The sequence below is a fragment of the Rhamphochromis sp. 'chilingali' genome (assembly GCF_963969265.1).
Source record: "Rhamphochromis sp. 'chilingali' genome assembly, chromosome: 3".
In the NCBI taxonomy this organism is placed as follows: Eukaryota; Metazoa; Chordata; class Actinopteri; order Cichliformes; family Cichlidae; genus Rhamphochromis; species Rhamphochromis sp. 'chilingali'.
Genome location: NC_137931.1, coordinates 9,228,881 through 9,373,059, shown reverse-complemented (window position 1 = coordinate 9,373,059; position 144,179 = coordinate 9,228,881). Strand labels below are relative to the sequence as shown.

At 40.0% G+C, this 144,179-nt stretch overlaps 2 protein-coding genes across 2 annotated transcripts; one reads left to right on the top strand and one right to left on the bottom strand.

Annotated features, from left to right (window-relative positions):
- Nucleotides 1–31,868: 31,868 nt before the first annotated feature.
- On the top strand, nt 31,869–39,744 carry LOC308393249 (uncharacterized protein). Its single transcript, XM_080876879.1, has 7 exons — nt 31,869–31,929; nt 33,405–33,473; nt 33,584–33,632; nt 36,611–37,636; nt 37,796–37,951; nt 38,769–38,861; nt 39,136–39,744. Exons 2-7 carry the CDS (start codon nt 33,451–33,453, stop codon nt 39,445–39,447), a joined length of 1,659 nt encoding a protein of 552 aa, XP_080733005.1. The 5' UTR covers nt 31,869–31,929; nt 33,405–33,450; the 3' UTR covers nt 39,448–39,744.
- Nucleotides 39,745–75,039: 35,295 nt separating this feature from the next.
- LOC308393493 (E3 ubiquitin-protein ligase Midline-1-like) lies at nt 75,040–135,213 on the bottom strand. The gene is made up of 10 exons (XM_080877292.1): nt 134,911–135,213; nt 115,985–116,778; nt 100,366–100,461; nt 93,825–93,932; nt 86,421–86,569; nt 85,373–85,500; nt 82,905–83,048; nt 78,459–78,620; nt 77,959–78,166; nt 75,040–77,342 (listed from the first exon to the last, which is right to left on the bottom strand). Exons 2-10 carry the CDS (start codon nt 116,708–116,710, stop codon nt 76,994–76,996), a joined length of 2,070 nt encoding a protein of 689 aa, XP_080733418.1. The 5' UTR covers nt 116,711–116,778; nt 134,911–135,213; the 3' UTR covers nt 75,040–76,993.
- Between the last annotated feature and the right edge of the window lie 8,966 nt (nt 135,214–144,179).

The following is a 144,179-nucleotide window of genomic DNA, read 5'->3' as shown; positions in this document are numbered from 1 at the left end:
GTCTATGTCAAATTAACATGCAGATCCTGTTTGCCCTGGTAACCCCTTGGGAAATAAGGGGGCAGCTGAAAGTACCTTCTGCTTATCTTAAAAGTAGAAAAGTGAACGCTTATCATTTTGTCCCCTCCACCTGACCTACAGCCTCTCTCTCATCCACCCTCAACACTGCTATGCCCCTGTCTGTAGCCCTCCTCAGGTCTGACCCCGTCTGATTCAGCTGCTCTGCTCTGGATTTCACCCTTTACTTGCTTGGATTCGTTACCCACACTCTGGAGAGATCTCCTGCTGTTCTGCACAGCCAGCAAGCCGCCCACTTCTTCAGGTGTCTATGATCTACTCTGCCCTGCTATAATTATTCATCTTCTTCTGATGTTCATCTATCGATCTCATTCAGCTAGCCATAGCTCATGAGAGCGGGCAGACGAGTCTTCATGTCAAATATGTATATAAATTGCTAGCAAATGCAAGGCATTGAAAGATGTAGTATGATGAATAAACCGATTTTAGTAAAGGAAAGTTTTATTTTAAGAGTTACATTATTTTAAAATGCCAGGTGAGTCAAAATCACCCCAATCCAGTTTCATGTCAATTTGACAAAAAATGTCCAATTTTGTCCAATCTTGTAAATTCCCAGCCCCAAAACTGGGTTGACTCCAACCTAACCCTAACCCTGTCCTGTAGGGAATTCAAAGCTCTTTATTTTTTTCAACAAATTTGATGTAACAAAAATAAAAAGAGACGGTGTGGAGTATAAAATCAGATTTGTCAGTGTCAATTATTGCAAGAAGGTTGATCAACTAGTTCCAGAACCACGGCAGAGCAAACCACCTGCTCCCACTCACATTTCAGTTTGTAAGTTAATAGCAACATTTAGTTGTTCCATCTAATTCACACTTCAGTCCACTGTTTATCTTTAAATACTGTAGATCACTGGAGTACTAGAGCTTATCTTGCTTTCATGCCTTTCTCTTTTTTCATTGATATTTACAAATAATTGCCTGAGTAGCCTGGTGGCTGATGGAAATTTTAAAAAGTAAAGACAATAGTCTCCTATAGAACAGGAGAAGCAAATGGGATTAAATAATGGCGCTGCAGTGTTTTCCAGTGTGCTGATTCTGTAATATATAGTGTGCTTTTATTGTGCAGATGTGTATGAGAAGTGGTGAGGGAAGAAATTTAAGGCATAATGTTTTGTCTGAGAAAGATTAGTAGCAACCTTTGAAGAGCCAGACTGTTTTTCATTTCACTGCTTCAGCAATCTGAAAGAATTCTAAGAAGGTTGACTTCTAAAGGATGACTTTGGACTGTGTCTGTATCTGCATCTCCATGTGATAGGCTGCTAAACCCGAGGTCGTGTTTAATCTCATATTTTTCACAAAGATAATGGGAAACTAAAGCATACATAGCTCCAGCACAAGCTATTGACGGAGTGTTTGTCATGCAAGGAAAATGAATGTGGTGAGTTTATCTGTATTTTTCTGCTTCCACACACTTCTCCAGTTGAACTGGCACGAGCCATTGCCATTAATACTCTTGGAGTGTTCACCCAAGTTAGAAAGCTGTCTGAAGGTCCCTCTATCAGTTCCAGAACTGCTACTGCAAGTGCTTTATTCCAAGTGCAAATATGTACACAGACCCTGTATTAAAAAAAAAAAAAGGATTTTAGGGGGTTATGCCTTTTCTTTTTAAAATCACCTATGTATTTATTGGTTTATTTTGCAGGAATTTGCCATAGTAGCACCTCTGTTTATGGAACAAGGGAGAGCATTAAACCTTCTGGATTCTCTTGAAAAAAATAATCAACCGAGCCGTGCAATAAAAACAACAAAGGCAAGCATAATGAGCACAAGGCTTTCACAGCAACATTATCAGGCAATGCCGACAGATGAGGGCCCTCGCACAATTACAAGTCCCACACTTATCTTGTCGAAGCAGATTCTGCAGGGGAAAGAGAAGCTTGTGTGCTTGTGCATGAGTGTGTGTGTGTGTGTGTGTGTGTGTGTGTGTGTGTGTGTGTGTGTGTGTGTGTGTGTGTGTGTGTGTGTGTGTGTGTGTGTGTGTGTGAGAGAGAGAGAGAGAGAGGAGGTGGAGTGCACAGCCAGCCCTTTTAAAGAAGTGTTCAATAAACTAACAATCGCTGATGGTCCAATATAGTATAGGGTTTCACAAACTAACAGTTCCACTGTTGGGTTGGGGTTTTTTTTTCTCGTAGATTCCTATCATGTCATACGGCCATGTCATTATCTCAGACCAAAGCATGATGTAGACCTTGTTAACCACTGTAAAGTGCTAAAATGTCATGTAACTATGATGGATTGGGTCATACGGCATTTATTATAGCTGCAGCATCTGTATTAAAGGGTAGAGCCTCGGTGAATCACACAAAAAGCTGCTGCTGGCTGATTTGGTAATTGTGGGCCATGGCTGTGGGATATAATATGTCCTATTACATATGATATATGTTTATAGGTTGGTTTTTCCCTACAAAATCACTGCTTGCTAAAGCAACTGTGAGGTATTAAAAGCTCCCTGAATTTTTATTTCTTTCTACAAACCAACATATGTTTATATTTTTCACAAAGTGCATGTTGTGCATCTTTAATTCTCATAAAAATGATACTTTCTTCATCATAAAACATGTGAATTCCCAGTTTTTGGAAGCCTTTAATTACATTATTTAAAAGTTGTGCAGATGGCAGTAATGTACCTAAAGCAAAACACCCTTTTGCACAGTGATATCTCGCAAGAACATCACGAGCAGACCGACCTAGCTAGTGCCATGATAGAGTGCAAGTTGGGCCCAAAAGGCAGACTTGGAGCTGGTTTAATGTTTGCTCAATAGTTGATGCTAGAACGTGATACTGAGACAAGAGAGCTTGGTAAAAATCACGGGAATATTTGAACGAGGAAGAGTTGTAGAGGCCACGGGAGAGTTCCAGAATGAATACAGGTGGAGAGGGGGCAGACAGTGGGGAGAAGCAGGCAGAGGCTGTTGATACTAAAGAGACACTGGCAGGTTGATGACTTCCAGAGATGGACCACCGAGAGAAGGTAAGTTTTCTTCCAAATAGCCAACATTCCACTAGGAAATCCAGGTAACAAACTGAGGAACAAAAAGAGTGCAAATTAATCTACAACAGTGCAGAAGTGGCCTGATTGTTACTGTAGTGATGGAGACAGTGTGGTGAGGGACACCGAATAATATGATTTCCCCCAGGTGTGTGAGGAGAGGAAGCTTCATTTCGTTTTTTCCTGATTCACTTGTGTATGCAAAATGACTGTCAGGTTCATGAAATGTGCGTCATGGCCATGTTTGTTCTTATGACTTTGTGTTGTCAGTGGATCAGGGTCATTATATATCCATCGGCTCTGATTGTTGTGTGCAATCTGCAGGTTATCTGCATGTTGCCACTCTATATAAGGAAACAAACTGACGTCGAAGGGAAGTGGAGATGATGGTGATGATGTTTTAAGATCAATATGAAGGAATATTAGGACCATGTTAAGAAAAAAAGGTGCTTTTTCCCTTTTATTGTTCATTTTGAGATATAAATTGAAACATTTTAGATTGAAATGCTGTTTTAAGAATAATGTTAAAAGTCAAAATGCTATCTGTCATCTAATATAATGTAGATGAGGTAGTACAATTGTACTGCATAAGGTTTCAGTTTGCACAAATCCAGCACTGAGGAGGTTGTATCACAAGACAACATTTATGATAAAACAAACAATTAGGTTGTTTCACTACCTCAACCGCACAAGGCATTTTGTAGAGGGGAATAGCAGCCGTGGCAGTTGTATGACCTAAAGTAATAACTTAAAAGTTCAAATGTAGAGGTTATTCTCCATATGAACAATGGATATCTATCTGTCGTAGATAGAGGCCTGCACCACCAAAGAAAAATTACAAGAGAAAGTGTGGCTGAAGAAAATGAAATAAAAGTGTCCAATGAGGAAGCCAAAAAAGGGCTAATGCAAATGGTGGCCTATTTAAAAAAAAACATAAAAGGTTGGACTTAAGTGTTAAAATGAAAAAATGACTAACTAACCATTAGAAAAGAAACAAAATCAAATTTCTTTACAGGCAATTTAATTTTTAATGTATTTTTCTCATTCTAATTTGGAGCATTCATTTGGCTTACACAAACTGCCTACACAAGGTCATGTATGCATAAATCTACCCTCATGTTTTCATATTCTCTGTGATGACTTTAGGTTCAGAAGTTCATTATTTAAAATCACGGTCATTATTAGTGCCAAGAAGGATGACTATTTAGGGTATGCTCAGTAGCTAGCAACTTGTTAATAATATTAATATATTGCCATCTCATTGGCTAAACAGAGATCTTAAGCCAATCAGTGTTCAGTTGTTTGGTTGAACTGTCACCCTTCACTTGTCAACTACAATTTCAAAACCCACCATATTGCACTCAGCTTGAGGCTTAATAAAGGGATTTTAGAAACCATGAAATGTAGTTTATATACAGTTTATCCTGATTGGCAATCACTATTTTAAATGATTTATATTTTTATGTAAATTGAGAGAACTGATGAGGAAATTTTGCTATTGAGAAGAGAAACTTCAAGTGTGCATTGCCGTTGCATCTTGCTTTCTAAAGCAAATGTGAGCATTGCTATGCCAAAGTATGAAGGTCTTCCTTCCAAAGAAAGTTTGCAGTGATTGATTTCACTGTTGGACACTTTCAACCAATGAGAGTCAATTAGTGGAATGAGTTTGTTTGGAGGAGAAATGTGCATTTTCATCCATATCAGTGAGCAGAAAAGCACGGATTCATGATGAACAATGCTGGAGTTCATTTGTTGGCGAATCAATCACATTGTATCTCCACCTTATTTCCTCACCTTTCCTGTCACTCTGTTTTGAGCAGTACAGCATTAAATAACAGCTAAATGCTCATCACTTACATTTGAATGGATTTGAATGGAAATGAGGTAAGTAAATAAAACTATTCATCAAAGTCAGTTTCACAGCTAACCTATTGTTTGACTGCCCAGACTTTACCTTCTGTGACTGAATGGTTTTCATTACCCCTCATGTCCTCACAGTGCTTAAGTTACAATTGCTTCGGATCTTTTCTCCTTTTTTTTCCTTAGTCAATTAGGACTATCCAAAAGGACGTCTAAAGCTTAGGGTCATTCAGCACCAGCACTGTAAGACCTACATTTCTAACCCCAAGTTCCAGTTTGACAGCCCATCAATCAGTCACCATCATCAAGCTTATTGAGGTGGACAGAAACAGTGAAGTGTGTGACAGGTTACAAACACATTACGAAGGTCACTGGCCACTTTAAAAATCTGGATGAGGTAAAGTGTGGGTGTTCATGTGGCTGGTTGTTGCTCAGTGTTTGGTAAAGTTCACCTGGGTATATCTGTGAGACTCCTTTTTTTCAGCATTATTATGGCTTCAGGCTTAAATCTGCTCTAGTGTTGAAATGCTGCAGTGCCATTTGGGAGACAGCAAGGGACTAAACGCTTTTTCGTTTGAGAGGGTTAGATTGCTGGTGTTGCTTTAAGCCCTCCTCCCACACATCTTCTTGTAAAAAATTCTGTACAGGTGGGAATTAGCAAGAGTAATGTAGTGGGCCACATCTTTTTCAGAGCACTGGAATCAGAGGCTAAAGCAATACCCACACAAATGAGAGATTCTTGCATGTCTTATATAAATCATTAGTTTAGCCAAACGGAGTTAAGGTACTTGGTGTAACTAAATAATTGATTTATATCAAATCACTGGGTAAATCATTAGTTTAGGCCAAAAATCCTGGTAGATCAGGTGATCTCAATGCTCAATGCCAATCTCAATACCCTAAATCGTCATTTCCACTATAATGGTACTGTCTAAACAGGACCACTGGGTCTTCTTAGGTCCCTGATTTTCAAGGCTTTTATTCAAACCATATTTATCATCTACAGCCTCACTGACTCATCCAAATGGGAGATGACTTCCAGCATCTGGCTACCAACTTTCAGCTCAGCTTTTCAAAAGTGACAGATTATCGTCCGCACAACGCACCTCACCTTGTCACAAATGCCCCGCAGGCTTTGTCATTATGGTTTGTAAATGATAGCAAAGAGACAAACCAATTTGCTTTGCTGCTCCTTATTATTCCACTCACACTGCAATGCTGCTTCTCAAAACAAAAATCTTACAAATGCAGGACAATGGGGAAAAGCCAGTGCATTTAGATACAAATGATTGACCTTTAAAAGCCAAATAATCCTTTCCCCGGAGTGACCTCCTACAATAGTTGATTTTGTAATAGACACCCCACCCCCACCCCTGCACCACTTGTGTTTATCTTGGCTTCTGGCTAATTTTCATTTAGTATCATTTGCACAATCCATTCCCAAAAAGATGTGTTTAATCAGAATCGCTCTGGCAGTGTCTGAAAGGCTCCGGCTATCAAATGGAGCTTCTCGTGAATTTGTAACGTAATATGTTAATGCAGCTTTTATTCATTCGGCATCCTACCATATTTTCTCGAAGCTCTCTAAATATTAGATATGCACACTTTAATCCACAGCCAGTAGTTTGGTCTTCGTCTTTAGTAAGTTTAAAGAAAAAAAAAGAAAAACCCTGATGTTTTGTGTCTTGTCAGAAAGAACTTCAGTTTGAAAGTGTCAAAAGCTTTTGGTATGGATTGAAAGATTCTCCCGTGGAACACATCACAGTCAAACGATCCTTTTAGGTGACAAGCACTTTAAAAAGAAGAAAAGCTATTGTGGAAGATTCGATCACTGATCATCACAGACTACCTGCTGGCTGCCATTAGACATTACAGTACAGCCGTGGGATTTTTAAGTTACACTTTCTGCTTGTAGTTTCAATCTGGCGTATTTTCACAGCAGAGATGATATTGAATGATCCCGCAAGAGAAAGATGAATACAATAAAAGTCATTTCTCGTTATGGCGATTTTTTTTTTTTAACATGTCACTGATAAAAGTTGAAACTGGGTATTTACATCGGGAGACGACGTCCCTGCTTCCTTCTTCGTTCACATTGACCTTTTTAATGCTGCTGCCAGAGAGGGAATATGGTAGATGAACTAACACGGGGGCTTACTACTGATGGTCGCAATGAGAAGGCTCAGTGTCAAAGCCATTATACAAGCCTGTGAAAAAAAGAAAGAGACACAAATCAACCTCTGCCAGCACGCCAAGGTTCTTGACTCCACGGAGAGCCTTCGGCGAGATTTCCCCCTTTTCATCAGCTTTACTCTTCTTCCTCCAACCAGTTAAAAGATTGGGATTTGATATGCCATCACTCATCTCCTGCTTGTTTTTTTTTTGTTTTCAGATGACAGGCGGGGTACGCGAGCTGCTGTGAAGTTGATGTGAACCAAGCAAGGGAGAAAAATTTCAAGGCTTCCAGAGATTCCCCACTGAGCAGAAAAGCAATCATTAGGAATTAGAAAAGGGAGGAGGAAGAGGTAAAGTAGTTCAGGGGAAAGGGGAATAAATTTAATGGCAAGTCAATAGGTATTGATTTTTTTGCAAATTTCAACACAGCAGAATAGCACCTCTTTGGTCAGGATTCAAAATAAGGCTAAAAGGAGATGAGGGGATATTATCCACTATCTGCTGTGTCTAGCGTCTTCCACCTCTTCTTGCGTGTCTCTTTGCCCTGCTAGCTCTCTGGTCACTGACAGTTCTCATTCACCAGCGCTCGTCCTTTCTCTGTCTCATTTTCTTTTTCTCTCATTCTCTCCCTCCCCTCTCAATCCCCTTTGTATTACTGCCAAGCAGTCAAATGGATGTTGGCATATTTTAAAGCACTGTTGTCCAACTCTCTCTCATGCGCGGGCCAAGTCCGTGGCTCAGCAGAGTGCAACTTGGCAGCCGACGAGACGAGCACACTAAAGCAATTAGCGCAGCCACCAACAGTCGCTTGGAGAACTGAACGTTCGTTCTGTCCACGAGTCAAATAGAGTGTATTATTTATATCCAAAGGTCAGTACCCTCCCTGTCAGAGGATTTCAGATCTGTTTTTGTGGGACGTTTACACTGCGGGCATGAAAAAAAAGAAAAAAGGAGAAGGAGTCTAAGCAAAATGATGTTAAAAGGGCAGAGCTGTAACAATGCCACCTCCCCTGCACATGCAGGCAAGCAAAGCAGAGGGCGAAGCTGGGCGGTGCTTAGAGAGATCGGGATTTTCAAAACCTTCTTGCTCTCGCTCTCTCACACACGTTCGTGTGGAGACATGAAGCACACTGGAAGGTAAACCCAAGCAGAGAGGTCAGTGAAAGCAGCGCGCTGTTAAAGGCGGTAGAGTATGACAACCTCAGAGGGGTTGACCGCCCTTGCTGTCAGAAAAGATGACCCTCATCTCACAGTCTTTGTTCTGAACAAGAGAGGAAGCAAAACGGACAAAAATGACAGCAGAGCCTAAGAATAGTTTGTGCTGCCGGGATACCTGTGAGTAGCCCAGCTGATGTGATGTGCTTGGCATGAAAATAATGGATTTGTCTTCAGGTTTGCAGTGCACTGGTCAATAAATAGTTAGTGCTCAAATGTGAGATTGAGAGAAGCAGCAGGTGAAGAGTAAAAATTGTCTGATTACATTTTTTATGCTAATAATGTTGTTTCCCCCATGGTAGCCATGACTACGTTTCCTTCATCTCTCATATGTTTCATAGTTACATCAACAAACGCTTTGACTCTAAACGTATCTTGGCGCTTCAGGTGGAAAATTCAACACAGAAAAGTCATGGAGCACGGAGTTTAACATATTCTCATGCTTGGAGAATTTCCAAATGACACCCGAGCCTGCAGAGAGCGTATGTTACACAATGATTTTCAACACAATATCCCAGGAGTTTGTGAGTGTAGTCCCCGAATTTCACTTTATTGGATACTTCTTCATCCCCATGAACAACAATTTCAACACAGTCTGATGGCAGATAATGAAATTTCATTTGGGCATCTCATCAAATAGTCACAGAATTGTATCCATCCATGTTTATAGACATAAACTGTAGTGCTCCCAAATGATAGAGCAAGAAAATCTGCATTAGGAAGCAGAAAATGGTGGCGGTGCAATAAAAACTAATTAAGTCACTCATCATTCACTTCACAGGGCAGTGGTTTTCTATCATTGTGTCCCCAAGGAACACCAAAGAGCAAGTCAGAATACATTTCAAAGGTGCACCTGCGTTCATATTTGAACTCACACTTGGTTAATTGTTCCTTATATGCGTTATACTGTATATGTGTGTGTGTATACTGTATGTATAGTCTCTGCATTTCAGATTAAATGCCAAACATCACAAGGGAGGAATTGAAAATATCCTTTACATTCCTGCCATGGACACAACTTTCAAGTGTAGTTTTCAGCTGGATTGAAGTTGAGGTTTTGGGAAGGACAATCCAGAAGCTTAATGTTTTGATGAGTGTTTGAAGTCATTGTCCCCTTGGTACATTGTCTCCTAATGTCCAGTTTTTCACTACTAGATGTTGATTTCAGTAGAAGTTGAAGAATTTGGAGGTAGTCTGCCTTCTTCATTATGCCATCCAGCGTTAAATAGCAGCAGACTATGACGCTACCACCACCATGCTTGGTTTGAAAACATTTCAAAGCTTTACATTTCTCTACTCATTGTCTCATCTGACCATAAAACTTGTCTCAGGCCAAAAAAGCATTTGACTCCTCCATGTGGGCAGCTGCAAATTTCATTTAAGCTTGAAGCTTTGAGCTTGATGATTTTGAAGGGAAGCTTCCTTTCTGTCTATGACCTCGCTTCACTTAGGACAGCTTAATCTAGCTCGCTCTTTCTCACATTGGGTCTTTGTGATCTGTGGCAATGTGGGACGCATGGCATATGTATAAATAAAATTGCTTTTTACCTTTTTTGTTCTTTTCTTTTTGCTTTAAACTAACTTGTGGGATTTGAGCAGTAAATTTAATTGTGGACATTTCAATTGTTCCTTATTAAATAATGATCTGAGATTCATATTTAGCTTTGCAGTAGCTAAATCGAGGATTCTCCATTGTTAAAATAATGTTAGCACATTATGTTCATCTCCATTTTAGGGTATCGGTTAATACGCCTCTTGATTTATAGCAACCACTCCTTTTCAGTGAGCAGAGGGTCAGGGGCCCTGAGATGTCAGTCAATACCTGCAATATTGCCTCATTTGCAGTACCTGTCAAAGTGACTTACACCAGTGCTCACGCATACGTACACGTACACACACACAAACACACCTCCCCCGCTGTCAAAGTAAATTGGGTGCATGTTCTCTAAACCCTATTTATGGGTCTCCCATTGCTTTTCTTGATGTAGTGTCTGACATGGCGAAGAAAGGGCAAAAATCATCCAGGAAGAGAAGGAAAAAATGTATATGTATGCATTTGAAACAGAGAGCGCGACAGAGGTGGACGGACAGAAATACAAAGACGGAAAGGTTGAAACAGCGACGCAGATGTAAGAAAAAGATGGATGGATAGAGGGACTGAGAGGGAGAAAGTGAGACAAGCAAAAAAAGACAGACAGAAAGATAGACTGCATCCCATGAGCTCAACGGTGACACCACCCCACCTTCCCCACCTCAGCTTCCTGTCACTCATGGCTGATGACAGCCCCCATCCTGTCTCTGCCTCCATCACCTCAATCACACAAGGACCTGATACTGTCATCACACTCTGAGCTCCATATCAAACCAGTACATTGCTATGTGTGTGTATGTATTTGTGTGTCCTGATTGGGTATGTGACCCCTTGCTGAGGAAAAGAATGTGAGTGTGAGCAAATGCCTGATTGTGTGTCTACGATTTGACAAGCAAGCCTTCTTGAGAAAAGTCTGTCTGACTGTCGGTCTATCTGACAAGCTCCCATTCTGAAGAAAAGCCTATGGATTAGGCAGAGCCAACAAATACACCCCTCGTAAATCTCAGTTGCTTACACCAGGACAGCGAAAGCTTCGATCTAAGGGCTGCATTGAATACAAATCAAAATCTGTAATGTGGTATTCCAGCTCTTACAAACACTCTCAGCTCTCCGCTTGATGTAAAATCCAGGAAACATGGACTGAATGATTGGTACTGATCCAAGGGTTTGTTTTTGTTCGTTTGTTTTTTATGTCATGTGTATTTAGAGTATCTTTCTTACAATTCAAACATCAGACTGCAGTCTCCACATACTTGCTACTTGTTTCTGCAAATAAATAGGAACACTGTGCAAAACATAAACCAAAAGAAGTAGGATACTTAAACCCATTATGTCATTTATTGTAGTAGAATGTCAATACGTCACATGTTGGAACTCGTGGTTTTTTTTGAAAAGAAAAATATTTTTTTTAATTTAAAGTGAGCAAAACATTTTTGATAAAAGTTCTGACAGGAAGTGAGCACGCCTTCTGCTTTGCTGCATCACTCCTTCGACCAGCAGTGTTTGGGACCGGAAGACGTGTAGCAGTTTGGATTGCTAACTGTTTTTTCTGTACCATATTGCTTCTTCTTTGCAGTTCAGCAGCATGGCTTTACCAAGCACACAATGTTGTGTAGCATGCTCTACATTTTGTACATTTTGTAGTATTTTGAATAAAATATATGAATTTATAATAAGGCTGTGAGTCCCAGAATCCACCTGGTGAGACATGAAAATAGGCCAAGTGGCCTGCAAGAGCTGTGTGTGTCAGGGTTTCTGGGTCGTTGACCCAGTATTTTCAGTTCACGTTCACTGTTTATCTACTGCCTGTTCCACTTCCTGTTTTATTGTGTTAGCCTTGGTCTATGTGCATTATGTTCAATCCTCTTCCCATTTATCATTAGTTCATTAGGTTCAGCTGTTCACTCACCTGTCTCCAATCGTTGTCATTGTTAGTCATGTATTTAAGCCCTCTCTTCCCTTCAGCCCTTGTCGTGTCATTGATGTTATGTTGTCGTTTCCGCCTGCGTTCAGCCAGCCAGCCATTCAGTCCTTCAGTCAGTCCTTCAGTCAGCCATCCAGCCAGCCAGCCATTTTCTACCTTTGTTCTGTTCATCCACTCCTTATAATCAAAGGAGCTTGCAAAGAAAAGCGTCTGGACTTCTTTAAGTTGCTTGAAGACGTTTCACCTCTCATCCGAGAAGCTTCTTCAGTTCTAAGGTCAAATGGTGGAGAGTCCCAGATATAAACCTCCTTATAATAACTCCTTATAATAATAACTCCTTATAATAAATCTTCACCTACCTGCGAGTCCTGCGTTTGGGTTCCTTCTTCCTTGCCTCCACACAACGCCTGACAGTGTGTATATAATATTTTCAATGTAGGTTCCTGTAATTACAATCACAGGAACCTGAAATTACACTATGGCTCAATGTGACTGTGTTAGGACGAGTATTGTTAAATTCTCCCAATGCTTTTATCTTTGGGCTGAAGGAAGGACAACACTCGGTGTATAAATGCTCAATCAACAATCATTTTATTCCATACAATTCTCATTATTCCATACAACACTTTTGAGCATAAACCATCCGGAGGGGAGATGAGCGCGGGAGGGTGTCCACCTGATCTCGACGTGTCTGAGCGTTTCTCACATTCTTATACCCTCAGCCCCCCTCCAAAGTCATAAAACCTAAACATCCACATTCTGTCTCTCTCTCAGTGAGCCTAAGCTATGACCTTTGCTTCCTGTGCAGTATGTTCTGTTCTTTTCTAATCAGACAAATAAGGCGATGACTCTCTGAAAACAGTATTTCTTATACCTCAGCAGTATAATTCATCATAAAACAATATCATTCATTCACAATACAAATCAGTTTAATAACTGTAAACAAAATGCATAACATCAGCAAAAACCAAGATGTGGAAAATACTTGTGAATAAGCGAGTAGGTGACACTGAATTTCTCATAGATTGTAACTGATTATGTATCTACATAGAATGTATATTATATCTAATATATATTATTGTAGATAGACAATGAATGTTATATACATTATGTGGCTATAGTGGGAAAGAGCGCAAAGCAGTCTGCATTCATCAATACAATAATAATCATTGTTTTGATGGTATCTGTTGCTCTCAGATGATTTATTCTCGATGAAAATCTTCTCCGTCAGTTCATTAAATCCCTGCAGCCATCTGAAGACAGCAGGACACATATGCTGATAAATCTGCAGCTTCTGCAGCGCCAGAGCGCGGTGCCATTTCAGGCAACAGTGGAAATAAAGCTCGAAGAGCTCAGATTGACGCGGTCATAAAAATGGCTTCAGTATTAATTCTGTCATTGTAGAAGTTCAAAAAAAAAAAAAAAGAAAGACAAACCATTTGCCTGTGGCTCCAGATCTGAGTTGTTTAACTGAATGATATAATTTTATGAGGAAGCCTTGTTTGCTTTGTGGAGCTTTTTGTCGTCATGCATTATGCGATTGGCACAGCTGTTTCTGAGTGATGAGACCAGTTATGTGATTGGCTGGGATTGAATTTAATAACCAGCAACCCTGCAATTTATGCTCCATTTCTGCCAGCTTTTCTACATTTCGCGCTGTTGGATACATGAGCGAAAGCAGGAGGTGAGCTTGTTGGTTCCCAGATATTCCAAACACCCATGGCGTACTGCTTTGCAATGCTTGTGCTCACATGGTTAATATAGAGCTATTTTTGCCATTTTTTCCCCCTGTCAACTTCTAACAGAGCTCTAATTGCTTATGGGGCAAACGTGATGGCTGCATCCCTGCTGTGCCACTGACATGATGACACCTCAATCATATGTCAGCACTCCGACAAACATATGGTAGATGCATCTTGATGCCGAAAGTCTAATTTAGTGTAGATGATGTACATCTGTCACCACGCCCCAACCCTTCCTTCAACTGCGCCTTCTACTCATCCAGTGCATACACCTCTAAATGGTGCATTTACGGCAAGAGTGTCACATATTGAGCCTGTCACTCAAAGCACCATCCTAGAATAAAAAGCCAATTGTACAGGGGTGTTACTGTAGCAAAACCATTTTCAAGAGTTGCGTGATTGTGTGTCAATCTGCGTGCATACCCACACTAAGAAAGGTGTAAAGAAAAGATAAGGAAAAAACTATCATACTAAAAATTACATATTAAAACAGTTACGGTTAGTGATTGACTGGGAGTCACTTCAGTTCTCTCAATGGACTGGAGATGGATTCCCTCAAAAGATCAATAACTATGGCTGTGTAACTGCTGCATAAGAGTGCAAGGTACAGCAGCTTAGCAGCGTGAGCCCATAAACCTGAGCTCAGGGTAAAGAAAACCCCGGAGTTACGGACAGATCTACTGACATGTTTGCCAATCGCCACACGCATTTGCAGATCCGGCAAGGCAGAAGTGTAGCGAAGAGATTGTTCACAATGACAGCCAACTGAGAGCCCCGCCGTTTGTAACTAGTGACTCATCTGTATTTATCTTGGATATTACTGGATGAAAAGTATTTTGCATTTCACAGATTTGTCAGCGTGTTTACAAATGTCAGTGCACTCGCAAATCTGATTACAGATTTGAAGATTTACGCGTCTCCAAATCTGCTTGACACAGAATCTGCACTTTCACAAATGATACGCAATTTGGAGATTCTTTTACATATTTACAAATCTGATTACACAAGTTGAGAAACAGATGCATTACTCTGCACTTGTGTTTTCATAAATAAATGAATAAAGAAATTAGACGCAGACAAGACAGTAAAAACTTGGAGGGGAGGTTTCTAAGAATTAATGGGTAATGCAAACACTTGCACACAGCATCTCAGTCACATCAGCAAATGATATGATCTAGCTTTACCAAACCTAACCATACATTTGCACTGACTTTAAGGGGTAGAAATTGGACTCAAATACCCAAAAGCAGAACAATAGTGGAGTGGGGCAACTACTAGGGCAGGACAGTGGTGTGGTGGTGAGTACTGTTACCTCCCAGCAAGATCTAAGCTTCTAATCCACCACTGTGGCCTTTCTGTGTGGAGTTATGGTGAGTTCTCTCCATATGTACATGCAGTTAGTGGAGTTAGGTTAACTGGTGATTCTAATTTGCCGTAGGTGTAAATGTGAGAGTGAATGGTTGTCTGTATCTCTGTGTTAGCCCTGCAGTGGGCTGGCAACCTGTCCAGGGTGTACCTTGCCTCTGGCCTGGTGGCAGCTGAGACATGCACCTGTTATGTGTCTACAAATAACAGAGTGCTTAGCAAAAAACAACTTGAAATTGTATCTTTAAGCATTTGTTACCATTTGTTTAGCTGAATTAACAAAATACGTCAAAGATGGAACAGTTTGACTGACATGTACTGGAGATAATTTATATGAATTTGGAGAATTTCAAAACCCCGAATCTCTGCTTCTGTGGTGGCAAGTGTCAAGTGCATTGAAACTGAAGAAAACACCATCAAACAGAGAACCAAAAAAAGAAAACTCACAAAACAGTTTTTCTGCTTCCACTGAGCTTTGTTTCCTTCAGCAGCGTTTGTCTCTTTGCTGGTCTCTTCATAATTTGCACTGCATTTGACCCTTTCAGGGCCAGCATACCCTTCTGGTCATACTATAAATAACTACTTGTGTACAGTTTGTTCTCCCCCCCTTATCATTTTTCTCCTCCCTTGACCTCTCTCTAAGTTAAAGGGGTGATCTGTCAGGCCCAGCAGCCACCAGCCGTCATTTGTTTCTTCATTATCCATAAAAGTTTGACATTTTGGGGTTGTTGCCAGTTAAAAAGTAATTCTGCACCAGTTAGTAGATGAAATTTTGGCATGACTCTGCATGGTGTGCAGTGTGTGTGCTTACAAAAATAGGAAAATGGACAAGTGGAGGACAAAGGGAAAAAAGTGGCGAAACCCCCCCAAAACTTTACAGCAGATGAGCAGTTTCTGAAAGTCCAGCAAAGACCTGACGGGAGCTGATGAAAGTGTCTGACGCCTTGTTGTCCACGCTGCTCATTAGTGTTTGGAAATAGAACGGTGTCAGTTTAAATAACATGTATTTACATTAAATAAACATATTTTCACAATCGGTGTGCATTTCCTTTGCAATTTTTTTCATAAATTTATTTTAGAATGGTCAGAAAAAGTCCTCAATGTAACTTCTTTATGTCTGTAAACAACCTGACAACACTTTTGTTCTGCAGCCATTACTAAAATAGTTGTGTAGCTTTTTTCTGAATTGTGTTTATGCCTGCTCTGGCTCTTTCCAGCTGTTACTGCTGATGTTCCCACAGCATCTGTTTTGGTTGCTCCCCTGAACCCTCCGAAGGCAATGTTCCTGCCCTATCGAAATCTATGCACATATTCAGAAAAATGTCCTTTCTTGTCTTGCAGGGCTGTCCCATTTTTAAAATCTAAGTTATGGATTTATTCATTAACTTTCATTATGTCTAGTCAGAGGACACGAGAGGGGACAAGAAGTAGAGGAAGCACGTGGGTGTATCAGTGAGCTTGTATATGGGCAATGATGTGGAGGATTATGGCTAACCTTTAGTTTTGGCCATTTTAAGATGATTAATTTGCTGCTGTGTTTTTAGCTGGAGGGCAGATGCAAGCAGAGAAAACTTATAATTGCCTCAGTACTGCATATCCTTCTCAATGTCAAGCGTATGATAGAGAGCCCCTATTCAATAACGCCTAATCTAGTAGGGATTTACTCAGAAAACTGATACAGTTGAAAAAAAAAAAACAATATGGGGGTCATTATAATCAAGTTATTCTCCTCAAACTGACATGGGTTGTGGTTTGTTGAAGCATTCACACCAGCACACAGCAGTTATATAGAGATTCAAAGGCTTTTGTAAAACATCCAGAAGAGTATGTCTTTAATTTGAAATGGTCATATTGTTGGTATTAGGGACAGCTCCTTGGATTTGTAAATGACAAAGCTTGGTGTATTTATTTATTTTTTTTGTATTTTTTCTAAGTTTTTAAGGACATTTAAAATTGCAATGCCATGAAGTCTGAGGTTTTGGGGGCAACAGATACAAGCAACAGACATAGTTACATGTGTCCTGTATTTATTCCCAATCTTCTTACACTCTACAATTTGCAACCTTTTGTAACCAATGTCCCAGGCGTCCTCTTTTCAGCATTATATTCAGCTGTTATACCTCAAAGGACACTTCAAGGACTGCCTTGTTATTAGTGAAAAAATGCCTCCTGTTTCCTCATCTGGAGGGCAGAGCATGCTGTAGGTATGAAAAACAAACTTTCAAACTTAGCACTGTAATTCTTCTTTTTTCTTGATATCAACCACAGTATTTTCCATGATAAATCTATAACAATGTAGTTTATCCAACTATAAACCTGTTCCTACAAAATTTCTGAAACTGGCATTTTAAAGAAAAAGTTTCTTAAGAACCAATCATATATTATGTAATTGTCTGATGACACATTGCTTTGCAGCTAATAGTTGGTCACATTTGGACATTTCAGTTTATTGACATTCCACAGTCTCAGTGGACTGTCAGCATTGGTTTTCAAGAGCACACCCCCTGAAAACCAATGCTGCAGCCATAGGTATATAAGAGTAACAATGGGAGGGAACCCATTGTTACTCCTTAACTGTTGTTGAGTCAGAAATAGTATGGTCATCTTGTAATAAAGTAGCCTGCCTGTATTCAACAGTAGTATTGGTATCTTTCATAAGCAAGTGCAGTCACACAATATAGTATAAAAATATCCAGTAAATAATAGCTACTGCAGTGCAACATAAATAATTAGATGAAGTCTCCAGTGAGACTTCATCTAGGGTTGCTGACAAATATTAACTTTTATGCATATTAACACTGGTGCATAGCTGTGAGCAATTGTTGGTAGCTGGGTGAGAGTCTGCCATTCCATGTGCTTCCAGTAGATGGAAAGCTATAGGGAAGAAAAAGATTCAGTAGAATCCCTATCATGGTGGAGACCAAGAAGACACAGTATTAAAAGGAAGAACTGGGGTTAGGATGGGTTGTAAAGCAGCTTGCACTAGAGTCGTAACTATGTACAGGCTAATGCAGCTTAAACAGAATGCTTTATATGAATTAGCCCATTGGATGTGTAGAAGGGTCATCAGCTGATTCATCAACTGTTGTGTGCTGTCAATGAATTCAGCTGATCTGCTAGGTTTTCAGCTGAGGTTGACTTTCTTTGGAAGTAAACTGTCGTGATTTATATGAATAAAAGTGAATTGAATTGAAATGAAGCACTAGATTGGTTTGGGTCATATTATGACGTAAAAGAGCAGTATGTGGGGGTTGACCTATACTGGAAATTAGAATGGGCATTCCTCAAGGATCCGTCTTTGTCCCACTGCTATTTTGTTTGCTTCATAGTGTAGTGGTTTACATATTCACCTAAAAGAGAAGCTTGCTGGTTCAGTCTTGGCAGGAAAAAAATCCCTTTGCGGTATCATGAAGTGCCTTTTGGTGTAAAAATCCACCAAATCAAATAAATAACTGGTGCAGTGGCATTTTATAAATAAAGAAGCTTTTTTTTTAATGAAATCCTAATATCTATATACAACCAGATGCTGAAAATAATGGACAAAAATTCAGTATTTTTATGTCCAAGAGATAACCCTGGCATCACAACAGCATCTAAATTGGTTGTTGTTCTGACACTTAGACTAGTTGACAGTATAAAGCTGTTTCCACTGGCTGGGTAGTACTTCCTGTGAGTGCTAAGCTGACTTGATGTGTAAAATGTAAAAAAAAAGTTCTGTCTGTGCAAAATCTATCTTGTTGCACATGGTTCAGTATTTTCTGGGCCAAAGAAAACAGCCTTAATGGAAATGAAGTCCATAGATGTTAGTGTATGGAGTTGGGATGGCACTCTTCGCACTAAGTTAAGAAAAATGTAGCAGTTACAGCACCAGTATGGTGTATGTCCTGTTTCTTATGGACCTTTTTATTCTCAACAAACACTTTAATGCCATTGTACTCTTAAGAGGAATGCATTTTAATGCCTGATATCTTAAGTCCTATTAATACATGTTTCGATCTGCTTCGGCTAGTGTGACATTTCCACAACAGCAGCAATTAAAAACAGTAACAATATAAATAATACGAGGGCAGCACCCACTGCATCCATCCTTACCCACGCTATTTTATCCTCGTCTTGTTGCACTCCTCTTGTGCAATCCTTGTCCTCATTTGCATTTTAATTCCTGTGCTTGTGTGGCTCGGCATGGCTAATCCTGTGCTAACCTAAATGAGGCCTGTGTTCTCAGCTAAAGAGTGTGTGTTCCTGCCTCGGCCTGCCTCTTTCGTTCCTGTCAGAGACACGCACAAATTTTCCCTTGAATGCGCTCGCTCGCGCACTCTGACAGCCGCACGAACGAAGGGAAACAGGTAGACACGCAATTATTGAAAAGGCTTTAAATCTTTATTTCTCTCTTTAACACACCGCATAACCTCATTTCTTTTCCCCCCACTCCTCGCTCAACATCATATCTCGGTGAGGAAGACGAGATAGCCAATTAAATCAATCTTCGCACCTTGTGTATATCCTATGCAAATATTCCTGCAGCTGAGGGAAGGAAATGGGTGACAAATTCTGGCTCTCAGCTCTCTCACTCCCCTCTACCTACAGTAAAAAGGTGCTTAGATGGAAAGAGGATTACAGCTTTCCTACCCACCTGAGATGCCTGTTGGGGGCTTTATTGTGTTTGTGCGTGAAAAGCCCTTTTACTAAAGTGCTGACGAGCCATGGCGAAACGCCGAGACGAAGTGAGAGAGATGCAAATTGTGCTGTTGGTGAGTGCATCCTGATTGTATTTAGATAATGCTTAACATAGCAGCTGTTCATTTACACGTGCACTTGTGTGCACAGGAGTCGAGGTACGTGTGCGCCAAAACATGAATGCCCCATTCTTGTATGCGCTCATATATGGCTGGTGCATTTGTCTTAAAAGCTCTGCTACCCCTTTCTGTTCCCAGGTCAAAAAAAGGGGGGAAAATCATATTTAGTCAGCTTTTTAGAACATGTGTTTCCCTTCAACTCCATCTGAGACAGCTGCCAAATTAAGATTTTAGTCAATTGTTTGAGTGGTATGTTATGGCCTGTGCAGGTCTGGATCGCAATTTGATGATTTGTATCCCGCATGAAGAACATGAAAGGCATAGATGCCTGTTCATGTGTGAACAGTGCAGTGTGCTCGTTTTCAGCATTAATAGGGAACATCCAAAAAATGAAGTCAATGGGGAAGTGGCAAAAACTGCAGTTTATTAGGTTGGCTTCAAAAGTGAGTCTGAACATGTTAAAATGTCGAACTAAACTAACCAGCCAAGTGAGAACTAAAACAGAAATCAGTGTTCAGAGCCTTTTAACAAATGGCTTGGGTCCCTGTGGATAGTTTCTGGCTCTGTAAAAAGAAAAAAAACAACAAAAAAAACCTTTTGGTGGGTGAGCTATTTATTTACGGTAATTATTTTTATGACTTATCCATTTGAGTACCGTGAAAGGCAAGTGTTAGGGGTGATTCCAGTTTGACTGACAAGTGACATATGCAGCTGTAGCTGGCTGCTTTCTGCCGGGCCTTCAAGAGAGTGTTTTGTCATGAATCCTCAAGATACCAATGAGCATGATTTAGAAGAATGCTAGCATTTTCTGGGCAAAGTCTTACCTATAACAAAGGTGTGATTGCCAAATCACATTAAATTACTACTTTTTGTGGAAACCTGAGTTCAGCTTCACCAACAGCTACCAGACCTGTTGAATCAAGAAATCGCTTAAATAGAACCTATCTGAAAAAGTGAAACTAAAAGATCTGCTGACAATTACTAGGTTTAGGTTTAGGGGGCAGTTTTTCACATAATGTAGAAACTGCAATTTTTTTTTAATTCCTCTGGTTGTTTTTGTCTAGTATTAAAACATGTTTGTTGATCTGAAATATTTAACTGTGATAAATGTAAAAAAACAAAAAAAAAACAACCCTATGAAGTAAGGAAAGGCTCAAATACTTTTTTTGTGGAACTGTATGTCCATCATTTACATGTCAGTGTATTGTCAGATGGTTCCGCAGATGCTCCTTTTTTGTATGTTCTCAGAGGCTGTATAACAGTCCTCCTGCCGTCTGAATTGCAACTCTGTACTTTAAAAGTTTGCTTAGGTTCAAAAGTTTAGACTAATTCAAGGTTTTGCACATCTAGCTATATAAGCCCTGGAATTTCTAGCAGAATCCTGATGTGCCAGCTGACTCTGTGGGCACAAAAGCAGGTGTTTAGAAAACCTTTTTTTTCCCTCCCTTTGTTGGCTGTGTGGCCAAGGTTGCCGCCTGCTGTGCTGGATGCTCGGCCAATTGTTTGCCTTTTAACAGACAGTGTGGGTCCTGTGATGAAAAGAGTATGAGAGTTGTTTTCAAAAGCACATTGTGGACTTGGCTGTTTCCACTGTACTGATGTTCCCATTGTGCCTCATTTATTATTTGGAGAAGTTTTTATTAATCACAGGTTTGGGTATTTTCCAACACACAATAAATCATGATTCTATTTCCTGATAACCATTCAGCATTCATCTGCTTTTGACTATTGCTTGTTGGCTTTAATTTAAAAAGGGGGCTCCGCTGATTTCATATGTTGAGTCGATTTCCAGTTAGAAGTCATAACATATACTCCATTTCCTATTTAAAAGAAAATCTTTGATCCTGAAAGAACATTTTGAAATCTGAGAAAATCCCTGCAGGGTGCTCAGTTTTAACACAAACCTTTTCTGTGCCTCAAATCATGTATTTCTTCTCTTTCCCTTGATATTTTGCATGTGAAAGTTAGTTCACACTGTGAGTAATGTCGGTATGAGAATTCATAACTGTCAAAAAATGAGGTGTGGAAACTTTCCAGTTCCAGAGTCGATCTCAAAAAGCTCTGCAGTAAAAAGAGCTGCAGTTCAGGTAAGGGTACAGCAGGGGCACTTCTATTTGCGGGTTAGAGCTAGTTGCTAGGCTGTAATGACTGTTTGTATACTTCTGATCAGATATATGATACTCTGGCTCTTTTCCACAGCGTGCCTTTTATCCTGTCTTCCTTCTCTCTTCCCAACTAGTTGCGGCAGATGCCTGCCTCTCCCTGAGCCTGGTTCTGCCGAACATTTCTTCCTGTTAAAAGTGAGTTTTTCCTTCCCACTTTGGCGACCAAAGTGCTTACTCATAGGGGGTCATATGATTGTTGAGACAACAATTGTTGTGATTTGGCCCTCTATGAATAAAACTGAATTGAATTGAATCTGCCGCATCCCAGAAAGCAAAGCATCCCTAGATATGGGAAGGGAACTTGCAGCAACTTACTGTAAGGTCTGTTTTTACTGTTATTGTCAGGTATTGATGTTACATGCGTTATTAGCAACTTTTATTTACACTCATCAGCATCTATTTGTAAAGTTCACAAATGCAGCAGCTCTACGGGTGGTCAAATATTCCCGTTTGCTTCTTGCACAACTTCCAGTTTGTTCAGTCTGAGCCAGCACTACATGTTGAATCACACACTACATATTTAACTGTGTAGTATACATAATGTAAAATATTGAAGTAATTAACCTATATATCTGCAGTGAAACACGGTCCTTGATTTACACGCTAAGACATAAAGGTTGTATGTTCCGAGACGTGTCAGATGAAATCTAATACTAGGACCATAGCACACTTTTTTTTAAAAAAAAAAGACTGACTCATATCAGAAACGAAAAGATGAGGTAGATTATTAAAAAGTCAGGACATCTCAGCATTTATTGCATCAGCTTTAACCAAGTCTCGTGATAGTGTGAATGCAGACTGCTGAAATAGATACAGGTACCCATTCTGCTGCTATGTTTGGTTTAAATATATTATAAAATTGACCGTGCAGGATGCAAAATAGCTTACAAAAAACTCTACCTCCAGATTCCCCAAACTTGCAATTCTAACACTGCGGAGTACTCGTTTACTGTGCAGGTGTCTCATCTAATTCAGTTTAATTACAGGTGCCCTGTGGAGTATCCAATGAACAAACAAAAGCTTCAACTTGCATTCACTGTTACAGAATGCATTGTTTGTATCCTTGAGGCCCGACTAACAAATGCATTGATTTCCTTCCATGTTTGCCAGCTTGTGGTCTTTTATCTCGATGCCTGTTTACAAGTTAAAGCCACCAACTATCGATCGGCACAACAAGTATGAACGAGCCTCCGTGAAAAAATTGTTTCATAGCACCACAAGTGGGAAAAAAACTTTCTTTAAGCCTATTTACTATAGGAGATATTAGGTTTGATTATTTATGTTAACCTTTACTTGGTTTTTGGCAATCCATTTAGGGTTAGGGCTAGGGTTTGGTTGTATACAACACATATCAGATAAAGACAACCATTCTCAGAAGCTAGGAAATATTGTTATTGTGTAGTTATTTCACAGTAAGCCACATTTAGCGTTAAGGTATGTCAAATTTAAAAACCCAACTTTACCCTAACCCGCTACCTCTAAGTGACCCACTACTGACCTGGTGAATGCTAAGAGGTTAAATCTTGATCCAGACAATATTCCATTACTCAAACACACATATGCATGATGATGGAACCAATCCTGGAATGAGATTTCTTCATTGGACTTATTTAATTTTGTGGTTTAATGCAGATCAGATTTGAAGCTGAGGCTGAAAGTAAATTTACTTAATTTTCATCCCGCACGGAAAAATAAATTACAAAGGGGGAGAAAAAAAACTCTCTCTCTGCTCTGTAAATTAAATTTTAATTTCATTACAGTTACTTGAGCTTGAATATCAAATATCTTTGCTTTGCTGGCAATGTGGCAGCATATCAGCGCAGTGGCAGTTAGAGCTGCACACAGACACGTAGCACAGTGAGTGCTACAGCCAAAACCCATCGACAGCCATAAAGGGAACGCTCTTCTCTCCCGTAATTGTGGAATAACTATTTTTAACTCGTGTCATTCTGGTTTGGAGCAGCAGTTGAATTCATAAATGTTTAAGCCACACATGAGGCTTTACAATAAGGATAAGTGAGGATAAAGCACTTTGTAGTTCTTTCTAGATACGGCGCACGGCTTAAAGGTGACGCCTCTTTTTGCATCATCTTTACAACCTGTTTTAGCTCCCCACCAACCCGCGCATGTCCTCCTCATCCAGTCACTGTCATTCTCTCGTTTGTACACGCGCAGCCCCTTTCACATCCATTATTTCACTTTCACACATGCCCAGCGCCGGCGCAGGTTGTGCGTCAAACAAGACCCGACGGTGGCAGGCGTCAGCGTCTGTGCTGCGGCCCATTTGGCATTCATCTCAGTCTCTGCTCTCAGGACAGGGGGCTCTGCAGGGACATCGCAGTGTTAGAGGCTTTTAACATTCTTTACACAACTCGGCACAGGGAGAGAGAGAGAGAAGCAGTGAGGAAGAAATACAGAGGTGGAGAACAATAGTTAAAGCAGATAGAAGAGTAAGAGAGAAATGGTGCATGATACTCGGGACAAGCAGTAAGGGGGGCAGACAAAGAGACAGAGAGATGGTAGACCTTTTTTTGGCGTCAAACACTCTAAAGCAAACTGCGTTTTCATGTCGATATTTGAGTCATCTTCCTGTGCAATTACTGCGGATAGTAGATTTTGTGGGAGTGAGAAAATAATCGGGGAGGTCATTGTGAATGCATGGGTGAATGTGAAGAACGGGTTTTTCATCTTAACCAGCTTCAAAACAAGACATGTCAGTGGCGGTGGTAAAGTGTCTGGAAAGACAAAGCGTATGGCAGTGGGTTCAGATGTGCGAGACCACACATTCATATACAATTTCAATCAAGTCCCCATATTCTACTGTTTGAACTCAGCCTCCCACACTGATCCATGTTTTTTTCTAAAGTGGTGAATAATGTTGACCATAAAAGACCAAGAGCAAGATAAGTATGATGAAACACTGAGCTGATCAACATCTACTAGGTCACGCAGTAGACTTGGAAGACCGAGGTAGCAGACATATTAAATGCAGCATATATAACACACAATCCAAGATATATAACAGTGTACAACATACATGTACCCACAACAAATCAAGCTTTTTTGTACACAATAAAGTACTCTTACTGTTTTCATAGCAGCCAGGTGCTGCTAATCCAATGCACTTGATCATCACCAAGTGTGAGCATCTCTACAAAAGCAGGGGTTTTTGCATTTTGTGGGTCTGGAGCATTCAAGTATGTGTTTACACAATGCCACAATCTTCCCAGGAATGGGCGTCTAAGCAAATTCTGACCAAGGTCAGACTGTGCAATGATCAGATAAACTGCAAAAAAACCAAGAGCTACATCTCAGACTCTACAGCCCTCAGCTGGCATGTTGAATGTAAAAGCCCAGGACAGTATAATCAAAAAGAAAATGAACAAGTGTGGTTTGAGCCGAGAGGTTTGCCTGAAAACCTCTTTTTTCGAAAAAGAATATAGCAGCACGGTTTAAATTAATTGCATCTGACAAAACCACGCCACTTCTGTAACAATGTCCTTTGGATAAATGAGACGACAGTGGAGATCTTTGGCCTTAATGCACAGCTCCAAGTTTGGAGAAAAAGCCTACCATAACAACCCAAACACCTCACACTAACTGTCAGCACGGTGGTGGAGCGGTAATGACTTGGGCTTGCCCTTTAATCATCAGTACACAGATGACTACATAGTGGGCACAAACTATTCTAGAGAGAAGTGTGATAGATATAACATAATGGTGAAAAAAAGAGCAAAGAACCAAGGTTTTGCGTTGGCCCAATCAAATGCCAGACCTCAGCCCAACTGAAATGCTGTGGCAGGCCCTTAAGAGAGCTGTACATAAACAAATGCTCGCAAACCTTAAAGAACTAAGGCAACAATGTAAAGAAGAGTAGACCTAAATTCCTCCAAATCGATGTGAGAGACTGAGAAAGTCATACAGATAGCAATTACTTCAAGTTATTGATAGTGGTTCTTCTAGGTTCTAGGTTCTTTAGTGTTCTTTAGTGTTGGGGAGTAACGGAATACATGTACCACCGTTACGTATTTAAAAAACAAAATATGAGTAACTGTATTCCATTACAGTTACCGTTTAAAAAGGTGGTATTCAGAATACAGTTACTTTGTTGAAATAAAAGGATTACACAGTGGTCATTTCCTGTTTCATATGTTAGGCTGTCCCCTCTCTATTTTTGGGAATTCCACACCGGTGGAAACCCAAACAAAACATACATTAAGAGGCTCAAATGCCTGTGTGTCAATCTTGCAGCCCATGTCACCTCTACTTGCGGCCGTGACGTGAAGAAATATTTAAAAAAATTATTCACAAAATGGCAGCACGGTGGCACGGTGGTTAGCACTGTTGTCGCACAGCAAGAAGGTCCCGAGTTCAATTCCACCATCAGGCCGGGGTCTTTCTATGTGGAGTTTGCATGTTCTCCCCGTGTTTGCGTGGGTTCTCTCCGGGTACTCCGGCTTCCTCCCACCGTCCAAAGACATGCAGCTTGTGGGGATAGGTTAATTGGATAATACAAATTGCCACTAGGTGTGAATGTGAGTGTGAATGGTTGTCTGTCCCTATGTGTTAGCCCTGCGACAGACTGGCGACCTGTCCAGGGTGTACCCTGCCTCTCGCCCTATGACAGCTGGGATAGGCTCCAGTGCCCCCCGCGACCCTGAAAAGGATAAGTGGAAGCGAATGGATGGATGGATATTCACAAAATGATTTAATATGAAGGCAATAGGCAGAGTGTTACGTAACGGGAGCTGGAAGCATGTAAATATAATAATAACCACTGCAGCCAAAAAGAGTGCCTGACGAGCCCAGTTGTAAGTAAGCTATTAAGACTCGACTGTTCACTGTGTTCGTGTTTTCCTCCGAAACAATAAGTTCCGTTGGAGCAGCCTTTCAACGCCTCTCTCTGTCTCTCGCTAGCAAAGTTGACACAGACAACCAGACCTGTTTTATATAAGTGTGGAATAGTTGTCTATACGAGATCACTGCAAAAAGTGCAGCCTTACCTAATGTCCACCCTACTGTTACTCATTTTATATTAAGATTTAAAAATTGGTATTGGTATGGTGAGTATGGAAAAAAAAGTCTGATAATATATTAAGTAATCCAAAGTATTTAGAATACGTTACTCTCATTGAGTAACGTAACAGAATACATTACAAAACACATTTTGGGGCATGTATTCTGTAATCTGTAGTGGAATACATTTTAAAAGTAACCTTCCCAACACTGGTTACTGATGCCAAAGGGCATTCTATTGATATTGAATCATTGATATACTTAATTTTTAATTGGCCTGGATTCCATGCATGGAATAGTCTTTAGACTTGTTTTTTGGATCTGTCAAAATCCCAACCACATCAATAAGATACCATTTGGAAGAATGTGGTTGATATTACTAATAACTGTTGTAGATGCAGTATAGAAGGAATTTGTGGTGGCGGTAAACCCAAAGAAAATGTTCTTAATAGTTTCCTTGAGATCTGTGAAGCATTTTAGAATCTCTTGGGTTATTGTTTTACTTTTGTAGATCAGTTGAACTTTAATCATAACTTGCAGCTATACTTGTTATACTTACTGCAAGGATATGTTTTAAATTATAGCATATTCAGTATTTGTGGGGGAAGATGAAAATTGTGAAAATTGTTTTGGATTACTGTAAATTGTGATTAATATTTGATTAAAGAAATCAAACTAAATGTCTTAAATGGGTTTGCAGAGGGAGTTATGACTCAGGGGTGCATGTATGCATATATATATATATATATAAAAAATACAGTTCTGTAATAATAAAAGAGCAACACTGCATCAAGCAGCTTTATATACTTTCCTTTTTTTTCCAAACTGATGAGTTAACGAAATGAAAGTGAGATCAAAAAAACTTTATTCTCATTTTATCAGCATCAAAGGTGACAATAAAAGTGAACAAATTTGGTGCCTGAACTAGCGAGGTAAACAAACTAAATCCTTGATGTTCACTTGTTTTTTTCCCTCCACCACACTTGTCAGAGATCGCCTGTCACTCAAAGCGTGCAGGCAGTACTGTGTTGCGTTTAGCTTTATTTTTCTTTTCTTTTGGTGGTGAAACTCTATTCATTCTTTATTCAGCTTTTAAATTTTGATTTTTCAAACACAAACTGCATTCACTGTCAGCAGACACATGAAACGACTCGCTCAAGGGGATTTTTCTGACCTAATTTAAGCACACAAATATTTTACAAATCCATATTTTAGACGTGTAAACCATGTTGTGACTTTGTCTACAACACGTGTACTGGATGGATTTCCTTCCTGGCCATCGGTTTCTCTCAGCAGTGATCACCTTTAGATCACCTACAGACCGTGTCATTTTGGATTTTTCCTGGCGATGCAGTCACAGGCAGCAGCACAAGGAACTGACAGCACTATATCAGCTTTCCAAATCATATTAAATGTCTGAGGGAGACTTATCTGCTACCTAGAGGTTACAGTAGCTCAGGCAAAGATACTGTATGCTGGCCTTTCACCAGTCCCAACAGGCTGATTAGCATTTCCTCAGGCCCACAGAGTTCAGTTGCTAAGCTGGTGGCACATACTAAGAGCTGGCTGTGTACAGTATTTTCAAAGGTCAGAACTAGACCAGGAAAAGAAATGTAAACAAACCTTCATCACAGGTGCTGCTGTGTAAGTTATTGTACTTGGTCCAAAATGGAGCAAATGTATAAAAGATAATATGGCCCGCAAGGCCTAGCATTATTTTCAGGGAAGAACTATGCATATAAATGACTTATGTGTTATTTGAAATGAGAGTTCTTTCAATAAACAAAGGTTGAAGGGTTGAGCAATATTGTTAAATTATCCAACAAGACACTGTCCAAAATCTCTTAAGTGCTAATATATATGCACATTTTTAGAGTTTAAGAAGTTTATAAAATCGCATATTTGGTATTAATCTCAATTTGACAAAAGCATCAAGCTTAGCAACTGATATGAAAATGTGTTGCTAACATATGCTACTAAATGAATAGTGTTCAACGTGCAGTGTGCAAAACCAGCAGTATGCAACAATAGCTGAAAACTACGTCATTAGTGTTTAAAAAAAGTTCCAGATTTCTTGTGAGCACATAAAATTTTCTGGACATGGGAAAAGAGACATGAGAAGATGAGTGTGTTTTTATTTTATTTTTTTCTGTGACTGTCAAGGCTTTAAGGAGCCAGACCACTAAAGTGGCAAAACATGACAAAATCATTAAAAAAAAAAAATAAAAGCAAGGCCCCGAATACATGATACAATTCAGATCCAAGTTAAACTTGGATAAAGTTAGCTTGACTAAAATCAACTACAGCTGTGTTGCAAAGGGTTTGACCAATGGATAAATGCTAATGTTGATGTGGACTATTCTTCAAAGATGACCCTCCACGCCAAACCTTTTCGAAGCATAAGTGCTCATTTTGCTTGTGCATATTTTTTGTTTTTTGTCTTATCCTGTAGGATTTTTCTTTTTTTTTTTTGGATGTAAACAATTTATGACAACCTCAGTCCTTTTCATCAGAGTAAGTCTTTTACTTGTTTCCAGTTTTTTTATCCCCATGGTAAGAACGCCTCTGTGTTCAAGCTGTCAATACGATTTCTTTATTTGTTCCCCCAGCCGTGTCCTCATTTTAAACATGCTCTTCTCCTTTCACCTTTCTCCCCGTGTCTCCGCTCCTCTCCTAAACAAAGTCAGCATGGGTGTGATTGGGCCTAAATTTGCATGAACAAATCGCACAGGCTGTTGTCTCTCAATGGCGCCGGCACTTTCCAGATGATTCAGCTACGTGTGTGTGTGTGTGTCTGTCTGTCTCTGTCACATTGACGCCGGGACTGTTTGCGTGCCGACTTCCCTCTGTGGCCGTCCTACTTCCAAGCAACCAGTAACACACACACATTTTTACACGCACACAAATGTGCTTGACGTATTAATGCTTTTGAAAATATTAGTGCGCTTGCTTCTGCGCCTGCCAAGGATTACTCCATCTGCAACAGCCCCTTCCAATCCTAATGAGAATTCGTGTTATATTTTAAACAGCCAAGGAGACGCTGCAGTCCCACTATCATCTTTTCAGTCCTTTCAGCCTCATATTCCTATTTGACTCTGAGGTGCCAAGTTCAAATTCATTTCAGTGAGAATAAAGTACATTGTAAAAAGACCTATGAAGTAAGAGAATGCACTTAATCCAGCAAATATGAGCACTGTGTTAGTTTTGCAGTCTAATGGAGCGACTGTATTATTCAGATAGGCTGGTCTCAAGGTTCCTACAAATGAGAAATGGCAAATGAGCATGAAGCACAGGCAAAGTTTCAACTCGCACGATGACTTAAAAGTACACTCAGCTTTCCAAAAGGGATCCAAGTGAGGCTCTTTATATGAATATAAATGTGGGAGTAGTGTGGGTGTGGGTGTCTGTTACGATGAACAATAAACTTTTCCTCTGAAAACGAAATCCCTCTGATGTCCTGTGTGTTAATAAGCCTGGGAGGAGAGTCTCAATATGTGTTTGTGTGTCAACATAGGTGCGTATCAGCCCAGCGCCTCTCAGAAAACAAAGGACACATGGAGGCAAATCTTCACCATGTGCCGCTCTCCACTAGCTCTGTTTGTTTGATTCTCTTTGAAAAAAACAAAACCAAAAGCCAACAACAAAGCATGAACGATCAGCAGGACACCGGTGTGCCACGATAAAAGAGAGGAAGAGGAAATGAAATGGAAGCTGATGTGAAAGTAAACATGGGACTCCTTCTTTCTCCTCGTCATTCCATGAAAACCTGTAGTGGGAATTTAATTTCCTACATCATTAACATTTGCCTCTTGTTTACAACGTTTCTTCTTCTTTTCTTCTCAGCATGTCGTTGCTGTGTGCACCTGTATGGAGTATACTTTGCTTCTATGCTTCTTTAGCACTGAGGTGACATTTTCAGCACATTTGCTCAGCAAGATGGCTTAAATGACACCTAATTTACCTGCCACAGTATTGTGGACTTGCTTTTTCTCCACTGACAGTCTTCCTTTGTAATGTCACTAAAAGGATGACTGCTGACATCACACCTTATCGTCTCAGTCTAGTCTTCAAGCTGTGGATGTGACAGTGGTGAGGTGTATCAAATTCCTGCAGAAAACCAACACTACCTTGAATAACAGAAGATGTTATTTGGTTACACTAAAGATGGTGGATAAATGTTGTTCCACTACATTTATCAACACCTTCTTGAACGTTTAATTCTTTAGAACAGACTATCTACACTGTTAATACAACACAGTCTCGGGCAGATTGTAATATATATTGACAAAATCTGTTGATTTGTTTACCTGAAAGAGTAGTTAGTAGCTTTATTTTCTTTGTTCCCAGGTTGACAAGTTCGAGAAGTACAGAAGCATGAAAATATTCTTCATACTGAAATATTTTACTTTTGCATTGCATTGTCAAAGTTTTCACTGTAGCTCAGAGAGTATCTGGACAGTCTTTGGACAGGGAATACTCCTGTGTATTATGTTTATCTGCACAACTAGCACATGGCTCAGAATCAGTCTCTAGGCCTGTGTGACCTTATTCACTGTATCTTACATTGTCATCATGATAGTCAGTTGTCCAAAGTGGCAGACAAGCTAATGAAATGTGGTTAACTGTTACGTGTCTGCAAAACCTCAGTCAACTATATTTTCATGGATACTTCATATTGCCATTAGAACAGAACGATTGCTTGCAAGCAATCTGTGCACTCAAAAAAATCAACTAGGGCATGTGTTTGATTAACAAAGTAGTAATATGTTTACATCACATGAAGAAATCATTTTTATGCTCATTAAATGATTCATTCTTTTTTTTTGAATATAAATCAAAGAAAACTTTGATGAGTTAAATTCGTTCATGGCAATCCAATGAGAATGAGGTCCATCAAACCAAAGGCTCTGATAGCGTCATGTATTGCGCATGCTCCACGCCCACCGGAAAGGTCCGTTGAGAAGTTAACGAGCGCACGTGGAGTTACTTCTTTGGCATACCTGATAGTGAGGTAAGTAATATTTCTTGATATATTTATTTAGGTTAGTGGAGTGAGAGATAAATACTATTAGTTAAAATTTTTTACCTGTGTAGTGTGGAGATTTATATATAGCAGGGAGGTTGTAGACCCAAACATTTTTCAAATGTAAGTCGGTGAATTTAATGTTTTTTTTAAAAACTTAACCGGAGTCGCTAATTGTTGCAACAGAGCAAAAACTGATGAGGTTATTTTGGTAAGTTAGTTTTTTTGTTTTTGTTTCTGTCGACTTTGAATGAGGTGTGTTTCATGGTTATCTGCGTTGGTAGGACTGTTTTTCTTCTCTGGAGTTAGCTAACTTTGAAGAGCGGGAAAGCCGCGTAGAGCCGTAACGTCTTCGCATATAGCTCCATGAATGAAGGGTTACATTCTGCTTAACCGGAGTTGGTGATTGTTGGTAGTAGTGGTAAGACTGACCGACATGGTTTTGGTGATTTTATGAGTGTTTTATGATGCTCTATCTAAAATTCCTGTTTTTGTCAGTGGAGTTTAGTCGCGGGCAACCGCATTAACTGGATTGATGAAAGGTTTAATTCAACTAAACCAGCGTTTAGGGGAGTTAATAACAAGGAGTAAGATAAAATCTGTCACAATAATTGCATGTGCATTTTCTTTTTTTGTAATATATTCACTTAATTTTTGAATTCAGAATGATTTAGGTGGATAATTGTTTGGGTTATAGTTTCTCTGGTGCTCTGCATTAGGCTGACTAACGGTGCGTTCACACCGAACGCGATAGATGCCCCTAGCTGATCTCGTGCACATTTGCACCTCGAAGCGCGTCCAGCATGAACTGGTCGAGGTTTATATGCAATTTTCACTCGTATGAAGAAGAGATCTGGGAGGAAGTAGTGCCAGACGGTATGTTATTAAAATGGCAGCTGTCAATCTAGCGTTTGAAGAAAGAGTCTCCCTTCTCTATTTGCTGTGGAGAGCAGAGCAGTGCCTAAAGGACGTCCTCACTGTACCTGGGTCCATCAGGTCTTCCACAAGCGTGAGCAGTTTGGTGAGTTTCACCACTTGCTCCAGAAGCTCCGTCTGGATGACGGCCGCTTTCAGCTGTACCACCTTCTGTCCCTTGCCGAGTTTGAGAAGCTGCTGTCCCGCAGATTTTACCAACTCGAGCGGTAGACGTGATAAGCGCGAATGCACAAAATGCACCACACAAACTGCAGTGCGTATTTTACTTCGCGCTTCAAAGGCGTCAGTCGTGTGAAGTAGGCAGAAAAGCGTTTTCTCAATGCAAATCTGCTTCCGAAGTTTAGCTGGACCCCCAGTCGCGCTTCATCGTGCTCCTCCATTGACTTTACATGTAAACCTGAAGCTCTGGTCGCGTCTATCGCGTTCGGTGTGTACGCACCGTAACAGTCTTCACATTTCACAGTATGTAGATATTAACACAAATTTGTCAGAGTAATAACTTTGTTTTAATTAATTTCTCTCCCCAGAAATACATCACAAAATAAAGCCACATTCCCATGCTCTGAGATTCTTATGCACCTCCTCAACAATACATGGTAAGTTCATGTTTGCCTTATTATTATTATGTTATTTATTTATTTTTTTTGGATGATGCAGAAGTTTAATCTCCTTGACGTTTTCTAATGCATATTTCATTTTTTATCAGTGACGTGTATGTGGCAGTGCAAGCATTGTGTTACCAGAGAGAGCAGCAGGTACAAATTACTTCAACATTATAAACTACATCATCATTACGGAATAGGTCAACATTATCTGTGCATATATGTTAATTGTCCGTGCACATTTAAGACTTGGAGTGGACTGAACACTCATGTCTATAAAGCTCATTCATCTCAGTTTACACAGACAGCTTCAAGTTCAGTAACTTTTAAATGTGAGTTATGTGACTGCAGTGACGTCTTCTCTGAGAGAGATTTTTTTGTCCATATTGGAACACATCTGCGAAGTAACGAGACAGTTAGTTGTGTGTTTCTTGGTTGCCCTTTCAAGACAAATATTTACAATACATTTTATACACACAAAAAGAGGAAGCATCATCCACACACACTTAAAGATTTTAAAGCCAGTGTAGTTACACGTGTGGACCCAGTTCAAGTGATAGAGTCCTCTGATAATGTAAGGGCTAGCTGTTCTGAAGATGTATCCTATGGTGAATTTGAAAGTGAGTCAGTGACAGAATGTGATAATAGTGCTGTTGAAAATCAGCCCGAACTAATTGAACGGAAATTAGCAGTAATATTGTTGAAATTGGAACACATATTTCATGTTCCAGCAAAAGGATTAGATGAGTTCTTAGAGGAGTTAGTTTTTCTGTTGAGTTCAGCTAGTGTACCTCTGACAAAACGTACAATTACAGAAATTTTTAAGAGCCATAACCTCCATATTAGTCAGGCTGTTATTGAAGAGCTTGCAAATTCTGTATGTGTTTCTAACCCTGTGGCTAAAATATTGGGAAAGTGGGGCCCTCTTGCCACTCCTTATAAAAGAAAACTATACTACATACAAAATTTTAGGGTTGTAGAGCCTGTTGAGTATTTTTTATCGATAGACCAAAGGAAGTCATTTCAGTACATCCCTTTATTACAGTTATTGCAGGAAATATTGAGTCACAATAAATTGCTGGATAGAGTGATTGAAGAACAAATAGCTCAAGAAAATAGAGAGAATCTGAATGGTGATCAGAGGGTTTACAGATCTTTTCGAGATGGGGAGCATTATAAAAGAAATAGCTTTCTAGATGGTGAGAAGTTGAGAATTTCTATTAACCTTTATATTGATGATTTTGAGGTTTGTAATCCTCTTGGGACCTCACGGAAAAAGCACAAGCTTTGTGGTGTATATTGGGTCTTGGGCAATTTACCACCTGGTTCTCATTCAGCCCTTTCATCCATTTATTTGGCAATCCTTTGCAAGAGTGAAGATTTGAGGACATTTGGGTTTGAAAAAGTCTTTGATCCACTTTTGAGAGATCTGGTAACTTTGGAGCAACATGGTGTGTTCATCAGTCAGTTGAACGAGTGTATTAAAGGAACTGTGAGCTGCGTCATAGCTGACAACCTAGGAGCCCATGGGCTGGCAGGTTTTGTGGAAAGTTTTTCTGCTGAATACATATGCAGATTCTGTACAGCTAAAAAATCTGAAATAAAGTCTGTGACTGCTGGTGATTTTGAGCATAGAACACCGGAACTTCATGAATTCCATTTGAAGCGTGCACAAGAAACAGCAAGTGCTTGTTGTGGAGTTAAGCGAGATTGTATTTTGAGTAAGAATCTGAGCCATTTTCATGTCACTGCAGGCTACCCTCCAGATGTAGCACATGATCTGCTAGAGGGCATAATACCAGTGGAGCTTGCGCATTGTTTTTCTTTTTTAATCTCTAAAAAGTATTTCACCTTAGAAAAACTTAACAACTTGATCCAAAATTTTGAGTATAAATGGGCAGATAAAACCAACCGGCCTCATGCAATTCCCCAGACTTTCTCATTAAAAAAAAATATTGGTGGAAATGCACATGAAAATTGGTCTCTGCTTCGTTTGTTGCCTCTAATTATTGGTCCACTTGTTCCAGAGGATGAACCTGCATGGCATATTGTTTTGGATCTGAAGGACATTGTGGAGCTTGTTGTAGCCCCTGTCCAGTCTGATGAGTCGATTTCCTACCTTGAGTGTAAAATCAGTGAACATCGCCAGAGATACCAAGAACTTTTTCCAAACAACAGTCTTCTCCCTAAACATCATTATTTGGAGCACTACCCTGCTCTGATTCGGCATTTTGGGCCTCTTGTCCACAAATGGACAATGAGATTTGAGGCGAAACATAGTTTTTTTAAACAAATTGCTCGCCATACAAACTGTTTTAAGAACATACCTGTTACACTTGCCAAAAAACATCAGCTCGTGATTGCCTCTGACTTGCACTCTTCTGACCATAAGACACCTTTAATGGTAAATGTTGGCTCATCAGTACCAATTGATGTTCTGAAAAGTGATATCGCAGTAGCTATAAAGCAAAGATTACCAGATGAAACTGATGTCCATATTACAAAAAGCGTGTCATACAATGGCATGAACTACAGCACAGGAATGATAGTTGTTCATGGGCAAATATTTGGTTCGCCAGAGTTTGCAGAAATTCTGCAGATTTTTATTTTGCATGGCAGAATATACTTTTTTGTAAAAAAGTTCTCTGCTTGGTATCGAGAGCACTTCAGAGCTTTTGAGCTTGACATGTCACATGCGAGAGAGGTGTCTCTGATTGAGCATGGGGAACTACTCGATGACTACCCGTTAGCTGCCTATTCAGTGGGAGGCCTGCGTCTGGTTACTCTGAAGAGACACACTAACTTGCAGGGTAAACAGGAGTGATGTTTGTAAGTATTTTCCCCCTATATCACCTGGCACAGTAAATAATACATCATACTTTGCAGACCAATTGCTACTTAATTTATTGAGAGTAGATTTCTTTTAAGCATCTTATGCAAGAATTGTCATTAATTAGAAGAATGCAAGACAAATCTGGAAAATGCACTATTCACTTCTCCAGTAAAAAAATTCCTCGAGGCCAAGGTGACATCATCAAATTATCGTTGACATTAGAATTTGTTACACACACTCGCACAATAGTCAATGAGTACATCTTTATTTATTTTTTAAATATTTGATATTTGTCCAGGTCAGCATGATGCCCCAGCCCATAAGACTGAGGATCATTCTCGGAGAAGATGATGCCAGGAAACTAATTTTACCAGCTGGGATATCAGACTCCATTGAGGAATTGTGTCAGGAAATAAAGACAAATTTTGGAGTGCAACAGGATTTTCGTCTTCAATATCAAGATCCTGATTTCGGAAATGATTTTGTAAATCTGACTGCGATCTCTGAAATTAATGATAAAGCAACTTTAAAGGTTGTATACTTGGATAGTGTGCAGTTGCAAAGTTTTACAGAAGATGGAGTGACATGTCAACCAGTGCGAAGTCCAACACATTCCTTTTCAAGCTCTTCAGACACAGACAATACAAGGCCCATTTCATCGTCAGGTTCATCACCGTCTACAAGACTGTCAGTGTGGCCAAGTGTCTTCACAGTCCCTTGTTTCAGCTATGAGGCTGAACTGCAACTTGAAAAGGCCAATGCTGAGTTCATTGCTGGTGGAACTCATTTGACCCCCTCACCAAAACTGAAATCCCACCTTTTAGAAAGGCTGGCTGAAGAAATAATAAAATTTAAAGTCTATCCAACTGACAATGACCTGAATGAAGTTGCAGAAGCCCTTGTCAAACAGCATCCTTGTCTGAGGGAGCAGGGATCCTTTAATGGCTGTTATGGTTGGAAAATTAGCCTCAAGTATAAAATGGCCAATGTCCGGACCAAACTAAGAGGCCTGGGCTGTGCTGAGGTGTTGGTAAATTCACTAAAGAACAAGGCCCAAGACAAAAGTAAGGCAGCATTGAATGTGAAAAAGCCTAGAAGAGCAGAAGTCAATTACTGTCCGCAGTATCCAAAAGGAGAAACCACTGACAGCCTGGAAAAAGAGAGAATTGCACTGCTTTCAGAGGTTCAGAAGAGAAACAATGACAATATAGTGACAATGAAAATGCAGAAGACTTTTTCGTACAGAAGGCAAGAAGTTATTCAAGGACAGCCCTTTATTGCAGATTTTAAAAGCAGATGGCCAGCTCTGTTCACCGAGAAAGAGGTGCATGTCCTATATGTCTAACTTTTAGAGTGTGTTTATGGTTGACCAGTTATTTCTTGCTTCACTAATATTGACATAACATAGTGATAAAACAGCTAATAATTCCTGGTATGTCCTTCCTCTGGTGCATATTATAAGTGCATTGTTCATGTTTTTCAGATTGACAAGGAATTCCTGCGCATATCGACAGTACCGCTGCTATCTAGATTCTTTTATGAGCTAGACTTGTACACTCCACGCATGATGGAGCTCTTTCGAGGCAAAGGTGGGGTGGCTGGCAGAAAAATGAGACACATCATGGTGGCCATCTCCAAGGTGGGTTAGATCTGTGCTTAAGAACTTTTTATGCCCATAATCTGGCAATTTTATGAGCAAAGATATCTATACATATGGTAGGCAAAAGTCCTAAGAGGTTTTCATATTTTATACAAATTATATAAGCATCAGTCTTATATTAATAAGTAATTGATAAAATCGTATGGTTAATTTTGATCAAAATGGGGAAAAAACCCCCAAAAAAAAAACATTAGTGTTGCCTCATTTTGTGTCTGATTTGGTTTAGACAGATGTTTTGAGATGGCTGTAGCTCAGGTGGTAGAGCAGGTCAGCTACTAATCAGAAGCTTGGCGGGTTGGTCCCAAGCTCCTCCAGTGTGCATGCCAAATATCCTTGGGTAAGATACTAACCCCAAGTTGCTCACCGATGCATTCATCGGAGTGTGAATGTGTATGAATGTTAGACAGTAAGCACTAAACCCGGTGGCGCCAGTGTTCGACAGCCTCGCCTCTGTCAGTGCGCCCCAGGGTGGCTGTGGCTACAATGTAGCTTACCATCACCAGTGTGTGAATGTGTGTGTGAATGGGTGGATGACTGGATATGTAAAGCGCTTTGGGGTCCTTAGGGACTAGTAAAGTGCTATATAAATACAGGCCATTTAAACAGTTTAGAAAAAGTGATTGGGTGAATGAATTGTTGTATAAAGGCAGCTTTGAGTGCTCTGAGTAGAAAAACGCTATATAAGAACCAGTCTATTTACCATGTGGCCTTTTGGACTCTTCCAAACTAAGTATTCCTTTTTCAAACTGCTGCCTAAAAGTTAAATATTGTCATTATGGATTCCCTTTTTTCTTAGGATGACACAATACATACAAGACGAGCATGCATCCTGAAGTCCTTGTGTGTCTACCTGAATGAAGACCATGAGAAACTTGTGAAGGAATATACGGTCAGTTATATTCACAAGTTGTTCTGTGTTATGTAATTTGCTCCAGGAGTTATGGGTAATTTCGATATATGAAATGGTAAAATGTGACACCACGTGTGAATAAAAGATATTGCAATTGGTCCTTGTTTTGTTTCATGTCAAATTTCTGAGGTGTGAAACCAGAGACATAGAATTTAGTAAATATATCAGCATATTCACGCTGATTGCTGAATTCCTTTTTTTTTTTTTTCATATGTAGACTCAAACAAATGTATTATTATATTTTACGTCACAGAACACTGAGGCCAACACTGAAGCCATGGAACAAACTGTGATGGGAGTGTATGTCATACATCAGGAGGGTGCGGAGCCTGGAGATGACCCAGAGAACATCGGTGTCCTGATTGAAGGCGTGGAGGTTCTCACTGGTTTGAGGAGCATTGCAATTGCTTGTGCTCTGTTATTTGGACTGATATACTGTCTGAACCTAAGCTACCCACCGGAGCTCAAATGCACTTTTGAAGTCTTGCAAAAGATTATCATGAAGCTGGATGGACAGAGGTTGTCATCCAAGGCACAGTTCCTAAAAAACAAGCTAATGGGGTGAATGAGCTTGAAACAGACTCATGCAAGCCAGATTTTTTTTTTTTCAAGGTTTCTGCAATGCAAATATGTGTTTACTGTTTTAAAGTTTAAAATTGTAAGTTATAAAATGTTCATATAAACTATGTGGTTTGCTCTGTGGCTATTACACAAAGATTGTTCGTCCATAACTTAAAGTCTTATACACTTGAAGTGTAAACACTGATTTTTGCCAGATGGCAATTGTTACAAAGGCAAATGCACACTGGTTTTCACAAATTGTTTGAGTGGAGCAGTTATGCTCAAAATTGAATGTTTTCTCCACACATTAATAGCATAAAGTCACTATTAATGGATACAGCCTGATTAAATGGAGGACTAATGTATGCAAGCAACATAGTAATGTTGTAATATTATAGTAATGTTGAATGTTATGTCTGAGCTTTAAATTGTGTTAAAATTCATATTGTTGTTTGCAATGCATATTTTACTACATTTTACGAAAGTTGCTTTGGGGATAATATTTTTTGTCTGCAAACTATTCAACAGACTTATTTCATTTTTATTATTATTAGGGTTAGGGTTATTTTATTGTATTTTTTCTTTCAGTCAGCATGTCTTGATCTGGAAGTTCTGTGGTCTTGGTATGAGATCGTTAAAGGGGAGAAAGCTAGGCTGAACTGGGATCCTGCCAACTGTTTTAAGAATGTTCAAGCAAAATAAAAGATGGTTTTGCAAGTTATCATTTATGTATGTTTCATTAATTTAATTAAAAGTAATGTTTACATAAGCAATACAAACACTAACTGAAACATGATTGGTGTAAGTACTACAGACATAAATTACATTTGTTCATTCAACAAGATTAACATTGGTGTAACAAACAAATATTTTACTAGTTCATGTAACAAGACTGACTTTTGATGTGCCAAAGTGTTTAAACAATATAGCATGAATTTAAATTAATTTAATTAGACTAACTTGGTACAAACATGTTAACTGAATAAAAATCAAATTAACTGAATGTTAATGTTTAAATTATGTTACACTTACAAACATATTTAGTGTTGAAACAACACAATCAAGATGGATTGATTTAACATGATTTGTTTAGATGGAATATAGGTGGCAAGATGAAATTAAGTTCATCCAATGAATTATTTTTTTGAGTGTGTCCAGAAACTCTTCAATGCCACAATCTTAATAAACTGCTTTGATTTGGTAGGGTTCTTCCAGGTTTGCCTGAATTCTACCATTAATTCTGCTCAGCAGTTAAAGCTGTTTGGATTTGTCATTGCTGTGTTCTGAGTAATACAAAGATACTTTGAAATCTGGTTTTGTGTCCAGCCTCAGGTGCATCTGTAGAAAACAGGAATATAACATGATAGCATGGAATCCCATTTTGAACCCGTTCCAAATGTGCTTTGGATCCGATTTAGAAAAAAATCACCAAATCATGCTTTTTGCTCTCGAGTCTTCTTTAAGTCTGTCTGATTATAGGCTGGCAATCAGAAAAACAAGGATCATCCCGCCTACTCTTTACCAGAAGCATGATTCTGCTCCACCATGTGTGGCTCAATCAACCAAGACACACTTTCTTTGCCCCCCATTAAAACCAGGCATTTAAACACAGCTGTTATTTTGTCATCCATGACCTTCGAGCTTCTGTTTTATATTCAAAAATGTCACATTTGTCTTTGTCCACTGATTCAAGTGAAATACATTTTACACCATGTCCTTTGAAAAGATCATCATATGGGTCCTGTCATTGGTCTACACTAAGAAATATATCAATAAGATCAGTAGAAATTTAATTTAAAAAAAATGTTGTTAACGTGGGCTCATCTGCAAAAAATGTTAGTGGTAAAAGTGGTAAACTCTACAGTGATAATGTTTAAGTTAATTGTTTTAGTATCTGAACCCTAAATCATTGAGCTATTTTGATGAAGGTTTGATAAAAAGCCTTTAAGGGCTCATTTTGCTTCACTCTTGATACGCTCGCTGCATGGTTTAGCCTATCTGGCAGAAATACTGCCCTTTAAAATGACTATTGCAGCTCAGCTTATAGATGCTTAATTTTTTTCCTTAAATCATCAAAATATCTGCAGAATGTCCAGAATCAGTCATGTTCAGTGCAGTTGATTGGACATGATTTAAGGCTTGTCTCAAATCCAGCGTCCAACAGAGAATCTTGTTAAGACATTGCTCTGAGAGAAGAATGAAGACACCAGGGCTTCATTGCAAATGGTAAAGACCTGGAAACAGCATGATTTAGGAGGTTATAAAGGAGACAACGGTAACCTTTACCAAGCTTCAGAATTCTCAATGCTTGCTAGTGTTAGCTGATAATGTAGCGCTACACTCTCATCCGAGCATCTCCACTTCTGGCTCCAAGAAAACCAGCATAGCCATAGTGATAACAGTGAGGCTTCAGAATTGGGCTTCACAAACTGTGTATTATTCCTCGTCAGGTCTTGACCAGCGCAGACTTGATGACGGTACTGCTGCTAAGCCATGTGCGTAAATACGTGCATCACTCTTAATTTAAAGAAGCACTCACTGCTTCTGCTCCAGTGATGCTGCAGTCATTTATTAAAGTCAAAGGAACTGAAACACAGCCAGCTGTGGGCAACAAACAGAACATTTAGCAGGGTTACTAATGTGTCTGCAAAATCCCAGTTTACACCTGAATGACGCTGTTGTAATATTCAAACATTAACCTGATTCATTTCTTTCTACGTTAGAAGCTGGATTTTGATAGATGTTTTAACATAGCATGTAACAGATGAAATCAGAATGGAAAGTATAAGAAGGAAAATAGATGAAAAGCTGATTTGTGGTGTTCAAGGAGGTCTGTGTGTGCACATCTGCAGATTTAAACTGAGGCTGTTTTTTTCTGCTTTTGTTCTCTCTGCAGTTTTCATTAAAGCCTTTCTGTGAAGAAAAATGGTATGGATGCTAGAGTTCTTATGTATTCGTGGAACAGTGCCAGCTGCTCTCCATGCACAAACTAAAACTAATTTCTTTCCTACAGACAAAACTTTTCCTGCCCAGTGATTTGACTGGGATTTACAAATCAGGGTAGGCAGTCCTCTTATTTCCTTCTTTCTTCTCTTTGTTCTCAGCTAAACCAGAAATCTGAGGTCATGAGTCCTTCAAGAAAACTCGCTTTAGATTGCACACAGCTCAAGACTGAGATGAAGATTCACCCTTTAGTGCGACTATTACCTCGGGCACCCAGGATGCCGCAAGAAGATCCTGGAGTGGCTTCTAGACAGCTCCTCTCTGGCTGCTCTTGTGACCTGATAAAACCTGGACTTTAAGTCTACCTCCAGCATCACAATGTAGCAAACCCAGCAAAAGTTTAGACTGCATGATAAATGGACTATTTGTTTTTTATCTAGCAACACATTCAAAATAAAAAAAAAAAATAGTAATTTTGTTTGATGTGTAGCTAAAACCTCCCACACTGATCTCCGTGTGAAGCATTCTCCCTGTGTGGCTCTGGCTCCAAGGTTGACAAACTCTTGTTTTTCCAACTCAAGTCCAACTTTTGCTCCACAAAAATAAATTAATGACAAAATCCCAGAGGGAGCTTACTAAAATAAAAAGAAAATCGGGAGGAAGCGGGAAGAAAAGAGACAAGGTTTTCAGCTTCACAAAGCGGGGGCTTTTGACAGCTAGACATGAGACTGGCCTACTCTTTTCTTTCACCTCTGCTATTCATTCCCCTTATTGGGCTTTTCTTTCTGATCTGTCTCTTCTCGCCATCTCCTTTCTTCTCCCCACAGCATCAATGACCCTGGAGGGTTGGCAGCCTGTGAGCAGAAGCTAGTCAATCAAGATTTGAGAAGAGAGGGAGAAGATCCAAGACATCATGCCGGAATTCAGACGGCACGTTGTTAACTGTGCGCACGTGTGTGTGCGCGTGCGCAAGTATCTGCGTGTGTGTGTGTGTGTGTGTGTGTGTGTGTGTGTGTGTGTGTGTGTGTGTGTGTGTGTGTGTGTGTGTGTGTGTGTGCTCCAGCAGGGGGTTGTCAGAACAGGTTGGCCTGACACAGGAGTCGGTTTCAGAGGTTGCCTAGGAAATGAGGCGGAAACCATTCCACTAACTCCGTTCTTAAGACAGACAGGGAAAGTGACTTTGGGAGTTAACAACAACTCTCTGAAAGGACACGCTGAGCTGAAGCTACAGGAAAGTATTATTTACCTCTTTTAGAATTTGGAGAAATGACCAGGACTTCAGTCAAGAATTTGTAATGACCTCTGGAGCATGACGTTTATCTCATTTAGACACCTTGCAAGTCACAGAGACAAAGCAAATTAAAAATGCATGGTGGTTTGGCTGCTGTGTAGAGTTCGGGAGCACGTCGCTACACAGAGCAGACGGTCGGCAATAAATGGAGGCAGCCTGGTTTCTCATTTTTCAGGCACTTTCTGCAGGATGACTTGATTTCTTACCTGATGAATGCCGTTCATAATCGGCCTTGTCACAATCTACATGTTATTCATACAAGTGATCTAAATGAAAGTGTGGGTTTGCCTGAGGTCTGAAGGACGTCACCGGAAACCATGGGGGCATTTGTCTTTGAGCTAATGAACTCAGGGAGAAATCCAGGTTTACTCCACAGAAGTGAAAGAGGCCGAATCGAAATATGATTAAAAGCTAATTAAACACACCATTAAATTGGCAACAAATGTGGTTGCCTGTAGTGTACAATGAGGTTCATGTATCACGCCCAGCCGTCCAGCTAAGCGTGGGCTGCTTCATTTGTCACCGCTGTGCGGCTTCGCTGTAGCGTCAGCATTCACAGAAATACTTTTTCTCTCTTGATCAGCTTTCTGCAGGAATTTGGAACTCTGATATCTTCAAAAGTTATAAATCAGTTCAACCAGCTGTTTCACAAAAGTCTGAAAAAAATACGTCAGCTCATGTGGATTGTAATCTTATAGATCTGCACATTATCTTAAGGTAAATGTCTGTATATGGGATTTAGTGTAATCATACATTAGCATTAGAGTGCACATGTATTGAACATATATTATAACTAATTATTGATTATTTGTCTTTTTCCATAGGATTTCACTTTTTTTAAACTCGCTTTTTACGTTTTTTTGGTTTTTTTTATTACTTTCATTAGACTTGTTTTTGTGGAACGGCCACATTGCTACTGTTTTCTTTGTGTGCGTGCATTACTTAGATTGCTAAAGACTTTTTAAAAAATAAAAGGCAACATAATCATCTCAAAAAGTAGAGTTTATCTAAAAATACACATTATAATAATATAGAATAGAATACAGTTCTGGATTGGAAATGAAATGTATCTGCAAAGCTTAACACAGCTAACGACGATAGATAAAATTATGTGCATTTGTAGAACTCTGCGGTAGCGGATATAACGCTAATTGCAAGACGTAAGTAGAATAGATACAGACTATGAGACTGTTTAATGAAATTGCTGGTGTTGTCACGGTTTGCGGGGCAAGCCGTGTGGATTTGTAGTAAGGACCCAAAAGGCGGCAGCTCTGGTGCAGGTGAGTGTTTATTTACAGTGGTGGGTACAAACAGCAACGGGGTGTGAACATGAAACCGAAACCTAAGCTGGGTAAACTAACAACACAAACCAGGAATGACGGTGCAGGGAGGTCCGGGGAAATACATACAGGGAGACCGAGGGGAAACAACACAGACGAACCAGCAACTACTATGACAGAAGACACAACTTAAATACACTCAGAGAACACAGGGGGATTACATACAGGTGGGAACACAGCTGGGAGTAATTAACATGACGAGACTAGGGAGGCAAACTGAAAACACTCACATAAGACACAGACCTTCACAATAAAACAGGAACTTACACATGAAAGGACAAAAACTAAGAAACGCAGACTAGATACAGGAACACACGGGCAGAACAGAGTAAACACTAACCAGAGGAAGAACAGAACCAAAATCGCGAAGAGAAAACACAAAACGCTGGGTCAAAAGGACCCAGGATCATGACAGGTGTAAAGACTGGAAGAATGTCAACACAATGATTCTACTTATAAAAAGATACATGGCAACGCTCAAACTGTCGAGAAGTAAGACTTAGACAATCCTGTGTCCGCTGTGTACTGCTTTGCTTATGTAACTGGCTGTGTTAGATTGTGCTGTGGCTCTGACTCCTCACAAGAATTGAGGTCCTTTTTGCACATGTATGTTATAATAATAGGTAGAATGATGCAGGCTAATTCTACTGTTCTTAAATTCAGTGCACACTTGAAATTAATCTGTGCAATCTGTACATTGTGTGTGTGAGATACATCTGGAAAGCACATTAAATATTAACTATATGCAATTAAAACAATCTCCTGAAGTCATTCACTTGATCTCTAAACTCTCTTCGTTGCATGAAAGGGTTACAATGATCCCACTACTCATTAGTGTGCTGGAACATCCTTTGGTATACATGGTGTCCTTCGTCCTCTTACTTTGCCCTGTCATTTTGGAAGTCCCTCTGGGGGGAAAGAAATTCACACTTAATGACTTCAAAAGAACACACATATGTGTATAATTAGCGTTACTGTTGAGCATTTGGAGGCATATGTTAGTAACGCCAGCTATTCTTTTGTTCTATATTGGAAACGATACATAATGTATAAGGCCAGCTACAGCTAATTAGCTGTAATGATGGCCCTTTTATAGACTGCATGAATAAAATCAATAACAATGCCAAATCTTTACTTACATATTCCACTCATATGCATTATGAATCTTATTAGCTGGCATTTGTATGTGTGTGTGTGTGTGTGTGTGTCTCAGAGGGATGTTTTAATTCACAGCATGGCACCGAATAGCAAGTACTCTGGCTCTGTCTATGATTGTATTGTAAGATCTTTCCTCTTCACTTTTACCTTAAAAGATTGTGAAAGGAGACGAGGGGAGGCGGGAGTTTGAGGGAGAGGAAGGGAGGAAATGTAACAAAACTACAAAGAACTATTTAGCTGCTCAAACAAATAATGTTGGTGTCAGCGTAATGCCAGAAACGCTTCCTCAACCCCCATCCCAAAAGATAATGACCTGGACACACCCCTCTGTCAAGCAAAATAAAAGCACTGCTTCATCAGCCTGTTCTTTTCATTATCTGTTTTTGGCATCAAGGCGTGTTTACAAGACAGCTCCTTATTGTATTTCCTGATCTTATCCTTTGCCCCCTTTCATTTCCGTCTAGTGCCTTTTCATTTAGACTCCGTGATGCAGCACCTATCTTTGCCAAGCCTCGTCAAAGCCCATTGCTAAATATTCAGCCGTCTCAAAGGTGCTATTTCCCTTTCTGCTCATCTCTCCTTCACTGCCTTCACTCGTTCTCGCTCACCTGTTTCTCCCTATCTCTCCTTTCCCATCGTCTTTTCACTCAAAGCTCAAGAGCAACCGTTGCTCTCGGAGGAAATACAGGGCCCTGCCAAAGAATTCATTGAATTTGTTGTACAATTGATCCCTTGGAGGCAAGCTAGGGTTGAGAGTTGGTTGTTGGGGGGGGGGGGGGGGGTGAAGGGGTGGAGACGGGAGGTATGGAAGGGTCAGGAGAACAGGGAGGGAGGGCTAATGTGAAGGGCTGGCAACTGCATCAGAGGGGACTGATTGAAAACAACACAGCAAAGTCTCAGTTGGAACAGATCCTGTTCAAATTTACTCTCTCTTACCTATTTCCCAACACTGAAGTTGGCAAAGTGAGGCACTAGAACAATACAGTTGCCACTCTTTTGTATCCACTCTTCTTGTTCCTTCAGAGGTGATACACATAATGACTGAAGACAATCCAGCGTTTAATCAGCAAAACCGGATAATAAAGTTTGCCTTTAAATCTTTTCAAATATGCAAATTTGCTATTTGTGTTAATCTGATATTGTTTTATACTCCTACTCAATTGTGCTTCTGTGGTTTAACGAACAAAGTGCATGTCTGTCTGCTCCTCACTGACAAGCAAAACATGTGATCCCTAGGCTGTAGCAGTAAGATTGGTGAATTTGCTAAACTACCTGTGCAAAGCTCCAAGGTCTAAGACACTGACAGCATACATGCACAAGTCCTACAGATTAAGATTTGATGTCATCCACCTATCCCTCGATTTGCTCTACCTGCTTATCTGTTTATAAAGTCATAGGGGCCTGGAGTCTGTCCCAACTGGCATTAGGCTAGAGGTGGGATGCAACCTGGGCAAGTCGCCAGTCCATCATAGGGTCTTGTCACCTTGAATCTTCATGTGCAAGTGTGCAGCATGACCAGCTGTGTCCTGCACAGTGTTGTAATTAAATGTAATAAGATATTAAATTCAAGGTAGAGCACACAGTAATGGCAGCAAAAACATATTTAGCAATGCTAATGGGTAATCATTGCAGTTTGGGTTAGTCGGTTAGGCCTCAGTCACATAGCCCTGGAGACTGGTAGGGGACTCTCTGGCAAAAATGTATTTCCCAACATGTTGGCAAGCTGTTACTGGAAGTTGCATGCTGTTGTCAACTGAAACTGGTCACCAAGAGGTTGTATATGCATTATAAAGGTTGTATATGCATTATTGCTTTGGCCACTAGCAGTTGCCCATAGTTTGCATAGAAGATACTGATTTGTCTGCAAACAACAAGATTTTTTGCTTTCAGAGTAAAGTTGTACCACTGTAACAGACACATTTCAAAAGTTGTCACTTTTACCTCTCTGTTTCTAACTTGCATCGTGCTTTTTTTTTTTAAGTTTCTCTACAGTTTGGAGAGTAAATGGAAAGCATGGAAACCATTCGTAGACAAGCCAGAGGCTTTCATGCACAGTAATGGTGATCAAGGCAATTATAAGGGGGCTTCAGTGCTGCACTGCATACCTCTTTGCAACACATGTCACGCTAGCAACTGCCAGCCAGCTCTAGCAATCAGATATCAACTGGTCATGGTATACATATTTTTTGCCCTGTGACAATTGGTTGCCAGCAGTTCACTAACAGGTCTCTAGGCCTGCGTGCCTGAGGTCTTATTTGGTAAGGTCAACACTTTAGTGCATAGTACAACTGTTGGATTGATTTATATGGAAATTTTATAAAGTTTCAACAAGGATAAACCAACTTTAATAACCTGAGTTTTACTTCAAGTATCTTCACATATTTGGTGAGTTTTTTTGGAATGTGTAAAGCCTTAGAGCCACTAGGGCTATATTCATATAAACTCATACAGCAAAAAGGTTGTTTTCAGGGATTCAAATAAATATTTTTTGTTAATACCCTCCATAAGGATGTGCATCGACATCATATATATGTATAAAAGGATTTAGGGGAAAATAAGCATGAGGTTTGAACACTTGCACATTTTTGTGTCTAACATATACACATGGGGCAATCGTGGCTCAAGAGTTGGGCGTTCGTCTTGTAATCGGAAAGTTGCCGGTTCGAGCCCCGGCTCCAACAGTCTCGTTCGTTGTGTCCTTGGGCAAGACACTTCACCCGTTGCCTACTGGTGGTGGTCAGAGGGCCCGGTGGTGCCAATGTCCGGCAGCCTCGCCTCTGTCAGTGCGCCCCAGGGTAGCTGTGGCTACACTGTAGCTTGCTATCACCAGTGTGTGAATGTATGGGTGGATGATTGTGTATAGTGCAAAGCGTTTTGGGGTCCTTAGGACCAAGTAAAGCGCTATACAAATACAGACCGTTTACCAATTACCATGAACAGTGCCAAGTGCTTCCCTTCATCCATAAGACGCTTATGTTCTCACTTTAATATTTAGATGCTAAATTGTCCCGCAAGTGTCTAAAGGAACTATTACTGTGAGCATCTTGAATTGGATCTAAGTTGAACCTCCATGCATCTCATCACCATCGGTGTGTCCGCTAGTTACATTTTGTGATCATAAGACAGTTGAACGTGCATCCCACCCATCATCCACCCCCACACACATACAGATTCAGTGTTATTACAGTGTTCGACACATCTAACCACAGTAATTGAAATCATAATATTCGGTTGCCTCTGACAGGATTTTTGATGGAGTTTCAGTAGAATAGCAGGCTAATGGCTTCCACATAGATTTGCTCATTACAGAGAATGAAAGCTTGCTTTTGTAGGGCGCTGGTGATTATCCACCTGCTCCATTTGGAGCTGAAGAAAAATTGAACCTCCAATTTCCATGGCTTGTACTCATTTAAAGGTCCACGGTGGCATCAAAGGGTGTGGAGTGGTGCTTGTTCTCCTGTGATGAGACACAAGAAAGCCAATCATACAACTACTCCTATGACACAATGCATGATGATGGTGGCTGATGAGCAATTTGTACAAACATAGGTTTTCAAATGCACTATCCTTTTTGCATCAGATGAACTGCATTAAGACAGAGCGTTAGAATAATGGGTCTTTGGATCAATGAGGTAAAAGGCAAAAGAAATTATGGCTTGAAAAAATATTAGAGGTAAAAAAAAAAACCAAAAAAACCTGTTTGAAAATTTTCTAAGTTAAGTTTTCTAAGTTAAAAAAAATGTCAGGGGAGAAACAGAAAGCAGGATAAATGATCTATCCCAACAAGAAGTAGATTCCTGAACTTGGCTCACAGCAGTGTGTGTTTGGAGAATAACCAAGACCAGCAGCTAGCTGCTAGCTTCAAAGACATCGAAGCAGGAGGGTGGATGGTAGATAAACAAAGTTACGCTAGGGGTTTTTTTTTTTTGTTTTTTTTAAAGGGGGGGACGTGGACATGGGAGGGGGGGGGAGACATAAAAGCTTTATTTACTATTAACCCCTTTCGTTTATTTAACTTAACTGTCACTATCTGCTTATCATGCTTGATCGGTATTCCAAAGGTGGTTAACTCCAGCAAGTTTTACAAGCTGCGAGGTATCCATGAGGGGTTGAAATCCCTGTATTTTCTTTGGCTCTTTAGAGTGGAATATAACAGGGCTCACGAGCTGTGCCTTTCCATCCACTGGGCTGATTGGAATAGAGAAGCTGATTCCCTCTGTTTCACTCTCAGCCTAACTAGTTCTCATAGCACTTTGAAGTGCCTCACCCAGAGCTCTGGCAGTCTGCAGGAGACTGATCTCAGACATGGTGAAAGAGGGGTGGGGGGCTGAAGAACAGAGGCACATGTTCGGCACGCGCTCACACTCACAGCTGTAGGATGTGTGGACATAGAAAAATACCCCACCTTGCCTTTTTATATGAAAGTATACTCTTCTGGACATTTTTACTTGCAAGTATTTGCACTTAGCTGCTTAAATAAGCGCCTTTGCTAAACAACCAAAATTTAACCGTTAATGCATATTAAACCCACAGTTCATTGGGATAATAATCACGACCATAATCAGTGTTGCATATTTTATTTGAATTTACTTAAACTCTGGAAAGAGCTGCAAATGAGAAAACTGCTTGCCAATTTTGGGCATTTTAAAGTTCCCGAATTGCCTGAAATGACTTTTAATTGACTCACAATATGTTGGCGCCCTTGAAAATATACACTGATTCTCTGGCTTGAATTTCACTTCCAGTCGGCCTCATTGCAAATGAGCTTCGTTTCCCCCTAGTAATAATATTACCATCGTTACACAGATGACTACTCCCTCCACTTCTTAGCCTTAAATGCTCTGAAAATCCCCAAATCTCTACCTTGAAATGCACTTCCACAGTGCTACGAGCAATACGCCCCAAGCTACAATCCATCTGGGCAATAATTCCATTACTATATAGAGCTTAGCATATAAGGGCATCGCATCTACCTCAAAAACACACTGACTTACCAGACTGAAATGTGCCCTCAGTCTGCTTGACTTCCTCGGCATTCATCCCCATAGTAACATCTCAAAGGCTGAGCAGACATACACAGTCTGAGGTACAACATACAAGTACAGAGCAAGAGCAGCTGCTGCTTTCTTAGTTTAGGATTTAAAACTTTATTTTTATCTTTTATAGTTTATCTTTAGAATGGGACTTTTAGCATCATATCCATGTTAGATGGATTTTCCCCTACACTTTGGCGTTTGTTTAAACATTTTAATGGTCAAGACCCAACAAATGGAGGCAGGCATATGCTGTTGCTGTTAAATTTTCGAAGATGGGATAACCTAGTGTTAATTGCGCTCTTCAGTTCTGTCAACAGCCATTGTTTTGTCAGCAGTATTTTTAGAGGTAGTTACATTTCAGTTAATAATTCATGTTTAACCTCTCAGAGATCTGACACACCCATGAATAAAAATGAAACAATAAACACAAACTGGTAAAAAGCCACCTCGACCTTGCTTAGCTTAATCAAAACACAATGAATTATTGATTGTATAAGACAAGCACAACTATGATGGCATCCACTAGTTTAAGGATCCCATGTGTAAACTATTAACAATACTATTGTGGGTGTTGCCATGGAGACTCTTGGGAAGTGACCCGAAGTTACCAAATATAGACGTGCTAATGCTAGCAAGCTTGATTAGCAAGGTGGCTTGATAGACTGAATGGATGGAACACACAGATAAACAAATCTAGTGCTAACTAACATATGAACAATTACACACCATTCGATATCCCCGTGTTGATGTCATTTCTTCATCACCTTAATAATGTTCAGCATCAACGTCAAGACTGACCAATGACATTAGCTTAACATTCATTTAGCATTAGCCAAGAAGCTATCTTGTTTTGCTAGAGAAAGTTTTTAATAGCATTAGGGGAGTAACCTTAATTTAGATAACAGCAACCTAACTTGATAATATATTTGTAATATTGTATCACAATATAACATAATATAACAATTTTTTCCTCACAGTGTTGATCCTGGACCAACATTATTATATAGACACCTTTATGCTTCAGTTTTGGCGAGTGAATTTCAAGTAGCAGACTTTCTTGATGGACTACTGGTAACTGAACACCCAACCATATTATATGTCAGATAATTGCTCCAAAAGACATTAACACCATAGACAGTGTGGAGAAATCCAATTCCACAATGCAAATTGACAGCTGTATCTTTAGACCCAACCGGTCACAGCAGATGGCTGCCTCTCCCCGTTAACAGGTTTCTTCCTGTTAAAAGGGAGTTTTTCCCTCCCACTGTTGCTATGTGTTTGTTCATAAGGGAACATCTGATTGTTGGGCTATTCTCTCTATAATTGTAGGGTCTTTAACTTAAAATATAAAGCCCCTTGAGCTGACTGCTCTTTTAATTTGTTGATATATAAATAAAAAGTAAATTGCTTTGTTTTACTTTTTCCCATCAGGGTCTATCGGGATTGACTTGCAAAAGGAGGCAACCTCTAGTGGCCATTCAGAAAATTACCATTTCTAGAAATTTCACATTGGGGTTAATTTTAATTAATTGTTATTCTACCTGAGGGTAGAATAACAATTAGGCACAAATAAAAACTTTGAAGATGAAAGGGGGGAATTTTTTATTTTTCACCCATAAAACAACATAAAAAGTTCAGAAAGCGCCGACGTAAACATGGCAGTGTGTGAGCAATGCTAAAAGGACCATTGTAGCAGGGATTCTGTGTTAGCTGCAGCTATTTAAAGACGTGTAAGTGTGATGTAGGAGGTTTTTGTTGAAAGAGCATTTTTATCATTCTTTAACAGTGGGAGGTTCATATTCACATTCACTTATTGTGGGTGTGTTGGGCAGCAGCAGTGCGATTAAAGCTAGACAGTCTGATTACCATTTGTGATCGAGTTGCTTAAAGTGTACATGTAAATAAAGGCCCAGAATTCTGCTGTCATGATCAGTGACAGAGCAAATCTAATTATAGTTAGGGGCGATTATTCAAACCCGCCAGTTAGCTGTTGTACTGTCAGCACAGATTTCCTCACAGCTCTGTGGAAATGAACCAGAAGACCTCCACTACAACACTGTCCATCTCACTCTCAGCTGCAGTTCCTCCTCAGAATTATACTATCACTACAGATAACCCTCCCATATGTTCTTTTACCTCCAAATACACTGTGAGTCACCTGAGTGAAACTGCAACTCACCTTTTTTCCCAGAATAATCCTTTCTGGCAATATTTCAGAAGTTTGCTGGGCAGATTGCTTGTTGATACAAATACGTTAACACATCAGCACACACAAGCACCCACATGCATACATGCATGAAATGTTTAGAGGATGCCCAGGGAACCTTACAATTCAAGGTGTTGCCTCGGTATTTATGTCCTTCCCCTGGTGTGCGTTTGACCCATAAAATTACTAAGCCAAATGGATGTTTGACTCAAAACATCACCCGTAGGATGTTTATGCAGCACTGCGAAGCGCAGTCTGCTTCAAATCGCCCTGAAGTAATTGCAGGGCTTTCCAAAAGCCCGTGATTGCTCTTCCAAGCTGTAGCGTTAACACATCTGATTGGGGGCTGAGATATAAAGGTGCTTTGAATGTGGGATGATTTGGGTAAAAGATGGTTGGAAAGGGATCTGTGTGGTTACATAAATCCACACCTTGGGCGATGTCTTATGCTGGAGCTGGAAGGAGTGAGGGTGGAGGAAGCATAAGCTTTGCAAGCTGTTGCACACGGGGACAGGGAAATGATCCCAGGCATCTTGTTTGCATTGTCTTGCGTGGCCATTGTTTGTGAATGTCACGCAGCAGCTTCCAGCTCTCAGCGTGATGGAGAGGGTTGAAGCTTAGTACTATGACACATACACACATGTACGGATATGTGCAGACACACACATACACACACATACACAGTTTCAGTGTTGCAGAGGGTAGGACAGTAGATTTTTCCCCAAAGCCGCAGTCTGAAAAAGCTCCATTACAGTGTGTGTATCGCCCTCTTCTGTTCAACCACATGAACTGCACTCAGTTCCATTAGCTGACCCAGACTTTCTACTCTTAAATTTGCTTACTGTTTTTCCCTCTATTCGTGTTTCTCAGTCTGTTTTTTAGTCATTAATCCTTAATGGATGGGTGATTGAATGTTCAACTGTCAAAGAAAATGCTGCTTTATGGAGAACCACGCGCTGAATTTTGTCAGCTTTGTGTGTGTTAATTATAGAGGCGGTGACACATCTCGACAAGCATTGCCTGCTTTAGCAGCATACCCTTTTACCAGCAGTATTAGCCAAAGGTTTTAGGCACTCAAGGTTTAGAATCTTATCCAACATCAAATACCATCTGGGCTTCTGATGAGTCCCAAATACATTCTGTACCATGACAACAGGACTAAAAAAAAAAAAAAAAAACTACAAGAGCAAGGACTCCAGCTACAGATGGTGTGGCCTTCAGAGAGGCATGATCTTGACATCTTGGAGTACGGGATTACATGGAGGGACAGAAGGAAGAGAAAAGCAAAGTACTGTGGCAAATTCACCGAGATGCTTGGGAAGTACATGCCAAGTACTTTGGCAAAAGCTGTACCTCAGTAAATGCTAGTTTAAAGGCAAATTATAGTCACACTGCAGATAGTGATGTTTTATGTTTGCAACACTTACACATATAGATATTTAAGATATAAATGTATAGTTTTATGTCTCAGTACAACATAATGGTTACTTTGAGAGTTTGATTGATTGTTTTGTTTTGTAACATGTAAAAATATATATTAAAAAATATTCTAAAAGCATTTATTTTCCATGAATAACTCTACCGCACAATTTACATGCTCAACAAGGAGTAGGATGAAGTATACGCTTACTTAATTTCCCCCCCTAAAAAGTATTTAAGAATTTATAACTGCATAGAACTCCATACTAACTCAGTTCAATTTTATTTATATGGCATATATTGCAATTCAATACAACACTTGCCTCAAGGAGATTTTATATGGTAAAGACTACAATAATATAGAGAAAACCCCAACAATCAGACGATCCCCTATTAGCAAGTATTTGACAACAGTGGGAAGGAAACACTCCATTTTAGCAGGAAGAAACCTCCAGCAGAGCCAGACTCAGGGAGGGGCAGCCATCTGCCATGACTGCTTGAGTGTGAGGACACACACACAGTCTGCACATAAAACAATATAAACTTCACAAACCAAAACAACAATCTCCATTTTTACATACACCCTGTGATTAAGAGCCATCTAAATTCCAGTACATTGGGAAAATAACCTTTATATATATATATTTTAACTGAGTTCTGTTTGGACATGGCTGACATTTCACACTTAAACTGTTCCACAATTTTACACCATATATGACTATAGGGTAACATTATAAAACAGTTTCACTCAAAACTTTACCCGACACTTCTCAAACATTTTAGGTAAAGAAATGCAGGTAAAAAGTGTTAATGCCAAGGTATTACCATGGCTCTTGCAGAGCAAAAAATCATAACAATAGGGGGGGGGGGAAGACATGTAAGAACACTTGACTCTGGCAAGTCAACAAACAAACATTTTGACTGAGTTCAAAAATCAGAAAATGCTATCAACAGTCAGGAAAAAGGACTTTTTTTCTGAATGATATATGAACAAAACCCTCCATAGAAATCTTCAGAAGGCAAGACAAGAATAAAACTGGAAAATCTGATGTATGCAAGTTCTTCTGAAGTAGAGATATATGACATTCTGAGATTTCTGAGTGTATGTGGAGATTTCGCAAGAATAAAGAGGAAAAACTCGTTTTTAGACAACAGCATTTAATGAAATACCACCAACTAAGTATGTATAAACCAAAAGAGAATAAAACAAATGAAATAAGTAAAATTAAAATATATACTTTGGATATTTCCTGTATTTTGAGAAAAGAATGATATTTTGGTTCCTGCAGACTATCAAAATATGAGTATTTCTTGTAAATCAGCTATTCAGAACAGGTATCTTTGCATTGCTTTAATCCTGGATTAGCTCTACTGCTGTACTTTCAAAATATTGATTCTTTATAGGTCAGTCGAGTGCTTTGGGGAGCCTTGGTAAAAAAAAAAAAAAAGAGAAAATATACCTTTGTTTTTTTTTCTGGTATTCACTGAAAAAAAAGTTTAAAAGCCTTTTTAAACCTTAATTAAATATTGATAGTATTTTCAAACTTCAAGTCAGCCTCAGAAGTTTTAGGCCTCATTTATATATCTGTTTTACCCAGTTGGCACAGACCACTGCATGAGCCACAGTGTGATTCAGTGCCACAGTGAAAATACAAGGACCACTGAATTTTCAGCTTATCCCTGTCACCCCTCATCTACTTCAGGCCCACCACGGTTCAATACATGCTGTGTGTATAGAGGTATGTAATTGAATGTTACCTATACCTTTCACTGCTCACAGGTTCTCAGTGAAACTGAAACTCTATCAAATACCCTTCTCAAAAACAAGCCCCCTCCGGTGTAAAGGCACCCATCGGTATGAAGTGAACACTGCAGCAGCAACTTTCTGGTTTTATCTGTGGTGATTCTGTGGAAACGTAAGTGAATCATGTGGCCTTAATTTCAGCGACAAAGATCATTTGTAGGTAACTGATGAATTTAAAGGAGATGTTTATGCTAATTTTAAAGTTGACATTATATCTATTAGACTCTACCGAGGCTCTTTTGCATGATTACAGTTCAAAATAATCTTTACGAATTTCATACTTCACATCAGTGCCACCCATGAGTTCATTCACAGCCTGAAACAAGTACTTGTAGCTTCCTTACCCCTTCACTTTAACCCCTCTGTCTTCTAACTGGCTACCTCTCTCAAACAGAAGGTTTGAACTTGCCTGAGAGGACCATAGTTCATAAAAGATGGGACTAGCTATCATGACATCACTCAATGGTTTCTGAAACCTCAAAATGCGCATTTTTACTGTCAGCATCTTGGTTGCAGAAAAGGGGCAGGTCTGGCTGACTGTAGATAATCCTCAAATTTAAAACATGACCAAGACCAAAAAAATTACAGAGCCTCACAAGGGACATTGGAGAAAAAATTACATGTACTTTTGCAAGATCCTGCAAAAGGGTTGCGAGATCGTGAGGAAGACTGTTTTTTCTTCCTGCATTTATCATATTTCCATCCGTACTTGTGAAGCTGTACTGCAGCTTGTTGTCAATGAATTCAACCAAGACTGCCAGGCACATCTTGCTATGACTCTGTCCCCTTACACTTCCTTTACACTGTCAAAATAAAAACCTATGAATCTTTCCCATGGGTGAGTGTTTTCCATTGCTATGTCGAGTCGCAAAAGCAACTCGACATCTCGAAAAACTTTTTCAGAATCTTCCTTTTTTTTTTTTTTCTCCAATGTCCCTTGCAGGGCTCAATATGAATCAAAGTGAGTGTCAAAACAGAAAGTCATTTTTCTGTAGACTCTGATGGGGTCGGAAGCCTTTTTTTTTTACCATAACTGTGGCCATCTGGTGGTCTTCTGATAAAATGCAGGTTAAGGCAACTTTGGACTGGCTTCCTTTTTCTGACATGGAAGCTAAATCCAGACTCTATACTTATGGTGATCATATTAGGAATGTCGACTATCAGTGACATCATACAGAGCCAAGAGCATAAAAAAACCATAAAACACAACGTGTTTAGAGCACTCTGAGCTGTTGACTCACATGGATTTATATCAGATATGTTGACCTGACTGTTAGAAACTTTGGCCGCATTTAATTAACCATCCAAAATAGTTTAAATACAATGTATGAATGTACTATTGCAATCCTTGTCCAAGTATGTCCACTGTCCTTGCTTTGCTTGCATATGTTCACCTTACTGTGTTCTGTGAATTTATATTTCATTTTGAAGGTTAGTTTCTCACATTACTCTTATTTTCACTCCCCTCCTTTGTTCCTTTCCCTACCCTCTTTATTGTCTCGATTGAGTCCCCTTGTGCCTTGTCATCCCTCTCCCAGGTGTGTGTGTGTGTGTGTGTGTGTGTGTGTGTGTGTGTGTGTGTGTGTGTGTGTGTGTGTGTGTGTGTGTGTGTGTGTGTGTGTGTGTGTGTGTGTGGACTGACTCTTTGGAAATGCCATAGTATTTTTGCAACTGCTGTTCCTCCTCCTACACCGTTGACAGCTGGGTCTACACTTAATTATTACCTCAAAGTGTGACAGTAAAAGCATAATAGGTCCACTTTAAGACCTGTACAGTACCTTTTTGATTAGTTTTTATTTATTTATCTATTTTTGTAAGTGTTCGCTGGTATTTTGGAACCACTTTCTGTCCTGAAACAGGGATTTCTGCCAAAGCGCCTTGGCTTTTTATTTGACAATAAAAACATTTGTTGCCTAACATTTATCACCTCTCATTTGTTGCCCAGGTTCAGCTCTTTCAGTTTTTTAAAACAGTCGTACGTGCCAAGAAAGTCCTGGATTTTTCTTCAAAGTACCTTCAAATAAATGAGGGATGGTGTTTAATACAATTCTGGGACAACCTCACTGAGAATTACACATTGTCATTCACTTTCCTATCTCACCTTGCAGCTGAGGTTATATAAATCCAGTCAATTATGAGGAAGGCATTTGCAAAAGGACATATTTCACTATCAAATCAATAAATGTTCCAGCAAAAAGAGAACTCCATTCTCTACTTTCATAGCAAGTGGAATAACTTTTTTTTTAGTCATTACTGCAAAAATGTTTTATTTGAATCAGCGCAAAGACTTCTCTGTACTCTGCACATGGGGATATTGAAAACCCTCCTGGGGAGCAATTGTTGATGGAGGTAACTGTCACTCTTTGAAATCCTAATTTGCTGTAAGACAGAAAGCAAGCTTGTCAACTGAGAAATTTGCTACCTATATTTTCACACTATTCCCTTCTGTTTAACGTAAATGACATAAATGACAGTCTGTCGCAGCAGAGACAAGTAACAAAGCTTCACCACAATATCCATACCTTCAGTAGAACAATCTCCCTGTTTAGCTTGTACATGTGCAGTAATGTGCAAAAGTCTTGAGGCACCTGTCCTTTTTCTTTCTTTTTCTTGTTTATTTTAGAGCAAGACCTTATTTTTTATTTAGTTTTTATTTTGTCCTGATACCTAACAGGCTGTGCCATTGCATAGCCTGTAAAGGTCTTCGCGTCCCTCCATGGATAAGCTTCCTCAGACCATCACCCTCCCATCACCAAACCGGTCATGCTGAATGATGTACACAGGCAATATAACATCCTCCATGTTTTTTAGACCCGTGTACATCTGTCACATGTGCACAGGGTAAGCTGCGCTCATGCAGTGAGCACAGGGCCCACCAGAGGATGCCCTGCCCGTAGGCCACAGTCATAAAGTCCATTTCTCATTGTCTGATCAGAAACAAAGCCCTGTCCAGCTCTCTACAGTTACTGCCTGTCCCTTGAAATATCCTCCACGCTCTTGAAACTGTGCTGGCAGACACAGGAAACTTGTGGTAAGAACACATATACAGTGAGGCAAAAAAGTATTTAGTCAGCCACCGATTGTGCAAGTTCCCCCACCTAAAATGATGACAGAGGTCAGTAATTTGCACCAGAGGTACACTTCAACTGTGAGAGACAGAATGTGAAAAAAAAAATCCATGAATCCACATGGTAGGATTTGTAAAGAATTTATTCGTAAATTAGGGTGGAAAATAAGTATTTGGTCAATAACAAAAATATAACTCAATACTTTGTAACATAACCTTTGTTGGCAATAACAGAGGTCAAACGTTTACTATAGGTCTTTACCAGGTTTGCACACACAGTAGCTGGTATTTTGGCCCATTCCTCCATGCAGATCTTCTCGAGAGCAGTGATGTTTTGGGGCTGTCGCCGAGCAACACGGACTTTCAACTCCCGCCACAGATTTTCTATGGGGTTGAGGTCTGGAGACTGGCTAGGCCACTCCAGGACTTTCAAATGCTTCTTACGGAGCCACTCCTTTGTTGCCCGCGCGGTGTGTTTTGGATCATTGTCATGTTGGAAGACCCAGCCTCGTTTCATCTTCAAAGTTCTCACTGATGGAAGGAGGTTTTGGCTCAAAATCTCACGATACATGGCCCCATTCATTCTGTCCTTAACACGGATCAGTCGTCCTGTCCCCTTGGCAGAAAAACAGCCCCATAGCATGATGTTTCCACCCCCATGCTTCACAGTAGGTATGGTGTTCTTGGGATGCAACTCAGTATCCTTCTTCCTCCAAACACAACGAGTTGAGTTTATACCAAAAAGTTCTACTTTGGTTTCATCTGACCACATGACATTCTCCCAATCCTCTGCTGTATCATCCATGTGCTCTCTGGCAAACTTCAGACGGGCCTGGACATGCACTGGCTTCAGCAGCGGAACACGTCTGGCACTGCGGGATTTGATTCCCTGCCGTTGTAGTGTGTTACTGATGGTGACCTTTGTTACTTTGGTCCCAGCTCTCTGCAGGTCATTCACCAGGTCCCCCCGTGTGGTTCTGGGATCTTTGCTCACCGTTCTCATGATCATTTTGACCCCACGGGATGAGATCTTGTGTGGAGCCCCAGATCGAGGGAGATTATCAGTGGTCTTGTATGTCTTCCATTTTCTGATGATTGCTCCCACAGTTGATTTTTTCACACCAAGCTGCTTGCCTATTGTAGATTCACTCTTCCCAGTCTGGTGCAGGTCTACAATACTTTTCCTGGTGTCCTTCGAAAGCTCTTTGGTCTTGGCCATGGCGGAGTTTGGAGTCTGACTGTTTGAGGCTGTGGACAGGTGTCTTTTATACAGATGATGAGTTCAAACAGGTGCCATTCATACAGGTAATGAGTGGGGGACAGAAAAGCTTCTTACAGAAGACGTTACAGGTCTGTGAGAGCCAGAGATTTTCCTTGTTTGAGGTGACCAAATACTTATTTTCCACCCTAATTTACGAATAAATTCTTTACAAATCCTACCATGTGGATTCATGGATTTTTTTTTTCACATTCTGTCTCTCACAGTTGAAGTGTACCTCTGGTGCAAATTACTGACCTCTGTCATCATTTTAAGTGGGGGAACTTGCACAATCGGTGGCTGACTAAATACTTTTTTGCCCCACTGTAGATGTGCCATTCTGGAGGAAGTGGACTACCTGTGCAACCTCTGTAGGGTCCAGGTATCGCATCATGCTACTAGTAGTGACACTGACTCTAGCCAAATGCAAAACTAGTGAAAAAACAGTCAGAAAAGATGAGGAGGGAAGAATGTCAGTGGCCTCCAGCTGTAGAACCATTTCTTTTTTAGTAGTTCTCTCATTGTTGACCCTTCAGTGAACTTGTTAATTATATTAACACCAAAGCAGCTGAAACTGATTAACAACCTCCTCTGCTATTTAAGTAACCAGACCAATATCTGAGAAGTTTAACTGATTTAATGCTATACTCAAGTGTTTCCAAGTGTTTCTTTGGACATTGGCTGGTTTTTTTTTTTCTTTTTTATGTTTTAAGCCACTGAACACCAACCTTTGAATCATTCAAGCATTATTTTATAAAAAAGCACCTACCTCAAGGGATGAAGCAGCGTTGTCTACACATACCAGGTAACTTAGAAGAGCACCAATTTAAAATTGCATCTTTAGGCATTTTGCTGCTAGGAGCCTGCTGCGAAAACACAATTTGTTTCCCTCTACAGTTGAATTTATGAGGAAAATGCAAAAATAACACTGTTTGACACACATGAAATGTGTTTTGTTAAACCACCTGACAAGCAAAAAAATATTACCGGTCAGGTACTAGGGCTTTTATGTCTGCATTCTTGAGTCAGTAAGCATTGTTAATTTTGTGTTCATTGCTGTGTATTTGATAAGTATTCCTAACACAAACAATAGCTAGTGTTTGGTGTTATGAATTTTATTGGTGCACATTATAGCTCTGTCGGGTATATTTGTCAAGCAAGCACAACCACGTGCTTTGAATAGGCAGACATGAAAAGATTTATTCTAATTGCCCAGTAAACACTTACACCCTCACATTCACATGGTTTGAGCTAGAAATTCAGGGCCCCTTGAGAACAACACAGCAGTTATTACACCTGAAATATATGTAATTGCAGCCATCCTCTGAGGCCTCTGTGCAAATTTCGGCCTCTCAAATCACTGATGCTACACACTTTGTGGAAAAGCCAGCTATATTAAATTGTTTGCAGCACACAATCCATCTGGATAGGATGTCAAGTTGCACAAAAATGTTCCTGGTTTTAGTTTGTCATCTGCGACCGCACGGAATTGAGCTGAATCATGGATGATAGACTTCAGGGTCTCGGTGTATCTGTGTTCAGGCTAAGTTTGTATGTGTGTGCAATGAACATCCCTGACGTCACAAGATTATTTCTTTGTGAGTCAGTTAGATGAAAGAGACAATGTATCCCCCTTGGATCTGTAAATGATTACGGACAACATATACAGATACAAAGGATGGCACACAAGGATGTGCACACAGGAGGCAGAGCAAAAATCAAACCCTCGCTCAGACCGGATATGAACATGATTCACCGAGTCACCTGGGAGTGTCATTTCTAAGTATCTCCAGTGGGACTCGCCTCAGGTAATCCATAAGCAATTATTCTGCGGAGACAACAGACAGGCCTGTCATATCCGTTCTCTTCTCTTGGCAAATGCACTCAGGCAAGAACAAACGGTGCCACGAGCCAGCGCACAAACACACCCACGCACGTACACATGCATCCATATACAAACGTGCATCTTCCTCTCACCTTCACACACAAATACACCTAATCTCACGCATACGCGATGCTCCTTTTTTTGCGTTTCCTGCACAAATTCATCAAATTCACCTTTTTATTTTTTCTGTTATCATATTTTCCCTGCTTCTCATCCTCACTTTTCTCTCCTTCATGCACTCTCACATAGCAGTTACATTTCAGACCTAATGAGGTCTTTTCAATGCACTTATTCATTCCCCGTCAATGATTGTACGTGCAAGGTTCATATTACCCGTCACAAGAAGTAGTACTCAACCTGAACAACCGCTGTATAATGTTTTTAGCATCTCTGAAAGAAAGATGGGGCTTGTTTCAGATTATCTATAATACAGATGTTACTGATTTAATTTTATTTATTGGTGATGTGCACATTCAAAGTGGCTTTAAATCTGCAGTGTGTAGAGAAGAACTGGGTCTGCAACAACAGCAGCAGCCTCAATGTTGTCATCTTGTGGCCTTTTTTAGCCTCAGAGTAAGTCGAACCATAAATTGTAGTACTGTGATTTGATCCATTTGGCTGTGAAGCCTCAACATTCAAAAGTTTTCTTTTTGGAGCCAGAAGTTTCCAATGTTTGGACAGAAGAGACAGAAGAGGTGGAGTGCTAAGTCATTAGTCATCGATGCTAGCACACCCGGTTTCTAGCATTGATAGATTGATAGTTAGATGGTCTTCACAGGTATAGATACCAGCTAATTAGTGCTAAGCAACATCATAATGAACTACTAAAATTTATCTCACCAAAACTGGAGTATAGGCTTCTTGAACAGCCAGCTAGCATAATTAACTTCACAGCATGCTGTACTGACATGGCCAAATTTAATGCAGTTAGCAGCCAAAGAACTTCAGCACTACAGATCAAACCAGTAAGTGACACCTAGCAGACAGAAAAGGTCAATTACCTACAGAATCCAACCTAGTTTTTGCCCCAGGCTCTAAATATTCCTGCTATAAAGTTAGCTATTTTAACACGGGAGTTTATGGAGGTTGAGTAATTATTAGAGCCGCCATCAGGAACAGGAACTTTAGGCTCTTCCTCATAGGTTGGTACATAAGTTTAACAGGTTTTCGATCAATTCTGACACAGCTTAAACTAACCTTGACTTGGAACTGCGGTTAATGACTTGCCTTATCTTCCTTTATCTTCACCCATCTCTTTTCAGTGTATGTGTTTATGAACCACTCTACATTTAGTCATTACTCATTATTCATCTCTGGCTCTTCTTCATAGAAGAGTGGTTTTTGAGGTTTTGTCTCTATTATTGTAATGTCTTTACCTTTCAATGTAAAGGGCCTTGAGGAGACTGTGATTTGGTGCTATATAAATAAAAATGAAGTGGGTTGAACTGAATGTGAAATGGAAGATTTGGTGCTTTTAAAGCATGATACCTTTTGGATATATCTATGCCCACATTTGCACAATTTTCCTATTAAACGTGTGAGGTCGGAGTCATCATCTTTGATGAATCAAACACTAGCATCAAACACTTAACCAGTATTAGAATTTGAGACAAGCAAAAAGTGTTTATTTAGAAAATAATGTCAGTAGTTTTTCATGTCTATCAGTTTGTTCCCCAATTGCAAAGAATTCGGAGAGCATTTTTTTAAAAGATCAAATTTAAATATTTTAATTGCATATGGTGGACCTGAAAGGACTGAAAGAGGGTACTAATCAACAACTAATATTGTTCAAAACCCTCAAGCTTTAACATAGTCAAATTACAGTATAATATGATCCTTTTATGACCTAATGGTCCCATTTTAGAACTTGTAATAATGTACTGTGATAATTACATCTGATTATGAGAATCTGAACTTTGTGATCGGATGTGCGTGTGCAAAATGTTTTGGAAATAAAGAGGAGGAAAGGTTTACCCTTATGAAGAAATGTCATCTTTCTGAAGACAAAAAGATGTATAACACAAACACATTTATTACATTTCTCAATATCAAGGAGAAAAGAGAAATGTGTACACATTACAGCAGGTATGGTCACTCAATTCTGAAATTCATCATTCTCCAGACTTCTCTGTTTAGCTGCTACCAGATAAGGTGAACCTCTCCACTATCACCAATCAGACAACCTGTCCTTGATGTAGTTCGTAGAGGCAAAACTCAGGTCATTGTGCTTATGACTCTTTCAGACTTCCTACCTCAATAAATGTGATCAACTTCAAAATATCCCTCACACAAATTATAATAGGTAGATTTATCAAAAAAACGTTGCACTTCCCAGGTCAGGGCAGGCCATTATGCTTTATGGACTAGAAAATCTTTTTCTTGGTTGACCACAAGAGCTTTAACCCTGTGGTCAGTCATCAGCAATGACACTGTAACCCTAAGTCTAAGAGTATGCTATCAGAATGTGATTTTTCACCTTAAAAAGTATTCTTCCAAGTCTTTGAAATGAGGGGGAAACTTTCTAACTGACACACACACCAGGTCTTTGCCTTCATATTGTTGTTAGGACTTTTACAGAGATTCCTTTGGGTACACACAACACATGCCACGGCACACACGTTGAGTATTATCATTTGACCTATTCAAATTCATCTGTCTGATTGTTTAATGTTTTGACTCTTCATTCATTCTCTGTGACTTCTGGAAACTTTTAATTGTCTATTCTCCAACAAAATGATTGACCTGCACACGTTTTCAGCCTAACCTTAGAGTGCCATCGCTATTGTACCTCAGCTATTGTACCTCAGCCCCTGAAAGCCTGAGCAGGAGTAAACCTTGAAACTCTTACTGAACTGAGCAGTTTCTGTTATACTTCAAGCCTGCTTGACTGGGTTTGCTTCAGAAGTTAGTGAGGGTAGTCTCTACCCATGCATTTACCCTTGGAAAGACCCCAAATCTGTTTTAATGGTCGTCAAAACCATGTGTTTACTGATACATACTGAGGTGTCAAAACTCGTCGTTAAGGGTACTGGAGATTGTCAGAAGTTGCGTTTTGGGGGAAACGACAACTTCTCAAGACTTTTTTTATCTGCAGTGGTACTGAATTTACCCTTGACTGTAAGTCACTCACAGTACAAGTCAGACAAATCAGTGCCTGAAGTCGTCATACAGAGGTCAAAAGTCATCACCAAGTTAATAGTTACAAATTCCTTAAGACAAATTCCTGCTAATTTCAAATGACAAACAACATAGTACGGATATTTATTTTTATTATTATTTATATTTTTACAGCCTCCTCCGAAGTTAAACAGCCACCATTATGAGCTAAACAGTGATGGCAGTAATGGCAGACAGAGCTTTTAAAGGTGGCTTGGGGTAAAAACATAAAATATACGTTTTTATACATTTTCTCTACTCCTGATTTATTGTCAAGTGTTCTTTTTATTTAATATGTTAAATCTGTTAAAATACACTCAACAAAAATATAAACGCAACACCTTTGTTACTGCTCCCATTCCCCATGGGATGGACGTAGAGACCTAAAATTCATTCCAGATACACAATATAACCATCCCTCCCAAACAGTGGTCACAAATCAGTCCAAATGTGTGGTAGTGGGCACATCTGCTATATTGAGATAATCCATCCCACCTCACAGCTGTGCCACATCAGGATGCTGATCTGACATCATGAGTAGTGCACAGGTGTACCTCAGACTGCCCACAACAAAAGGCCACCCTGGAATGTGCAGTTTTTTGCGCTATTGGGGGTCTGGGGACCCAGAACCGGTCAGTATCTGGTGTGACCACCATTTGCCTCATGCAGTGCAACACATCGTCTTCGCATGGAGTCTATCAGATTGTCAATTGTGGCCTGTGGAATGTTGGTCCACTCCACGTCAATGGCTGTGCGAGGTTGTTGGATATTCGTGGGAACTGGTACACGCTGTCGTATACGCCGGTCAAGCACATCCCGAACATGCTCAATGGGTGACATGTCCGGTGAGTATGCTGGCCATGCAAGAACTGGGACATTCTCAGCTGCCATCTGCCCTGAACAATGTGAACCATGATTCATCCGTGAAGCGCACACCTCTCCAACGTGCCAGACGCCATCGAATGTGAGCATTTGCCCACACAAGTCTGTTACGGCGACGAGCTGGAGTCAGGTCAAGACCCCGATGAGGACGACGGGCATGCAGTTGAGCGTCCCTGAGACGGTTTCTGACAGTTTGTGCAGAAATTGTTTGGTTGTGCAAACCAATTGTTCCAGCAGCTGTCTGGGTGGCTGGTCTCAGACGATCTTGGAGGTGAACCTGCTGGATGTGGAGGTCCTGGGCTGGTGTGGTTACACGAGGTCTGCGGTTGTGAGGCCGGTTGGATGTGCTGCCATATTCTCTGAAACGCCTGTGGAGACGGCTTATGGTTGAGAAATGAACATTCAATGCACGGGCGACAGATCTGGTTGACATTCCTGCTGTCAGCATGCCAATTGCACGCTCCCTCATTGCTTGTGGCATCTGTGGCATTTTGCTGTGAGACAAAACTGCACATTCCAGGGTGGCCTTTTGTTGTGGGCAGTCTGAGGTACACCTGTGCACTACTCATGATGTCAGCTCAGCATCCTGATGTGGCACACCTGTGAGGTGGGATGGATTATCTCAATATAGCAGATGTGCCCACTACCACACATTTGGACTGATTTGTGACCACTGTTTGGGAGGGATGGTTATATTGTGTATCTGGGATGAATTTTAAGTCTCTACGTCCATCCCATGGGGAATGGGAGCAGTAACAAAGGTGTTGCGTTTATATTTTTGTTGAGTGTATAATGAGCAATAAAACTGCATTTATACACATATAGTAGTACAAACATGCCAACCGAGCAGTGGCCGTTATGAGGAACCGAGGGTTAATGCTATCTGAACTTTTACTACTACATTTAGTAACACCAAAGTCTACTCACATATGAGAAATGCTGTCACTCAAGCACATACAGTACACACAAGGAAGTGCAGCCTTGTTTATTCTTCTACTTTCCCGGGTCCGGTACTCCCTCTAGTACTTTTCCGATAAAAATAAAAGTTGATGTGTTGCTCTCCGGCATTTTAAAACCAGATGAGACACATTCTAGCTCTGAGCCAACTTCTGTTGCACATCGCCCCGCTGGGACTTCTTTTGCAAATGCCTGCCACTTAATTTGGCCTTATTCGAAAGAGAAATGAACAGAAATGGCTGAAACTAACACGCGGCCAGTGTCTGCTACCTTTTTAATTCATGCCTTTATCATTTCTTGTTGCTTGGTTGCTTCCCTCTCTTGTCTACCTTATTTTTTTCTGCCAATTACTTGAGTGCACAAAAGCCCTTCCCCATTTGGAGTGCAATAAATTATCGTCTCTTAATTAGGCAGCGAGGCGGTAAAAGCATGTCTGTCCAAGTTTGTTTCAACCCAACTGAAGATTTTATGATTGAGAGGTGCAAACTAATTGGATTCTTGACTGGCTGTCTGGATGAAATTGCAAGACTATTGAAGAGAGACTGAGTGAGTGAAGGTGGGAGAGAGAAGTTTTAAAGGAAAGAATCCCAGGAAAAGAAGAAGCGCTGAGAAAGACAGATTGTCAGTACCAAGAGAAAGGAGAGTTCAGAGGATGAAGGGAAATGAGAGGCAAGAAAAACCCAGGGTAAAGACATGTTTATTTAGAAACCGTGATAAAGAGGCATTATGATCAACCATGAGAGAGTGTGATTTCTTGTAGTCAAAATTACAGTCATAAAGATCACACTACTAATTCTCTTTTTTTTTTTAATCTTAATATTTGGGGCTTGATGACTGTGTTCAGCTTCCTTGCTAAAACTTTCCAAAACCCTATTATTTTTTAAACCAGTCACTCTTTTCTGTTGCCAATGGCCCTGCCTGATCAATAGATTAGATTGTTCATCACAAAATAATAATAATTTTAAAAAAAAACCCACCCTTTTCCAACGCAGTAAGATTAGAATGCTAAGCTAGGGCATACATAACAGGTCTCAGATTAAAACCAAATGCATTGAAATAGAAATTAGGGTTTCTGTTCCAAAAAGATTTAAAAAGCGGGTTTTGGCAAGCGAGGGTACATTTGAATATTGTTCGTCAGGTGGCGGCTGGTAATAGGAGCCCTAATAAGATGCTGAGCTGGATTTGATTCTCATTAATGACCCTCCTGTCTGCTGTCCCTTCAGGAGGCTTAGGAATGAGACCAAAGCTTGTGAGAATAATGAGTAAGCCACAGAGATGTTTTGGGTTTTTTTTTTTAAAGAAGATAGAGTTGCTATTAAGTCATGAACTTTGTGGAAAAGGGAAAGAGAAATTTGTTCTTAGAGTAATTGCATTGATCTGCAACAAGGTTTAGCAATGCTGACAAGATGAAAAGCCTGCTACCTCCAAATTCCACAACTGCTAGCCTGCAATTAGTAATGAGAGTAGAAGGGCTAATTGCAGGCTTAGGAAATGGAGTAGCCTGCTTTTTAGGGGTTTTCTAACACCAGCTTTTAATAAAGCCAGGCAATGAGTTCTGTGCTTTTAGAGGATTTTTTTGAGGCCATCAGTAGACATGCTTAGCTGGACAGCCTTTGGCTCCTTGTAGCTACCCTACCTCCTTACAGGTGAGACCCAACTAGCAGCCAAAAGCCTTGCAGCACCCTCCCAGATGTACTTAAGCCAAGTGCAGAGCCTCATTCTAGGCGTAAACCAAGCCCGGAAGCACAGTCTCCATTGCCAACAGTCTGGTCTTCGGGATGTCGACCAATTCCTGGATTCTCAGAGTCTCCAGCTTTGGTGGTCATTAAGAAGCTCAACCGGTAGGTGGAAAACATAGGCAGCAGCACATCAAAAGATATGGTTGACTGCCTTTTGTTGCAAATCTCTGCTGTAAAGAAAAAAAAAAGAGTGGGCCTTCCATTTGCTGTGAGAAACAATCAGAGCCAGCAGGGTTTGCAGCTGCCCACATCTCTCTTCACCTCTCTGCTAATGATTGACCTGGAACCTGTTAGCCACAGAAGCTAATAAGTTGTCCACAATAATTATAATTTTAACATCAAAACTAGCAATTATTTTGTCAGAGTGCGTGTTATTTCTCACAAATAGTGTTTATTTAGCAGGTAATGTATAATAACACATTACCAGTGGAATGATCACTTTAGAATAAAAAGCAAATCAAATCACACTGTGGCATCTCTAGATTTGGCAGGGATGGGGTATCTCACTGACAGACACATGATTTTGTTCACTTTTATGGTCTCTAGTCATTTAGAGATCTCAAGTCTCAGAAAGTGCTGCCACTGACTGACCTGAATGACATTCATCTTAGGACTCTATGCCAGACTATTGCATCAGTCCTCGTTTGTCTTTTCGTCGAAGAATGACCATAGCTGCATGCTAGTGTTTATTCCTGAATGAAGTTAGGACCACCCAGATGTAAAAATCTAAGGTGCGTTAATTTAAAAAAAGGAAGTGAGTGCAGGTTGAGCTACGTTTTTTAAAAACAAAGGTCTCCAGTTGGTGAAAAATGAATCCGGGCACCTGTTTTGCATCTATATGTGTATTGGATCTCTACCTGGGGCAGCACGGTTGCACGGTGGTTAGCACTGTTGCCGCACAGCAAGAAGGTCCTGAGTTCAATTCCAACACCAGGCCGGGGTCTTTCTGTGTGGAGTTTGCATGTTCTCCCCGTGTTTGCGTGGGTTCCCTCCGGGTACTCCGGCTTCCTCCCACCGTCCAAAGACATGCAGCTTGTGGGGATAGGTTAATTGGATAATCCAAATTGTCACTAGGTGTGAATGTTCGAATGAATGTGAGTGCGAATGGTTGTCTGTCCCTGTGTGTTGGCCCTGCGACAGACTGGCTACCTGTCCAGGGTGTACCCTGCCTCTCGCCCTATGACAGCTGGGATAGGCTCCAGCGCCCCCCGCGACCCTGAAAAGGATAAGAGGAAGCGAATGGATGGATCTCTACCTGTATTATCACATTTTGAACGTCTTCTGATTTGAGGGAGGTAAACTTTTTTTTAAATTGTATTTCAAGGGCACTAGCCTTTTTTCCACTAGCCCTACTGAGCTCGAGTTAACTTGACTCTACTCTGGACCACAGTGTTGGTTTTTGTGTACCCATTTCCCTCATTGCTGGTTTTCAAAAACACGTTTCAAATGACTCGTTGAGTGACATCATTGACTAGCCAATCGGTGGCATGCAGTCTGTTTTAAAATATTTTCAAGCAGTTACTAAAAAGTGTCTGGTACGAGGTACTAACTCCTAACAGAAAACTCTAAAAACATAGTTGAGTCCAACTGAACAGAGTGGAAAAGGGCTATTTGGTATTTTGAAGTGTAGAAAGGCAGTTTATTCAGAGATGAGTCAAAGATTAGTCAAGAGTTCCACAAGACCTGAAGATCAACACTTTGTCTCTGTGGTCAGCGGCAGGTATTTGGGAACGGTTTTGCTAAGCTAGGGCTGGAGTGGAAAATGTTAACACAAACACATTAAGCCTCCCAAATGAATCCATTTTTGGGAATAAGAAAATGACCGATAGGCTGGTGATTGCATATCGATTGCACAGTCAGACCGCTGCTACGACATTATGCCTGCAGTCAAGCCTCATGACGCAGTTTGTCTGTCCATACGCAAACATAGACACCTACAGCTTCTAATGGTGATACTATGACTTGTGAGGATTAAACAGTGGTTTGGAGTCACAGAGTGACCTGGTGGAGAGCCACACAAGTTACTTGCTCATGCATACAGGAACTTCATTTCATTTTTTGATTTCCTCATTTATGTTTAATGAAGTCTAAATCAGTGAGAAGATGTATTATTTTTTTGGTTTGTTTTCCACAGCTGGACCAGAGGTCTCACTGTATATGAAATACCTCAACTTCATACGCATGAATTCCTTATACATTATTATAAATGCCAATCAATCAATCGCCCTGATCGAGAATACCTTTTTCTTTAATGCCAGTAATGACTCACACACACTCATGTTTGCAAGACTTTACTACACTGCACTCATATATTCATTTCCTGAAAACTCACCTGGAAACTAAGTCTTTACCCATAAACTAAATCCCCAAAAAGGGAAGCTGTGTGAGTAAACATCTTTATGTCCTTGTGTCTGACACACGCACACAAAACACATATACACCAGGTCTAAGTACACAGGAATTCATCTGCATGGTTGCCATTACTGTCAATAATGAAGTGCCATTTCTGTGGAGGTACTTGTGTGTTTATTTTCTTCAATCCTAGCAGTGACATCTGCTGGTCATTACAAGTAAGAGCCCTGTTTGCAAGACTGCACAGAGAACAAAGCTTCTGTACAGCCAAGCCAAAGACCTACATTAGCAGTTAGACATTAAGAAAAAAGGAAAGCTATTGTACCTTTCTTTTTTTAAATTTAAGTGTGAAGTGTATTAGAATTTCTTCTGCACAGAGCTGGTGTATTAAAAGCCATTTTAACATGTTACAAATCAGAATGATGTGAAGTCACTAATGCTGTTGTTAGACTTGGGTTTGTTTTGTCTTTGTTGCTGCTGTGCCTCTGTAAGAAATGCTCTCTCATTTTGTACACCCACTCCTGAGGGAGTTGCTGGTATTGCTCATCTTGGAATTCTGCAGTTGCCTATTTGCTTAAAATGCCAGATTATCAGCAGCAAGCAGCCACCACTGCATGCCCACTACACACACACACACACACACACACACACACACACACACACACACACACACACACACACACACACACACACACACACACACACACACCTCCTTGTATATTAGGATGGCAAAAGCCCATAGAGTACATGTACAGCTCCCCAGGGAAGACATAGGCTGTGTCTTTTTGTCTCTGTGTTGTGGTGTAGCCATGAGAAAAAAGATCCTCATGGGACTGCAAGGCCTCTGGACTCACCAGACAAGTACAGCTGCAGTGCACAAAAAGCAACCCACTGAACCGACTCTGGCCTGATGGCATGTGCAAAAATGGGACAGTGTTTGCCTAAAGGACAGTGAAGTGGTCTTGTGAAGGAAGGTCAGTGGTTCAACTTCCCACAGGGGGGGAGGGAATGAATGAGCAACAGTTTCCTTGTCTTGCTAAAGTATCATCAAGGTCCCCAACAGGCAGCAAAGAAAAGGCCTGAGCTGTTTAAGTACACTAGTTCACACTAGTTGTCATGTGTTAATACAGTGCGACATCACGAACCGAGGCTGTGGAGAAAAACAACACGAGCTCGGCAAAACCTTCCCTTGACAAAGGTTAATAAAATTGGGACTCAACCTTTTGAGGTACATTTGAGGCAAGCAGGAAAATCCCAAGACACATTAAGTTGCCGCATTGATTGTTTAAAATGTCACACAAACTCTTGTATGGCAACGCCAGAGGATGGGTAAGCGCTTTTGGACTTTGCTCAGATTGTATAAAATTAAAAGCTGGGGTCAGAATTTAAAAATTTTGATTTTGCTGAAAATAAAAAGTAGTTTTATTAATACAGAAATAATGAATCAGTTAGCCTATGTTGGCAGAAACATTTAGAATAGACCTCCACATAGAATATCAAGAAAATATCTTCTTACTAATTTTGCACCCCTTTGCATAAAATTATTAATCGATATTGACTAGAGCTATTTATCAATAGAAATAGATGGAATTACCATGAGCAAGCACTTGGCAAAAAGTGGAAAGGAAAAACTCCCTTTTAACAGGAAGAAACCTCCAGTAGAACCAGGCGCAATGAGAAGCAGCCATCTGCCACAGCCAGCTGGTTTGTTGTCCCTCCTTCAGATTGTTTCCTCTTTTATTTTGAAATTTAGAAGCTAGTTCCTTATATGGCTCATGGCGTTGTGCTTTGTTTCTTCCCCACCCTGTGGTATACTATCCTTTTTGCTTGGGTACATTTGGCTTCCTGTTGAGTATTCTCACTGTTGTTACATTCTCCCTGCTGGCGTTCAGAGTTTGGTTTCTTTCAAATTGTTTTTGGACATTCAGCTTACCTGGAGTGCTTTTCATGATCCATGTAAGCTTGGAATAAAATTCAATTATCTTACCTACCTGCTGTGTGCCTCCACAGGTGAGAGTAACATTTCAGTTCAATTCAGTTTTATTTATATAGCAACAAACCACAACAACAGTCACCTCAAGGTGCTTTATGTAGTAAAGTAAAGACCCTGCAATACAATTTTTCCTAAAAAAAAAAAAAAAACACAAATAAAATGTAATAAAAAATTAAGAACTGTTGGTAAACAAAAAAACTCAGAGCTGCCTATAGTGACACATTATTAAATCTCAAAAATAAGGCTTAAGATACATAGTTACAATACCACAACCCATATTTCCAGCTTGTTTTTTAGTCATGGTGAATTTTATGAAAACAGGCAAAGAGCCATCCTAGCTGTGAATTACAAACATACACTCACACGCACATGCGTGACTCTGCCATTTGGTGACCTGAAAAATTGTCTTTGTGTCCCTTTTGTTGTTTGCTCAGTGGAGCGCTGGGTAAATTAATTTGGCGAGCTCATGCCACTTAACCGTGTGAACGACACACAGAGCTTCAACTAATGCTACACTATAACAGTCTAGCAGTGAAGCCCCACTGAACCCCTGGCGTCTTAGAACAATTGCTCCTGGAAAAATCAGGAAGAGCCCCCGATGTCCGCGGGAAGTTCACGTGATAAACTTGACAGCTTCCTCTTCTACGGGAAATGTGTAAACTAGAGTGAACTCAGCAGGCTGAAGTCTGAACCTTCTGAAGTGCTTGACGTTAGAACATTTTTTGAATGATTCATGGCGTGACAGAAAAAGCCCACGCTGTCAAGTCCCTGTGCAGCATCTGTTCCTATAGAGTGAAATAGCAGTGAAGTACAATGCTGATGTAAGAATATTGATTACAGCAGCTTTAAATGACTGATTCTTGCTTACAGCACCGAGTGCAACACCTGCCCGAAGGGCACCAGTAACTTTATTCAAAACCAAAATGTCACAGTCTAAACTTATTGAATTTGGGACCGCCTGAATTTTCTCAATATGCGATCTTTATTTTTCACCAGAAATGGCTCCTGGCATTTCTCCTGGATATTTTATGAGATCGACTCTTGACATTCTCACACCAGCGCCATATTACTTAACTGGAGAAAAACAAAAGAGCACACTTTAATGTGAAAAGGAACAATGTTTATTTTTCACTCTCGTACAGACTTAGCTCAGACAGTAGTGACGCAAGCTCTCGTACTGTATTATTTTCCCGTAAAAATATCCACAGAGACTGAACAGATAACATCATAGCCTCATACAAAGTTCAAATGGAAACATTAAATTAAACACAATATTTGCATCATTTACAATGAAACACAGAGTTCAATCTATCGCCAATAAACACAGAATTGAAGCTCATTTGTCCTATGTATTGTGTTTTGAACCAACGTCCGTCAAGATATACAACCAAATCTTTACATTTACAATTTTGTAATGCTTAACAATTATTCAGTGGACTCTAACCTAAATTACAGAGCACATACTGTACTCGATTGTGTTTCTTCTGGGAGGTTTTCTTATACAGATTTGGACTATTTATGTATCAACAGCTAAAACTCACGTTGGCTAATTTTATCCATTTAAATTGGAGAAATTAAGGAAAAAAACAAAAAAACAAATAGGACCCGGTGACTGAGTGAGGTGAGTTTACCCTACTGACTTCGTCATTGTGCAACACGTCTGGGGACAGCCCCCCTGTGCGTGGGTGGTTGACTTAATAAAGTATCTTTTTATAGACAGTCTGAATATAGGTTTGATGACCTGAAGTGTAAAAAGAACATGTAAAGCAGTATGTAGAGATGAGAACACCCTGGTTTTGGTGTAACGGTATTGTGGCACAGATGTGTCCCACTAAATATCCATATGCTCAATTAGCAGAACGTTTAAAAAAAGAAGAAAAGAAAAGAAAAAAAGTACACCCCAATGTCCATTTCACACATAATCTCCAATAATAACCTGTGTCTACAACTGTAACACAATTCACATATTATGTACCACATAAAATAATAATGACAGGACTTGTATGACTGCCAAAAACAAACTGAACACAATAAGTCCAACACAACACTTTCCCAATATGAATACATGTTAATTGCACCAGAATCCATTTGAATGTTAAGCTACAAAAAGCATGAATAAAGTATGAACAATGTGCAAAGACAAAGTCTATATTTAAGGGAACGCTGCATTTAATATTGACCATAATGCTATTTTCTTCTCTGTCACATTTTAAAAATAAGTCTCCATTTATTCTCGTAGCGTAAAATTTATATGAACAGCAATGGCTACTTTGGTTCCTTTTTAATGAGCAAGGAAAAGATAAGAGGGGTGAAATTACTTTACAAAATATACATCTGTAATTCTGCTCTTTCCAACAACCCTGACGGATGAAAGTATACTTTTTGTGTTTATGTGTGCAGTTTGAGGGAATTTCAAAATGCAATATCTAAGAAAATAATCTAAAAAAGGCAGGTAGAGAGGAAAATAATAATTGATTGTGGCTTGTATCCTAGTTACCATGGTACAAATATGCTCACCATAGCCCAAAGTGCCTTAGAGTAGACTTTTCTAACCAGAGTCAGATTTGATTGAGCAAATTTTAATAATAGACAGAAAATCTTTTTGAGAAGCTTTGACAAAGCAACACGTCATGCAATACGTCTTTTTTGCACAGTAAAGCTGCGCTAGCTAACTTTGCACAAATGCTAGCAAGTTCTGTTGCTGTCTGAGAAAGTGAAGTTGCCGTGATACTCACATAGACATTTAGCCCAAGACAAACAGGGTGTTATGGCATGTATCAAAGGAAGCCAGCTTGTAAAGGAGGAATAAATCAGACATTTGCAAGTCTGGCTTTTTATTAGGACAGTGTGCTTGCTAGCTTCTGATAGAGATGGCATTGCCTCTGGGTACAAAAGTGCATATGAGGAGAATTTATGTTGGGTAAATAGAGCAGAGCTGATTGAATTAAAGAGGATAGATCCCTCTTCTGTTCTCTATCCAAAGATGAGTACTTTCACATCTCTTGCCCAGTGCAGCTTTAAGATACTAAATTTGGGTTGATTTATTTTTGTCTCTGTGTAGCCTTCAGTTGTTTGGTTCCAGTCCCTCTAGATGGTCAGGGATCGGTAGACCAGTAAGAATGGTTAGACACTTGTTCCACACGTTGAACACAGGACACACGGGTTGGATGAAAGAGACATGAAATGTGTGTAGGTGCTGGGAGCCTACAGCATCATAGAAGCTCAGGTATCCGGAATCGTAATCCAGCAGGACCCCAACGCGTCGCAGGTGGGGTGACGGCTCGATCGCTAGCTCCTTGCTGTTGTGACGAACCACCCAGGAGTTGTTGCAGCGGCAGAGCACCCAAGACGCTGAGTTCTTGCCGATCCATTCGTGCTTGGGGGCTGACTTATAGGCTATGCCTACAGCATACCTTGGAAGGAGATAAAATTTCTGTTATCATTATTTGGAAACCAAAGACCATCAGTATTTGCTTAGTTGAGTATCTCAGTATTCTGTTCATAAGTGAATTTGGTGGTATAAGCAGATGAAGTGGTGAACTGTCAGAAGTAATTGTGAAATGAGGCAACGCTTTCAATTTCAACATCAATCTAGGTTCCATCCTTCATTTGTTTCCATGACTGAAAAGTTGGGATTGCGGATACAGCTACCTGCGTAGTGTGTCTACACGCATCTTTAGCAACAGGCTGAGGATCTCAGACATCTCTAAGGACCTGCTCCTCCTTTATGCAGAAAGCAACAAACTGAGGTGGTCCAAGCATCTAAATAGGATGGAGCTTTCCTTTTAGAGGTTCTCTGGTCATGCTCGGTTGGGAGGAACCCCAAAGGCTGATCCAGAATACAATAGAGGGATTACATTTGTCATCTGACATAGGAGGATACCTCAGGAGAAAGAAGGAAGGTTGGTGGGGAAAAGTCTGCTTAGCCCCACAACCTAACTTTGAATAAGTGGACAGAAATGCATAGATGGATAGATGTTATCCTCAAACAGAATCCATAAATTATTACTTAAAATGTGTAGCTCTCACCATGTGCTTCCTCCAATGAGAGCTTCCCAGTAGTGACGCCCACTGTCAATATAGACATTTCCCACAACACCGTAGCTGCTCTGGCTGGCAAACCGCTCTTGGCTGTGGCCTTTCTTGGATGTGGTTTCATCTCGCTCCACTGTCAGGTTGTCGTGAGACACTTTCAGCTTCTTGTGAGCAGATTTAGGATCAAGCTTGAACGGCTGGCCTGTTCGTAGTAAACGAGATAAATAGAAGAGTTGATTTACAAATGGTTCCCATAATTTGCTAGGAAAAGACAGAGTATACCTGAGTTCTTACCAACTTGACCATAAGGACCATGTAGTTACCAGTAAGAGATTATAGTGAAGACTTTTCTAGCATATGTAATTTCTCTCCTTGACCTACTTACCACCTATGGCAAATATTTAGCAGTCCACCAAATAAATAGTAATTAGGGACTGTGTGTTTACAGACAGGAAAAAAAAGACTCAGGACTATTTCAGTCTTTATTATCTTACTGTTTGTCTTTAAAGTCCCTGGTTCACTGCTCCTGCTCCCCGCTTGGTTAATAGCCTTCACAACAAAGATATACTTGGTGCCACTCTGCAGACCGTGCACTGTGTAGTGGTTCTGCTTGATGTTGGGAACAATCATCCAGCTTTCCAAGGAGTTACAGAGACCTGAGAGTGGAGGAAAAAAAACAAAAAAGTCATGTCAGATTTAGTAAATAGACAGTTAATTCACTTAAATTATAATTCATTGTATTTATTTTTTGCATTATGCGACTCTATAGGACAAAGTCTAGAATGAAAATGAAACTGAAGTGCTGAAGAATTCATATAACTGCAGGCATTTCTCCTTAAAATAACTCACAAATAACAGAAAAACTATTTACTTAAGAGTTCCCTGGAAGAATAATGCATCGCTGTGTGAAAGGACGGTGAACAAAATAACTGGTTGTGTGCAACCCCATGCCAGTGGAAACAGGTGAGAGGGTGTGAAAAGGCACATGAGGAAACTATTCACACCTCGTTGACTTCATAGCTGCACTGTGCTCCCTCTGCTATGTGTGTTTGTGTGTCTTTGGTATGTGCTTTTTATTTAATGGCACTTTAGAGCTGCTGCACAACCTCCTAAGGTTGTGCAGCAGTGTGTATATGTGTATATGTGGGTGTACATTTTCCCTCCATTTCATGTCTTTGTTTGCCTGCTGATCAGGAAGCTGCCACTGCTCGTTGTTATCCATCCATAGATGGAAACTAGTGTTTTGGGTGTGTGTATGTTTTTTTTTTTTTAAATAATGAGCACCCACAATTTTAATGTCACTGTCACATAAACTGTTATGCCACATTCTAACAAAGACCTCTAAACAGACAAAAATATCATCGGCACTGACACTGAACACAAAGTCGTTTAAATATTTGTTTTACCTTTTAAAATGTTAAAGCAAGAGAGGAAATGAAGAGTCATATTCATTTACGAAATGAAATGGAAGCATTTCTGCAGTTTTGTAAAGATAATTTGCAGCACAGGCCTAAAACTAACCTGTATATTATGGAGCCCTACAAGGGACATTGGAAAAAAAAAATGAAGATGAACTTTTGTGAGATCTCACAAAACTTTTGCGAGATCACGCAAAATAGGCCGCATCCTTCAGAGGCCGCATTTGACGGCTGTCCCAATTCGAAGGCTGCTCCAAATGCATCCTTCATTTCCCCGAATTTGATGGATGGGTCGGGTGTATCCTTCGTGGCCCAATCTATCCCAGAATTCATAATGTGGCCCAGCCAATTCCAGTTTCCAACAATGGTGGCAGCTATTACTCTATCTGGGTCACAAAATACGCTTTCAAGATATTTTCAGGCGAGAATGTAGCTGTGTAAACTTCAAATATCTGCTCGGTTTATCAAGACATTTAACACTTGCAAAAGTGCTCCGAGGTTTTCGGAAATGTCTGTTACCCACCAGCTCAAACCTGACCAGGAGGTCGAGGCCCACTAGAGCTGACGAGAACACCCACTCCCAGTACATTGTGCCTGGACCTCCCGGTCAGCTTCAAGCTGGCGGCCTCCGAAGGGATGCAACCTATTTTGGAAGATCTCACTAAAGGTTTGCGGTAAAAAGTAACTTGAGATCTCGCAAAAGTTCATTTTCATTTTTTTTTCTCTAATGTCCCTTGTGGGGCTCCGCAGTATATTGTAAACTCACATATGCTAGCTTAATTCTTTCAGAAATGATAGGTAGACAGTGAGATAGCCCTGATGACTAACTTTAGCTAACACAAAAACATATCTTGTCAAGGTGATTATAGATGATAGTTTGTTATGTAACATATAATTCATTGATTATGGAAGAAAAAGCATCTAAAGTCAGGCTAACAAAGCTAGCTTAGCATAAAAGTATGATCTGTTAATAATATAATATGGTCTAGTAAAGCTACTTTCAATATTCTGAATTATTTATATTGACAATAATGTGCTTAGTAAATGAATAATCATAATGAAAGTAGACAGGCACCTAAATTCATTAGTTATCAGTTTAGGCTAATACGTTATACATGTATTTGTGTGTACTTTGTTTTTGAATGCAATTTAAATTCCTTTGGAGGAAAAAGAAACAATGAAATGTAGTTAACTGAAAATCCTGAATCCTGAAAATTATTAAATCCATGATGCTAAAGACTAAAGGCAATATTAGTGTATGCCACCATGCAGTTATTATTTAACTACTGAGGAAGCTACTGACACTACAACAGGCTAAAAGACCTCTAAGACTAAAAAGCAGTTTGTGCATGATCTTGTCATGTATTTCCCACTGGAAATTAGATTCAGAAGGCTGTACAGAACAATTAGAAGGATAATGTTTTCACTGTTCCATTCCATAAAATTACAATACTTCTACTTCCTGGATAGTGATACAACTCAATTTCCACAGGGGGGAAACTTCTTGCACATGACTTGAATGCCAAAAGCAACACCTCTGACTTTACCTGACCTGATAACAAGAGGTGAGAAAAATCATGCTGTCTTCTTGAATGGAAAGAGACAGAAATGTGAAAGCAAGAGAAGAAATGAAGTGTCAAATCGGTTTAATGGCTGTCATTTTTAAATACTCTTTAATCTGTGAAGTAATGACAAGGCAATGGCAAAGGTGTAACCTTACATAGATGGGAAGGAAAAAAATAAAGGAAGGGTGTAACCCAAAAGTATCAGGAGCTGAGTGAAAAGGAGGGAAACAAAGCATGGGAACCAAGAAAAGAAATGGAAAAAGGTACTTTTACTGTTATGTAATTCTGTTTGAATGTTAGAAAGGATTTCAAAAAGAACAGATGAAAGACAGAGAAAAGGCGGTTTGATTGAAAGGGAGCAGGGGATCTCGCCTTCAGATGCCCTGACCCCATTTTCTTCCTTGTAGTTGTTGCTCACTTGAGTGTGCTCATGATTGTCTAGGGCTTGTGTGTATTTGAGCAAGAGTGAGTATGTCGGCATATACTGCCTGTCTGTTGTTGCTCTACGAGACATTGTGTCACTTAGCGTGTGTCAAGGATGCTGATTCGTTTCCCAGCTGTCATCCCTCCTGACACATCTCACTCCTTCGATGCCACTTAAACCTAAATGTTTCACATGTTTCAGTGTAAGAACTCTGCATTTCCAGTGAAGTCTAATCTTTTACTGAGTGCTCTTCATGCATTCTGGATTTGCTATTGTCAAATCTTATCCCTCTTTCATCCTTCACAAGCTACAGTCATTTGATGTGTGACAACATCAGGGTGATAGTAGCATAAAGGCCAGAGGCTTCACTTCAGGAACTTCCACTTCCACTCCAACGCTATCTTAGAAAAGCACTTCAACTCCCATCTGCCTAAGGGGAGCTAGTGGCCAGTAGTAGGGCAGCATAAATGTACAGAGGTGATCTTAGGTCTGACGAGGATGCCTCCTGGATGCCTCTTAGGTGAGGTGTTTCAGGTATGTCCTGCCAGGAAGAGGTCCTGGGGCAGACCCAGAACTCACTGGAGAGGATATATCTTTCAGCTGGTTTGGGAATGACTCGATGTGCCCTCGGATGAGGTGAGATGACTTGTCTAGAATTAGGGTTAGGGCTTGGTTTTGGATGTTTCAAGGTGGATGCATTTAGAAGGCCCAATTGACATTGGTATGGGGCAGAATAGGGCTTTCTGGCATTACTTTGTCTACTTTCAAGGTGCATGGAGAGGAGAAGAAAATCTAAAGAAGTTACAAGTCTATCAACACTTTTATAATAACTTTAATGGCTTGGTCAAGAACTAAAGCTCGTGGCCCTCATTACAGTCATCCCTGATGTCTGTAGTGCACCCGTGCATATAGACAGCTGTCACTGGATTACTCTGATGATGAGTAAAATTAAACTACAATAAAAGAGTCAGCATTCAAACATAACATGATTCTTAGACAAGTTTTGATCTTCTTAAAGGATATGTGAATGTTTATTCACAATTCAGCGTGACAGATGGAAATTACATCAATCTGTTTGCATTCACATTTACCAAGTTAGTACTGCTAAAAGGATTGCTTTTTTTCCCACAAATTACATTAATTGGATACTTGGGAAGTGGAGTTGTACCTTAATTACTTAATGGAAGCCATTAAGGTGCTTTAAGACCCTGAATGTGGTGCTCAATGGGCCGCTTCAACCTCTCTCCTTCCCCCTGGGAAGTTTTTTGTTATGCAGTTCAAAAAGCTCTTCCCTACAAACGACTCACCATCTTTCAACTTTCTTTTTTATTTTGCTAATGCTAATGAATTCACCCCCATAACCTCTTATTTTCTTTATTGTAGCTGGGACCTTAAAAATAACTACTAAAATAAACTTTGTAGATTGGTTATCTGAGCTGGGTTATATCTTCATGTATTTATTCATTCTTGTGCTTTCAAGATTTGAAAAACCATTTAGTTCTTATCTGATTCCAGCATTCATTTCATACTTACTGGCAATGTTGGACTGTCCGGTGAAAATAGCATACTGGAGCTCATAGGACGTCACAGTGAATTCATCATCTGACGTCCAGTGGGCAGTGATTGTGTCATAGGACGCCGTGCACAGTTCTTCCCTTATGCACGGAGCACTTGGAGCTGCAATGATTGAAGAAAAAAAAATCATCGTCTCAGGCTCTAATTTTAGATTGTGTTTGGATAAAATTGCAAATTACATTAGCGATATTCTAAAGTGATGACACACTCAAAGGTTGTCAGCTGTTACAACGGTAGCCTTGATTAACCTTGTACGTGTTCATTTGCTTCGATTTATGAGTCTACAAGCTTCATTACACATAGGACTGAGGATGCTCTTTCTAATAGAGTGGTACGCTGAGCATTAAAAGGAAGGCAGCAGCAAAATAATAAACAATTCAGATAAAAAGCAGATCGCATTAACAGCGGGAACAGTAAATGTAACAGCCCTTTTTAGGAGTAACAAATGCGAGTCGTTACATAACCAGAGATGTTAGATTGGCTCTCTTCCACTCATGCATTGATTCATTGGAAAACTTCATTATGTTATAACTGTTTTTGTTTCACAGAGAAATAAATACAATGAATCACTCTTGTATTCAGTGCATGAAGCCTCTCGGTAGAAAGAGATAGAAACAGAATGGACCGAGGTAAAGAAATAAAGATATAAAGGCACAGCTTAAATTGATTGTAAAGCCACTTCCTATCTCTTTCTCTGTCTGTCACTCGCTCCCTCTCCCGAGCCTTCTGTCATGAGTGGCTGCACATAGTGGAGTGATTCAGACTGATTCACTTAGTGAAAAGGCCCTCCAGCGAAGCCCTCATGCATCACAGAGAATAAATACGAGCCAGCCACTTTCACAGACCTTCAAAACCCACTACACTACCTCGTTTTTGTCCCCACCAAGCTCCATAATTCATGCAGTGACATTTTGATGGGGCCTTGCAAATAGGACATCGGAAATTAATGTTGAAAATTAATTTTAGAGTTAATAGGCTGGGGTCTGTTCAAATGCAATGCTTGAAGAAAACCGAGACATCAAAAGATTTTTTTTAAATCCTAAATTAAAGCATGAATATAATCTTAATTGGAGACAATATTTGAGTTTCACAGTCCATGAGAAACTGAATCGTGTAATCAAAGGGCTACACTATAGATTAAGACTATACATTAGGTCATGGATTCCAAGAAAGAAGCCATCAAAAGATGATGATAATGAGGATGAACATGAACAGCAGTTCTCAGTGATTGTCACTACGCATTTTGAAAATTAGTTTCTGGTTAATCAGTATAATCTGTCCTGTCTTCCACCTCTGTTGTTGTGATTTAGCACGGTATAAATAAAACTGAATTGAACTGAATTGAATTATAATCAGCAGACGTCCATTTGATGAAAAATGGAGGTTAAACATAAAGGTTTCCCAAGCAGAAAGTTCTGGGTTTCTGGGTAAAAATAAAGCCTGCAGTTTCTTGAATGGCCACTTGAGGCTATCTTCAAATGCAAAAACTTCCAAAAGGCTGAACTTTACAGCAGAATAATCATCTTTACAGCCTGATACAAAAGACACTTTGCGTCTTAATGCCAAATTACTCCCTTTTGGAGTCACCCACCTGAATTGTATCTAGGCTTATGGGGTCAGATTTAGTTGAATAGGCAAAATAGCACAATCTCTAAACTCCTTGGAAACATATCCCTAAATGTAAATTTTGTGTCACGAACATTAACAAATGCTTTTTACGCTTCTCACTATATTTTGTGTTTTGAGAAATATATATCCAACACAGTTAGTTGCAGATATTCCCACTTTATACATGCCACCCTGTCACTGTCCTCTCTTTGTAAATACTTAAAATTTTAATTTAACCTTTAGGGCCCTACATGGTCAAGCTCCCCAGTACATTTCTGACCTGCTGAAACCGCATTCCTCTTCCCGAGCTCTAAGGTCATCAGCAAAAAGCGCTATAGAAACAAATTTTACTTACTTACTTACCAACAGTATATTTTTCTTCCTCCAATACCCACTCTGCACTAACGAAACACATTAGTAAAGCTGGCCCATAGTCTACTAACCAGTGTTCTAGCATTTTATTTGAATGCTACTTGGCACTAATTAGCAGTGATCTGTATAGTACAGGGCTGCCCAATCCCAGTCCTCGAGAGCTACTATCCTGCAGCTTTTAGATGCATCCCTACTCCAACACAGCTGAATCAAATGGTTTGATTACCTCTTCAGCATGCCATCGTGTTTGGCAAAGGCCAGATAACAAGCCATTCATTTGATTCGGGTGTGTGGGAACAAGGATGCATCTAAAAGCTGCAGGACGGTAGCTCTCGAGGACTGGGATTGGGCACCCCTGGTATAGTACATTGAATGCCTGCCAAGCTTGTTAGCATTAGTTGGTAACATAGCACATCACCCAAACACAGTCAGGCTATGATTTTTACCAGTGAGGTAATCCAGATTCTCCAACAGCTTCTTCTCTCTAGTAAAGTCCAGGGCAAATGTGTCGAAGGTGTCAGTCAGGTGTATCTCAGGGATCAGCACTTGGGTTGATGCAGTAGCCATGGAAACCCTATATCAGGACCAGTAATAATAATAATAATAATAATAATAATGGATACTTTATTGATCCCCATGGGGAAATTACTTGTTTTTCTCTGCATTTGACCCATTCACTCAGTGAAGCAGTGGGCAGCCCACTAAGCAGGCGCCCGGGGAGCAGTGTGTAAGGACGGTACCTTGCTCAGGGGTACCTCAGGGTAGCCGTTAAGTGGATTCGAACCGCCGACCTTCCGATCATGGGGCGACCACTTTACCTACTGAGCTATCCCTGCCAGATACTTGTAATACACTTTACATATGAACTAGTCAGTTTAAGCTATTTTGTAATTGTATATGTATGTGTTAGGGGTGTTTTTGAAGGGTAGACCACCCCAAAATAGATTTTAACTGGACTTGAAAAAAAATGTCATGTCAACATCACAAGTGTTAGCAATACAGTGACAAGCATTTTTAGCATTTTGCAAAGCATTGTACATAACATCCATATACAGAATTAACACCTCAACAGTTGCTAAATAAAAACACAAACTCCCAATCTAAAGAAAATCATCTTCCTAATTAGTGAAGCTGTGCAGATTAGATTCTGATTGAAACACTGCTTTTGTATGAAGGACTAAAGGATAATGATTTCTTTTTTATATCACCCCTTTTGTTTCTCCTGAGGATGCACATATTGGAGAGCAGGTTTTGTTCTCAATTGCCAAATCAATTAGTCAGAGAGCTTAAGCAGGGAATGGAATAAGATTATGCTAAATAGAAGATGAAATCCCACTCTACTTGTTTTGGCTGTTGACGAAGTTATGTACACAAAGTTTTCAAACTGTTTCTCACCATTTGTGTGGTTGCAGTCTTTAACCTCTCCCTTAAGCTAGATTTTAACATGCTGAGCTGAATAATTAAGGCATGCGGTCAGTGTGTGGGCTGTCTGACCTCTCATTGATGCTCTTTGCTGTCTGCAGAAAGCGAGCATGATCGGTTTCTTTCAGCGTTTGATCGGCCTGTGTTATGAGGGCTGTGGACCTCTCTATGCATTGCTTGCAGTTGGAGATCTGTTGGGCGAGCTTCCGAAGCCTCTGTGCCTAGAAAGTGTGAAAGAGAAAGTCACAGAAAAGACTATCAGGATGAATCGGAATGGATGAAATAGTGCTTATGCAAGTTAAGGTGTTGTGAATCATTTTGGCTGATAACATAATCAGAGCTGATGGCACAAAACGTCCCAGAAATATGGGCTTTTATGGGCGCAAGAAGATGGATGTTAACATTTTGAAGTCACTCATACATGAAAAGGTCAAATCCACGGTTGACTAATGTAGGTAGTCATCAAATTCTGCACGTTTTCTTCTACTGGTATTAACATCACAGAAGGTTAACAAAGGGCATGAACATACCCATCATCCATAAATAAAATCACAGGACATTTAGTTTAACTTTCACTTTACTTGTCTCTTTTTCCACATTCTTTTTGCACCTGACACTTCAAGGTAATGTTTTGGACATAGCTACCCATGATTGGTTGGTTTCTTAAATTCTGTTTTGAAGCCTTGATGAAACAGACTTGACAACGAGATTGAAAAGTCATTAGGCATTGAGCACATTTATCCGCTATTTTGAAAAAAGGAAAACAAGACGTTTGAAATAGACTTTTTATTTTATTCAGTATGACATAAAATTAGTGACTGACCCATCAACTTAGCAGGATAGCGTTTATAGGTGTCATAGGGGCTCATTTGCTTTCCCATAGACTTCTATAGAACGACTATAGAAAGGCTTTTTGCAAGCAGATACTGGCTATCTGGTGGCCTTCGAATAGAATGGTGGTTTAAGACAGCAGTCCCCAACCTTTTTTGTACCACGGACGGGTTTATGTCCTACAATATTTTCACGGACCAGCCTTTAAGGTGTTGCGGATAAATACAACAAAATAAAACCAGTACCGGTACCAAAAAAAAGAAGATTTATTCATAACACACGGGAAACGACCCAGGGAAACTGAGTTAGCGATAAAAACAATAAAAAAAATAATGCTAAAATTACTGAGAACCATGAATTTCACACCCAAGCCTCAACTCTCACGGCCCGGTACCAAACGACTCATGGACTGGTACCCGTCTGGGGGATTGGGGACCGCTGGTTTAAGACACTTCTGCACTGACCTTATTTTTCCAGCTTGGAAGCTACGTCCATGGTTTATCTTGTGTATGCCAATAAAAATGTATGAATTCAATTATTCATATGAATCATTTTAAGGGCATTCATTCTGGTAGGGAAATCTGAAATCGTGTTCATTATTTGAGTCACTTTACCCTACCTACCTTGTTGCTCATCTGCAAGATGCTTTGCAACCCACCAAACTAATGTAACAACATGCCTCTTGTTTTCTGTGGTTGGAGATATGGGTGTATAGGTCTTATTGCCGCACTAGAGCTACCATCAAAAATAAATTGTTGCATATAAAAAAAACAAAACAAAACATTTTTTCTTGTTAAGATGAAGTCCTCAGAAGCTCCATCTTAACAAGAGAAGAGTAAATAAAGAGCACACAGGGTGCTTGGCAAAATGTTTTCTTTCAGTATCAGCTAATCTTCTCATGCCCCAGCTAATCTTAACTTTTTCAGAGCTGTCAGTGATTCTGCTAAATGGAAATCTGGGATTTTAGATGGCCTCGTTTGCTCCTCGGTTTCATTTTCTTTCCCTGTCAGCAAAGATTTCAGGAGACAGATTTAGGTCAGTGGTTACATTGAGGTCAAAGGACATTTCATCAGCAGCTTGGCTTGCAAAGAACCCAAGATACTGTAATCCTGATTTAAGGGCACTGAAAATTTCAATCAATTGCTAGTCATTATTACTACAGAAACTTTGTCTCAGAAAAGACAGTGTTGAGTTGTTTTTGAGTATGAGCTAACACAAACACCCAAAATCAATTTGTAAGAATTCTGTTGGTCTATAAACAATGATCCATCCATCTGTATCCATTTCTCTATTTGCTGCACAATCCTAACAGCTGAAAGCCTAGATTACATGGTAAAAAAAAAAAAAAACATCCCTAGTGCATTCCAAGTCTCATTAGACGGAGCTTAAAGAAATCATCTGTGTTTAGAGTACGAGAAAGAGTGCCGTCCCATATGCTCTGGGATCTGCTTTTGGGCAGTCTGTCTGTTTTTCCCTTCTGTTGAATATGTGTTGAAGGGTTTGCCGTCTGTTGGAAGAGTAAGGATCAGGTCAAGCAACTGTGATGACGCATTGTGTTGATTAGAAAATGAGGTCTGATGATATCTTAAATTGATATCAGAGAGTTTAAATTGGGATTAATAAAAGCTTGGCCTTATAAGTCAATCAACTCTAGCAAAACACAAGCTCTAAATTGTAGTTAGGTGTCATGTAGATATTAAACACACAACATGAATGAGGGAATCCATTTGTTTCACAGGTTATTACAGCTGCAGACAATGTTCACTCTCGGAGGATTATTATGTGTGCTTGAGCAGTTGATAGATGGACTGAAGCAGCATTTTAATATTAAATGAAAGTTGTAAGAAAGATTGAGAGAATATGTAGGCAAAGCTTGTTATAAATACAGCATTTATAGCAAACAAATGGTGTCACAGTCCTCGCCCCTCTGAGCGTTCTATGGGCCAAAATCTGTGCCATCAGAAACTGAATTTGAATAAGTTAAATCTGAATTTGAATTGCTCGGATTGAATCTGAATTGTAACTTGAATAAATGCTTTTAAAAACTGAATATGAATTAGCCTAATTTGAAATTCAATTTATTGGTTTGAAAATGATCATCACTAAACTGAAATTGAATTTTATAGTTTGAAAATGAATTCATTTGCTTTGAAACAGTATTTAATCCTTTAAAAATTTAGCTCTCGAATAATTTTGGATTCACTTATCACCATTCAGTTTCAGTTCTACAATTCAATTTCAGTTCCAAAATTCAGTTTTTTGGGACTTACATCCGGTTCCGGTTCAAGAGTAATCAAGCGCAGATTAAATAGAACTACGTTTTACTAGCGGACCGAAAGTGTTACTGATGGGAATCTACAGCGTCTTGAGCTGAATTAAGACTTCAGAAGTCATTCGTCATGTCGAATGACCAGCGGATAAACTCTCAGGTTGGTAATAAATGTATTACATGTATAAGAACAAGCGTCATGTTAACAAATGATAGCCGTACAGTAACTTTTATGCTTATTGTAGCTGTTAGCTAAAAACGCTAAAGTGAATAGTTAGTCTAATTCATTAGTGCAGCATTACTGGATCACCTCTGTTTGAAGTGATATGATACAGTGGGGCAAAAAAGTATTTAGTCAGCCACTGATTGTGCAAGTTCCCCCACCTAAAATGATGACAGAGGTCAGTAATTTGCACCAGAGGTACACTTCAACTGTGAGAGACAGAATGTGAAAAAAAAATCCATGAATCCACATGGTAGGATTTGTAAAGAATTTATTCGTAAATCAGGGTGGAAAATAAGTATTTGGTCAATAACAAAAATACAACTCAATACTTTGTAACATAACCTTTGTTGGCAATAACAGAGGTCAAACGTTTACTATAGGTCTTTACCAAGTTTGCACACACAGTAGCTGGTATTTTGGCCCATTCCTCCATGCAGATCGTCTCGAGAGCAGTGATGTTTTGGGGCTGTCGCCGAGCAACACGGACTTTCAACTCCCGCCACAGATTTTCTATGGGGTTGAGGTCTGGAGACTGGCTAGGCCACTCCAGGACTTTCAAATGCTTCTTACGGAGCCACTCCTTTGTTGCCCGGGCGGTGTGTTTTGGATCATTGTCATGTTGGAAGACCCAGCCTCGTTTCATCTTCAAAGTTCTCACTGATGGAAGGAGGTTTTGGCTCAAAATCTCACGATACATGGCCCCATTCATTCTGTCCTTAACACGGATCAGTCGTCCTGTCCCCTTGGCAGAAAAACAGCCCCATAGCATGATGTTTCCACCCCCATGCTTCACAGTAGGTATGGTGTTCTTGGGATGCAACTCAGTATCCTTCTTCCTCCAAACACGACGAGTTGAGTTTATACCAAAAAGTTCTACTTTGGTTTCATCTGACCACATGACATTCTCCCAATCCTCTGCTGTATCATCCATGTGCTCTCTGGCAAACTTCAGACAGGCCTGGACATGCACTGACTTCAGCAGCGGAACACGTCTGGCACTGCGGGATTTGATTCCCTGCCGTTGTAGTGTGTTACTGATGGTGACCTTTGTTACTTTGGTCCCAGCTCTCTGCAGGTCATTCACCAGGTCCCCCCGTGTGGTTCTGGGATCTTTGCTCACCGTTCTCATGATCATTTTGACCCCACGGGATGAGATCTTGCATGGAGCCCCAGATCGAGGGAGATTATCAGTGGTCTTGTATGTCTTCCATTTTCTGATGATCGCTCCCACAGTTGATTTTTTCACACCAAGCTGCTTGCCTATTGTAGATTCACTCTTCCCAGTCTGGTGCAGGTCTACAATACTTTTCCTGGTGTCCTTCGAAAGCTCTTTGGTCTTGGCCATGGCGGAGTTTGGAGTCTGACTGTTTGAGGCTGTGGACAGGTGTCTTTTATACAGATGATGAGTTCAAACAGGTGCCATTCATACAGGTAACGAGTGGGGGACAGAAAAGCTTCTTACAGAAGACGTTACAGGTCTGTGAGAGCCAGAGATTTTCCTTGTTTGAGGTGACCAAATACTTATTTTCCACCCTAATTTACGAATAAATTCTTTACAAATCCTACCATGTGAATTCATGGATTTTTTTTTTCACATTCTGTCTCTCACAGTTGAAGTGTACCTCTGGTGCAAATTACTGACCTCTGTCATCATTTTAAGTGGGGGAACTTGCACAATCGGTGGCTGACTAAATACTTTTTTGCCCCACTGTATGTGACTATCACTGTGTTTAACTACCATAATAATTCTTAGGGTACTGAGTGCATGCTTAATTAGTTTTTTTTTTTTTTTTTAAACATACTGCTCCATTGCTATGTTTGACAGGCTGAAGTCGTCGGATCACCTCCTAAATCAACCATCTTGTACAGGTGTTTTGTGCCAGAAATGGAGTGTCCACTGAAGACTGAAGATACTGAATTTCTACGCCTTGCCATTGATCCCTCTTGTGCCTTCATCTAGACAAGAGACATTAACTTAACCACTCTCACATGCTCTGTACCTACATCACCTTCCCTGACAGTCGTAGCTAGGCTCATCTGAGGGTGAAATTATAAGAATGTGTTATTTTGCAAAGTGCTCTCTAGGGTTCCTAAATAAAATATGGCATTGAGGTCATTTCTTTTGAATTAATCCCTTCTTCTGAAATATAAGAACCTCTCCTGGTTTTAATGGCACTTTGGATTTCCTTACTTTCTGTTCCACTCCCAACCCCGAATAGATGCTGACACAGTAACATGGAAGAGGGAAAGAAGTTGGAAAGGACTACTACAAATAAACCTAATGCCTAACAATGTAAAATAAGAACAATAATAACAATAAAGGTAAAAGATGAAGTAACAAGTTTTTAGTTTCTTGTTTATTCCAAATGATCATCCAGATGTCTGTGACATCTGATGACAAACACCATAATGGAAGACCTTTGTCATCACATGCTTAAACTCATCATATATTTTTGCATATGCTGAACAGACAGTCAGACATGCTTTAACTGTGGGGTAGAAAACTGCATGAACACCATACGGCAGGGGTCTCAAACGCTGTCCTGCAACTTTTCCATGTGTCCCTGTTGCAACACACCTAGTAGGTCATTAGGAAGACTATAGAACTTGACTGCATGCTGAGTTGGCAATTCAGCCATTTGATTCATGTTACAGCAGCTCATGAGTGAATGAACATGGTGCAATAAAAGTATTTTTAGAAGTATATGTTTCCAAATACATACATTTACTTAAATTTACTTGAGTAGGGTTAGGGGTTGCCACCTCAGCATGCAGTCAAGTTCTATACTCTTGCTAATGACCTACTAATTGTATTCAGGTGTGTTGCACCAGGGACACATGGATAAGTTGCATGACACCAGCTCTCGAGGACTGGAGTTTGAGACCCCTGTCATACGAAATATGACAGGTGTGGTTGAACTGCATGAAGACTCTGAAGTGTCTCTTCTCTTCTGGCAGGACAGGAATGTGGCCTTGTCCTGTGAGCCACCTTAAGGGTGTACTTGGAGTAGAACTGGACTGTCACCGGCCTCAGGCTCTTCACCTTTTCAAAGACAAAGCAGTCATTTAGATAAAATATTAGATATTGTTTACCTGTAAATGCACAAAGTAAATTTAGAAATGTAATTCTTGTCAAGAGTGAACAAGCACTGATAGTGTAATCTACAGCTCTGGCCAAATGTTTAGAAACTGAGAAGTGTTGTTTGTTTATTTACAAAGTTTGCTGTTTCAGTGATAGTTGTATATCATATTATATCACTTCAAACAGATGTGATCCAGCAATGCTGCACTAATGAATTAGACTAACTATTCACTTTAGCTAACGTTATTAAGTTAGCTAAAGAGTTGGGATGCTGTGTGAGACATAAATAAAGCTAAAATACAAAGGTTTGGACACCGTTTTGCATGTTTCCCTACTGTAGGAGTCTCTGCAAGCATACAGGGCTCTGAGAGGGTACAAGATGACAACTTTGGAATTCTACTAGAAACAGTCGATCATATTTGTTTGTCAAAGCTGAATTCAGGGGAAACTACGCTAAATTAGTGTTTTTAGCTAACAGCTACGATAAGCATAAAAGTTACTGTACGGCTATCATTTGTTAACATGACGCTTGTTCTTATACATGTAATACATTTATTACCAACCTGAGAGTTTATCCGCTGGTCATTCGACATGACGAATGACTTCTGAAGTCTTAATTCAGCTCAAGACGCTGTAGATTCCCATCAGTAACACTTTCGGTCCACTAGTAAAACGTAGTTCTATTTAATCTGCGCTTGATTACTCTTGAACCGGAACCGGATGTAAGTCCCAAAAAACTGAATTTTGGAACTGAAATTGAATTGTAGAACTGAAACTGAATGTTGAGAAGTGAATCCGAAATTATTCGAGAGCTAAATTTTTAATGGATAAAATACTGTTTCAAAGCAAATGAATTCATTTTCAAACTATAAAATTCAATTTCAGTTTAGTGATGATCATTTTCAAACCAATAAATTGAATTTCAAATTAGGCTAATTCATATTCAGTTTTTAAAAGCATTTATTCAAGTTACAATTCAGATTCAATCCGAGCAATTCAAATTCAGATTTAACTTATTCAAATTCAGTTTCTGATGGCACAGATTTCGGCCCATAGCGTTCACCTCACCTTCCCCTCTTTGATCTTGTTCCCGATGATCTGCCTCCTCTGCTGAATAATGTCAATCAGGACGTCACACTCCTCCAAGAGCTTGCCCTCCTGGCGGGACGCGTTCACCTGAGAAACCAATTCATGGCGAGTATTAGACAAACAAAGCGACTGATGAAAGGTGTGGATGGGGTATATAGAGGGATGTATGTTTAGTGATTCCACATCATGTCCACTGAGGGACAGGGTGTTATTTTCATCCATCAGCCAGCCCTCCTGTCTGGAAGCAAACACTTGACGAAGATATTCAGCTATTTTGCCTCCTGCTGGCTAGAGGGCTGAGTGATAAGGAAAGTAAGCGGGAAGCACTATGTCTGTTAGAAAGCACACATGACTCTCAGCAATATGCTGTGCAAGGGTAATGAAATGAGCTCTTATACACGGTACAGTGTATATATATTTGCCTTTTTATATGAGTGTGAGAATTCTGAATGTGAAAGAAATGTACAGTAGGTTTATGTTTTTGCTGTTTTATATATTAAACAAGTACATAAAAAGGTGAAGCGATGTACAAATAGATCTTGTGGAAAATCTGACTCACTGAGCAACTTCAATAACAGAAGTTGCTTTTCAAATTCAACGAAGGGCATTTGTGAACTGTCACGGACATGTAGATATCTATAGCAAAATGCCCAATTCACAGCAGAGATAAACATGTTCACAGGCTGATAAACTAAAGTATTTTTGGTCTTATTTTCCCCTTCATAAAAACTCTACTTCCTAACTCATAACTAGTTATCCATTATTAGAAGTGAGGCAGCTTTTAGAGGCAGGTTGGCTAGCTACAAACTGGATGGCTAACTCTTTGCTAATCATCGGTTCAGCTAATTCAAATCAAAGATCTAAATCTTCAAACTGTGTTTGAGATGTTGGTGCCTTTTGAATCATTTTTAATGCAATTATCTGACAAATAATATGCCATGCTCTTCCACTAATTTTACTAAACAGGCGTTCTATCTATTGTAGCTAACCTAGGTTAGTTAGCTTGCTAAAGAAGCTAACTAGTCAAGAATACTTATTATTCATGACAAACAAAAATATGCAGTAACTTTATTTTTACAGATGCTGTCGTGTAGCATTTAAGGGGAATGGAATATAAAGGTGATTACATCTAAACAGTCAAATTATTCTTTTACAGACATATATACCTACAATCATTGTAGGTATATATTATGGAATTCACAATATTGAATTCCAGTGTAGAGCCTAGTAATATCCTAAGTGAGCAGCAGTATTATAAAAGGAGCATAATCAGCCTAATTTCAGTCTATGGACTGAAACATCTGTGTGCCTCAAATCCCACTGATGGCAGTTAACTTTAATAAAAATGATTTAGTCTAGCTGGAAGGTGTCTGAAAAAGTGCAGCTGACCGCTTTCAAGGTGGTTCTGCCATGAGGGTCCATTCTGTGAGGCAATTGATTCACTTTGCAGTTGGAACCTGTATAGTCTGAGCAGGCTATAAAAGTTGTTCAAGTCCAATTATGAGAGTGCAGGTCCAAACATAATGTGTAATTTCTCATTGTGGTCATTTCCTAGCGGCCCTTTCAGCACCTTGTAAAGTGTTTTCTTGCTGCAGCAGAGCGATAGCACTGGGAGCAATGAAAGGGAAGTCTGCTGTGAGCGTTACTGAGCTGAAGAAAGACTGCACAGTTATTCATGCAAACATACACTCTTACAAGCACACATCAATGCTGACAGGCGTTTTAATAATGACATCATAGGGGCTCATTTGCTTTTCCTCCACAGAGCCAAACGAGGTTGGAGTAGACTTCCACAATATCCTCAGCGTCCCTTCCTAAACAGCATTTATGTGATTTTCTGGGATCATTTTGCCAACAGAAACAATTTTCCACCTGGATTACATCTCAGTGCTTATGTTAGACATGCCGAGCTGAATGCCTAAGCTCTGCTCTATAGCAATGCCTCTGCAACTGTCTTTTCAACACTGTTAATTGGTTTCATCAACATCACTGTGACAGCTCTGGTGAAGCCTGACATTTTTAACAGTTTACTGTATATGTTATCTCTGAGTGGCATTTTGTACACCACTTAGTATACTTATGCAGATATAAGGTATTTTGGGTTGAAGCCTTTCTTAATATAAACCAAAAGAGCACATGCTGAGGCTAATCTGTTCCTTGGAAGGCAGCTCTTTTCATCTCTAGCCGCATTTATTTAACTTCTGGCACTGATTAATGTTTTGATGTTTTAGGAATGGCTTCCAAAAACTGATTGAAACAGCCTAAAATGAAGTTGGAACAAAAGCCTCAGAATTTTCTGGCATTACTTTGTCTCTTTAGTTTACCAGAAAGCTCTAACTTGCTTTCTCGGACATTACGTGACTGTAGAAGGTGACATCTGAAGGTGTCACTGTGGATTTAAGGTGATATACCCCTCTATGCTTATCTCTCAATAAGATGGCACAGACACAAAAGTAATCTTAAGCTCTTTTCACAGATGCACTTTAGCCCTGAACTTTTTCGGGATTTACACAACAGACATTTGAGAATGCAAAGGTCTGACACATCCTGGATGCTAGCCAGTATGCCCTCTGTGCCCTCTCTGTTCAACTTAGTCTATGTGCTGTCTGAACATGCCCATGTGAGGATAGCACATCTAATGTTCCAATGTATTAACCAATAGCAGGTGGGTGTCACCTTTGCTGTCACCTATATGCTCTATGTCAGGGGTGGGGGAAATCCAGGCCTCAAGGGCCGGTGTCCTGCAGGTTTTAGATGTGTCCTTGATCCAACACAGCTGAGTTAAATTGCTAAATTACCTCCTCAACATGTCTTGAACTCTCCAGAGGCCTGGTAATGAACTAATCGTTTGATTGAGGTGTGTTGACCCAGGGTGAGATCTAAAACCTGCAGGACACCGGCCCTTGAAGCCTGGAGTTCCCCCACCCCTGCACTATGTAGACAGTACCATTGACTAAACCAGTAATTACACTTCTATAAGTGCAAATACATGTATTTATGAACTATCTATGGCTCATTCAGAATAATCAGACTGAAAGGCTAGTCTAAAGGTAAGGTAACCCATAACTGACAAGCATGGTTCTGCACTGGTAGTCCACATGGACTTTTGGCCTTAGTGTATAAGATGATTACTCACAATCGCTCTATCTGCACTACCCAAGATAGCCACCAACGTGTAACCATAAATCCCACATCAAAAAATAATCAAAGTTGAGCATGGTCTAAAGGACGAGGTTTCACAGCATCTGTATTGTCAATTGTTCCTCACATTCTTCAACTACCACTTTGTTTTTGTGTCACTTTCTTACAATAAATTAGTTATTGAGTTATGTGTAAGCTAACGTTAGCAGTGCTTGCATCAGCACTTGATGCTTTTACCTTTTAGCTTTTACGTTGCAAGCTTAAGGGATTGCTCTCATCTTAAAAAAACGATTGATTGTATGTGGCCTGTGTTGGTGTACCACACAACCACACTGGTTAACACAGCTGTCGACTGTCTTACTTTTTAACATCGACTGTTAATGACTTCCTGTGGTGTCTGGCACCATAACCAACTCTACCAATTCTAGTGCATTTCTAGCAGTGGTTACCAATCCCTCAGGAAGCAGTGCATAATTATAATATCTTATCAGCTAGTTTCCTGCTTCAAATCCACTTTCATAGTTCGACAAAGAAAGCTTATTTTCAAGTAAGGAAAAGAATACTTTCTGTACCCTTGAACATAGTTAACCTGTTAGTAAATGGATGTCATAATATAAACAGCAGTAACAAGGGAGTGGCGCAGACACACTGTCATGTACACAGCCACACAGACACCCACACACAATTTGTGACCAAAGTACATGATGTGCTGTGTAAAGATGTGAAGCATCTAATGACTGTGGGCAGAACCCTCTGGAGCATATGATCAGTATGACAGATTATAGCCTGAGAGGGACATTAAGTGATTCATTTAACCACAGAAACACACATGCATGCACACAAATGATTCAAGCCTGGAGGATATCCAAACTTTGTAAAATGTGCATCAAACAAACTTTCTGGGGGGGGGGGGGTGAAGTTGGTCTTGAAGGGCCTATATTCCCTGACACGCATCAGAGGTAACGCTTTCCTTCTCTCTCTGGCTTTAAAACAAAACTGCAAAAGCGCTAATCCTTTTTCATTTTCTTGTGTTCTTTTTCTTTTTTTAATGGGATAATTTCCTTCCTTTCATTTAAATAAACAAACCAATTAACTGCCTAAAACGATCCCTCTTTGAGTATTTATTGCATTGAAACTCATTGTACCTTCACGAAATTATAACTGGGCCCCATTTTTGCAAAAGAAAAAAAACCAGCATAGAAGGGTCCAAATGTTGTTTGGCACTAGATTCTTTGAAAAAGAAAAAAATGTGTCACGATGTCAGCCGAAAAAGAATGCGTGCGTAATTTGGTGTGGGAGCGTTAAATGAAACTGTGGCCACAGCTGAACCACAGCAGATGGTGACTCAGAGGAACCGGGTGTGCAGTCATTTTTTCTTCTTTGTTTTTATTTTTTTATTTTATTTTTTCAAACATGACTCGTTAAGGAAGGTTGCCATTTGCTTGATCTTTCGCCAACATTAAGTGTCTGAGAGATTCTCAGCAGCCATCTTTAGTGAGGCTTTGGGAGAGGCTTAATGTGATGTGAAAAATTCAGAAAGCTCCATCAACAGCACGCCAACCAAAGCTGAGTAACCATCTCTTTTTTATCTATTTATTTATTTATTTTTAAGCCCTGACATATTCATGCCAAGCATATCAGACAGCTCAGTTTCCTGAGTTCACGTAAGTTGTATTTGTATTTGATGTACTTTTTAGCCCATGATCGTTATTGGTTTTTTGCTTGGAACTTTTTCTAGTCCAGTTCGACCCTGTGCAGCTTGACCTGACGTGCTCTCAGTGTACACCTCAGAGGTTATATAGATTATGTTGCGAAACTCCACTGCATGTGTCATAATGCACTGGGGAGAAATAGGTCAAGTGGGTTTGTTTGCCCTTTTCATGTTCATCATTTATTCATCAGAAAAGGATCAAAGTTTTTCTTTCTCCTGTTTGAAATTCTTGCCTCGTCACAGTTTCCCCCTGAGCTTAAAGCTCAGAGGAAGCATATCTGTGTGATGGGAAACATGAAAACATGCTCGAAAAAAAAATGTATACAGCGCTTAAATGTTAATAAATCATAATCCTCTTTCCTTGCAGCATGCAAAGACCTTGCCACGCATGCAGGCTGTTCTCCGTTATTTCTAAACTAAGATGTCACTGCCTTTCAACCACTGCCTGTGGCATCACTTTATTTAAAGCTTCTTAGTGGGCTAGTGGAACATGAACAGGCAGGCTTAGCACAGAATTGCCTTCACTCGAGTTAAATGCATGCAGACATTCGCACAATTGGTTGTTATCCCAAAAATAAACGTGTTAGACTGAAACCTGATGATTTGCACTTGCCTGTTTCTGCACTCAAAGCTTTTGGGAAATTTCAACATTTCAATTTCGAAAACAGTTTTTTTAGTGCATGGAGGCTGAAAGATGTTGCAGATGTTACATATATTTGTATTTTTATATATTTATATGTAACCCTTAAAAGATGCTAAAGACGCTATGTTTGTTTGTGTACGTTTATTTTTGTCTGCATCCTATGTAAGATCAGATTTTCGAACGTTCTCTGTTATTATTAAGAATATTTATGTGAAATTAAACAGAGCTCTGCAGTTAATGTAGATGCTAGATACATTTTAGAAGCAGTTTCATTAAAAATATATACTTTAGGAGCGTAATATTCATAATGTATTAATCACTGAAACTTTGAATGTTGTAAAAAAAAAAAAAAACTAATATGCTGGCCACACTCCCTGAGTCTACGATGACGCCTCCAAAATAACCTGACGAATAATGAAAAATCTGATTTTCTTGAGTAAACTTTGCTTTACTCGTATTTGTTTTTAATGTAAATAAATCTACACTGTCACTTGTCATGTTTTTCCCTTGTTTCTGGGCAGATAAAAACATATATTAGACCAGTAAATGTGAATGAATAAAAGCAGGTTTAAAAAACAAATCAATGTAAATAAAAAAATTTTGCCAAAGTCTGCTATGTTTACATCTTCACTTTTTAAAATGATATCCATTAACAGTCTCACGAATACATAAAGAAAAAAAGGTTTTTGCAGTGGCATTACAAAATACAAAACACAAATAAAACAGCACAACAGTTTGAGTGAGTAATCAAGGAAAAATGACAAATATAAAAAAACTAAAACAAAAAAATAAATATTATATTAGGTTTACAACATGATAGTCATATTCAGTCATTTACTGTATGTTTTGTTGTCAACTCTTGCTACATGCTAAGCTAAGGGTTAATAAACAATGTTGAGTAACTATACTGTACAGGTTACACAGGAGATGCTACAGTTAAGTCTTAAGTAGTAAAATATTATATTATCCATTCATTTAATAAATTCCAACATACAGCTAACCATAAAGGGCAACGTGGGACTCACCTCTACATGCTGACAAGTTTGAATCAGTTTTCCCATAAGAGACTCCAGCTCGTTGTTCCTCTTGATCAGATTACTCAGGTTGGAATCCAGAGCTTGCTGCAGAAAACAATAACACAAAAGAGACAACGGAGAAACTGAGAGACAAGTAAAAAAAAAAAAAAAAAACAGTTTCTGACGTGAATGTAAAGAAATCAAAGTGGAGAAAGAGCTGTCAATACAAGGAAGATAAAAATGCAAAAAGAACCGCTTTCCCTTTTAGTTTTCTCATGGAAGCCAGAGGGGATGTAAGAATATCAGAACAACGGCAACAACAGAAAAAGTTCTAAAGCAAGTGGAAAAGAGCTGCGTCTGGAAAACACAAGAAATTAAAAAAAAAAACAGTTTGATTCCTCAGTTCAAGTCCACAAAATAACAGCAAAGAGAAGCAACGATTTTCTATCATCTCTCCTTCTGCGCAAGCGTCCCCAGGAGCTCCGGCGTTATCAACTGTCTTTTTAAACAGGTGCGTTTGGTGACCATGTACCTCTGAGCGCGGGTGATACCCCTCGTCTCTGTACTGCCTCCTCATACTGCCCCGTCCGAGTCCGAGCCTCTGACAGAGAAGCCTACTCTACGAGAGGATGTGACTGGGACAGCCACTCCACTGAGCACCGAGCCATGCGCAAACCCGGCCAAGCGGCAAATTAGGCATCAAAAGCTTTCCCTATGAGAGCATGCAGCAGCGCTCCCGGCTAACGAACCGGCAAACAGGTGACAGCACGTCAGTGCTGTCCCTTAATGCTCCTCCCTGCTCCCCCCCCCATCCATTCCCCTTCCCCCCCTTTTTTTCCTCCTCTCTCTGTTGCTTTTCATCTGCCTGGGCACAAGCTGTCTCTACTTCTAAGACTGTCATATTATTGCCAAACCAAGCGTGCTTAAGCTGCTCTGATGCCACATCTCCTCTTGCCCATTCAAAACTGTTTTCCAGATGAATTTCACCCCAGACTCTGAGATTTCCATGTCTCCAAAAACAAAAAAGGTGTGCAAGTTCGCTGGAGCAGCAAGGCCGTGACAGGCAGCACACTTGTCCTAACGCACAAGAAGTGAATCTTTTGCTTTCTTTACAGCTGCTACTTACTCGCCTTCACAAGTGAAGCTGCTGTGAAACAACATTTGTATTTGCTCGACCTTTAACCCCCCCCCCCCCCATTTTTTTTATAGCTGCAGTGTAAACAAAGGCAGTTCTGATGCTACAATAAGGATTAAAAAGGCACTACCAAGAGGGAATATTGTATAAACAACCACGGTAAATAGTGATAGAGATTTGCGTGTGCAAGCATGTGTACACTACTGTACTCGGCTTAAATGGATGGCCTTAATACGGCGATGACACACAAAAACCAAACAAGGCATAAAGGACTCTTTGAACAAAAATATGGCGCTGTCATCATTATCCCTCTAAAAAAATGAGCTCTGAAAGGATGGAGATGAGGACAAGAGAAACAACAATAAGTCAGCAGCTCCCTCAGATGCAGTTGAAATGTGTTTCCACACCCCAGTGTAATGTAGGAAAGGTAAAGTTCATGAAGTACACAAACACGCACAAAAGGGAAAAGGAGCAACGAAAATTATGTTAAGTTTTCCGTGCCTCTGTTTATGGCTACGTTCCTGTTCATGTTAACATAACCTTTGAGTGTTTGTTTGCTGTTTTATTTGGACTCCACATCGACAGCATCCATTTTGCCAAGTGGCGTTTATCTCTGGGGATTGCTAGCCCTGTCAGGTCACCTGTCAGTCATCCTGCCGGTTTATCCTACCATCTCTCTTTCTCTTTGTCTGCCTGTCCTCTTTTTCTGCTGCCGGTCCAAGCAAGATTTTTACCCTGCATCCCTCCAAAAAAACAGAAAAGTCTCTGTGTGAAATTAATCTGCTCTGAATCACCTTGGCTAAGCCTTTTTGATTTGTTGAGTTTTAATATACATAGCGAGCCGCAGGATTTAGATTATCTTAACATGGATGCAAAATGATTAAATAAAAAATGATGGATACTTTCACATTTGACACTGCAGATGTGAAATATACAGTTTATAAAAATGTGGAACACTTACATGTACTAAAAAAATTTTATTGCTTGAATGCTACAGTGATCTTAGACTACCTTTTTCCTTCTCCGTCCTCCTTTACTAAGTGGTTTTTGTCCTGACACAAAGACAAAGACTGACACAAAAATTTAAAACTTAGTTATTAATTCAGAGTGTGTGACTATAGTTTTATTATTATCATGATATTTTACTTGTTTTTATTTTATCACAGATTTATGTTGCATTATAGCATTTCTTTATTTAAAAATGTGCCAGTATTTTGAAGTTTGGAGGTAAAACTTAATAGTAAAACTGAATATTTGTCCTTACGTTGGGTGAGTGCTGAGTGTTTGTATATGTTTGCATGAGGGTGGGAATGCATGTTTGTGTCATGTGCCTGTTTGTCTGTGTCTATATGTCAGGTCGGGTCTTAGACTCCACCTCTCTGGGAACTCCCAGGCCCTCCAAGGCCTATCTCCCCTCACCACACTCCCTGCCGGTGACTGATGCCCTCAAGGGTCGGCGCATTGGTGGTTCTTGGTGTCCGGGGCTGGGCGCTCAGGTATGTACCAGCTCACTCCCGGTGGCTACTTGGCGGGGCTTGGCGCCTGTTGCTCGGTCAGGCCTCCTCCGGGGTGCGGGGGGCCCTCGGGTCTCCGGCCTCTGGGCCTGCGGCTCGGTTCACTCTGGCACAGCTGGCTGCTGGCAGAGCCGGTGGGCACGCCGGTGCAGCCCCCTCTAGCTTCTACTCAGTGGCTACTGGGTGACGTCTCGTCTGGGGATCCTCAGCCCTTCCCATGAGGGTGGCACGGATGCCCCTCCGGTGGTCCTCCTTGGGCTCTCACACTCTGAGGCCTCTGGATGTCTGGGGCCTGGATCTCCTCCATGCCTGCTTCATGCCCTGGGGGACGGGGCTATGGCTCGCTACATCCTCTTGCAGACCATTACATGTGGAAACCATTTGAAAACAAGCGCGCTGATCCACACAGGTATGCACATGCGTGTTCACTGCTCGTAGACTTAAATTACACCTTTCTTGGCTGCTACAGTAGGGCAAAAAAGTATTTAGTCAGCCACCGATTGTGCAAGTTCCCCCACTTAAAATGATGACAGAGGTCAGTAATTTGCACCAGAGGTACACTTCAACTGTGAGAGACAGAATGTGAAAAAAAAAATCCATGAATCCACATGGTAGGATCTGTAAAGAATTTATTCGTAAATTAGGGTGGAAAATAAGTATTTGGTCACCTCAAACAAGGAAAATCTCTGGCTCTCACAGACCTGTAACGTCTTCTGTAAGACGCTTTTCTGTCCCCCACTCGTTACCTGTATGAATGGCACCTGTTTGAACTCATCATCTGTATAAAAGACACCTGTCCACAGCCTCAAACAGTCAGACTCCAAACTCCGCCATGGCCAAGACCAAAGAGCTTTCGAAGGACACCAGGAAAAGTATTGTAGACCTGCACCAGACTGGGAAGAGTGAATCTACAATAGGCAAGCAGCTTGGTGTGAAAAAATCAACTGTGGGAGCAATCATCAGAAAATGGAAGACATACAAGACCACTGATAATCTCCCTCGATCTGGGGCTCCACGCAAGATCTCATCCCGTGGGGTCAAAATGATCATGAGAACGGTGAGCAAAGATCCCAGAACCACACGGGGGGACCTGGTGAATGACCTGCAGAGAGCTGGGACCAAAGTAACAAAGGTCACCATCAGTAACACACTACAACGGCAGGGAATCAAATCCCGCAGTGCCAGACGTGTTCCGCTGCTGAAGCCAGTGCATGTCCAGGCCCGTCTGAAGTTTGCCAGAGAGCACATGGATGATACAGCAGAGGATTGGGAGAATGTCATGTGGTCAGATGAAACCAAAGTAGAACTTTTTGGTATAAACTCAACTCGTCGTGTTTGGAGGAAGAAGGATACTGAGTTGCATCCCAAGAACACCATACCTACTGTGAAGCATGGGGGTGGAAACATCATGCTATGGGGCTGTTTTTCTGCCAAGGGGACAGGACGACTGATCCGTGTTAAGGACAGAATGAATGGGGCCATGTATCGTGAGATTTTGAGCCAAAACCTCCTTCCATCAGTGAGAACTTTGAAGATGAAACGAGGCTGGGTCTTCCAACATGACAATGATCCAAAACACACCGCCCGGGCAACAAAGGAGTGGCTCCGTAAGAAGCATTTGAAAGTCCTGGAGTGGCCTAGCCAGTCTCCAGACCTCAACCCCATAGAAAATCTGTGGCGGGAGTTGAAAGTCCGTGTTGCTCGGCGACAGCCCCAAAACATCACTGCTCTCGAGAAGATCTGCATGGAGGAATGGGCCAAAATACCAGCTACTGTGTGTGCAAACCTGGTAAAGACCTATAGTAAACGTTTGACCTCTGTTATTGCCAACAAAGGCTATGTTACAAAGTATTGAGTTGTATTTTTGTTATTGACCAAATACTTATTTTCCACCCTGATTTACGAATAAATTCTTTACAAATCCTACCATGTGGATTCATGGATTTTTTTTTCACATTCTGTCTCTCACAGTTGAAGTGTACCTCTGGTGCAAATTACTGACCTCTGTCATCATTTTAGGTGGGGGAACTTGCACAATCGGTGGCTGACTAAATACTTTTTTGCCCCACTGTACTTCAAAGCACATTGTGCGCTGTCTGTCCTGCGTGCTGCACAACAACATTGAATATTTAGTATTTACTGCTGTTTACACTTAGCTAGATTAATGCGATGGTGTTGTGTTTAGTATGTTGCTTTGTTTTTTTTTTTTGCTTGTTTTCTCTTCTTTCTCTCTCAACAGGTGATCCAGGAGATTTTTTTTTCTCCCCCCCTTTCTCACTGTCCCTCTCCCCTTCCGTTTTTCTTTTCCTTCCTCTTTCTCTCTCCCTTTCCTATCCCTCACTCATGTCTGTCCCGTCTGTAACATCTGAAAATAAAATATAATAAATAATAAAAACAAAGGTCGATCAAATGGACCAATACGGCAATGCCACGATGATCCATTTGGCAAAATAAATCCATTGGGTATCCTTGTTGGTCTTCAGACAACAATTCTGATGGCTAAAGAACCAAATGGGACAGGCAAAAAAACCCAAAAAAAAACTGAATATTTGAAACAGCTGACCGGGTTAATTTATTTGCAGAAAGGACGCACTAAGAAAGATACAGTTCTTTTCAAAGCCATCAGACAAAAGAGTAATTTTTGTTTTTCGTCCCACTGAAACACAAGTTGCCGGTAAAAACTGAGCTAACCGAGTGAGGCAGTACCAAAAAATGTGTTGCATATAAAAAATGTCATGTCAAAGTGTTTTTACTCACTTCCTTGTTTGATATGGCTGTTTAATGGGAGGTAAAATTGTAAAAATGCTACAAAATGCTACAAATACTTGTTGTACACCAATAATGATTTCTTTTAGCTGGTTGTTCATTGCCATCTGCTGCAGAGAACACACTGACTGTGGATCAGACACTGATACTACTCCACTGCAACACCAATGAGCCATGCCCAACAGAGTGAAAACAGATTACCCAGTAAAACTGTAGTTGATTTCCAGTACTTTGTGACATCTCCCATGTTTCTTTCATAGAAAATATCAAGAAATGGATTGTGCATCACCATGCAGCCTAAAAATATCAAGGTATGGACTTCTCAGTCCACTTGGTTTCCACACTTTCAGAAAGCTTGTTAGTTTACTCCCACAACCCACCTAGGATTTATGTAAACATCCAGAGGTCAGCGATAGAGGAGCAGTCTTAACCTGTTCTGTAGAGGCGGTTTGATTCAGGCTTTTGTGTAGAGACTTGAGACTTGGCTCAAACTGAGTAAGTAGGCGAAGTGAATGAAGAGCAGTTCCATCAGAAGACGCATAATTCAAGCCTGTTCTCATTCCCAGGGCCTCAATTAAAGCTGTTTTGGCAAAATCACCGGATTGGGGCTTTTGGAATGAAGGTATATTTGGCCCCTGTGCCCGGATGCACAGGCTCACGGTGTTAGTAAGCTGGGTTTAAGTCATTATTTTTCAAATGTTGTGAAAAAGAATATTTTTTTTTTGCCAAACTATGGTCTTTTCTTTAGTACCCACACCTAAGCAAGAAATTTCCAGTGCCTAAAACTAAACAAGTACTTTTCAGTACCTGAATCTAACCAAGTAGTTGTCAGTCCCTAAACCCAACTAAGTAAATTTCAGTACCCAAACCCAACCAAGAAACATTCAGTACCTAAACCTATCAAGGCGTTTTCAGTATCTAAACCTAACTGTAACTTTCTTATGCCCAAATCTAACCAAATAGTTTTAAATGGATAAACTGAACTAAGTACTTTTCAGTACCTAAGAGTAACGAAAAAACTTTTAGTGCCTAAATGTAGCCAAGAAGTTTCAAGTGCTTCAGCCTAACAGCCATGAGAGTTCAAAACAGTTTTTGTGAGGTTTTTATATTTCAAAGAAAAGCTTATTCACTCAATGGCATCTGTTTTTAATTAGTAAGAAGGTGTTCTGCTGCAGCATGCTCAGAACTTCTCTTAGGTTCTTCTTAAATCGCCCTAAAAGAATCCACTCTTTGAAACCGAAGCAAATTTTTCATCTCTTTCATCACCTAACATCTTTGTGATGGCTTCAAAAAAGGTTACATGTCTCTATATAACAAGCATCACACTTGTTATCAGTGTATGCACTGTTCATGTGTTCAAAAATGGCTGTAGATGCATGCTGTGAATGAAACAAATCAACCTGGAGCAGTGCTGATAAGCTAAGAATGTATGCGAGCGGATCACACATGCTCGCTCACTCACAGATAGGAAATGGTAAGCAAATGAAGTCAAAACTTCAGAGGACCTACGTCTTTTCTAAGATTTACTGTGACATTGAGCAGGATTGTGCTCTGAGGATTCATCTCCATTCTCTTCCTGGTTCATGAGTTAGAGAGATCAGAGAAACCTCAGTCATGCAGATGAGGAGAGAGACTGTGAGGAAAAGATGAGGAAGAACAAAGGCAGACAGTTAAACAGCAAGACAGACATTAAAGAGGAAGCAGGAAGAGGAAACGGGAACTTTAAAAGAGCCCATGCTTGTTTACTGCTCTGCTTTATAGTCTGTCTACCTGTCCCTACACACATCTATAATGTATTTATCTCATATCATCAATGAAGTAGGCGTTGTGTATTGGTTGGTTTCCACTAGTGAGCTAAGTTATAAATTGGGAACAAATTGTTTGTCTTTTTTTATCAATCTGAGAGAAGCACAGATGACTGCTACAGGAAAAGGGCACTGATTATGAAGCAAAGCACAGCAGAGCAAAAAGAAAACACAGCATGAAAGGAGCATTGTCGTAGAAGAAATTGAAAAAGTGTGTGTGAGAGAGAGAGAGAGAGAGAGAGAAACAAAAAAGCCCAGAGCGAGGAGAACATTGAGTACAGGAAGTAAAAGTTGTCTGCGAGTGCTACACAATGCACTGTAAATTTTCACAGAGTGGCTTTTATTTATTACAGTTAAAGAGAGAATCTCATATCTGTATATGAGCGCATGGGATACCAAGCATCTTATAACATCCTTGGTTTGAAATGCAGACTCTAGTTTAGGATTTATCTTTTTATCTTCTAAGTAGCTACATCAATACTCCATCTAACAGCAGCAGGCAGATCTTTCGAGGGCAAAATGACTCAAAAGCACTAAACAACAGGAAATGCTAGTAACCAGTTCCGAAGACAAAGAGCCCAATGCACAAACACAGCAGTCTATTTATGCTAACCACAAATAAGCAAAGTATAATAATAATGTCACTATTTCAACTTTACAAGGGCAACAATACAAATGCTAACATCGTGCTTTCACCTCAAACATACCAGACTTTGATATGACCAGAACCAGAGCAGCAAATATCCAAAATGTCGAGGTCCAGGCTCTGGGGAGATCAAGACTGAAAGAGTGGCTTTTCTATCCAGGTACACTTTTACTGCATTGGTGGAGTGTTTGGGATCATTGTCATGCTGGAAAATGAAGCCGTTGCCAATCAGATTCTTCCAGATGGTACTGGATGATGGATCAAAATCTGATGGTACGTTTCTGTTTCATATTTCCATGAATTTGGATCCACATAGTCCGCAACATCACTGGCTGAAATGTATCCCCAAACCATGACAGAGCCTCAACCATGCTTTACAGATGGCTGTAGACACTGTCGTACCTGACCTGACTTGAGTCAAGAAACAAATTTGGATTAATCACTTCATTTTTAGTCTACTTCCTTACAAAATTTGGTATATCTACAGCCTTTTCTCTTTGTTTCCCTTCTTCGTAGACATTTTTCCACCTAGACAATTTTTGACGAACAATAGAACATAAACTGAAGGGCCAGATGCATCTCTCAGGTCCCAAGTCAGGTCTTTGTTGGATTTTTAGTTGATTTCTTAAGAACATGACATTAAAATACTGTTCATCTGGAACAGATTCTTTCTTTACCCTCTACATGTTCAATTTCCTTGTTTTTTTAAGGACACACTGCACACAGATATGCCATGTTTGCAGGTAATAGTTTTTTCAGAATCACCTTGTTAGGACAGAAACACTATTTTATGTTTGTCAAACTATGTTGTGACTGTGCTGTGTGTATGTGACTGAATGAATGTTTAGAAAGTAGGACATTGTTGAAATTCTTTTTTGGTAATGCTCCTTACACTTTTTGTCAGGATGTTGTTGATGTTTTTTTGTGTTTTTTTTGTGTTTTTTGGGGGTTTTTTTTTTTTTTGGGGGGGGGGGGGGGGGGGGTGTAGCTGAGAAAGATGATTTACCAACTAACTGACTCTTGCTTACTTGCAAACATGATCCTTCCTCAAGAAGTCCAAGAAGATCAGCTGTTGAAGATTTAAGTGACTCTATACCATAATATTGTAGGTGATAAATATGACTGGCATATTAAAGAATAGCCAGTTGCCCCCTAAAAAACAATGGGTTTACTTTTCATCTTGCTGCATCAGTAAAGTGATGCAGAGTGTCCTCTACACTCTGGCATCACTGCTGTGTGGTCAGAGGGAAGAAGCAGTGTTCACTCTCTCTGTTTGAAAGTTTCAAGCTTGTTGAGCTTTTGATCACACCCAGCGGCAGCACCAGTGGAGGGTGTGATGTCAAATTGTACTGACACACTGTATGCTTTTGGCTGTCAGCATATGTATTTTTAATTTAGCTTTTTATTGCTGTTTTATGATCCACTTTAAAGATTGTTTGCCAAAGTCAAGGTTGCATTTAAAAAAAGGAAGAAAAAAGGTCAGGACGATAGGATGGACTGTCAAAGCATGTAAGGGAATAAGTATTTTTTTAATGATATAAAAGATGAATGAGGTGGCTGGAAGACATGGAGCTAAATGTCATGCTTATCACCAAGGTTATGGTTCAGAAGCTTTTGTGTCTGCTCATGTTTTAATGTGTTTGTACTTGACAGCCCCACGTATTTTTTAACACTAAAGGGCAGCTGATTAACCAAAGTGGATTACAACAAAACAGAACCAACCTGTGATTTGAAATTACACACACAAAGAGCAGCTGCCATCTTTTATCCTCAAGGTTCTTTCTCCTCAGACCCAGAGCCAAGGACTTTAAAAGCTATTCCCAGCTGCCTCCTCTGTGACGGGGGTAATTTTATCTCCAAAAAAGGATGGGTGTTCCCACAATAACCTCCATGGCTCTTATCAGACACACACCACCACCACTGCCACTGGAAAAAAAGGAAACTATTCCAATCATCTGATATTCTCCCCCGCACCCCCTGTGGAGTGGGGATATCTCAAACTCCAGCAGATCAGGGCAAAAAGTGATATGAATGAAATGTTCCAGAAAATATGACCAAAACAGTTCCAAGTTGTCAGACTTTATAATGAAAGAAAAAAAAGTGAAAAATCATATCTAAAGAAAATTGGGTGACCTGTAACAGATTGAGCAGTTTGGCTTTAAGCTATTGGAACTACCTGACAAAGTGAGGCTACGTGCTGGACCTCCTCGTCTAAGAAGTCTCCCCAAAGTTTTCTGTCTTTATAAATTAAATATCAAATGCGTTTTTCACCATTAATATTGCATTGCACTTTACTTGGTAATTCTGTTAGACCTCAATTTACTTCCTACCCTGTTTCTGTTTACCACGCAACCTGCCTTTTTAAAGCACAACGCATTCACTGTATACTGTACAATGCTCATAAAATCTGAGGACAGTCTGTGTCTAAATGTACTTGTGTTGCATAATCATAGCTCAGCATTGCTTTTATTTATTTATGACTATATGCTGTCTGGTTTTAATGCATTGTTTCACAAAATGCTGCCATGCACAGATTAGAGAAAAAGTAATAGCTTACAGAAATGAATTAAAGTTAAGTGACGTGACATGTGTGGTGCCTTGAATCAGAACTTATCCTGAGGCAGAGATATATTTTAAGCCTCACTCTTACTGAAGACAGCAAAACAAGCCAGTGGTCTGAAAAATAAAGTGTGGCTTTTAATGTGATTAGCAATAATCCGTCTTTAACTTGAAGGATAATGTATAATATTCAGCTCAATGGGCTTTTTTTTTTTATCCTGGACTTAAAGTCGTGTTTATGAATGATCAGAAATGCTGTTGTGTTAATGTTCTTTTCTACTTTTTTGAAGAAAAAACCCTGGAATTTTCACCTCAGTAACAAACAGTCAATTTATCAGTTTGTAAAGTGATTGCAAATTTGATGTTCTCACCATCTAGGCACGCAAAAATGCAATTTCTTCACAACAGCTCAAAAGAGATGACTGAAATTAGTTCTTTCATTTTTTTAATTGCATACCCTTCACCATTTCATTGAGACAAAGTGCAAAGACAGTTCATTTCAACTTGCTACCAAAACAAAACAAAACACAAAAAAGCTAATATCATGAAGCTGCATTATACTGGCACACCCCATTAAATATAAAAGAGTGAGTAGATGTAGCCAAAAGTACATGGCATCAGCTCAGTGGTGGCTTATAACATTATGTTTAGCTAATAATAGTAGCTTGCTAACACAGAGCAAATGTTAGCTATATGACAGCTAACACAAAACATGGTAAAATAATCAATTCAAATCAATTTTATTTCTACAGCTCCAAATCATAAAAACAGTCACCTCAAGGCGCTTTATATTGTAAGGCAGACCCTACAATAATACATACAGAGAAAAGCCCAACAGTCATATGACCCCCTATGAGCAAGCACTTTGGTGATTTTTAAAATAAACTTTCAAAGTTATGTTGCAAAGCACATGGTTAACTTGAAATACAATATGTAACTCAAAATTTCATGTCATCTTCTCTGAAATGTGATTTACAATGTTGAAAATGTAAGATACCACCAAATTACCTGAAATTATGACTTATAGATAGCAAAAATGTTTTGTTTTGTTTTTGCTTGGATAGAAATGTCCTTCCTACTGGCCTCCCAATTCATTTAAAAAGCTGCCACTAGAATACTGCCTACACACCAAGAAGAGAGAACACATTAAACCAATTTGTTCTGGCTTCTTGTGTAATACAGCACTGAACTTCAGGACCTGGATTGCAGAATAAAAAAACAAAAAGCAGACACATCTCTCAGACCTGCAAGGACTGGTTCAAACCAAATCCAACAAACTGACTTTAAACCAGTGCACAGTTGTGATTCAGCTGCATTTGGGGCCTAGAGCTGCCCCAACTCGAGCTATGTTTAAAGCCAAGCTAATGACTTTTTTCTACTGCTTTTACTTAATATGGACCTTGTACTTATTTAATAAATTCAGATTTAATCTTACCTGCTCATTCATTCAACTGGTTCATATTTTATTATGTTATTTTCTTTGTCTTTTACTTTTTTCCCCGTCTTTGGCTTTTAAAGTGTTCTGTTTTAAATTTGCATTTTAATATTCTTATGAAGTTTTCCTTTCTTTTAAATATTTCAGTAGATTATGGAGAGCCCGTTGAAATGCCTGTGTGTATAAACTGTGTGTGTCCGTGTGTGTGTAGACGTTAGTGCCTTCGTGTGTATGTTTCCTTTTGTGTAAGTGTGCGAGAAAAATCGAGCGAGCGCGCTCACAAGTTAATGAAGCAGTCACATATGCTTTGTTTTCCCATCTGTTGTCAGTGTCCTCACAAGGTACTCTGAGTGATGTCAAACAGCAGGAGGACTATATATTTCAACAAGAACTTCATTTAACCAACGAGCCCTGTCAGAAGTAAATGTCAAGACGTTTGGGGGGGAAATGACTGAATAACAAAGTTGGAACATGTGACAGAAATCCCTCATTTGGTTTTAGACGTGTATCCTCTCACATAACTGTTAAGAAACGCTTGAAACTTGGGAATGCACATGAGCTGCAGTAGTATTGCTCACGCGGATTCAAAGTATGACATGGTTTGCTTGGTCTAAACAATTTGTCTTGCACACTTTCTTGGCTTACACAGGCAGTATTTAAAAACCTCTGCGCAAGTAGGAGACACGAGTGCCATCCAGTTGTTTTGTTTTGGGGGGGGGTTGTGTTTTTGTTTTGTGGTATAGGCGATAATTAGTTTGTATAATAACTGCAGGGTGTGCTGACCTGTGCTATTTCTCTCTGGTTGAATGGCGGGAGAGCGGGGAGAAAGAAAATCATGATAATTAGATGATGCACTAACCTGTAGCCTTCCTGCTAATTTTTCTTCTCTGCCTAAATTTGCTGAAACAGGCAACATGAGGCGGTAGAGGCACCCACATTAAATCTAATGACAAAGAACATCAAGCCCATCACTGGAGGCAAAGCTGGTTCTAAAACAAAACAATGATAAACAGAAAGGCAGGAGGGAATGTTTGTAGGCATTTTTATTGGGTGCACACATATGTAATCATAATCACTGATTTTAGTTAGGTTCAATTTCTCTGATTATATCACTGCATGCCCTTTCTCCAAGGACATATTACCAACTACCAACACATATGTCAAAGCCCTTGTAAAAGGAGAACCACGCTCACTCTTGACATTATATTTAGGGGTGCTTAGCAAGGCTGAATAAACACTATCTCTCTGTGTGTGTGTGTGTGTGTGTGTGTGTGTGTGTGTGTGTGTGTGTGTGTGTGTGTGTGTGTGTGTGTGTGTGTGTGTGTGTGTGTGTGGTACGTGGCCAAAAAATGTCCCCTGGTTAAATGACACTTTGGAAAAGTTACATGTATTTCCCTGCCTGCTGCTTTGGTGCGGTGGTGGGGAATCTCTATTCTCCCTGTTGCACGTATGCTTGTGTGGACTTATCAGCGTAAAAGCTCAAACGTTGTCTTTATTCAAATCATCAGGCTTGACCTAAGTGAATGCGCTTGTGCTGGACATTAGAGGTGACACAGCTGCAACCTACAGTAGATGCATAAATGGGTATACTTAGGATGCACCAGTAGGGATCATGATGATTGGGGTCGATACCAAGAGGAACACAGAAATAGCACAAAAAAGTCAGTTCCTCCAGCTGCTGCTTGAGGCTGCCTCCAAAAGCGAGTCAGTCCCAGTAGATTAGCATCTTAAAATGCCCAACTTTAAAGCAGAAAAACATGTTTACAGCCCTGTGCTCTATAGCTAATTCCCACTTCTAAACAACTATACAGCAGTGTTTTTGTTTTCTTTTAACATGACTAATTTTTTCTGGAAGAGAGTTTTATACAACCTAAGACACTTTCCTCCATATTTCAAAGCTATGACATCACAAAAATGTGACTGGTCAATGTTGATCATGGAAAAACATTATTAATGGGATATCTCACAGACCCATTTGTGCTATAATCAGCTAATTTCAGTTCATGTGCAGGAGGAGGAAAATGTGGTGATAGAAACAGTTTTTTTCTTTGATAGCACAAAGGGACAAGCTCATGATTAGTCCAGGACAGAAACAAGCACCGCTAACACAATCTCAGTTCTTTTGCAACCCTCTACACAAAAACATGCTAACACAAAGCTAGTCAAGAGCACAGAATGAAGACAAAGTTAATCGCATGCTGGCCCCAGCCCAACAGCCAGAGTCTGAAGTTCAACAGGTAACAGAGGCAGTGACGTTGTAGCCTCCATTCCCTATTTGTAAAGTAGAATTACCATGGCGATCCCTTTAAAGTCTCTTTGAGTTTGTTTTCAACTTTGCTTTGTGTTCTTGGCACATTACATACGTACATGCTAAAGGAAAGATTGTATATGTGTCTCATTCAGACAGTCATTTGAGTTGTGTGCAGAACTGTAGCCTATGGTTGATATTCCTAACTTGTAAGTATGAGACAATTTATTTCCATTCATTTTACTTAGATGAAAAGTACTGAGTAATGTGTAATCTGTTACTTGTTTTGAGTAAAGACTCCAACAATGGTTATGATTCAACAAAGCTAAGCTGAAATAGTGATAGTGTATCTGTATGTGCCTATATACTGTTTTACATAACTTAAATAATGTCTAATTTTCAACTTTAACTGAAGACAAAGACGCATTCGAAAACAGAAAGTGTTGTTGCAAACTGTTGACCTGTTGACCTGCTTACTCTAACTGAACAGAAGAAGTGATGTGTTCATTGTGTGACATAGAAGGCCGTTTGCCAGAGAAAACTTTCTCTGTGCTGATCTAAAATCAGATTACTAGCAGCCTAGTAGGACCACAAACGTGAGGTAAAAGTGAACTTACATCATCAGGGGTGTGATGTGGAGACTAGTGATGTGTCTTGCATTCATTAATTCAGCTTTGTAAATGGAGGTAACTGCATACTCCTAGTTTCTGGATTTTGCTTTGTACTATGAAAGCTTGGCTTTGGACTGAAGTCGCTATACCTTGGCCATTTCTACTTTGACCTATTTTTTCCCTTTTTTGTCTCCCTTCCCTTTTATAGAAGCCATTAAAATACTCCAACATTATGCAAATGTAATCCTAAGTCACTGGAGACACTCTCCAGCAAAGTGCTTATATTAGTCAAAGGCAGATTAATAGAAGAAACCATCTGGTGGACATCCAAGGTAACATTTACTTCTGCATGATCTTTGCTGTAAGACACACACACGCACAGACACACACTGCCTCCATCTCCATTACCAGCACATTGTAATAGCCATGCTCAATTAAGCACACCTACACCCAGCAGGCAATTGGTGCTCGTTAACCTGCAACCTCATTAAAGACACCATGCCTCGTCACTAATGACACTCCCCATATTCGCTCTGTGTGCTTGCTTCTGAACGCCCTCCTGGCACAGTGGCATGGCGCAGTGATTATGCTAATTGCTTAATTATTCAGCAGAGATAATAAGTCAGCACATGATAATCTCACATGATAATCGAGTGAGATACCTGGATAAGGATAATAGAAAATTTCACACTTTTGAGCAGAGTAAAATTAAAGTTTAATATTCATTATATGGGTATAAGATAAAGAACAAAGAAAGTATAAGCTTATCTGTCATTAGAATGTGACGGATCTTGCAGGTTTTAATTAGAAAATGGGGATTTTTAGAAGATTTCAAATGTGAAATAACTTCATTAAAATCAATTAAGCAAACATAAGAAGGGTGAGAAAAAAATCCATTTCTGTGCTTACCTTGAGTTTTTCATAGCGGTCGCTCAGTGCTGCCACCTGGTGGTCCCTGTGACGTCCAACTAACTTGCAGAGTGAGCAGATGAGCTGGTCGTCAGTGACACAGTACATGTTCACCTTTTCCTCCTCGTGCTCCAGGCACTGGAGCCCTCTGAGGTGGCAGTCCGGCATAGGCTCGATGAGCCGGTGGCCAGTGAACGGCTTCTTGTTGGGGTGCGTCGCTCTGAGGCATTCGTCGCAGTACGACACCTCACACGTTACACATGTCTTAACAGCGTCCTGTGGCGGGTCCTGCTCGCAGAACTGGCACTGGACCGGCTCCGGAGGTGTGCTCGGGCTGGACATGGCAGCGCTGAGGGGGACCAGGGCCAACCGGTTGCTACCTTCCTCGCCGGGAGAGTTGGGCCCACTGTGAGGGGCAGGCAACGACAGCGGCAGGGGGAGCCCGGCTGAAGATGAGGCCCGTTGAACTCTATCAATAATATTCTGCAAGGTCACGTTTCTCTTAAGTCCTTCTAGTCCACGCTCTGGACTCAGGGAAATGACATATCTACAGGTGGGGCACTGGAAGGCGCCGATACTCTGAACTGATTCGTTGGTGGTGCAGTGGGAGACGAGGATGCGGTGGGCGCAGCCGAAGCACAGGCTATGGGCACAGGGGAGCAGCAGTGGGTCTTCAAAGAGCTCCAGGCAGATTGGACAAGTTAGCTCTGACTCCAGAGTGTCCATCCTGATTAAAAAAGGCCAGGCGGGACCAGGCGCAGTGTCAGCGAAATCCAGAAGAGCCACTCAGCTGTCTGGAGGCCAGAGAAATAGATGGAGGCGAGCAGAGAGAGGGAGAAAGGAAAAGAAAGCAGGGGGATTTGTGATTAAATGGTGTGAAACAGCTTACTTCTCTGCGCTTTCTTTGGAGGGCTTATATCTCAATGGAGCAGACCACTGAGTTGACTTAAAGTACCGGGTTTTCTACGTCTGACTGAAGACTGAAAATAAGATTAAGCAAACAGATTAATTAGCATGGTTCAGCATGTTCCACCAATAAGCATTTAGAAGTTTAAAATCAACACCTGACGATAATTTGGCTGTGGAGCTTCTACTTTTGTCCACAGTATTAAGTAGAAAGGAGGCACAGGGGTCTATAAATTCCAAATTGTTTATATACTGCCTGCGACAGTGGCCTCAAGGATCTTTATTTTGTAAGCTACATACCCTTCAACATTAGAGAGAAAACCTCATTTATTAGACAGTTCTCTATGAGCAAAAATGTGGTGATGGTGGGAAGGAAGAACTCACTTTGATGAGGAACAGACAGCCATCTACAATACATCTAGCAATGAGGTTAAAAAGAAGACCGAAAAGAAGAACACAGCAAGGCGACAAATAAAAGACAAGGCAAAACTACAGGAGAGATGCTCAGTGCTTGATGGGAGGTTCCTCATCATGGTTCTGGGTCATCTGACCCAGCCCTAATGATATCCTTTATCAAAAATTAAAAAAAATCTCAAGCTTAATCTTGAAAGTAAAAATAGCTGGGAGCCTATTAGCAAGATTCAAGACAGTCTAAGTTAGAAAAAGGTGCATTAGTATCAAAAAACAAGCTGAGGAGAATGTTGCTAGTCAGTTTGGAGGTTTCTTCCTGTTAAAATGGGATTTTTCCTTCCCACTGACACCAAGTGCTTATTTATATGAGGCCATATTTATATGGCCTGATTGTTGGGGTTTTCTGTTGTGTATTACTGATTTGGTGCTTTATATATACATTTCAATTGTACTAACAGAAAACGTAAAGACCATTCTGTAGGCTGAAAGTCAAACATATAGTTGCTCTAACAAATATCTCATGGTCTTTATAGCAGCCACATTGCAGATGTGCTGTTGACCCACTTTGTGCCCTTTTGTGATTCTCATTGTTGTTGACCGCAGTACGCTATAGGTTTCCCTATGCTTGGATTAACAAGATTACACACCATCAGCAGCAGCTGCTGCCGTCAAGAAGCATCTGTCAGGCTGGACTTAAAACTACTGAGCCACAAGCCAGTAATGCAACTTCTCACTAATCAGATACTTTATATAACTAGTGTGCAATAGTGGCAGTGAGGTTCGCTTTATCCCTCGTTCTTTACCATTAAGTCACTGTACAGATAGTACAGCATGGAAGCCCCGAAAAGACAAGTGACAGAAAAGGCCTTAACAAAAGTCTAAGAGCAGGTTGAAGACGTCTTTTTTTTTCCAACTTGCTCTTAAATGGGTGGGATTATGGGATATATGTTTGTGCTCTACTCATTTTGGCTACAGAAGGCTGATCCCACTCATGTTTTCTCAAATAATATTTAATTGCCTGATGCATGATAAACACACAGAGTACATTTTGTGCTAGCACCTTCTGTAACATTACTATCTTTCTTTTAGCTATGCACTAGAAGGGGTATAATTTTCCCAGCATGCTCTGAGTGAGACAAAATAATTAGTGTTCCAAGTCATCTAGAACATCATGTTCTAGCAAGAAGCACTGCAAGATCAGATTAGGGTAGCCGACAAATGTTTTAACTAGCTACACTGAAAGTTTCAGAACTCATCCGAAACTACTGTGTTCACAGACTGAATGAGGCTCGCACACAAACTCGACATAACCTCTTTGGCGGAAGTAATAATGCTTCAAAGAAATGACTATAGATTGTTCTTCTCACCTGGTTTACATTAAAGAAAGGAAAGAAATGAAATGAAATTTGATGAAGCTTGATGATATTTTTAATGGGTTTTTATGTCTTTTGAGGCGTCCGTACATTCATTTCAAGCTATTTCAAGCTTACTTTTGCTCAAATCATATAAATTCAACTTTGATGCACCTTTACCACTCGAGTTGAAATGGGAGTCTTGTTTTAACATTGACTACAGCTGTGGCTCCATCTGCCACATCTGGAGTCAGTTGCTAATTAGAACACATGCCAATTCATTTCTCCTGCAGAGCCGCTGACTCTGGATTTCCACGTGAACCTCCGTGCTGTCAACATGTCTCCAAGAGACTCAGGAAGAAAATGTAGAAGAGGCTCAAACTCAACTCAAATTTAGAAACACAAAACAACAAAATGTAGCAAGATTTACTGTTTTATAAATTCCTGATTATGTTGGAAAGCATTAAAGGGGAGCTGCCTGCTAATTAATATAACTAAAAGTGCTCAAGTAAGCTAATAAATAAGTGTGGCTCTGTTTCCAGTCAGTTCTAATAAAGACAAGTTACCTCTGAGACTTTGCCTCCAAGTTAAAAATTCAACAGTGCATGCTTTCTTCATTTCTGAACTCATAGCCCTAGGCCTTTTAATACACTTTTGGTTAATTTTAAGAAGATAAATTGGATTTTACTGTAGCTGAAAATGTCAATGAAAAAAAATCCCTATTTTAGAAGTGAAATAAAAGTGAAACCAACCCTTAGGGCTAAAAGGATCTTTGCCAGTTTCAGGAAATGTGTCACAGCACAAAAAAAGAAAAAAGAAAGAAAGAAAATGTCAGATTAGCACACAGATAATTCTGAAAACAATGAGATTTGTTTTCAGAATTAACAATAAACAATCTTTTATTTGTTTTTTATTTATATCTCATGTAATTTTATTTTACAGTTCCAATGTACAGCACTTTGTGTCAGCTGTGGTTGTTTTAAAGTGCTTTATAAATAAAGTTGATGATGATGATGATGATGAAAAATAAATGATTTTGAGTATGAATGCATTTGATTATAATGAGTACGTAAATTGATGTTATAAACCATGCTCCAATTTCTACACACTTTAAGCATAATAACGACAGTGACACACACACACACACACAAAAGAAAAATGCAAGGAATGAAATGAAATGCAGGAAAGAAATCCGCTCTTATCTCCATGGTGCGGCCCTTTCAGCAGATGTCACTGTTTACTGAGATTAAAACTCGTGTGAGTGGACTGCTGCACTCTGAATATCTCCTCTTCATTCTCTAATCTATCTTTATGCATGGCTTCCTCTCATCCTCTGGGGAAAAAAACAAAAAAACAAGTGCTGCAGATAAACTGTCCTCATATGAGCTCAGCACAGTCCAACCACCACTTTTAGTACCTGTGATATTTGAGATCAGATATTTACTGTGAGACCTGATGAGCTGGTGAAAGAGATGGGATGGGGGGAACTGTGTACATAGACGTATTACCAAGCAAGCCCTTGATCTCTTACATTTATATCAGAAGGGAAACGCCAAATGCTGGAATCAAGCAAATATGGAAGGATATACAGAGGAAAATGCAAGTAATTGAATGTGGGAGATGGGAGTGATTTGGCAATCACATGCTTTAAATGAAACGGAATGGGTATGTGTTTGCTTGGACTGTTAAAAACAAACACTCAGAGAGACACACTCATCTACACTGGCATCGCAGCATGTGCACACACAGTGATACATACTCATTAGCACAAAACACCTACTCTGAAACATCTAAGAGCCTCTCTGAGGTGCTTATAATGGCAACTAATCTGTCAGTGAGACCCGAGCTTTCCGACTGTCAAATAAAACTTGGAGGGTTGAAAGGGTTAGCGTATACTGTTATTCTTTTGGTCGAATTGCCTTTTCATAACAGCATCGTTGGATGTTAGCTTACAGCAGCTCTGAAGCTAAATAATCACTAAATGAGCAGTTTCAACATGAGGGAGCAAAGTTTATGTAGTAGGGTGAGATGTAATCTTATTTAGCCCAAGTATTTGACAGTATGCATCTGCGGTCATGTATGTAAACACAAACTTAACACACAGACTTCTCCAAATGTAAGATCATGGCAGAAGAGCTCCAAATTTACTCCTACCTAAATGCAAGCAATGTAAGATTGGGACAAACCCAAATCTTTCAACTTTTTTTATGATTTTTTACAACAAGAGGCTGCGACTTGTGTAGGGAAGAGTTATCATCAATCTCTGTATTTTAACTCCTGTCAGGTGTGTAAAGTTTTTTGTGACAACAAAAAATCTTCTTAAATCCTACTTTTACCTGGCATGCAACCAATAGTAGCCATACTAAGTTAGCAACTAGCTTGTGGCTAAAGATGCCGAAAAGCTTGATAAGTAATTTTCTAGACAAACTCTAGAACTTGAACTAAATGCATATGTTGTCATTTAAAGCCAAAAAAACAAGCCCTTGAATAGCTGTACACCATTAGCCTAACAGTTGGAAGACTAAGCTAAGTTAAGCTAACTTAACTTGCTGGTAAGACTGAAAAGAGGTCATTGTAACCTGTTAAATCTGGTATCCTCTTTATTTTAGCTTAATTAGATATGATGCATTAGCCAAACATCTTTTTTTTAACTTTTTTTATAATGTTCTACTATAATAATAAAATAATTTAGATATGTTTATAATACCCTTTGTTTATTTGTTTATCTATGGATTCTAATATCTAATATGTTACATATGTTATTTCAATAAAACTAATGAAACCCTTAAAACTTAATCCTAAAAACATATTTTGTTAAATCCTACTTATAATTAGAAAAATTAGATGACACATCTTCCCTCCTTCAAGGTGATTTCTTTGGATTTCTGCTATTGTTGCAGGACAGGGTCAAAATGACCAACCATGGCAGTTGTGAGGGGAATGAATGATGCAAGTGGTTCTAGTAGAGCCTCATTAGCTAAAGTGAATGATAACTATTTACTGAAACATCAGCTTTTTTACTGTTCAGTGCACTTTTATGCAATCTAGTAATCATCAGTTTATAAGATACTAAAATATAAAACCATATAGCATTGTGTATCAGGTGATTTTTTTAAAGTATTCCTATAGGGCAGCAAATTATATTTGCCCTATTTATTAATATCTGTAATGAGTTTTCAATAATAAGCGACTGGGCATTTAAAGCTAATGTGTTTGTACAATCTTTCTGCACATGTTTAATAATTTCCCCTTTTTCTATCAGTAACAAACATCTCAACGTGACTCAAGCTGACAGAAAAAAGGGCCGGCACAAACTGGCTAAGATTAGCTGGCAAACTTGCAAACATTTATCGTTAGCTTCATAGCATAAGTGCCTAAGTCATTGACTTAGTCAAATGACTTAGGCAATTATGCTATGAAGCTAACGTTATCCTTTAAATTAGTTTGAGGCTTGCATTTGTTTTTAAAAGATGTCAAAAAATGTGACAATCCAACCACGTTGATGAAGTTAATATTAAAAAATGTGTGAGCTCGGCCAATCGGATGTCCTCTAACTGGTTCATTATGTTCCACTTGTTCCACACTGATAGCAGAGGACTATTGATAGACTGTTGTTAATTAAAAGATGAACTAGATTAAATAGCTCACTGAAAAAGACCACAATCATCCAATATTACATTAAAAAAAGTTCTATTTAATTCTCAGGTATTCTTGAAGTGTAAAACAGTTCCACTCCTTCTGGAGCATGCTTCCTTTTGTTAATCAGACTCTCTAGACTTATCACAATGAGGTTAATACAAAGCATAACCATTAAAACAAAAGAAATCTAATGCATGAGTGTTGTCTGTTTGAAGGTAATAAAAGTGCATAAATGAACTAAATATCAATTGGACCAGTCTAAGGACTATTTTTTATGCACTCCATTCCAGCACACAGCTGTCAGCCAACTAACAAACAAAGTAGAGAAGGTAGATGCAGGAAAAAATAACTTCCTGACAAAGCCAAAAAAAAGTTAGACATTGACGAAGCTCTGACAGGTTTGAAAGGGGAGGGAGGAAACCTGGAGGCACGAAAGGATGAAGAGAAAAAAAACCCTCAGTCTGACAAAAGAACACACACAAATCTAAATCTGCGCTTACATATAGACATGCATAGTTACACAAATCCAAATTGGCAGGTGAGACAAGATGAAATGCCTCTCAACACACCATAGGTGACACTGTTGAACCATGTTTTGAGGTGACAGAGCACAAAACAGAAGAAGAACGAGTGGAAAGGGGATGTAAAGAAGTACTTTCAAAAAACTGGAGGCAAAGAAGAGAAAGCAAGAGAGAGAGGGGGGAGAAAGGCCATTGAGAGTGGAGGAAAAACTTGATGGAATCAGAGTTGTTTATTTTTCCCACCATCACTTTGTGCCCCATGACTGTCAGAGCTGCCACTATGTGTGAAAGACTCGTCTGCTGTGCTGGAACCACTGAAATGTCAGTACCAATAGCGTTCAGTGGGGGGCAATACAAAGCTGAATGAGCGGTGGAAGACTCCTCCGCAGTCATTTCTCCTCTGTTTCTCTGCAGCTTCAGCATGTGAAGAAAATGTTTCATTCTGAACAGGAACTGTTGTCCCTAACATTACTTGCAGCTATATTTTTATGGGATGCTGGATAGTGCCTCATCCAAAATGACATCTATCTAATTTATAGAAGTCTATGTATAAAAAAAGGAGAAGGCTCATTATATTTTTGTTCTTCATCTTTCATTAAAATGCTTAACAATTTTGTGTGTAGACTAAAAATGTTCACAACATATTTATCTAGTTTATCGAAATGTTCTGTAACAGCTGCTTTCAAAGAAGTTCTAAATGTCGCGTTTCATTAAAATAATCAGTTTTTCTCTGTCTATATTCATCTATCTGCTTGGAACAATCTGCAATTGTTATTCATTATTTAACTATTTAAGGTTGTGCAAAAAAACCAGATTCATGATGTTTTGAATTTTAGCTTATGTTAGCAGCTCTATCCTGCTGTGTAATGAGTAATAATGCCATTGTACACGTTACACGATACTTTAATCGTTTGCCTTGGTCATACAGTGTTAGCTATTAGCATGATACTATATAGTCTTTAATAAGCTTGAATGATGTTTTCACTTTTTAAAGGTGCCTGTTTACAGGTGAGTCATATTTCAACAGGAAACTGTTTTCAACCAAACTATACAGCTATTATAGGTTTAGCATTAGTGCAAACAAAATTGCTAGCAATAATCATCATTATGTCATGAAACTTTGCTAGTTTAGGTGTAGTCTCAACCAGCCATTATGCAATACTTACTTACTACTACTTACTAATACTTACTAATTAATAATTACTACTGCCAGTGAACACTATGTACTGTACGTGGTGTTAGCTCAGCTCAAATGTTTAGTACCCTGAAAAGCTAAAAGACCTTTTTAAACTGCTATTTAAGCAGTTATAACATTGATTAAGATCTATTGTTTACTGACTGTTTACTGGCTGTTTGTTGGTGCTTGCAATCAGTGCATCCCTGCTTCTGTCTGTAAAATAGCTACTGTCTTACATTTTTGTATTTTCAACCATTCCTCAAAGAGGATGCGGTTATTGAAGCTGCTGACTGTTACATGTAGGGGAGCCTGCAAAATGATTTTTTTAACTCATTAACAAGGAAGCATTTCAACAATAGATCCTGCTCTTTCAGATACATTGCTAATGTAATGATACCAATTTTACTGCGTCGTGAAAAGGCTCGTCATGTAAAATCAACGAATGTTCCCACGAAGAGGATTTTGAGAGTGTACAAATCTCAAGGCAAATAAGGAGGCAGTTTAATTTCATTGCTTTAACCACGAAAAATTCAGTCAGAAAGCACAAACTGTAATAACATTCAGTGAAACTCTCTCAGTGACCTTTTCCTCAGAAATGGCAATATAATATTCAATAGATATGATAGGCTCAGAAGGATCAGATTGACATTTGTTTATCTCAGTCTTCCTCCGTTTCTGTTTCTGTCTCTACTCATCTCATGTTACATCATGACACAAGCCCAAAATGCTGCATTTCTATTTTGAGCGGGCACAAATGTCATTGCCCCGATGCCTCGCTGAAATGCCTGCTGTTTTATTTTGAAAAAGAAAAGTAACTTTCATATGGTCTCTGATCCATGAATGCCAACACATAACCTTTTGCAACTGGCCGTTATTTCAGCGTTCACTTATTCAGTGAGGGTTAAATCAAACCCAACTTTTATCCCTGTGATTTCTAAGTACTCTAGCTAATCTACTTTAACCCTCATCCTAAACCAAACCCTAAGTATTTAAAGAGACTACCAAAGATTTGGTGTGTGTAGCAACGAGTGTTTGTTGAGACAGACAGGGTTGGGTTAGAGGTTAAAGTACTTTTTAGAAATGAGTTCATATTTAGACAAATGCTCACTCACGCCACATACAAATGTATCTGAAAATAACAAATTTTAACTTTTGATCTCCCTTCCTGTTTATATTTGGGCCCGGCTCCCCCCATTAGTCTGCATTCGACTTCTAAATCTTTCATTAACGTCAGGTCCACGAAGGTTGCCGCTTTCCTTTCCCCTTGTAGTTTGAACTGTTAAAATTTTCATAGGACCTCTTTCTTTTCTCTCCATTTTCTAAAAACTGATTCAACAAGAGAATGATGCAGACAAAAAAAATCCCCAGATGAGTGAGAGAGAGATTCTGTGTTCGATTTAAAGGGAAAGACTGAGCGCTGCACTTTTACATAATGTACTGAGACACTCATAATGAAGATGATAATTGTTGCTAACTGCAGGTCTAAACACTGATATGTTTTATATGTTTTTGTAATAAAACTTAATTCGTGATCATTTGTTCTCTTAAAATGTTGCTTCAGGGAAATTTGATTGCATTGCTTTTTCAGATTTTTTTTCAGCACAATGAATTCTTCAGCTGCACAAAAACCCGAAAAACTCAACTGAAATGAGCGACACTTCCACGTGGAAGTGTAGAGAGATTCCATTACCAGATAGCTTTGAGTAAATTGCATAAAAGAAATTACTCGGCAATAAGCACCCCAAAAAGCTATGAAAAAAACCTCACATTTGGGTGCAGGGTCCATTTGGTGATTTGACGTGTGCGACTGTGGCAGCGCATGGAGCAGAACTGAGAAGTAGGTCATCCCCATTGACCTGGCTCACATAATAAGCATACACACTGCATGTGTGTGTCACTTTATGATCTCGCTGTTCCAATTTGCTCTTAACTCAGAGAGGCAGAAAATAGCAAACACACAGCGAAATGTTAGAACCGAGCGAAAGAGGGCAAAGCATCAGAAGCCGAGCCAAAACATGACGATATCTGGCTGTCAGCCTTTTTAATGTTACATTTTACACGCCGCAAAGTCTTTTCCTGCTCAAACTTCAAAATGGAAATTGAATCTGTAATAGATTCAAAATGCGCTCAGGGTAAAGGTGACCAGAACCTGTCCGCGTTGGATTGTCAGGTACCATTTTGCCTAAACTGCCCACAAACATCGCCTACTTTAGCAACTGGGACAGAGAGAGAAAAAGAAGCAGCTCTCAATTATTCACATTTTTATAAAAAAACTGAATAAATTATTTACATTTTTGTGAGCTCTTCAGTGCAACCTCTACTTGGCTTCGCTTTTTTGCCAACATCTAAACCATTTGACACCTCACATACACCAATATGTCAAAGAATTTTAATGATCCCTCAAATGTTTATGTTTTTCCCTGAATTGCAAATCCTATAATCTGGTTTCATAGGAGGGCTGGAGAGCTAGAGAGATTAACCCTCAACCTCGTGCGGTTGTTGAGAACAAGGAGCCTTTTCGGGGGCTTTCTCTCCTTGCTAAGGTCAGAGGAGATTAATATTAACTGTGCACAACCAAATGTTTTAAATTACACAGATTTTTTATTAAATGTAAAATCTAAGTAAATGTTTTGAACTTCCTCTTTTTGTTTAAACGTTCTACTTAATATACAATTTCATTGTACTTGGCCATCAATAATTAACGGTCACATCCGGGAAGCTCTGGAATTCCAGGTCCAAATTATTACATTAGCTAAAATATTTAGTTGTGCTACAAGTGTTGCATTATGTTCATACTTTATATCAGAATACATGCCTCAATACTGTGCTCAGTTACTAAAGTATGTTGCAGTGTCCGTGACTTTCACCATGACAAAACTGTAAAAAGTAGCATTTTATAATAAACTTACAAATTAAAATGTAAATTCTGTTAACTGAGAATTGTTGAGCTGATACATCATCATGTTACATAGTATCTTCCTGCATCCAGCATTTTTCTACAATGTTTTCCTGCACTATTAGCCTTCTGGCTCGTCTTGTATGTAATAAATCTTGAATTCCAAGGAAATTAATTTTATATATTCAACAGCCTTGCTCACAGGTGTAGTTGTCATGAGTCCAAATAGGACAGAGGACAAAAAAGTTGGGTGAGGAACATGCCCAGAGTTGAAGCTAACGAAGTCCAAACAAATCAGTTCGCTAAATGTAAAAAAAGCTTTTTGAGTGTTCAAGGGAGGATTAGAACTCAAAATATTTTTCCCATTTCCTTTCCTTCCTTCCTTCTACCTCCCTAACTTCTCCTTCATGTTCACTACAGTATGAGACTGGATATTTAACAAGTTACCAACAGTAGCAGTTGCCACACGCACGCACATACTCAAAGCTTTTGTCTGATTCCAGATACCCTGCCATGCTGATCCCTAACCAGCTTCCTACAATACTGGCTGTGACCAATCCCGGCCTTTCATGTTTCGAAGCGGTCAGTCACACCTAACAGGATTGGCTGGTGATAGTCTGGGATGCAGAGGCTATTAGTGATTATAATAAAGGGTGACATTTGTGAATGTGGTGTGGGTGCGTGTGTGAGCCGGTGCGTGTGTGGCAGGGTCTGTCTGGGATCTCACTTGTGTGACCCAGATTGGGTACAGTGGCGCATGTGAAAATGGAGGGCGGTAGGGGGGCGGAGATTATGTTAACAACTCAAAAGCTGCTGTTGTCAAGGACAGTTTTTGTCAGGGTGAATGATCTGTACTCTCCCACCGCATGCAAACATGCAAAGGTGCCTTTATCATCTATTAGTAAAGGATTTCTATATCCTATATAACTTTTAAAACCTGGTGATCTCAACATATTGCCCATAAATTCATGCAATAAACAAATGTAAAACATTTTATGGAAAATTAATCGCAAAATCCTCACTGTGTGCCTAAACAGTTAGCGCTGTTTTAGGCTCTGTGGCCAAAGGTTCAACAATAAGCATGTGTAATCAGCAGCTCTAACCACTTTGTTTTTGATTTTTTCTACTCTCAACTCTAAATGATGTCACAGGGGTTATCGCTAATGTGGTCTGCCAATTAGAAGAAAGTTGGCTTAAAGGAAAGGGAAAGGCAGCTAAAACACTCAGAGATGAAGTGGATGACTGCGCCAAGGCTCATCATACATGAACAAGCGTCATTTTGAACTTTGAATCACGGAATGTGACTTTAGTAGAGTCCAAGAGCAAAAATACAGAGCTGAGAGTGTAATAGTCATCTTTTTGAATTGGGGTAGAAAAAAACACCCTACACTTAGCTGGAAACAAAATGTCACACTTTTCTGACACCTTTTGATAATCACACATCACACTAGCTTGAATTCACACTGTAATAGAATTCACCGCAGCAACAGTTCAGTTAAGTGCCATTTACTGTCCCATCCTTAAAAGCTGATGCACTTCAACGTTACTTCTGGTTCACTTTTCAAACTGTACAGTAAGATCCTCAGTTGGCTATTTGACATAAGACTGACTGCAGAAAAGAGAGCACTCACTGAACCCTCATATGCTGCATTTCCAGACACTACAGGTTTAGTTAATGTCTTCTTCCATGAGCACAATTATTCTATAATGCCTTAATGCTGCCTCAAAATGTGTGCTTCGGATCCCCTAGTGGAGATGAAAGTGATTAAACTGTGGTTATGCCCTGAAGTGCTAAATTATCATAGCAACTTTGATTGGATAATGAAATGTTTTCGATGTGAAAATGGCCCCAGAGAGCTGGTAAAGATTAGGTAAGCGAGTGTTTGCATGCATGAACAGAGCACTAGTGGGATAAACACCACTCATGCAGCATTTGCATGACTCATGCAGTGTAGCATGCAAAAAGATCTTGTTTTCGGGAACTATTCAGGGCAATTAAGATTACAGATGCAAAATATCCTTCTTATCGAGTTATATTTACATGTTATTAAGGCTTTCCTACATAAAACAATGAATATCTTATAGTTGTGCACAGATCTCTCTGTGGAAAAACTCAAATTTTCTTTTGTGTTTGAAGATTTTTAACTTGTTGGAAATTAGGATTTCATCTTGTTGAGAATTTGTTAAGTTGTTGTCAAGCAGTCACCTTGGACGTCTGCTTCTTCAAGAAAAAGCTGATTACTTCTATATAAATTCAGTTTAACCTGCCTGAAATGCCTAAATGACCCTGTTCCACAGGGCACCTTGTGTCATGACACCAGAGATGTGGAATATGCTAACAATTATACTAGATTTTTAATACAAGGCTTCAAGTCATCTGTGTTTATGTTGAACTAGAAGGTTAGGAATGTCAAAAAGCATGATGGTATTCAACCTATCCAAGACCTCAAGAATGATGGATATTCCAAACACATCTGCCGAGCCGCAGCTGATTGAGTAAGTCCCTTGATGCGTATCAAATGTCCGCAATGTTTTTTCAGAACCGAACACCCCAACCTGACACCTGTGAAGGGGTGTTTTTTCAGGCAGCATGCTGAGAGGATCACTGATTTTGCCTTCCATTAGTAAAACTGAAACGTCATGTTACATAAACAATTTAAAAGCAGTGCTGATCTTTGGGATCTTCATTTTTGTTTCTTTTTAATACTCTGAGAAAGTATGACCTACTTGAGGATGGCTCCAAAAGTTAATTCATGCTGCCCACATAAGACAAAGACTCCAACCTACCAAGACTCTAATGCATACCTAAGAGTGAGTTGATGGATGCCAGTTGAAGTGACAAAATTATAAAGACATTTTAAGAAAAAAATTTTAAACAGAAAATGTTTACAAAGTTTACAAAGACTGAAAGCAGCATTTAGAACTTGGGAGAGGTTAACTCAGGGCATTCAGATTTTTAATGCATGGCAGAAATCATTGTGTGCCAACAAAGGCAACTGTACCTGATTGCTGCCTGCTAGCTTTACCTCCTGCTAACCTAAGTCGCTGAACTGGACTTCTGAACACACTTAGCATTTTGAATACAATGATGTGACAAACTACATTGTTTTCTATGTTGCTAAACCAGAAAGTCTGCTTGAATTTTGGTGTAGCATATTCAATATGTTACTTAGCACTGATTAGTAGTTATCTTTAAAGCTTGCTAATCAAACTGCTTAGCATTCGCTATTAATGTGATAACTTCTGGTTCCAGAAAGCCAAGATGGCAACAACTATGATGCTGGAATAATTAGAAATCCATAGGTGACAATATCAGTGAGTGTAGTCACATGGCTATTTAGTATTTAGTATTTATTTATTTATTGTCATTGTCAAGAACAATGAAATTGCGTTTGGGGCTTCCATACAACCCAAAAAAAAGAAGAAAATAATAAATACCCCTTAAAACCCAAGTGTACATATTTAACCCAGTGTGACTCCAATGCAATAAGACAATCCTTAGCAATAATGTTCGTAGAAATTCAGACAAAGACCTGAGAAACATGACAAAATGTTTCTCAGGCTATGTCCATCTTTTACAGTCTATGGATTTAGTTTAGGTTTTGTGTTTTTATTATTTCATGGTGAAATAGTCAAAGGTTCTTAGCTGATAATATGTGGAATCAAATGACCCAAAAAGCAAAAAAAATGCCATTAACAATGTGCAAAGAGACTTACAGAAATTGAACTGATTTGTTTAAGGATGCTAGATTAAATCTTTAGATTTTATCCGTAAAATTTCAGGCTGTTTTTATCATAAATTTGACCACACTAACATCACTCTGCTCCATACTACAGACTCTTATCAGTATATTTTTTAGTTATGATTTCCAAATTCACCAGGCAATACAACAACTACTTGTTCAGCGGGGAAGCATCATGCAGAATGTGTGGCCACTCATTAATTTAGTCAGAGAAGCAAAACTGTCATTTACATTTAGCGAACGAGACAAGGATTTAGATGTTGAAGAAGAGTTCGACTTCAATTATTTATTTATTTATTTTCATTTTTCTTCTTCCATTTCTCTGTGTTTCTGTTCAGAAAGATTCAGTATCACAGGTTTTACTGACCATATTGCCACATTAGTGGAAAGTTATTTGCAGTGCTGGGTCACTGCACCGTGGTATAATCCTCCACTCAACCTTTTAGTATAAACATGAATTATTTCGACTGCAGATCAGACAAAAAGGCTACACTTCAGCCTCCATTAAGTAGAACAAACTGTGTAATAGCCTGATAGTCGTACAAGCATTGTCAATTTCATATTTATATAGTTAAAATTTTGAAACTTGTCTAATACCACACTGCAGCACACTGTTGAGGCTCCTGACAACTTTAAAATAAAAAGTTTGAGGAACCACTTATCCTCTCCACAGGACTGCACAAGCTGCCAACTCTCACTGAACCGATTGTGCTCATTGTCACCGTTTCTGATGTTTCCATAGCAACATTGCACTCTCATCTTATCCAGTGGGTGATTAAAGAACGCACTGGGGTGGATAAAATGAACTGATCTGGAGTGGAAATAGAGCGAGAATGAGAGAGAGAGAGAAAGGAATCCAGTATGTCTTGTCCCTTTTGAAGCGTGTTTAGATAGCAATTAGCAGTTCACCCCTCGAGCGTCTGAAGTAGGCAACTGCTGACGCTTTGAAGATCAAATTAACCAATTACGGGCAGATAAGACTCTCAGGAGTTCTACCTCCCCGTTTTATCATGGATACTACATGCTTGTGAGATAACAGAATATTTAGGGAGTAGCACTGCTGTCTGCTTGTCACGGCATTAGCCACCAAAGTTTTTCTGGAATACTATTTTTTCTTCTGATCAAAGCGTTATTGTACTTTCTTTGAAGCTAGGTCATATGAAGTGCTTTTCCATAATCGGTAACTGTACCTGCAGCATGCCCCCACTTTGGAGAAACTAAGTAGTGTGCTGCTTTATACACTGTTGCTAGCAAAGCCTATTTTAGCACTAACAAAATAACAGCAACCTAACCACCAAAATCAATATCCTAATTGTACTTTTGTAGTGCTTTACCTTAGACTCCGATCATTCAAGGATTTTAGAGATCCTCATCAACTGGTGCCATGATTGGTTAGACTTTTTAACAGATTCAAATGGACTTAGTGTTACGACTCCTAGTGAAGACACATGCAAAGTACAGCGGTCTTGAGTTTTGGTGATATTGATTAGTCTGACACTTGCAGTAATTAGCAGATACAGTATCTGTCTGTGCATTGCACTCAACAGTTTATGGATACAGCTGGCTAACCACGCTTGCAAACATTAGTTGATAATTGAGCACATTACTCTCTTGTCCAAATATGCTAACTTCAGGCTAAGTAAAAGAAAACAACATGGAAACAGCCAAAAATGTTAAATTTGAGGAACTTTGACGAACTCTGATGTCAAACACTGACTTTGGGCTCCAGAGTGGTTAGGCTACGAGTGGAAAAATTATGTAACCAAACAGCTTCAGAAAAGGTAAAGTCTAAAACAAAAGTAAAATAGTTTAAAAAAAACCAAACATGTTTCCTAACTTGAGGCCCTAACTACCTCAGGAGAAGACAACAATAACATTTTAAGAGGAGATGGGGTTTGTGATTAAAAATGACTGTTGAGCTGGAAGTGAGAGTATGTTGTGAGAATACTAAAGTCAAAGCTGTAGTTGATCAGCAACCAGTGTTCTGGAAGAAAAAGTAAGTTATTTTTTGTCAAGGGTGTTTCTGAAGAGGTTGGCCTCAGTACCTCATCAGAAAGGACTGCCATACAGTGAGGTAAAACAGTGACACAACTTACCCTACATTTTCTTCATCTGTGGGTCTCGGATTACAATATATTTGGCTTCCAACCCTGTCAATAGCAGCACGTTGCTTAGCTTGCAGTCCATTAATGCTTCCTGCTTCTCAAAACTAGAGGCTACACTGTCTATAAATACCTCACACAACTCTTCTTCAAAGAAACCAAACCATCCGTTTTACATCAGCAACGCTCAAAGTTTAAGAGTGCACCTTATCCCTGAGTCAAGTTTACATAAACTGACAGATGTGCTCCAAGAAGGAAAACAAATGAAAAAAAAAAAACCAGCATTTGCTATATTTGTCTACATAGTTCCCACGCTCAGTCTTCATTCACGGGAGAGAAAGGGGGGTTTGAAACCTAAGATGCTTCAGTCAAGCCTGTCCAGGCTGACAATGTCTCAATGAAACATGTCGGGGGGAAACAGGAAAAGAAACCGTAACAATGCTATTGTTGCTATATTGGTCGGCAAAGTGACAGCTAAGGACCAAGTACAGAGAGGGTCTTTTTGTTTTGCCTAGTCTATTCATGTCAATGCAGACTTTGTATATGGCAACTTATGGTGAGCACATAAGTACTGCTATATTTGGATGGATTGGATAATTTCACTTCCATATGACTTCCATAGACAATGGTGAACAGTCTCTGTGAAAAGTGCTACACAAGCCGAAAACTATTTTACAAGTGTTTTCAGACAAGTTGGCATCTTCCAAACAAACTATGGACAACTGTGGTAATCTGCTGGTGACCAAACTTTGACCTGTACGTATCAAAATACGTGGGTTTATAAATCATAGCAATCATAAACTATTTACTTTTTTCCCCACCAAAAAGTTATATTTTATGAAGACTATATGGTTAGGGGTTAGGGTTACTTTACATCAGACCTCATGAGGTTAAAGCCATTTCCAACTTCAACATAAACTATCACTAAAAGTGAGCAGCACCTAGTTCTATTTAATGCATTTGATTGCTTACTTAAGGCCTCAAGTTAGGCTACAGTGACCTCCCCTTCCTCAAGTTCTCCACTGTCTCGCAGATCAAACATAGAAACCTGGATTTCCTTGATCTCGCTGAGCCACCGCAGGTGAGAAAAAGCACTCGCAGACCTGAGCCCGTGTTATCCAGCTGTCACCCACATGATTCAGCACGCACAAGATGCATGCACGCTCTCACACACATGCACTGATGTGTACTTAACACGGCTCAGCACACAGAAATTCAATAACTTGACCTCTGGGAGGCTTAAAAACACAGAATGAGCGACTTGTGCGGATGTGAACAACGTGTAGAGCATGTAGTGCAGCTAACCTGTATACGAAGGTGTTTTATCCTATCTGCACATACAGGGCTTTCAATAGAGGAGGAAGGAATTGGGGAGGACAGTACAGATAAACATCTCCACTTTCAAATTAATGCTGTCAAACTCCCTGCACACTTTAGTGGAAAGCAGACAAAACATTTGGGACCTCTGAAGCTGCTCTTACACACTCAAGTACTCAAGTACGAGTGCACTTTTAACCATCCTTCAAGGCACTGTCTCCTGTCTCCTTTATGTGTGCCGGCGCTTCAAGCAACCACCAAAATATCCAGTGGCTCTTTGAATTTGGGTCACAAAAAGCCAGACTCACATGCTACGTAACAATGCCCACACACAGACTTTTTTGGTAAGCTGCCAAAGTTTTACAGCTAATACCTGTCGACCTCTTAAAGTGGGATCAGCTGATTTGCTCGTGTCTGTGGAAGCTGCCACACTTCAGGGAGGACCACGAGACCAAATTAAAAGCTGAAGTTCTTCAGAACTCCTCGCTATAAATGTCTGTCTAGCAACTGTTTCTTCACAAGTTTCTTTTCAACCACCATACAGACTGGCTCCACACTACTCGCTGGCTCCACACTACTCGCTGGCTCAGTCCTGAAGCCACCGCTCTGTCATTATCATTCCAGCAATGCTGGCACTGAATGCTTCCACTCCTTATTTCCACTGAGAATACAGTCTGATCTGAGATGGAGGGTGAAAGCATGCGGGAATCCCCCAGGGACTGGGAGACTTAAGTAAACTACTCTAAGAAGAACTCCCTCTGAGACAGCCCACACCTCCCACACCTCCTTACAGTAAGCACACACACATACAAAAAAAAATAAAATACAAATCAAACTCCCCTCTCTTCTTCCTGTTCCTTACCTTCCACATGATTAAAATCCCATCATCCACAAACAAAAGTGAAAAAGAGAGGAAGAGAGAGAGAAGTGGGAGTGGGGGGGGGAGGGAATGTCAGCTATCTTTGGCTCTCTCTCTCCTCTGTGGGATGCAGAAACAGCAGCGGCGGCGGCAGTGGCAAAAGCAACAGCAAGCAGCAAACTTGGGACTCAGAGAGGATGTAGCTGCGTCTCCGTGGCTGTGTCATCACCTCTCATGATATGTTTCCTCCCCTGCCTGTGTAAGCCTTTCCATCCTGACCCGGCACAGAGAAAGAGAGAGAGAGAGAGAGACGGGACAAAGTAGTGTACCGCCCCCCTCTCTTTATCCCCTCCTCCTCTGTCCATTCCTCCCTTTCTGTTTCCCTGTATTCAAATCTGCCAGCGAGCTGCTCTGTCTCAAAGTAGGCCAATCACTGAATTGCTGGGGGGTGGAGTCAGGGCCCGCTGTGTGTGCAAGTGTCCTTGCAGTCATACAAACAGACATTGGGTGTGCATGTCTACTTATCCTTGCAGTAATATGTTTTGCATGCAAATTCATATTCCAAGTGTGATGAGCACAAAAAAAAACATCCCGTAGTTCTCAAGAGTGGATTTTCAAATAATTGCTTAGTCTCAGATGCAATAATTGAACAAATAAAAAGCCAGACTCCAGATTATTTTGCTGGGTTTATGTTTTCGTCTTGCAAATATTTACTGCATCTCTCAGTCACTTCAAGTGCCCTCTAAATGGCCAAACCTCCGGGAGTGAAAAATGAAGCCAGTAACAGCAGCTCCAAGAGTGGTTACTTGAGCCTGAAATGCTAGAAAAGACAAAGTCCCCACAGGCTCTCATGTTAAAATGCCCAATTTCATAGCATTAAAATACACGCTTACAGATACATGAAGCATTTGGGGTGTTTATGGATACTTTCCCCTTTCGTAACAGCCTTATAGTAGACACATTTTTTTCATAACTTCTCCTGTTGGATATTTTTAAGGCTAAAAGTTAGAGGTAGGGCTGTTTCGATTGGCATAGATGATAACTATAATACTTTTAATCATGACAGATATGGCTTGCTTATGTGGCACAGATTGTCCAAGAACTTTCAGGTCTATTCTTGGTATATTAAAGTGCAGCACCATATTAGCCCATAGCTTTGCACCAGTTAGTGCTTCCAGCACATACAGATTATGCAGCTTGTTAATTGAGCTAGCTTATATTTACACCCCAGTCACTCAGGCCGAGATTGTCGCCCCAGTTGGCAACTGGCTGCCAACCACCATTTGGTATAGAAAAAAAAACTTCCTGAGTGTTTGCTGTAGGCAGCTGGAACCCTGAAGTCTGAGTCATCCAGGTTTAGAGTCCATCAGTGACCGCCCAATAGCCTCTTGTCACTGGAGAAAATCTATATTTCGCAAGTAGTTGGCAAATGGTTGCTGGAGGTTGGTAGGTGAAATTGTTTGCTAAGCTTGTTTGTTTACAGTGCCTGGTGAACCAAACTTCAGATTGCCACAGTTGTCCATAGTTTGTCTGAAGATGCCTACTTGTTTGCAAACACTTGCCAACTGCTAGTAAAGTGGTAGTAAAGTAGTTTTCAGTTTGCATAGCACTTTTTACTGTTGCAACATTAACTTTTGCTTTAAAGGCATCACAACCCTTTCATAGTTTCAGGTATTGTTTGGTAGTTAAGCATAATGGAGGACATAAAAACTGTTGTAAAAAACATTGCTAAGATTACATTTCTGATTATAGCTAATTTGTTTGGAGATTTGCAATGCAAAGTCAGTTCTTCAAATGCATCTGCACAGGTAGCATGCTAACACGAAGGAAGCCAAGAATCCAGAGCCCGAACTTAAACTGTTCCACAAATCACGTGTTGAGCTGTCAGGATTTAAGGCTCCATTTTCTAACTGTGCATGTTTCTAAAGACGAATCACTGTATTGATCGGTTACGCTGGTGCCAGTACTGAAAGAAAGACCTGATGTGTGTCCTCATCAGGATAGGGATTTGTGTTGACGTATGGGCCTACAAGTTTTACATTATTCACTTCAAAATAATAATATGTGTGTCTGACTTTTGTTGAATAAAAGTTACATAAAACTGAATTGCTTGAAATACAAGTGCAGCAAGAAGATGAGGAAATCTCTTATTACATATTACATACTGACACTATGTTTATCATCGTTGTGGTAAAGACACCAGTTGAATTTGACATTTAACTTTAATTTATACCAGCTGTGCTACAGTTAATAGCAGTTAGTGAGGAAGAACATTGTTTATGCTAGGGAGCTTAAAACCACAGATTAGTATAAATGCCGTGACCATGATTTGTTATTTACTAGGAGAACAACAAGCATGCCGCACAGCAAGAAGGTCCTGAGTTCAATTCCAACATCCGGCCGGGGTCTTTCTGTGTGGAGTTTGCATGTTCTCCCCGTGTCTGCGTGGGTTCCCTCCGGGTACTCCGGCTTCCTCCCACCGTCCAAAGACATGCAGCTTGTGGGGATAGGTTAATTGGATAACCCAAATTGTCACTAGGTATGAATGTGAGTGCGAATGGTTGTTTGTCCCTGTGTGTTAGCCTTGCGACAGACTGGCGACCTGTCCAGGGTGTACCCCGCCTCTCGCCCTATGACAGCTGGGATAGGCTCCAGCGCCCCCCGCGACCCTGAAAAGGATAAGCGGAAGTGAATGGATGGATGGAACAACAAGCATAGTGGAAGCTGTACTAAAGGCGAATGCCATCAACAGCAGTTCAAAGTAAGAACACTTCAACAAATATGTTAAATATTTGTCAAATGAAGTTCTCTTTGTATTGGAGATGAGTAAAATCCACTACACATGAGACACCTGTGTATTACCTTCCATCTGTCCACCCCTGACACGTCCTCAGCACAAATTCACCCTCTGTAATTTATTTAAATGCCTCCCCAATGTCCCGATGTCACTCCCTCTCTCCCTCCACCTTGAAACCTCAGCTGTTTTGGCTGCTCCCCATAAAAACAATCTCCTCCTTTTTTTTCCCCTTTTTTTTTTAACACAGCCCACAAGGAAAGCAGCTTAAATTAATCTCCGAGATGCAAGTCAGTCGCACACGCAGCCCACGCTGGCCTGTCATTACTGCAATCTTTGATCCAGAATCTTCAGCTGCTTGGAAAGCCTACCTGTCTGAAACGCAGTGGACAGTTCATTTTGAGAAAGCGATTATGTGTGAGAAATGGCAGAAAGTCTGAATCAAAACCATTTTTGAGAAGTCTACAGTTTATGTTTAAAAAAAAACTTGATAGCAAGCAGCTCATTGCTAGCTTATCTGAAATAATCCCTAACATTTTTGCCCTAGAGAAGTGACTCCTCTAGTTTTTGAGTGTAGAACATGGTTCCTGCTCTTGCAGTGGATTGTCGGTTTAACTCTATCTTGCATGCTTGTATGGTTTGGCGTGAAAATATGTTGAATATGCCAGATAAACCTGTTTGTTTGGGTCTGCTAAGTCCCAAACAGCATGCCTAAAACTGTCAATGCTTGGCATTTCGTTTCACTGGCGCGTTTAACAGATTCCTATTAGATAATGTGTTTTTGGAGTTCTTATAAGGTCATTTAGAGCCAAAGTGGTAAAATACGCTTAAAGTGGGAAAGTATGGCATGCTTAGTGAATTTTTTAAACATCAGGGAAAATTTTCATATTCCAAACCCTAGACTAAGTTGACTAAAGTGTATGTGTATGCTCAGTGTGTGTGTGTGTGTGTGTGTGTGTGTGTGTGTGTGTGTGTGTGTGTGTGTGTGTGTGTGTGTGTGTGTGTGTGTGTGTTGCAGTTGCAGGATTCTGGTGTGTATTTCTGGCGGTTGGAGTGGGATCAGTCGAGGTGAGGCTGCTGCTAAAGAATGCTCTTTTGGAAAAGGACAAGGAAAGAGTTTCCATCTCGGGTCAGTTGCCGGCAAGAGAGCAAGACCACTCACTTTCTGAACACTCTTTACCAGGCCGGCAAGACGTGAAGTGTTCCCTCGCTATGTGAAGAAGGAAAAGTAAAAGCACATGCAGTTAGTAAAAGAAAAAGAAATGTCAAAGGAAAAATATGACCCTACGATCTAAGAACTAAGAATAAACATGAGTTGACTGGTGAAATTGGAAAATATGTCTCGCTAAAGGTTGGACTTTCAGGAGTGCCTTTTTTAAGTCTCAGATATTAGCTTCACAGAGATGGCAAGCATAGTCAGCTATGCTAAGTAACATACAAACACATTAATCAAATTTCTTTCTGCTGGTTAGTGCTGGTTAGTGTGATAGAGTGTGATACAATTACAGTGTGATGTAATTGTAGCAAAATTCTTAAAAAGCCCACCTAATAATGAAAACTATAAGAACTTATACATTTTAAGATAGCTAGTTACAAAAGTATCCTGCTGGTACCACTGAGGAAACTAGCTATACACATACCAAAGCTGTATTCTTAAGTAGACGTTTAAGCTTGATTGGGACTTCTATGGAAAATCTGGGTCCTAACTTACGTCGTAACCTGAAACTCCTTTTAGTCCTACACCATAACCTTCCACGCCACTCAAGTCACTGCCGGCTGCATCGACCCAGCGTGTAGTTACATTTCTCAGGAGGTGCACGTCAGGTTACATATAAGGTTACGGTGTAGGGTTAAAAGGAGTTTCCGCTCCTGATGGACGTTGCAATGTAGATTTCCTGCTGAAGCATAAATAACACAAAACTCTGTTTCTGCTCTAAAGTTGGGCCTTTTAACATTTGAGGATTGACATATTTTCAGAGTCAGACCCCATTGGTCATTTAAGGAACTGCAGTTTTTCACAATCAGCATAACGTCAGTAAACTTGTGTACGATCGCCAGTTCCTGTTGGAATTACGAACATCGACCAGTTCTCAAGCAGTAAATTCATCAGACCATATCTTTGTGATGCTAATACCTGCATATAGGTCCCTACTGATCAGAGAAAAACTCTTTGTGAGGAAGGTAAGTTTGGTCTGAGGGATTAATGGAAGTCTAACAGAACTGCTTTGAATCCACGCAGACATGTTCTGAGCTGCTGCCACTGATAATCAGCACACTAATGTGCAGGAGTATGCTACATCTGTATCTGCCTACATCCATAAATGCACAGAGGACCTCTGTGTCATAAAGAACATCCCCACTAAGGCCAGTGAGAAACTATGGATGATACAGGAAGTACATGAAAAACTAAAAGTACAGAATGAACCAAGCTCAACTGTCTACAGGGGATGCCATTTCCTCTGCTTTCCACCGGAGCTTGGCACTTGTGGAGGAGAAGTCATGTATGAATGCTTCTTGTTGACTTCAGCTCAGCATTCAATACGGTCAGCAGATGGTCAACAAACCAACACCCAAGGGTATCTGGACCCCCATGTGTAACTGGCTGCTGGACTTCCTCACCAACAGACCTCAGTCAGTAAGAGTGGGAAACAGCATCTCCAGCTCCATCAGCTCGCCTCAGGGCTCTGTTCCGAGCCCACTGCTGTTCACGCTGCTGACATATGACTGCAGTGCCGCATCTGCTTCTAATCACATCATCAAGTATGCAGATGAAACAACAGTGGTAGGTCTCATTAGGAACAGCAATGACCTGTCCTATAGAGAGGAGGTGAAGCGATTGGTGGAATGGTGCAGTGTTAATAGTCTGTTCCTGAACACTGAACATTAAGAGGAGCAAGGAGATTATCATCGACTTCAGGAAAAAACAGCCCAGTCATTCCACACTTGTACTTGAGAACAAGTGCTGTGGAGGTAGTCAAAAGCATCAAGCTTTTGGGGGTAGAGATAACTGACAGCCTGGACTGATCATTTTATACAGGATCAGTAGTTAAATGGACTCAGCAGTGTCTGTACTTCCTGCTCCTGGATGAGGAGAGCATACCTTTGCCCTCCCATCCTCTCCACTTTCTACCGTGTCACTGTCGAGATCGTGCTGACCAGCTGTACCTCCATCTGGTTTGGCAGCTCCAGGGTCCCAGAGAAGAAGTCGCTACAGAGAGTGGTGAGAATTGCTGAAAAGATCAGTGGGACTTCTCTTCCATCCATCCAGGATATCCCACACAGACGCTGTCTCAGCAGAGCCCGTAACACCATCCCTACTATTCAAATTGCCATTATTCATTTGATTGATGTTAATCACCAGTCTATTTTGCCATCTGACTATATTTTGTTCTATTGTTTTGCGTGAACAGCTTTTACCTATTTCTTTAAAAATTGCTGCCTACTTTTGAACTTACCATTTATTCAGTTTTCTGTACCACTAAAGTGAGAGTTTGCTTTCCTTTGAAACAAAGTTTTGTCTTTGAGCGTACACAGACTCAAAATGTTTTATTCCACTGATGCAACACTGTAGACATGGATACTGTATTGTGTTGCATTGACAGGTCGTCTGTTACTTTTTTTCCCCCCTTGGAAGTTATCCAACAGCACTCTTTGGAATTAAAACATGAACACGAGGACTCACAGTGGGCAAATATCCTCCACGCCATGACATCACCACCACCAGCCTGAACCACTGACATAAGGTGGCTCCACACTTTCATGTTATGCATGCCAGACTCTGACCATACCATCTGAGAGTCATCAGACCAGGGTTCTAACCATCTATATTCCAAATTTAGTGAGACAGTGTGACTTGTAGCCTCTTTTTTCTGTTCTTCACTGACATGTGGCTCCTGGTGTGCTCTTCTGCTTAAAGGTATGATATCTTGTGAACCATTTACAGATGCTCTTCTGCATACCTGGGTTGTAACAAGTTACTGTTGCCTTCTTATCACCTCAATGCAGTCTGGCCATTCTCCCCTGACCTTTGGCATCAAGACGGCATTTTCCCCAGAGAAGTGCTGCTCATTGGATAGTGTCTCTTTTTCAGACCATTCAAGTCTCTCAGCACACACACAGTAGCTAAAGCTTTGTGTGTGTGCTGTAAAGCAGCGTGACTGTTTTTCACTTTGAACTATATATCCCTGTGATGCCCCTGGTGGTATTGTGATTGTGCTTCAAATGTCATTGTGGAAAAAGACAAAAGGGTGCTGAGTATTAGAATAATAATGGCTTCATTTTATAACTTTTAAAGCAAGAAATAAAAGAAAAATATTTTTTTCTTCTTCTTTTTTTTTTTAGTAAAAACACAAAATTTTCCATTCTGTTCAGAAATGTCATTTCCGTGGAGATGTTTTGACACACACATAGAAACACAGATGTATTCACAAACCAGAGAGACCGAGAAAGTTTGACTCTGTTTGTATTCAAGGCTGCGGTTTTGTTTGTACCCAGAGAGCTTTTTTTTTTTTTATCATCAGCTGTAAGAAAACATGAGACAGATAATAAAGTTAGTGACGGTAAAAGCTTTTCTATGGAAACCCAAAGCAATATTTCCAAGCTTGATTTTTATCGTCTGCTTTATGAAGGCTGCTCCATCTTTTGGTAAAATATAGGGTCTGTACTCTTGCCTTTTCATTTTCAAGTGTCCCATGACGACTCTCAATTTGGGAAAGGTTGGCCTCCGCTCAGAATTTAAAGAGGCTTTACTTTTAACTACCAGGAATGAGCGGAATGCAGAGGGGTCTGTCTCCTCTCTCGGACCATTACAGGGATAAAAGACGACAGGGTTATGACCAAGACCTTTGCAGAGGGCAGCAACGCCATGGGTAGCCTGGGATTTGTAGGATTTACCTCACGTGTGCACTTCAAGGTATTTAAATAGACCCTGGTCAACATCCTGGGTGAACGATATGCAAAAAGACAAATTCTGTAGAGTATCCAACAATGCAAATCCTTTCAAACCCACCAATCTGTGCTAAAAAAAACATCAGATCCATCTGCATATTATCTTCCAGAGGCACTTTTACGACTTGGATGGAGAGCATCTTAAAACCTCCCCTCTTCACTGATTGTTATCTTTAACAGTATTTACTGTATGACTCATGTGAAGCTTGGGAGATATTCTGTATAGGCCTTCTTATGTTTGCTCTCAATTGCAGACCTTCTTGTATAAGACCAAAAGAAAACACGGGGCCATCTTTGTAGTTGCAGTAAAAGCCCTTTTGGAAAATGCCAAACAGATTTCCCCTCAAGCTGACCTTTGGCCCTTTTTTTAAGAGCAAGTTCACATGCGGTCAGCAGAGGACTGGTTTTAATCAGGATGTCGAAGACATACAGCTGGTACCAGCTGAGACATTGTCTGCTTTGAAGTGCAGTTTGGGATTTAAGAGGGTGTAAAGTAGGAATGAAGTTGCATTTTGGTTGTGCTCCTTTGTGTGTTTTGGGAGATACTCTTGTGGAGCCTGGAAGCTATCTGTCTCTGTCAAGTGACCTCAGTAAATAAAGTGATCTAATCTGCGAAAAACTAATACACAGAAAAGCCTCGAAAAACAGACATTAGGAAGGGACAAGAGGCAAGACAGACAGATTAAGAGATAAAGAAGAGGGGGGGGGTAGTGCAGGAGATAAAGAAATCAACATGATAAACACTAAGTGCAAAGTCTCTCTTTTCTCAGAAAATGACTATAGATCAAGAGTAACCTTTCTGTGTCAGCAAAGAGTAGTTCCAATAACAAACAAATCAGATGTGGGGCCTCAATTTGCTCTGTTAGTACACTCCATGTAGTGCACACTATTTTAAAATAAATTATATTGCATATTATGTGAGTTTGTCTCTAATCGAAGACAGTGAGTTGTCTTAGTTTTAACTAATTTGACCCTACACCTGGTATTTCAATGAAACGCTGCTGCTAGCTAGTGACCAAACTCAGTGATAGGTTGCTATGCAATGGCTAGCTAAAACTGCTGTTATCCTATGCTCTTCTACTGGAACAGCAATGTTATTCAGGTAACCTGTTAGAGCAGGGGTGTCAAACTCAAATACACAGTGGGCAAAAATTCAAAACTGGAACAAAGTCGCGGGCTAACGTTAATATTTATTGAAATATATTTATTCCTCCAGATATAAGAATGAATCTTTTCTTATGGACTCAAACACGTTTTGCTGAAAAACTGTATGAAAAACTGTAAAAATATGGAACAAGCAAAGCTTAATACTAAACAATATATATATTAGCTGTATAATACCAGTAGGCCAGCTCTAATAGTAATTTGGTATGGCTTCACGGGCCAAATGTAATTAGGCTGCGGGCCAAATTTGGCCCACGGGCCAGAGTTTGACACCTACAGTGGGGCAAAAAAGTATTTAGTCAGCCACCGATTGTGCAAGTCCCCCCACCTAAAATGATGACAGAGGTCAGTAATTTGCACCAGAGGT

Coding starts and splice junctions, on each gene's coding strand:
- LOC308393249 (XM_080876879.1), top strand. CDS start 33,451: ATGCACCTCCTCAACAATACATG. Junction 37,952..38,768: donor TCATGGTGGCCATCTCCAAG/GTGGGTTAGATC, acceptor CTTTTTTCTTAG/GATGACACAATACATACAAG. Junction 38,862..39,135: donor AACTTGTGAAGGAATATACG/GTCAGTTATATT, acceptor TTTACGTCACAG/AACACTGAGGCCAACACTGA.
- LOC308393493 (XM_080877292.1), bottom strand. CDS start 116,710: ATGGACACTCTGGAGTCAGAGCTAACTTGTCCAATCTGCCTGGAGCTC. Junction 78,167..78,458: donor AGGGACTTTAAAGACAAACA/GTAAGATAATAA, acceptor TACTACGAACAG/GCCAGCCGTTCAAGCTTGAT. Junction 77,343..77,958: donor CTCATTGGAGGAAGCACATG/GTGAGAGCTACA, acceptor TCTCCTTCCAAG/GTATGCTGTAGGCATAGCCT.